We start from the raw sequence: 144,179 nt of genomic DNA, 5'->3' as shown, positions 1-144,179 counted from the left end.
CCAACACCAGTCGTCCCTCAGAACAAGAGTGGCCACACGATCACCTGCCCTGCTTGTTCTGCTGCTTTTCCTCACCAGGCCCTGGAATCTTCCCTTTTTTGTTTTTGTTTGTTGGTTGGCTAGTCAATCAGTTGTTTTGTGAAATTGGACACAGGAAACCTGGTTAAGACAGCCCTGCATGAAGGGCTTGCTGTGACCCAGCCTGCCTGTCTGGGCATTAAAATCCTGTCTGGACTCTTTGGGAGGCCGTGTAGCAGAGTGGTTAACCACTCAGGCTTTGCAATCAGGCTGACCTGGCCAACATTTCTGCTCCTTCACGACTGGGTGGATTGTCTGGGTGTGGCCATTCACAACCAGCTTCTTGGAACCAGTGATGGGATGCGTTTCTATGATCAAGTATACTGGTTTCCCCTTCTCTCTCCTTCCTCTGAAGGAGGCTTTCAAAGCTTTAAAGTTTCACACTGGATTTGAATCCTGGCTCCTACACTTATTTGCTGAGTGGCCTTGGGAAAGAAAAAAATCCCTTAATCTCTGTAGGTCTCAGTTTTCTCAAAGAGAACTAATATTACCTGTTGGAGGATTAAACAAGATATAATTTGTAAAATACCTCACAGGGTTTCTATCACATGGTGAGCTTTCAGTAAATGCTAGCTATTATTGTTCTCTTAGCTGGGAACATCTTCCCCCAGGTATACACATGGCTAGATCACTTCCTTCAGGGCTTTGCTCAAAAGCTACTTTTTTGAGGGAGGTCTTCCATGCTCACTCATAAAACACTAAAAATTTCACCCTTGTCCCAGTGTTTCTTAACTCTTTCCTCTGCTTTATGTTTCTCTATGGTGCTTTTTGTAATCTCCGACGAATTCTATCTATCTATCCATCCATCCTTCCATCCATCTATCCATCCATCCATCCTTTATCCCTCCCTCCCTCCCTCATATTATCTAGGTATTCATCCATCCATCCATCTAGCTAGCTAGCTATATTCATCTTGTATCTTCCCTCTAGGATATAAGTTTAAATAGGGCAGACATGTTCATCTGTTGTTTTGTTTTTGTTTGTTTTGCACCGCTCTATCCGCAGCACCTAGAAAAATGCCGAGCACTTAGTAGAGACTCAATAAATATTGAATGGGTTAATGAATATTATTATTGTTGTTATTCTTTTTTTTTTTTTTACAGATTTTTATTTATTTATTGAGAGAGAGAGAATGATAGAGAGAGAGCATGAGAGGGTGGAGGGTCAGAGGGAGAAGCAGACTCCCTGCTGGGCAGGGAGCCTGATGTGGGACTCGATTCTGGGACTCCAGGATCATGACCTGAGCCGAAGGCAGTTGCTTAACCAACTGAGCCACCCAGGCGCCCTGTTGTTATTCTTTTAATTGGAGCTTTATGGTAACAATATAATACTTAGTTCAGAGTTATTTAACTCCAGGCATTAACCTGAGAGCTAGCTGTAATAACTTCCATCTATTAACATCGATATTCTTAGAATAATTATTATATATGTTTTATGCATTGAGATTAGTGGGGTAGTTAACACAGTGGTGTACCATTAGACCCACCTTCAGTACTGAAGCATGCAGGTTCTCATTTGTCTACTTGCCAGGGGCATTGCCTCTTTGGGAATTGCCCTTGCCTGATAAGAGTTGCCTTGTCCAAGGCCACAACTCCTGCATAAAGGCAGCTCACATCCAGTAACTTGTAGATGCATTAGTATAAAGGGCTGGCCCACTTGTCCCAATTCAAGACAACTCTAAAGTGTAATCCCAGATTCTGACAGGTTGGTTGAAGCATCCATTACTACTGCATTCAGCTCCACCTCTCCCTTTGCCTGGTCCTGCTTCCTTCATTCCCAATGTATGTGTTGATCCTGAGGGCTTTCCCTAATAAGGTTTCTGCATATAAATTTCCATTTCAGAATCTGCTTCCCACTGACCACCAGTAGTGACCTTTTATTACTATTAGTGGAAATTTCTTTTATTTGGAGGTACAAATGCTCAAACTTCATATTCCATATAGGCTCCATCATATGATTTCTCAGAGACAGTGATTCTTTCCAATGTGGTGCATATAATTTTTCACCACTTGTTTATGATTAGCTTATTTTGTTTATCCAGTGAACAAATACTGAGTGTCTCCTATGTGTACAGCACTGTGCTAGACTTGCTAAATGAGAAGATAGATCTGTCTCTAGGTTCTCCACCATGATCTGCATTTCATTCCCTTCCCTAGGTTGGGAAGAGCCATTTGTTGGCCTGATCGAAGTTAAAAATGTACATTTCCATTAAGCATAATTATCTAGTCCATACTCCTTTCTGTGTGAACTTCTTCTGGTCAGCTCAAGAGTGTGATTCTGTGTAGATAAATATATATATCATCAAACTTGAAAATAAATTGGGTTATTCTATGTATCTTTTTCTCCTCTTTGTTTGCCTAATGTGTCTTAGAGATTTGTCCATGTTCATTCAAGCATATCTCCCTCATTCTTTAGTAAGACACAATAGTAAGGCTGCATAATTTTCATTCAGCCACCGACTCATTTAATCATTCAACAAATATTTTCCAGTGCTTCCAAAGCCATCACACCTTGTCAGCTCTGAGCAAGACCATAGCTTCAAGGAGATAAGATTCTCTAGTGGGCAAATCAGAAAATAAACAAGAATGCAAATAGAAGAATGGGATCTTTTCAGAAAGGAAGAAATGGAATAGGATGATGGGTAGTGAGGAGAAGAGACTGAAAAACCCTTCCCCAAACTGGCTGGTCAGAGAAGGTCTTTTAGGACGCGACACTACAGTTGAGTCCAGGGAGCTGAAACAAGCTAGACACAGGAAAACCATGGTAGTGGGCACTCCAAGCAGCAAGTATAGGATATGCCTGTGATATGAGACAGGAGTAACTGTGGCTTCTTCCAAGACCAAATAAAAGCCAGCATGCTTGAGCTCAGAGAGTGTAAATGTGAATGTGAATTAAGGAGGCTGGGTCTAAAATACAGCCTAACCTCTAATAGAAACATCTCATGGGATTTCCTATCTCTGAGAAATACATTTTGAAATTCATTATTCATTCAAAAATACTTATTAAGCATTTTACTATGTGTTAAAGATAAAAGTAAGCAAAGTCAACATAACATCTGCCCTCATTGAGTTTATGGCCAATGGAGGACACAGAAACTCTTTTTAAAAGTTTAATCATTTAACTAGCACAATGGATATTTGGCAGCCTATTGCTGTTTGAGTATTACATTTGCAGGTGGTAAAGTCCAACCTCTTAACATAACTCTTTCCCACTAAGGCAGTGAATGGTCATACTCCATAAAAATTAATAATGTCGTCTGCAGGAGCTCATTGGCCTTGGAATTTATTTTAACTACATGCCTAATTCTCATTAAACACTGTTACACATCATTTGTTAGATGTTGTCTCTGGAAGTTCCCATTCATACCATGCTACAGTCCTAAACACAATGTTTTCCTTCCCTACTTCCTTAAGTTCAATAAAAATGGCTTCTCTGACAATGTCAGTGATCACTTGGTATTCTGAAATTCTTGTTTAACTTAGTAGGTTCCTCAGCCATCTGTCCAATGCACAGGGTCTTATTTCAATTCCTATTTTAACATTAGATCTTTGTTATATTATAACCATTGAAAAGGGTTTAGCAATCCATCTGTCTCCTATTTCTCCCCAATTCCATTACTAGCATTGTCCTTTAGGGACATCCCTGCTGGCAATATGATCATGTTGCCTGGTGCTCCCACCTGCCCAAGTGGTAGTAGATAAGCTTATTTGGCAGAGACAACAGAGGGGAGAAAGAGTGGGGCTTCAGAGTCAGGGCTTTCTGAGTTTGAAGTCTCTTGTGTAGAATAGGCACATGGTCTTGGGCAAAGGCCAAATACTACACGAGCCTTACTTTCCTGATTTGCAGAATAGACCTCAGGGCCAGGATTATAGTGAGGTAAGTGAGGCATTACCTTCAAGTGCAAAATTTAAGGGGGCATCAAAAAACTCTGTAATCAAGATGAAAAAACACCTTAAGGCAATCGTTTATAAGACTCAAAATTAATGCAAAAAATCCATGATGAAAAAAAACCCCAGAATTTTACATAAAGACAGGATCTGACAGGATCAGCATTAGGACAAGGAGAAAGAGACTGAGTTGTACAAATGTGGGGTGCCCCCTTAAATTTTGTACCTGAAGCTAGTGCCTCCCTCACTCCCCCTAGCCCTGGCCCTAATTGGCCTAATTGCATTACATGATAAGTCTGTTATGAAAATACATTTTGATAATTGAAGTAAAGAATCTTACTTAGTGACTTGTACCCACTTAAGATATTTCTCTCCCCTAACTTCCCATCTTTGACATCTTAATCTGCTTCCCCAAGATGAGGCAAGATGAGGGATAGACCAAAATGAACCTTCCACTCATCAAGTACTTATCAGTGTTGTGTACAACTCATCAACCCTCCTAAGCCCTAGAACATTGGTCTAGCCAACTGTGAGATGCTTCTAAGTGCTTTTCTTTCATATGGATCTCTTTCCCTCTCTCTCAATACAATATTGGCAGCATATTTATTTACTCTCTGCAAGAAAACCACTGCAGTCCTAGGTTGGGACATTCTCTGGCTCCATGAGACTTACCCAGACATCGTCTAGATCTATGACTTGAAAGTTTTCCCATCAGCTTCCCTCCCTTGTACAAACTGAGGCATCATGCACACTCATCACCTCGAATCCTATGCCAAGTTCTTGCTTTATGTGCGCAATTTCAGATCCATTGGCCATTTGGGCAGGAGGCCTAATATGAACTCCTAAGTATCTTCTTGGCACCAATTCCCTACCTAGTGCTCTTGCCAACCTCATCTTACCCACAGTGTTCTCTGTACTCACTTGTATGGAATATGAGTCTTTTCTAAGCTTCTTAGAGTCTGCTCGTTCTCCTTCACCATCACACAGCATTCTTAAGCCTATGGATTCTTCCTATAGCTCCTGACCTATTGACATGTGATGGCCTTAACTTGGAGGTGCAAAGGACTGACCAAACCTGCCACTTGGGCAGGTGGGAATGCTAGGCCAACATGATGGTGTTTCACAGGGGGATGTCCCTAAAGGACAATGCTAGTAATGAAGCTCGGGGAAAATAGAAAGCCTATAGATTGCTAAGCACTTCTCAAACAAAAAGTTCAAAAGTTATAAGAGAACCAAGAACAAATGTTAAAATAGGAATTGAAAGAAGACTCTATGCACTGGACAGATGGCTGAGGAACCTACTGAGTTAAATAAAAATGTCCAAATTCCTAGTGGTCATTGGCATCTTCAGAGAAGCCATTCTTCTAGAACATACTCAAGGAAGTAGGAAAGGAAAATACCTTATTTAGGACACTACCATAGTATGAATGGGAACTTTCAGAGGCAAATCTAATAATCTAAGAATGTGGATAAAATAAATTCAAAGACCAATGAGCTCCTACTGGTGACATCTATTTTTTTTTTTTTTTTTTGCCTTGATCTGGGTTATTGCCACAGTACTTGATTTCCCTTCTTCACACCGAGGGATGTCTTTTGCCTCACTTACTTAATCAAGCTTGTTCAGAAGTGAGCCATCTTGGATCCCCCAGGCCCCTTGAGACAGGAGCAGGGCAGGATGATCATGGACTTCGCAGTAAGACCAACCTGATTTCAAACCTGTCTTTAATTAGTGGGGTGACTTCATGAAAGCCCCTTCAAACTTCTGAGCTTTAGTATTCAAGTAAGTCAAGTGGGCAAAATGTCTACCCCACCACTCTGACTATATTTTTTAAAAAAATAAAACTCAATGTAAAAGTTCCATTTTAACCTCATTGTCTGCAGAAATCCATTGATTCAAACAACAGAGCCGAATTGAGAACTTGCAATGACATAGGTGGACCCCTGCCCTCCAGTGACTCAGAGACAATTAGGGAAGAGACAGATAAGCAAACATGGCATCAAAAGGATAGGGAGCTAGAGGACAGTGTGAGTGGAGATACAACAATGGCCCAAGGAAGTTCTGGAACCTAGTCTGGGAAGTGGGTGGGATACAAGAATGCTCCCCAGAGTAGGTGTCCCCTGAGCTGTGTAGAGATTAGTGGTTGGCCAAAGAAAATGAAAGTATAAGGATAAAGATGTGGATTCGAATGCATTATCTTTCTTCCCGTTGCCATCCAGGGGCCATAAACCACTGGGGTTGGCAACCCCTTGACAATCTTCACTTCTAGTCCTTCCTCGTTCCTTTATATTATTTGATTATTAGTTTTGTTTTTACCCAGCAGTACTTTGCTTCTTCCTCAAAAAAGGATACTTTGAAAAGCATTTTGAGATCAAAGAATTTGCATTATGCAGAGTAAGGTGAGCCATGGGATTCTGAGGGCTGCCACCAGAGCATGACCTCATGATATACAAGTTCCAGGAAGAGGGACAAAGCCTTTGCCTGGGGACATTAGATATGAGTGGCTGTTTTGAGTCAAAGCTTAGAGACAGCGGATCTGGGATAGAACCTAGTTTTTCAGATGCCAGAGGTCACTTCTCTATCCACAGTGCTAGCTAAATAGGAGCAAAGATGAGCTTCCACTGTTAGTGATTCTCAATCTGGCCGATAATAGAATGACTCAGGTAGGGGGCTTTTATTAAATATCACCTATTGCTATGTTGCAATTTATTGGATCTCATGTCTGTATTTCCAGGAGATGATAAACTTCCTGAGGCCAAGTAGGCAGGCTATTGTTGGTGACCAGCACAGGGGTCTGGCACATGGTAATATATATCACAAAAGATGATCTATCCGCATCGAGTTTATCTGTTTCATCTTAAAAACACTGATTTGTGAGGGCATGTGGGTGGCTCAATTGGTTAAGCGTCTGACTCTTGATTTCAGCTCAGGTCATGATCTCAGGGTCATGAGATGAACCCCGAGTCAGGCTTCAGGCTCAGCTCAGAGTCTGCTTCAAATTCTCTCTCACCCTCTCCCTCTGTGCCTCCCCCTGCTCATGCTCTCTTTAAATAAACAAGCAAACAAATAAAATCTTTAAAAAAACCTGCTGATTTGTGAGTCTTAGACCTATGAATCAGAATCTCTGGGGATTGGAGAGGCCTGGAACCTTCATTTTAATAAAGTTCCTAAATAAGTCTTATGCTTAATCAGAGTAACCACTTATCATAGTGATGCAACCATGGAGGGTGGGGAGACAGCTGGTGAAATTTTCCCCTCTTGGTTTTTTGTTTTTTGTTTTTTTACAACTTTAGGATGATCCGAAGACCCAGCAGAGATTCAGGCAGGCAGAGCAGGAGGAAGGGTCCTTGGATGGGACACAGAACCCAGAGAGAAAGAGGAGTCTGTCCATGTAGACTCAATGTGACAGTGAGCCACAGGAAAACCTAGAAATTGTTGAGGGTTGAATCAAATCAACTGTCCTAATAGATGCCTGTCAGTATACTCCAGTGAAAAAATCGGTAGCCTATGCCTGGCTAGCAAATTTTGGTAACAGTGAGACTTCAGTGGGGTCACTAAAATAGCCCCTCAGGGTTCAGCCTCCTCTGTCTCCTCCTTTGTGCCTGACTCTGACTGATTCGCACCAGTCCTTGTGAAGGAAGGTGCCTACTGTGTGGCAGCTGCACCAAATCCATCGTGAGGAGCAGCTTTGGCATGAGTCATTTGGGGATGTGGGAGTATTGGACAAGACCATCACTCCGGAGAAGATCACCTGGAAATGTGTGTGTGTGTGTCTGTGAGAGAGAGAGAGAGAGAGAGAGAGAGAGATGCTGTATCCATTTTCAAGACTGTGCCAATTAAAGGGGAGCCTATGTTTTCATTCTGATGTGCTTGACCCCAAGGCATTCTGGGAAATCAGTGACAGCCAAGTCTGATAGGAAATCAACTCCAGTTATACTGAAGTGCTAAGAGTTTGGTTCTCAAGTCATACAGACTGAGTTTGAATCTCAGCACCGCCATGATCTCTTGATCTTGTGCAAATTATGGGAATAAGAACAGTAACACCAACCTCAAAGAGTTATGAGGATCAAATGAGAAAATCTATCCTTATAAAGGACTGGCCCCCTTCAAATGCCAGTAAATGTTAGGTTCACAGTTCCCCAGAATAATTCAATTGTTTTGAGTCAGCCACAACATCTTCCTAATAAGCCTATCTAACCTTGTCAATCCTATTTTATAATGTTTAAGAGTCTCCATGCGTTAGTCAGGAGGGAGTAGGCTGGAGTGTACCAAAATCCTGGTGAGTTGACCTAACAGAGGCTTATTTATTACTCCTATTAAGTTGGCTGTGGGTCCAGGCAACTCTCCCGGATGATTTACCTCCGTGTGGTTACTGGGTGTTCAAGGCTTTGCCTTCTCTACTAGAGGCTCTGTGGGTCTTCATTGGGAAGAGAGAGGTGGACAAGAATGGGGAGAGAGGGGATTCAGGTCTGCCTATTGTTCATTTCAGCCTGGGAGTGACAGCCATCATATCTGCCCATAGCCTATTGGCCAGATCTGGTAACAGGGCTGCCCCTAAATGCACGAATGAAGAAATGAGGGGGAGTGGATAAAACGAGAAGCGATCGCCACTTTCTCCGCCACAACCTCCTTCACTACCAGAATCTAAACACCGTGGTTTTTATTTTGCTATCTCCCTGCTGCCTTATCTCCCACCATTTGCCACCTTCTGTTTTGAAATACTGGTAATTCTGTAGGTGTGTCATGAACTATCACACATCCATGCCTTTGCCATGATCTTCCTTCTAACTGGGTACCATCTCTCTACTCATCCACCTGACAACCTCCTATGGCTCTGAAGTCTCATTCCCTTGGAGGGCACTTTTTCAGGGATGATGAACTTTTGTGACAAAGAGTTGAGGAAGATCCCATCACTTTCATGAAGCCATTCCACTGCTATTCCTCACTCCCACAGGTGGTGTTTGAGCCCAAAGTCTTTGCCATCATTAGTTTTAAGCCATACTTCACAGTGACCTTAATAAAAATTTAAAGATCATATAACATACATTATCCTGTAGGTGTGTTAATTAGTCTTATATATGACATCATCTGGGCTCCTGGGATTTTTTATGGCTGTCATATATCTTGAAGGTAAGACTTAGCCATTCTCGACATAACTACGTAAAATTCTGTTTAGTTTGCCAGGCACCACAATGGAAATATATCATCTGAAACATTACTATGTATTTATAATAGCAAAATAATTACAGAACAATATTTATAGAATATTATCTCTTTCAAATAAATATGTAAATTTTAAAGTATTTTTTCATAATTAAAACTGACACATAATTTCAGTCATGTTTCATTGTGTCATTTTAGAAGATTTTAATATTTGGAAGACTTTCTAAATTTATGTATAAGCACAATATCAGACATACCTATAATATTGTCAACTTCTGCCTTTACGTCATTATGCCGACCCCTGAAAAATCTGCCAGTCTTCTGGATGTTCCATTGGTATATATATTTAGGAAAATAGCTGAATTTTTCAGTCCTTTCTTAGCATTTTGGCACTTTATAACCACAGCCTTCACTCTTCAGACCCAAATTGAATTGTTGAAAGGAAGGTGATACAATTGATCAGAGAGTTAGAACTTTTTTTGAAAATCACTCAAGTGATATTTCAGACAATCTGAATCGTGTCATTAGAAATGTGGGCATTGAAGAATTATGGATTTCATGTGTACTATGTCCAAAGAGTAGGGTCATGTAAAATTAAAAGCTATATCATATTTTACATGTGGTTCATATCAGCTTGACTTGTTTTTCGGAGCTCATTTTAAGTTCCTCAAGGCAAAGAAAGATCTGTCTCTTCCCTGTTAGTGTGGACCTTCTTGTAGCGCCTTGAGTATGTTAAACATAATTTCCCCAGGGCCTGCAGATAATTTAACCAACAAAATAAATGTAGTCCTCTTCCTTTCCACTGAGAATTTTAACATATGGTCCCTATTACCCAAAAGATGATACAAACAGAACATACAATTATATTCAAAAGGGTTTGGAGGAATGTATGGAGCCAGAGAATATCATATATTATCCTTTGGGATCACATAAGCGACAGGGAGGATGGGTCATTGGTATCTTTGTTTGCATCCCTATTGGGTTGCAAGTTCCTTGATGGCAAAGAATCTGACAATTGACATTCATTTATTCATTCTACACATTTATGAAGTGCTCATTGTGTCTTACACTGATCTAAGTAAATAAATACCTAATTGTCTATTTCCTACAATCCATTCAAAGGAGTTAGAGTTGTTTTTCTAGTGGTGGTGAAGGTCTTGGCATACTTTCATCTCTTCGTACCTTTTTAACCAAGAGCACAATATGGCAAGGAGCTCGCTGCCTTGGACAGGGTCTAGAGCCATGTTCATGAAGCAGAAGTCAGGCCAGTGCTCCAACAGGAAATGACCCTGACAAGTAGCACCCTGCTTTAACCCATCAGGTTCCCCATCCTTCAGTATTATCCAGAGTACATCTTGGCCAAAGTGACAGTTGGCTGACCCAGTGAAAAGGTATGAGCGGCGTCGCAGTAACCTCATGTCTCCATGACAATCCTATCCTGCTCCAGTATATAAAATTCATTAATAATGCAATGTCTTTGTGGTAAGATCAAGAAACGTGCAGACTTTTTATGAAGTATAGGGTGGCTGCTGGGCACAGAATACCAGAAAGTGGGCTTGATAAATTTGGCTTTAAAACTCCAAGGGAAATACATTTATATAGGCATGTAAGTACTTCTAGGGATGAGATTTAGTGCACTTCCTGTTCCTCAGGGGTGAGGAGGGGGGATTGCCAAGCCATCTAAACAAAGCACTAGAACTTGTTAATGAATTAAACCCCATTGATTGGTGGAAGAAAAGGTTTAGATTCGAAGACTAGTAGAGAAGCCCCAAAAGGTAGAAAGCCCACAATAATTAGTTTGAACAGTTTTTGTTGTTTGCGTTTTAGGTATCAGATCAATAAAGCAACATTAATAATTAAAGACCAGGATAAATATACCAATTCCAGATTAGAGCTTTGAGCTTTAAATTGCTTGTGCCCAAGGCTTTTTTCCCCCCCTTTTTTTAATAGGCTCTAGTCTTTCCAGATGTACTGAAGGGCTATAAAGTGACTTCTTATCCTGTGGATTTGGTGAGAAATATGAGGTAGTTATAGATGAGGGCTGTTGAGAGGTGACCAAGCAGGCATCTGGCGGGGTCACAACAAGAAGGGATAGGTATGTCTTATTGAAAAGAGTTGAGTCTCTGTTGTACTCCTTCAGATTTACGTTTGCAGCTTCTAAAACAAAGGGTGGGAGTAGGACTTTCTGCTCACCGGGGGCTAGCTGGAAGGCTGCCATAAGAGTTCAAAGCTTGGAAGAGGAAGAAGGCAAGATCTGAGTGAGATGTGGCTGAGAAAGGGCTGCTGGAGCTCAAATTCTGGGGGTATTAGATAGTCTTTGGAAATGCACTGACAAGGCAACTCCTGGCAGAGAGAGCTTATGACACTTGGGAGGGAGTGGGGGAATTAGGAAGTGGTACTTGACACTCGGAAAGTGTCATGACTTCCCCCAAGACTGGGGGAACAGAGTAGTGGAGACCAAATGTGCTCTTCACAAGTCTTTAGTCCAGGGAGATGTGCACTGATCTCAGTTCTCCAAATAGCCATACCCCATGAGGGGAGAGGGCAGCAACTTCATCAGGCCTGTGTGCTAAGGGACAGTCTCTGTCTGAATCCATGTTTCCTGTAAAGCCTTCTGGATAGATTTCCTGAGGAGCTCTTCCCATCGGGAAGGAAGTTGACTATGTCCACATTGGTCTGGCCTTAGGCCAGGTACATATCATCCTTAAAAATAAAAGACACACCCACATCCACCACTACTTCATGTCCTTCCCATTCTTTCTGGCTCTTGTTTTGTTTTTTAATTCTTCCATTGTCCAGTTTTTTTTTTTTTTCTCTATTAACAACATATAAGTTGTCTGTTATCCTAAATCTTATGCCCACCACTCTGTTCGCTTCTTAGTCACTCAGAGACATCCCTACAGGGACAGTACCTTTATTTTCCCTCATTCTTACCCCTCGTCTCTAAGGCAATGGTCCCTAATTTTGCTATGACATTTGTACTCTTGGTTTTTCTAGCAATGTACTCCATTAAATTTGACCACAGCTAGGAATGTTGATGGTTTCTCATATGGACTCATGGAATCTTCAAGTGAAAATAATTTGGAGATCATGTAAAGTTCACACCTCTCTCCCCTTGCTCCCAGCGTGATATCCATCCTCACGGAAGGTTTCTCCTATACTATCGGAAGTGGTGCATACTAACATCCCTCTTGGAGACACTCAGTGCTAAAGATGCGTGACATGTTTAACTTAGGTTAATTTAGTGGTTCCCCTAATTACCTAACCAGCAAATTATCCTCTCTTTATTTTTTCTCTAATAACTATGAATATCCTGTAACAATATTTCAATGAGCACAATGGGGGATGGTGATTGAACCTAACACTTCCGTCCAGCAAAGTCATTCCCTCTTCAACACTCCTGAGAGATCATCATCGGTATCTGTTTTGATAGCTCAAATGATGCAGAGCTCACTATCTCTCAAGGCAGGTTCATTTCATCCTAAAAATCATTGTAACCTGTATCTTTTCACCAATATTGCCACCTTTGGTTAAAATACTGCTGCTTACTGTAGATACACACTATTTCCAGAAGGTTCTCATACCTCTTTTCTGCCTTTCAGCTTATTTCCCTTCATACCATGTACCATATTCTTTTTCTTGAATAAACCCACTCTTTTTCCTGAAACCCACCTATGAACATTTTTCTACACATTTTTAGCATGTCCCAACACTCCTAAAAATTGTAAAGGCAAGCAGAGTTTCTTTCTTAATCACCCTAATCTGAAATTCCCGAGTTCAAACACAGGAATTTGCTCATTTCTATCACATTTTCAGATCTTGAGAAATCAATTTTGACCGTATTCATTGAATTGATTGCCAATGGGAGCCTCTCTCCCTCTGCAGGCCACACCCTCTAGTTTTTCTTGCATAGAAATCCAAGGTCATTTTTAAAAGACATGCACTTCAGATGGCTAGTAGGTCTATTAAATTACACCTTCTTCTGGCTTACATACTTGGTCTTAGATAGTAGTTTAATAATATGTCACATTTATTTTTCCTTCTAATCTTTATACAATTTGCTGTTAGGAAACACACCTAGTACTACCCTTTTTTACTGCACCCAAGGAATCCACCTCACTCTTGCAAAATCTCTCATTCTAAGTGTTCATTCTAGGAGTTTCCATATTCATAAACTGGTTCCCACTCCACAAGAATTTAGTTCACCCATTCATTTGCCCCTCTGCATAGTCTTATTTCTTGGTACTGAGCTGACCCTAAGATTTTCAGCTCTAGAAGTGCCCCAGATTATAGCCTGGCTATGAGAATCATGTACTGACCCTTATCAATGACATGTTATCATGGGCCAGGAAGCACATGGCTAAGTGTTTTATGTGTGTTGTTTTGTTTCCTCATTGTAATTACTCTAATAGAATTATTTCCCCCATCCTAAAGATAAGGAAACTGAGGCTTATGAAGTTCAGGTAAATTCATTTGTGGTCACCTCATACATAAGGGCTAAAGTCAGGATTGAACCAATCCAGTTCCACAGTGAGCAGCTCTAAGCTGCTGAATTATGCTTCAGTTGTTGTGAGCCTCATGGCAGTTTCCTATATCTTAGACTTTATTTTGAAGACTTAATTCCTATCTACAATGGACCCTTTCCAACCTTCCTCCCTCTCCTCCTCCCTCTCTTCCTTCTTCCCTCCTCCCTCTCTTCCTTCTTCCCTCCTTCCTCTCTTCCTTCTTCCCTCCTTCCATCCTTCCTCCCTTCTTTCTCCCTCTCTTTCTATCATTAATCCTTCCTCGCCTTCCCCCTCTTCCTTTCTTTCTCTTGTCTTCTTTAGTTTTACTACTTTAGTTTTACTTTAATATTAGTTTTACTCCATTCTCCTTTCACCTCTTTAGAATACACGGGAGACTCTTCCAGAATGGAGAAACTATGCTCTAGAATGAAAGGGCCTCAGAAAGGGGCCTCGGGAGACTAGGGTTCTTAGCGGCCATGATCTTGGGTCCTTAACGCCCGCACTGTCTTCCTAGAAGGAGTTTGACAAGCTGTGAGCATTTATTTTGTGCCAGGCACAGAGGGTACAAAAAACTAAAACATGGCTGCTATCTACTAAGATGTACTATTTACCTAGTTCTGTGCCAAGCACTTTGCATGCCTTTTCCTCACTGTCTTTATTCTTTTCAGCAACAGTCCTGCTAGGTAAAGGGTTTCATTCACAATTAACAAAGCAAGCAATGGTCACAGAGGTTCCATGTCCATATTTAGCAAATGGAGGAGCTGGGACATCAACCCAGGCCCAAGACTCCAAATTCCTGTTCTGTGAACCACCACACCACCATGAATTCCACAAAACAGGAATATCAAGAGGTGTGATGCAATAAAAAGGCCTCTTTGATCAAATAAGTTTGAGACATTTTAGGTACAATTCGATTAGATCACACTGGTGGTAAATGGCAGTTCAGGATTCAAGATAAGATACATAGAACTCCACTTCAGTTCTCTCCCTACAGCATTATACTGCCTCTTTGGTGGATTCCCAGAGAAAACTTGAAAATACATTTGAGCTTAAAAACATACCCATATTGAAGACTGCGTAGGACCCAAAGGCCTTAATAAGAATGCATACTTATGCTAAATGACATTGCAAATGTAAATGTCATGTGTCCGTATTTCTTCTAAGGATAATTCATAACCAAAAGGCGGGTGCATGCTCTAGCAGTTACGACAACAGGACAATTCTTTACAACCGATTGCCGCCTTTTTAGTAATTAACATGCTCCATATAGAGTGAAAGGTCATTTCTTCTCCTTTTTCTCTAACAGTCTCTAATATTTACCAAATACTGTCGCATTGTTGGAAGTGTCACAGGCTCTACAGAACAGGGGTGATTCCACACAGTGATTCATGATGACTTAGTTCATTAAGAAAATTACAACTCATTTATTTGGATGCTATATCTCTTCTGCTCTCAAAGAATTCTCTTTGATTAAAAAAGTGAATTATGTTGACTTGTTTCGGTATTGTACGTGGCTTCTAATTAAAATAAAAGATCATGTGTCTTAAGTACGCACTTCCTTTTAATGACCATTAGAAGTTTCCCTAAAAAAGTTGTGATAGCAGAGGCACAGTGATTCAGAGCTGAGTTCTCTTCTCTTTCCCCTGTCACTTACCTCTCACTGCATGGCACCTTGGATAAACCTGTCTCTAAGCACGGACCAGGGAGCCATCCTGGAAACCCTCCTCTCTTTCTTCACCAAGTCTGTCGGTTTCATCTCCAATACTTCGTTTAAGTCTGTCCTTTCTCCCCACCTCCATGACAGCTGCCCACATCACTGTCCCCAACATAATAGTCTCTCCACTCCCCTCCCTTCTTCCAGTTGCCTCCCGCACAGTAGCCAGAGAAGCATTGTACAAACCATCTGTGGTAAAAGACAAGGTATTTTCCCCCAGTGTATTGTGGACCGACATTCTTGTAAAATGCACAGAAATACAATAAAAATGTGCTCAGATATTGCGGCAGTCAAATGCCGTGGAAGTTTTTAAATGCCCGTGTTCCATTTCTGTGCTCATCTCGTGGTCTGGAAACAGACTTTGCAGTCTGGCACTGATCTCAGGCTCACATTTTGAGTGTCACTGAACTAGAGAGATTTAAAAATACATATAAATCAGATCACAACCCCCCTCGATTCTGATTTCTATTAAATTACAAACTAAAATAGTTAGCATCCCCTACATGGCCCAGCCTCAGCAGACCCTATGCTATGTCCTCTGGGCTTGCCACCATCAGCCACCCTGGCTGTCTTTCAAGTCCTTAAAATGCTGAGTATCTGCATACTTTTCTCTATCTGGAATGCTCTTCCCCAACCCATCAGCCTGGCTTTCTCCTACGTTCTTCAAGGCTCACCTAAAATATCTCTTATGCAGGAAGATGTGGCCACACCCTCCTACCACTACCACTGCTAATAAAATTATTTGACACTCCTTCCATTAAAAGGTGGGGTCTATGCCCACTCCCTTGAATCTGGGCACACTTGGTGACTGCTTGCCCAATAGGATATGGTGGAAGGGAGACTGCCAGTTTTTAGGCTCAGCCTTTAATATTGATCACTTGCATCAGGTGCCTCTTAGATTAGGTGCTTTGAGAAGGTGTCCACCATGTAAAAAGTCTGATTGGCCAGAAACCTCCATGCTGGGAGGGAGTCCAAACTAGCCATGTGGAAAAGCTCCATTTAGACACTGGTTCCCATGCCAGGGAGTTGAGTGAAGAAGTGACTCCAGTCTCAGCTACCATCTGACTATATCCACAGAAGGACTCCCAAGTGAGAACCCGCCCACCAGCTGAGTCCATCCACCCCAGACCCATAAGAGATAATAAATTATGATTATTAGACACTAAGTTTTGTTTGTTATATAGCAACAGATAACTGAAAGAGTTTCCCTGCTCTATTATTTGATGCTATCCTGTAATATTTTTCTTTTAGAGTGTACATGGTAAACATTGGTATGAGCTTGTCTTGGTTTGGATTTCCCTCAGAAGTGGAGCCTGAGACAAGGATTTCAGTGCAGGTGGCTCCTAGGTCAAAGAAAAAGATATTATTTCCTAGATTAAGTCTATATTTCCTTTTCTGCACCCAATAAAGGTTTCACTACAAAGCTGTCAAATAACCTAAGAGCAGAGCAGTTTGTAGTTGCATTTGCCTTATTTCTGTCATCATCTAGGGAGGTGATCCCAGGAGGCCCTGTGAGCAAAACAAGGCTGGGTTCTTTGGGGGCCATTGGGGCTCCATGCCACTGGGGACCCACTAGAGACTGTGTGGAACATGCCTCACAATGACCCCCACTGCCAGTAGGGAATGCAAGAAAGCTGGGGTGTCCATTCACCAACTCTTAGTATCCTTGATTGAGGGTCACATCTGGAAAGTTAATTCTCAGACACATTAGCCTGTACAGCAAGAAGGTTCGCCACATTCCTGAAGCTGGAAAACAGTCTCAGGCAGAGGGATGTGGGCCATGTGCTCAGAAAACTCTGTGGAGACCTCTGGAGTGGAAGAAGGGGATGTGGTGACAAGGGTCCATGGGCAGGAGGCACGTCTGTGTCATTCCTTGCTTTATATGTAGTGCCTGGGGCCTATGGAGCATGGGAAAAACATTTGTTGAATAACTAAAGGAGTGGCAAAGATACCTCCTTCTAGAAAGATTGTAGTAATGATCCATACTCTAGAAGTCTCAGATTTTGCTGTTGACCTCGGCAAGACCCTTTCTTCTCTCTAGGCCTTGGTTCTCTGCATATGTGATAAGGAGGTTGAGGTTCATGATTTTTGCGAGCCCTTCTAGCTACAATGTCCTATGGCCTATGGATAGAATATATATAACCTCATTAGGCTAAGAGATCATATTCTAAGCTGAAGGAATTAGTTGGTTTTTACCAAGAAATGGAATGAGTATTTTAACAAGAAAGTGTAATTAATGATATCGTGAGAATTACATTGTGATCTTCTGTCCTTTTAAAAAGGAAGGTTAATTATTGCATAAATTGGACTACATATACACCGTGGAATTATTTAGCAACTATTAAAAATCAACCTTATGGGGAATGTTTTATGATATTGAAATACAGGCATATATTATATGTGTAGAACATTTGTGTGTGTGTGTGTGTATCTGTCTCTGTGTGTGTGAATATATATCTGAAAGAAAATAAAGGATTATCTAAACTATCATTTTAGGTTGGTGGGATAATGGGTTTTATTTTTAGATTTAAACTTATTTACACCTTCTAAACTGTGGAAAATAGGCATGCATTATTTTAACGATCAGAATTTATATAACAAGTGTGCACATAAATGTGTTTAAATGGTGCAAAGAAAAGGTAAGGAAATGCAATCAGGGAAGCATTAAAAAGCCCCTCTGACCTTACTCACTTGCTCAGGGGAAGGCTATAGTGCTGTCCTGATGTAGACCTTGAAAGCTACACAAGACAAATGAAAAGTGCTGCATGTCATTTTAGATACATATTCAGGCATTATCATTAGGCATGTATCTCTCCTAAGCTCTTCTGTCTTCAGTATCTATATCTATATAATGGGTGTACCAATACTGAATTCACATGATTATAAAGACTACAGGATATAATAATAAAAATACTGGTACATTTAAGGACAATTAAGGTTTCATGAAAGATGATAAGAAACAGAACATAGGCAACTTTAGTAGACTATTTTATAATAAATGGAATTTCAAAGGCAGGGAAATGATAGCCTAGTTTTTATTCTGCCAGAGTCTGCCAACTTCTCCTGGACCAAACAATGGGTGCTCTAGCACTGTAAGACATCATTGGTGCTAAGGGCATTGATTTGAGCTGTATGACTTTTAAAAACAGGTAATAAAAAACAAAATTGCACTGCCTGGGGCTCTCTCATGGGACATGAACCTTGGGAGTCCTGAGCCAACATGTGTGAAGTCTGGCTACCTCAAACTCACCATGCTGGAAAGTCTGCATGGAGATGCCACATGAAGATGGAGAGAGGTACCCAGGGAACCCCATCTGCTCCAGCCCCCCTCTGGTCAAGTCTTCCCAGCCCAGCACCAGACACGAGAGTCAAGAAGCCTTTAAAATTTTCCCAACCCAAGTCAGCAGCATCCTCTCGCAACTGCTGGGAGACCCTGAACCAAAACTGCCCAGCCACTCCTAAATTCCTGACCAATAGACAACATAAGAGATAATGAGTATTGTGGTTTTAAACTGCTAAATTTTAGGGTGATCTTTTGCACAGTAACAGATGACTAATCAGATTTACACAATGGGGAAGGTGCAAACTGATATATCACTAAGCCACTTCTAATTCCAAGTCTGCACTTGCATCATCATCATTCATTGCAACTAACCTAATGTGACGGAAGGTCCCTCCATGGGCAAGCAGGGTTCAGGATGGAAGCAGGGTCTTCGGCTTAATATAGCCACCCTCTCACCTCTGACTCTCTTTAAATGTTATGTATGTATATTGTGGCTTTCATTTCATTTTGCCCTGTGTAAACACATTTTTCTAACCTCATTATTAACAATGGCCAAGTAGAAATTAATCAGTAGAGAGAGAGCCAGCTCTTTAATTGATGACTGTGAATGTGGACTTGGGATGAAGTCCTGGTAAGGCACATAGCTGCATTGCTTCTACATTTTTCCTCTGATATTTTACCTACCACTAATTCACAAAAGACATAGGCTCTATTTAAGATAATGAAAAAATGTCTCTAGAGGAAATGAACACAATCGTTTTCTACTAACAGATTTCTGGCATTAAAAAAAAAAGCTTCTTCCTCATCACATTAGCTACTTTTGGATTGACTTGCCAAATTCACTGAGTAGTTTGGTGCAACATGGAGATTAATACATTATCTCACCTGTTGTCTTCGTTTTCATCCATAATAGAGTCAGTAGTTAAAAATATGTTATTGCACTGATTCTGTATGTATCTCCTGTAATGCAGCAAGCATTGTACTAGCTACTAGTGAGGCAATGGTAAAAAAAAAAAAGGTACATGTGGTTCTCTCATCCTCATGAAATTTACAGTCTAGTTGGAAAGATAAATTGGGTAAACAAGCAGACAAAAAACGTAGTTGTGTTGAGGATGTTGGAACAACTGGAAGTTCTTTTAATGGCTGATTGAAGAGTATGTTAGAACAACCACACTTAAAAATTTGATACTATCTACTAAACCACTCTTGAGTATATACCCAACTGAAATGTGTACATATATTCACCAAAAGACATGTGTTAGAATGTTCGTGGCAGCACTATTTGTCACAACTCCGATAGCAGCTCTCCAGAGCAACGTGATGAAGCTAACCAGCATAATATTGAATAAAAACACACACAATATAACTGTATTTACATGAAGTACAAAACCAAGAAAGCTAATCTGTGCTGTTAGAAATAAGGTTATTGTTACCCTTTGTGAGGAAGCAACTGGAAATGGGCATGGAGGAGGGGCTTCTGGGAGCAAAGGTCATGGTCTGCCTTTGGATCTAGGGGTTGTAACATGGGTGTACTCGTTTTTCTGTTCATTTTCCTGTATGTATGCTATAATGTATTGCAGAAAGATAAGATGGTCAGTGGCTTTCTGTTGTGTACAAGTTTCATCCTAAAGCCTTGTGAATGAAGATTGAAACTCTTATGATCAAGTTCTAATCTACCCCTTCAGCCTTTCTTCCTTTCCCTCCCTGCCCAAACTTACTCAACTGAACTAACCCCCTTTTGTCAAGCACACCATACTGTTTTCCATCTTCTTGATTCTATAAATGTGGTTTTCTTACCTGGAGTATACCACTTCTCTTCCCCACCTCAAGTGCCCCTTCTCAGCAGATGCCCCAGCTCAGTTGTGATGTTATATTAGCAAGAAATCATCCCAAATTGTTCTCTCTATTCTCATATTCCATCTCATATGTTGTGCAGTTCCCTTGCTATATTTCTTATTATGTTGTATTTAAAATGATCCATTTACATGTCTGATGACCTTCCTTGCAAACCCTATAAGCTCTAGACTGTGAATAGTGTCCGTGGAGGGGTCTCACCTATTCTTTAACTCTCAAGTGCCTGGCATAGCTCCTGGCATGCCGTGTGTGCTAATAAATGCTTGAATAATGGATGCATGAGTAGATTCTGGAATAAATCTGACTTGGAATGCAGGAAAACTAGGTTGTCATATAAAGAAGGGAATCCAGGGACCTGCAATTTGTAGAAACAGCAAAACTACCAACTCTTATATGATTGACCCAACCACGAGATGGGATTTCTGGAACATTCCAGAGAAATGGTGTAACCAGACAGAATAATTATTGATGCAGGTTGGAGTGTTGGGTAAAGAAAACTTTGAGCACATAAAAAAAGACCTTTTAAGCAAATTAATTTTAAAGGTAATTTCCATACAATAGAAGGATAAAGTTGTCTCCCTTGTAGCTGATCTATGCATCTAATGCGTGCATTTACTCACTTGTTTGTTCATTCATTCATTCATAGCTCTTTATTGAGCTATGACTATGTGCTGGAGATCACAGGTGACTCAGTCACTGCCTATAAAGGGAAGAAAAACCTGCAAACATAGCATTAGGTAGATCCAACTTGATTATTAAGAATCAGAAAATGTCTCTACCATTTCAACTATTCTTGGTGTCTTTGGTATCACTGTGCTATTTATATGAAACATTTCTAAATAGTTCCTAAATCAATTGTATTATTTTAGTAGCTGCCAAATTTTTGCCTGTATGTTTTACATAGGCAATAAATCATATTTCCTTTTCTTTTAGAAGCTAATAATTATAGTAAGCAAAAAGGAAAAAAGAGAAACTTTAAGTGAAAGTTATTCTCTATCCATAAAATATGTATTTTCTGATTTTTTCCCAGGAAAGTCTTCTAACTTGCCATTGGGAAACATTGAAAAGCTTGGCCAAGTATTATCTCTGCTTGGTTGATAAATAGGTCATAAGGAGGAAAGTGTTACAGTGATAAAATGTGATCTGTTTTATAACGTTAGTGTCTATTACTGTCAAAAGTTACTTTGCCACTTTGGGGACATCTTTTTAAAAAACATTTAAATACACTGGAGGCCAGAATTCACTGAACAAATCCCAGCTTACTTTTTTTTCTCTTTCCTAAATGTTAATCACAACTATTCAGATTGGTAATGGTCTGGGGGAGAATCGGCAACATCCTCCGGTGTGGTCCTGTATGTATCACTACGCACTCAGCTCTCTCCCCGCACAGATATGCACAAGGCATACGTTGTATTGCGTTTAATAATTTGTGCATCTGTGTCTCTTCCTTGGCTGTACACTTGTGGAATGGAGAGAGCAGGACTGTTTGTCTTTACATCCCTGAACCCAGGTTCATTGCATGGCACATTTTAAAGATTCTATGTTTGTGAAATAAACTGAATGAATGTGTTTCTTACCTTTGGTTATTTTTCCACATTATTTCTCTAAAGATACATGTTTTAAGTAGTCCACGTTGTGCTGGGCTTGGATTTTGCTTCCACTGAGTCCTTTGATTCCAAATTGACCTAGGGACTTTAAAGCATTGGGCTGATAAAATATCCACAGATATTTGGAATGTTGGTGCTTTAACTGTGTGAGGGAAGACACACGAACAAATGCAGACACATCCCCCAAAATAAGAATAAGAGGAAATGTGTGAGGTCACCCCTCTGGGAGTCCCACTGCCCGCTAAAGAAGGAAGTCTGTCTTTGAAAGTTGGCGTGACTGTGGGATGCTCAGCTGTCATTTTTTTCTCACATTTATTCTGAATGAGGACAATCCATCCATCAGTGCTTAAAGAGTTTTCCAACAGTACATTGACCTTGAATGCAGCACATTGATTTTCAGTAACGCACCGCAAATAGGGTCGTTACTGAGTCACCCAACAGTGAATGTGATTGGGAACAGATTTCTGAAATTCCAATAGGGTGCCACCTGCCCTGGATGATGGATCAGCCTACTGTAAACCATCCATCCTTGCCGAGGTCTTGAAAAGGGTGACACTTGTATGAAATTTATCATTATATACACCACCAGGCACAGCATAAGACCATAACTAGGCTTTTCTGTGATGGCGGGGCCTCTCCAGTAAGTGGTCTGTTTGTGCAGTAGCATTTATTTACTGAAAGGCTTTTCTGAGAAGGAACCACTGGTGATGGTGACAAAGATGTAAGCGCTATAGGGAATTACATCTGCAGCAAGGATTGAGCGATAGATAAAGAGCCCATGTCTTAAGCTGTTAGAGGTTAACACCCGATCAATTAAGGTGATTGTTTCTTAGATTGCATTGGACAAATGTATGCACACAAAGGGGACATTAGCACAACCAGAGAAGAAGAACAAAGAGAAATTAACTGATGCTAAACTCCAAATCAAACTGGAAAATGATTTTATGTTCTTTTGAAATGCTAAATTATCTTAATGAAGAGTTTTCTTCCAAACCAAAACTCCTATGTCCTTTTTTACTTTAGTGTAAGAAACCTTAGAGTAAAATAAGAGGTTTCATCAAGAACTGGGTAATTGTAGAGGCCATGCTAATTTTGCAAAAATATGGATTTTGGAATTTATGTCTTTTTTTGTAAGGTGATAGTGTATTTTATTAATATAAGTAATAATAATTGTCATTTATTATCTGCTATGTGTAGATACCACCCCTGGTACATTATAGGCATTACATAGACTTTTTAATAATCTCACCAGGTAGATTTGATTTTTCTCCCCATTCTACGGGTAGGGAAACTGAGAGTCTAAGATCTTGAGGAAGTTTCTCAGACTTTATAATTATCGATGGCAGAACTGAGACTGAAAATCTTGTCTTTACTCTCTGACTTCAACCCCCGTCCCCCACCACATACTTTCTGCTACGTTCCACTGTTGCTCATGTAGCATGGGAAATTCAGTCGCAGGCATTTAGGTCTACCACCTGGTTTTATTATTGCTCACCTTAAAAACAGCCAGTGAGAGCAGACCACTTCCTGATTCTCCATCCGAGAGGGTTAACAGATGTTGCTGGGCATGTGCACTTTGTGAAGGTGCTCTTTTGGGAGTTGCTAAGCTTATGATTATCCCTCACTAATTATAAACTGCTTGGGAGAGGGAAAGTGTGTGGAGGGGTCTAAGTCTATTATAATTGATGCCTGTGAAACACACAGCCCAACTCAGCAGTCGTCTCTCCTTGCTTCAGACAATCCAGCATCAGATGGACATGATGCCCCCCTCCCAACCAAGTGGCTGACATCCAACCAGGCAGGCCTTGCAGTGATGATAGGGAGGGCTTCCACAAGTCCAAACTCAGCCCAGGCTACTCACAGGAAAGTTTGGAAAGTGCTCATCTCACTTCTTTTGATAATTAAGTTCTGCATTGTGTGTGTGTGTGTATGTGTGTGTAGGGGGGTGGGATACAGTGTCTGTAGCCAGAGTGGGCTACTTCCTGATTCTGCTTGTTCTTGGAGCTCTTTTCTGTTTGCCTTACTTCCTGGAGCAGGCACAGAGGTCTGTTCCCAAGACTCAGCTTCATTCATGTCCATCTCCACCTCGCTCCTACATTCAAGTTTGTGTTCCCAAAGGGTCCTGTATGCCTCTTGACTCCAAGGTTTGTAGAACTGATGTCTTCCTTGTCTTTTTGTTTTAGCTCCTAGAATCTACCTTTGTATATATAGAAGACCCTTGTTGCATGTTCACTGGAGGACAAAAAAAGTAACAGAGGGACTCATCATAGTCTATAGCATTTGCCCACTCCCATTCTTCCACCTCACAGAGACTGCCAGAACATGTGGCATAAGCAACAAAGATTATGGCCTTTCTGTAATGATGACATGAAGACAGGAGGCCTTTCCTGGGATTTATTGGCTCATGGTTAGAACAATGCAGCTGCCAAGATGGGCCATTCCCATGTCTTACATACAGCAGAAATTTAACAAATGTCCATTGAAAACACAATTATTTGTTAAATAAATGGATGAATAGACATCTATTGAATGAATAAATATCCGAATGAATGGATACTGTAAATAACTAAATATTTGCTGAATGAACAGACGGATGGTCATTTGTTGAATGACATGACTTGGCTATGTCACGTTTCCCACAGTGCTAGGAATTCAGGCTGAACCAATACAGTAGACGACTTTGAATCTCAACTTGTCAACGTGTTGTGTTCAAACTGCCCAAATACCTAAGCTCCCCAACTGCACAACCGATGGAATTGACTGCATAGAAATTTGTCCTCAAGATTCCAAAAACTTGCAACCAATTCTAGTTTCTGTGTCTAAAGATAAACCTCCCACTCATTTTTGCTATTCATTTCCTCATTTTTGAATGATGAAAAAATGGTATCCTGGGTGGTGGGCACACTGGCTGTGTTCGAGGAATGAATGGTGCCTCCTAAACTTCTATTCCAGGAGCTATCAGTATTCAGAAAGGAGACCGAACACATGACAAATGTGATTATAAACGACTGTCAAATAATGACAAATAAGTTCTAATAAAAACAGACACAATCTGAACAATTACTTGAAATGCAGGTATTTATCAAACAGGGCGAGATTAAAAATGACCATATTGCATTAAAGAAATCAAACTGATGGCATTTTAAATATGCAACTTGGCCATTTCCCTTTGCTCATGCCTTCCTCCTCACCAGGCTCCTTGCACAGAAATGGGGTGGGAGTGAATTCAAACAAAGAGCGTTCTAATGTGCACTGAAGTATTCACATTTTTTACCAATGTTATCTCCAGAGTTGGACACTGCAGAAAAATGCGACCACAGTATAGAGGAGAGTGGGACAGATGACAGCCTCTCAGACTCCAATTGTGGGAAACAATGGAGAGATTGCAAGTAGCTGACTGTTCTCTGTGTGGGTGAGGGGTGCTCTGGGGCCCCTAGGAAACTGTTGTCAAAGGGCCATGTATTATTAATGGAAAAGTCCAGATAGATTGATCTATGGAAAAATAACTCACCAGACATTGATGGTTAGGAAGACTTTCTCTTGCTCCGTCTGCCAATTCATGAATTATCTATCTTTATTTTAGGGGCTTTAGAGAAATTCTGTGACTCTAGTCATAAGGCACCAGAAAGAGCCTGACATGAAAATTGTACCAGTTATTTAGCTTCCTATAGAAGTAGTGAGCATATTTACAAATACCATCACTGATAATCATCATCATCATCATCATCATCAAGATACATATTTTCATTTTAATTGCCACCATGATTTGTAACTTATTGATATGAAAAATCTTTTTTGAAGATTTATTTTTTAGAGAGAGAGAGAGAGGGAGACCACAAGTAGGAGGGGCAGAGGGAGAGAGAATCTCAAGCAGACTCCCTGCTGAGCGTGGAGCCCGACTCGGGGCTCTATATCGGGATGCTGAGGTCACAACCTGAACTGAAACCGAGAGTCTGAGGCTTAACCGTCTGAGCCACCCAGGAGCACCAATATGGAAAATCTTAAAAAGCGCTAAAATATTAAATGGAACATCTGCCATCTACCATTTAGTGAATGCTGCCTACATGCCAGCTGCTGAGCTCTGGACATTCTGTGGCTTCTGTGGGGCCTGAAGCTTATGTAATTTGGAGACTCTCCTTAAGAAAAATAATGCAATATTATAAATACAAAATTCAGTATAAAAGTACATATTTATTTAGAAAGAGATTACAAATTATAAATTTTAACAAGCTTTCAAATACTATGAACATTAAATATTTCCAGGGCCTCAGGAGGGGTCTACGGGAGAGAAAGGCTTCAAAACTTAAACTTCATCAATGTCAATGTGGTGACCCTGACACTATTCTCACACTATTTGGGATTGTTGTTTAATCATCCTCTTCACAATCCTACAAAATAGATGCGACTTTTTTTTTTAAGCTTTTATTTATTTATGTGAGAGAGAGAGCAAGAGAGCATGAATGGGGGGAGGGGCAGAGAGAGAGAGAGAGAGAGAGAGAGAGAAGCACACTCCCTGCTGAGCAGGGATTCCTAGGAACCTGGGATCATGACCTGAGCTGAAGACAGATGCTTAACTGACTGAGCCACCCAGGCACGCCTGATGCAACGATTTTTGACGTGCTTAGGTGAAGAGACAGGTGGCTCAAAGAGGTGGAATGACAGGCTTGAGGTTGCAGAGCCAGGATTAGCACTCAGCTCTAGGACCAAAGGTGATGCTCCTCATCATTATGCCAGACTCCTCATTGAGTGAGCCAGCATTCTGCATGACCTCTCCAATTGAAAAGACAAGAATTACATACCACATGGATCTAGGGATGTCAGAACCGGGGTACACATTGGTCAGTATCCTAATGGGTACTACCTTAGTTAAAATAAAGGAGATGAGGAAGAAAAGAAAGGAGGGAAGGAATAAGGAAAGGAGGGAGGATAGGAGGAATGGACTATGATCAGGCCACCCTCCATCCCTTGATCATTAGCTGTGTCGGGCAATGGTGCCCTAAACCATACCACTGACGGGCATCTTTTTTAACTTGAAGAATCACATGATAGGGTGTCTCATTGGTTAAGAGATGCCTGTTGTCTATGGTGACAATCATGGTTTTTTTCCTGGAAGAATCCACAACCTACCCCTGAATACCTTCCCCACCCGGTGTCCTCAGTGCACTACTGTGGCCAGAACCCACTCCCATCTCTCTTAGACATTACCATCCATTTATTCATACCCACCTTCCTTCAGAATAAGGAACAGGACAGAAGAAATTGTCAGACTTTTGACTTCTGAGTTCTTAAGAAACTGTTTTTTCCCCAGCTTTCCAGCCCTTGCTGAGTTCATGTAATATCAACATCATTTTCCATTAATCCAAACTAACTTACAGGGTTTCCTTCAGAATTAAAGATTCCAGATTTGTTGAGGTTTTTTGTTTTTGTTTTTCCTGCTCCTCAACTAGGATATGTGGTGACTATAGAGAAAAGGAGAATAATCATCTTATCCCTAAGTGTTTTGAAAAAGGAGTAGGTGGGCAATGAGGACATAAATAAAATGTGAAAGGGTGAGTTTTTCAGGGACGTAGAGGGTTCTGCCCCAGCATGTCCAAGGAGCTGTGGTACTGACTCGCGATGAAGGCAAAGCGAACCCCTATCATGGAGGGGGCTCTTTGCCTTGCAAAAGTACAAGTCTTGGTTTGGCTCATGTGACAAATGTGATCCAAAGAGGGGCGTAGATGTCTCCCCTTCTCTATCTCAGGCCAACTCTGACTCTCTTCTGACTCTCTTCTGACTTCCTGGTGTGCTCATATCGGACAGTATGGGTTAGAAAAGCTTATTATGAAATCACCAACAACATCTTAAGGATCTCCTGATGCAACATTTTAGAACTTGTGTGTATGGTTTGATACCTATTTGCCCCTTCTTTACTTAGCTGACCATTAGGGCATGGTCTCTAACCCACCAAACCTTCAAAGAGCCTATCCCAAACTTTTGTACCTCAACTTCCTACCAGTTAGAATGATGATACCCATCCTGAGTCTCCCAGATGGGGCTACCTTTATTCATTTGTTTATTTATTTAATATTCATTTACAAATATTGATTATGCATCTGCTATGTGCCAGGGGATTCACTGGATTTTTCTACATCAAAGTCTTGATTTGATTATAGGCAAAGTGAAGAAAAAAGTCTTGAGAACCTCACTTAGCATATGCTTGTCTGATGGTCAACTTTAACACAAGGTCTTTGGGGAGCTGCTCTAGCATCATTGGCTTCCAAGTCAGATAGTTCCTTATTTAGCCAATGCTCTCTCCAGCTTTCATCACCCAAACTTATGGAACAGCGGAAGCAGTTTCCAAACAAGGGGATAAGAATCCAAGGCAGAGGCCAGAAAGTCACCATGACTCATCTTCATCAAGATATCCTTTCTCTTTCCTGCATCATTGTGTGTTCTTTCTCAACTGGACCATGCCCCCCAGCATACAAAAATATATCACTTTCCCATCCCATCTTACACCACTTTCCACTCATTCTCTATGCTCTAGAACCCTGGATTTTCTCAGTTCCTGAACTTATCAACCTCTTTCCCAATTTGAAGGCTTTGCAACATGCTGTCCCCAATATGGTACTGAAAATGTGTTCTAGCTGGCTCCTTTGCCATAGAGCAAATCTCATCTTAAATGGTTAATCCTCTCAGAGGCCTTTCCTACCAGCCTATCTACAGTTGGTCTGACCATCCTTTTTCTTTCTGTGATCATCATTTGTTTCCTACTTAGCTTTTACCACAGTGTATGATGATCTTGTTTTTTTCTATTGTTTTCATCATCTCCCCACTAGAAAGCAGTCTCCATGAGAGTAAAGATAGCTGCAAGAGTGGCAAAAGCTCCATCTTGTTTGATGTTGTTGTCCTGGCAAGGAATGATTGTTTAACTGGACACATGAATGGATGCATCCTCCAGTAGCTTTGCCCCTCATGTGCTTTTATAAAGTGCCACAGAATTAGGGATTGTCAGTAATATCCATTTTTTTCATGGATGAACAGGATATGCCTATTCAGCAGCAGGAGGTGGGTGGGAGTGGAAGACAGACAAAGAGGACCCAGGCAGCAAAGATTTTGTGTGAATATAAGATGTTTATTACCCACCATCATTGATATGTGTGTCTGCGTGAGCCCATCTCTGGTTCTCTTGCTGGTCATCCAAGTGGCAGCAAAAATCTACCTGGAAATGTCATTGCATAGATCATCTCAGGTGTGGAACTGCTCATTCAAAGGGATGTGGGGAGGATGACAAAGGCCAAGGTCAGCAGACAAGCTGCCCGGCTGGCTGGCTGCTTTGTGTGAGCTTCCTGTTTACCTTGAAGCTCTGTGTCCAGTCATTGTCCTTCCCTACTGGGTGGACTTCCCATCTCCCTGCACAAGAACATGGAAAAAGGGAAAAATCAGAAACACATTGTCCAAGCTGAGATGCCTGTAAGCAGCACGGAGACTTAGAAAGAGCACAGGGCTGGGGATCCAAGAGACATAGCGTGAGTCTGAGCCCTGCCATTTACCAAGGTGGGGCTGTGGGATGCTCATTTAATCTCTAAGCCACGATTTACATATCCATCAGGTGAGAACAACAGAAATACCTCCAACACAGAACTTCTATGATGGCTAAGTGAAAAATACATATAAAGTGTTTGGCACAGTGCTTGCTACCTAGTACGCATTAACCAAAATGGAATAGCTTCTAGCAGTAGTATTACTAGCAGGGCAGTGGGGGAGTGGTAGTAAGAGCAGTGAGAGGAAGAGGAGCTATAATAGAGTTGTGGTGGGAGTTGTACTATTCATAATAAGCAGGGGAAGAGGACATGTAATAGGGCGGCGTTGATGATAATTATAGTTAAGATGGAGTGTTCACAGAGCTGCAGTGTTGGTGGTTCTAGGAGCAGTGAGGGGTGCAGGAGGAGTTCCAGAAATGATGGTGGGGATGGTAGGAGTGGTGGTATTAGTAGTGGTGGGAATAGACATAGTAGTAGTTTCAGAAATCATAATGGTCTCAGACACTAGTTTTAACAATAATCATAATAACAGCAATGATAGTAATGGTAATAGAAGAATCATTTTGATAAATGTTCTCTTCCCATCCTCTTGGGCCCATGCTTTCAAAATTCCCAGGATTGATTTGTAGTAAGTACTGTGTGCTGGCTCTTTTTGAAGAATCCTTGGCATGTTGTGAAGTTCAAGAAACAGATGAATGTGCCCTATAAAAAAATGAAATGACTTTCAAGAGGTTCTAGGAGTTAATCCTGGAGTCTGCCACACAGGGAGGGGTGGGCTTCTTGCCAGACACGCAGGAAACACACGTGAGAAGTGGTGAGTGCCCTATTTCATCCCTTACCCTCAGCAGCAGTGAAAAGCTTAGTGGAAGAAAAAGGAGGGAATGCACTGATTTGTGCCCATCGAGTGCCAGCCATTGCCACTCACCCCGTTTACTCCTGTGCAGAACATGAAGGCGGAGGTTGTTCTCATGTTATGAATAAGGGGACAAAGGCTCAGGGGTGTGTAAGAACCTGGTCAAGATAACACAGGTGGTCCAAGGAGGGCTGGGATTGCGATCCAGGTCTGTTCCTCTCACCAGGGACCGACCAGCCTCCTCGAGCCCTCCTGTCTCCCTCTTCCAAAGGCCATGTTGGATGATGAAGCACAAAAGTCTTAGCGTTCACTTGTTCCCTCGCTGACACCATGCATTAATCTGTCCTCAGCTAGATTGTAAAATCTTCATGAGAAACCCAAGGATGTTCTTTGCATCACACATGGTGCCCATTAAACCACAACAATAATAAAAACAAAAAGAACCACTTTGTTGCTCAACTATCATGTGCTGGCAATTGCCCTCAAGATGAAGTTATTTGTACAAATAACTGGAGGGAAAATGAACTAGCATTTTGCCAGGTTTGGGGCTAGAAAGAAAGCAGACAGAGAGGAGTTTAGATCCAGCCTCATTCCTTATTAACTGAGAAATAGGAGAAAAGCAAATTACATTGCCCTCCCGAGCCTCAGTTTCTACATTTCTCAAACAACCAGATTTCTCTCTTTCAAGTTAGACACTTGGAAATAACTTAAGCATAACACACAATGTGGTGCCCGGCAATTGATAAGTAGCAGTGATGAGCAGAGAAGGAATAGTTGGATCCCTGGCTTAACCATTTATTCGCTGTGTGAGCTTGAGTCAGTTTCCTCACCTGTCAAATGAGGTGACAATAACTGGATCTCATAGAGCTAGGACTCACTGAGTGAATACATACATGGTGTGTTGTGGAGTGTCTGGCACACAGCTAATGCTCAATAATTTTTAGAAATTAGCAGAATCATCTATATTATGGGAGGTGGTCTAAAAATAAATAAGAGGCAAGACAATGTAATCTGTAGAAGAGAGGGTATTTGAGGTGGGCCTTGAAGCAGAGGCTGTTTTTCTGGCAGGCTAGGAGGTCCCACAGATTCCCAGCAAAGGAAACAGAATAAGCATGGTGGTGGGAAAGGTGTGGCTTTCCTAGAGAATTGGGAACACAATTATCAATAACGTCACATGTACACCTTCTACCTCCAGGAAGCTGGGATGAGGTGGGTGAAGCTGAAGCCTGTTCCTTTGATGCATCTGGAATGACCAGCCCACGTTCTGACACTGGCATCATTCTAACATTTATATTCCACTTATTCTCCGTGTATTTTACTCTGCACACTGTGTACTGATTTGTCACTTTTTTAGGGTAAGATTACGTCTCTGAGTAAGCTGATTAGTGTTAGACTGATTGTTTTAAAATAACTCAAGCGGCATCTGAATTTATTTACATACATGATATTGCCTTCTATAAACACAGCTGTATGCAGAAAGAAAATTCAACGGTATTTTGGGAAGTTAAGCCAACAGTTTTAGCTGTAATAAAGGCAGGCTTCTTGTTCTGGTTTCTCTTTATTTTTTTTCTTTCTGGATTAAGTTTTTACAGGAGGGGTAGGCCCAAGTACTCCTGCCCAGCAGGGTCTCAGGCACCGAGGGAGTCGAAGCTCCATTGGGTGTGGGGAGCATGTCACCAGCAGGCTGTCGGGGTCTTTGAAGGAGGTGACTCTGCAGAGGAAAGTGAGCTGATGTCCCGTCCTGGCATGGATTTGACAAGGCCATGCTGATTTCTGTGCCACCATGGAAACCGTTACGAGTGTTAGGGCTGTTTCTAACTTCTGCCTGTATAGAGAAAGGTTTTTTTTGTTTGTTTGTTTATTCCATGTGCATTTGCTGAACACCATTCTGTGTGGCCAGGCTCTGGGTTAGCTCTGGAGATACAGTATAAGCAAGTAAGATAGAGATCCTGCCCCCATAAACCTCAAGGTCTACTGATAGTTAGGTATTCAGTAAGAAGGTGTGAAAATGACTTTTTTAATTGCTGATATGGCAGGTGCCAATATGCCAAGTACAGAAACACGTGAGATGATGGAGACACTTAGCCTGGGTGTGGGTGGGTAAGGGAAAACTCCTTTGAAGAAGGGGCATTTCAACTGAGCAAACAAAAAGATGAGTATGAATTGCCAAGTTGGAGAGACAAGGAAAGTGTGTGACCTGGAAGAGAAAGGAATTTGGTGTGTCCAAGGAAGTGGAGATGGGTCACTGTGGCTGCAGAAGAGAGTGAGATGAGGCTCCTGGGCAGGTCAGAAGCCAGAGCAAATAGGCTTATGCAGGCTATGCCACGGATTTGCACTTTATCCTCCAAACGGGAGTCCATCGACGGGTTTCAGTCATGGAGTGACATGGTCAGATTTGTGTTTCGAAAAGATCCCTTGGGCTGCCAGGGGAGAATGGATTTGTAGAGAGCCAACAATGGATGTGGTCTGTCAGTCGGTTGGCTACTGCAGAGATCCAGGCAAGAGGGGAGGGTGATTAAGACTAAGGAAAATGGAAGTAGGCATAATCATTGGGGTTCATGTTTGGATGTGAGGAAGAGAAATGTCAGGTCTAACTACCCTTTTTTCTCCCCGGTTGCCTGAGCAATAGGTATACACAGAGGTGCCACTTAAAGAGAGAGAATTGCTAGGAGGGATCCAGGGTGGGGCAGAAGAAGGAAATGAATAGGTCTTTCTGACTTCCATAAAATTTAAGATGATTCTAGACTTCCAACAGGAGATAGTGAGAAGATAGAAGACGCATAGTTCTGACTGTCTCAGGAAGGACTTGGGCTGGAGATTTTGTTGGGAGATAAAGTATGGAAAGCCACTCGAAGGATGAGATAAGCTCTGGAGAGAGAGGAAAGGGAAAAGAGGTTTATGAACACACAGCCACTTGAGAACATCTCTGTTCATTTCGAAGTACAGCAGACAGTTAGACTTCCTGCCTGGGGAGCAGGTCTCTGACACAAGTTTTGTGTACCGTAGGGCAGAACTCAGAAAGTAAGCTGTGCACACAAAACAGGGCACTGATTCCAACCAGAGGATTTACACTATTTGTCTCCCGATGGGTCACGATGCAGGAAGATGTCAGTGTTCAACCCACAAAGGATTTATGTCAGCACTCCAATGCTACCCATTTTAAAAATCCAGTGCAGAAGGTATTTATTAGGTGCTGGTGCTTGATCATTTTTTTCTTGGAATTTTGACTGTAGCACATTCTTCTTTTAATTATTTAAGCTCTTGTTATATTTTAACCCATTGCCATGAAATCTTCTGGGTAAAGTGGAAACTTTCTTCAGTGCCCAGTGAAAAGGAAAGAAAAACAAGAAGGAAAAAGTTGGTAGGAGGATCATTTTCCTCTAAAAATGCCACTGTTTGGAAATTACCTTAGTGGAACTACTAGCACATTTCAAGAGGCAGTTTTGGAAGCTTCTTAGAATGGGCCCAAATCCCAGCTCTGTCACTCAGTAGCTGTGTTACCTGGAGCAAGACACTTAGCCTCTCTGTGTCATTTGCCTCATCTACAAAACAGACATAATGAAAGTACCTGCCCCATTGGTTGATGTAAAGATCAGGTAAATTAATATAGAGATTTAATTAGAAGTATTTCTGACACATGTAAGTACTCCTTAAGTGTTCTTAAGTGTTAGCTGGTATCATTTTCATATAGATGACAGGAGCCCATAACTGAGAGGGAAACCTCAACTGTTTTCTCTAATCAGTCACTGATCACTCTGTGGCTCAGGCAACCACATAGTTTGGACCATCTCTTCCTAGGAGGAAAAAGGGGTTATTTTATCCAAAATCCTATAAAGACCATTTTTTGGGGGGCTAATGTTAAAATAAATTGAAGTCCTGACATTGAAAAAAGTCTTTTATGTGCAAAGATGTGTATCACATCTTTTATAATGGAGAAATATGGTAAACAATTTAAATTTCCCGTAACTAGGATATGATTAAATGTGGCCCATAAACTTGATGAAATATTAAGTAATCAGTTATTTTATGTCCATGTGACTATATGTACAGATGCACATTATATAGATGTATACATATGTATATACATATATAATATGCTATTTTTGCTAGAAAATCCATAACTAGGCATGGGGTAGAGACATTAATTGTACATTGTACATATTCTGTAATGATTGAATATTAGTAGATAATGGGATTTAACTTTTCTTCTTTATATATTTGAGTCAAAGACACAAAATTTACATAAAGTAAAAATCCACCAATTTTGGGAATATAATTAATGAGTCTTGATAAATGTGTCCAAGGTGTATAACCACTTTTACAATCAAGGTGTAGTACCTTTCCAGCATCCCCCAAAACTCCCTCATGCCCCTTTGCAGTCAGTTCCCTCCTCCCATCCCGGCCCCTGAAAACCATGCTTTACTTTCTATGGCCTTTACTTGTGCTGTATCTGGAATTGATATACATGGAATACCACTGTGTGTAGTCTTTAGCCCCACCACCTTGACTTAGCATGCTTTGAAGATCTAACCATGTTACTGAATGTAGCAGTAATCTGTTCTTTTTTATTGCTGAGTAATATTCCACGTCTGGATCTATTACAATCTGTCTATTCATGTAGACAATCATTTGAGTTGTCCCTAGTTACAGGCTATAATAAATAAAGCTCTTATGAGCATTACAGTACTGTCTTTGTGTAAACAAGCTTTCGTTTGCTAAATACCTAGGACTGGGGTTCCAGGGTGGTATGACAAGTGTGTATTTAACTATAAAAAACCGCCTAATGGGGGCGCCTGGGTGGCTCAGTTGGTTAAGCGACTGCCTTCGGCTCAGGTCATGATCCTGGAGTCCCTGGATCGAGTCCTGCATCGGGCTCCCTGCTCGGCAGGGAGTCTGCTTCTCCCTCTGACCCTCCCCCCCTCATGTGCTTGCTCTCTCTCATTCTCTCTCTCTCAAATAAATAAATAAAATCTTTAAAAAAACAAAAAACAAAAAAAAACGCCTAATGGTTTTCCAAAGTATCTGTACCATTTCTCATTCTCACCAGAATGTAGGAGACCCCCACCTGCTCCACATTCTCACCAATATTTGGTATTATCTGGCTTTTAAGTCTCAGCCATTCTAGTGTGTGTATAGTTGTATCTCTTGTGGTTTTAATTTACATTTCTGTAGTAACAGATGATGTTGAGTGAATTTTTATGTGTATATTTGCCAGTTGCCTCTCTTCTTTGTGGAAGTTAATTTTTTACAGAGTTGTTTGGATTTCTCTTGTTAAATTGCAAGACCTAGTTTGATATTCCAGATAGAATTCTTTTATCAGATGTTTTCTAAATATTTTCTTTTCGTCTTAGTAGTTTGTTTTAATAGCAAAAGTCTTAACTTTGATAAAACTCAGTTTATCGGGGCGCCTGGCTGACTCAGTCAGTTAAATGTCTGCCTTCGGCTCAGGTCATGGTCCCGGGGTCCTGGGATCGAGCCCCACATCGGGCTCCCTGCTCTGCGGGAAGCCTGCTTCTCCCTCTGCCTCTGCCCGCTGCTTCCCTTGCTTGTGCTCTCTCTCTCTCTCTTTCTGTCAAATAGATAAAGTCTTTTTAAAAAATTCAATTTATCACTATCTTCCTTATATTTTCATGATTTTGATATTCTTAACTATAAATTAGTCTTCTTTAATAGATATAAGCCATATTGGTTATCTATTTCTTCTTGAAGGAACTTTGGTGGTTTTGGTATCTTTCAAGGGATTTGCAAATTTTATCTGTTATCAAATGTATTGAAATGAAGTTGTTTGTAATATTCCCTCATTGTCCTTTTAATGTCTGCAAAATCTGTGATCTCTTTTTTTTGATATTTGATATTAGTAATGTGTATCTTTTCTCTTCCCGCTCTTCTGTCTCTTGTCTATGTGTGTGCTCGTGCAGTCTGAAGGTTTTCCAATTGCATAGCTCTTTTCTAAGAGCCAGCTTCTTGTTTCATTTATTTTCTTGATCCATTTTTGTTGATGATTGCTCTTTTTTAATTATCTCCTTGCGTCAGCTTCCTTTGTTTTAATTTGCTTTTCTTCTAATTTATTACGGTAGAAGCTAAGATCACTGATTTGAGACCTCTCTTTTATCTGATGTAATTATTTAATGGTATAATTTTCCCTCTATGTGCTGCTTAAGCTGCATCTCACAGATTTTGACATCTTGTGTTTTCATTCTCATTCATTTCAAAATACTATCTAATTTCTCATGTGATTTCTTCTTTGGCCAATGAATTATTTAATAGTTTTTAGTTTAATTTTCAAATGTCTTGGGATTTTCCACATATTCTTCTGTTATCAATTACTTATTTAATTCCATTGTAACAAAGAACATATTTTACATGATTTCAACTATGGTAATAACTGAATTCTGTTTTATGGCCCAGAATATAATTTATCTTGCTGACTATTACATGCGCACTGAAAAAGAATGTATATTATGCTGTTAATGGATGGAGTGTTCTAGAAATGTCAAGTAGGTCAAACTGGCTGATAGCGTTGTTTGAGTCTTCCACATTCCTACTGATTTTCTGTCAACTCTTTCTATAATTTACTGAAAGAGGAGTCTTAAAGTCTCCAAATATAATTGTGGTTTTGTTAATTCCTCATTTCAGTCCTATCATATTTTGCTTCATGGAATTTGAAGCTATTAGGTACACATGCATTTAGGATTGTTATGTGCTCTTGATGAATTGACCCCTTGAGCATATGAAACATCCTTCTTTATCCCTGGTAATATTACTTGTTTTGATATTAATATAATCTCTCCGGCGTTCTTTTGATTGGTGTTTGCTTGGTATATCTTTTACCATATTTTCACTTAAACCTATCTATGTTTTAATGTTTAAAGCGGGATTCTCACAGAAGCATAAAACTGAGTATGATGGTTAATTTTATGTGTCATCTCAGCTAGGCTATGGTATGAGTTGTTTGGTCAAACACCAGTTTAGATATTGTCATAAAGGTAATTTTAATTTATTTTTTATTTTTAAAAAAGATTTATTATTTGAGAGAGAGAGAGAAAGAGAAAGAGCATGAGCTGGGAGGGGCAGAGGGAGAGGGAAAGAAGCAGACTCCCTGCTGAGCATGGAGCCCAACACAGGGCTCGATCTCACCACCCTGAGATCATGACCTTAGCCGAAATCAAGAGTCAAATGCTTAAATGACTGAGCCACCCATGTGCCCCTATAAAGGCAATTTTTAGATGAGATTAACATTTAAATCAGTAGACTATGAATAAAGCAGATTTATTTATCTAATGTGAGTGAGCCTCATCCAATCAGCTGAAGGCCTTATTAGACTGAGGCCCCTGAGGAAGAAGAAATTCTGCTTCCATATTGCCTTCAGACTCAGGATTGCAACATCATTTTGTCCTTGTGTCTCCAGAATATTGGCCTGCCCTGAGGATTTTGGACTTGCCAGTCCAATAATTGCATGAGTCAATTCCTTAAAGTAAATCTCCCTCTATATATATTCTGTTTGTTCTGTTTCTTTGGAGAACAGTGGTTAATACATTGGTCTTGCTTTTTTATACAATGTGACAATCTCTGACTTTAATTGAAAGTGTTTAGACCATTTATATTTAATGTAATTATTGATATGTTTGAGTTTTAATCTATTATTTTATTTGTTTTATATTTAAAACTTCTTCCTTCTTTATTTCCCTTCCTTTTTCTTCCTTCTTTTGGACCAATTGAATATTTTGAAATGTTAATTTATCTCCACTATGGCTTACTGTTCTAGGTCTTTTTCTCCTCTTCTTAAAAGATATTGTTCTATGTGTGTATGTGTGTGTGTGTGTGTGTGTGTGTGTGTGTATGGTTTATTTTATATAGTTATATATATGTTACATATGTAACATACATATATGTTTGGAGGTGGGCTCCAAAATATTGTGTGTGTGTGTGTATATATATATTCATACATTGTGTATATATATACACATATATATGTACATTGTATATACATATATATGTTACATATGATATATATGTGTGTGTGTGTATAAGTTATTATAGCCCACCTCCAAATAGTGTATCACTTCATATATAGTAGAAGACCCTTAAAGCAGTATACATCTATTTCCCCCCTCCTAACTTTTTTGGTATTTCTGTCATATATTTTACCTTTATAGAGCTACTCAATCCCACAATAAATTGTTATTTTTTCTTTAAGTAGTCAATTATATTTTAAAGAATTTTTTAAATGAAAGAAAAAAGTAATTTATATTTACTTATATATTTACTATTTCAATCACTCTTCGCTAATCTGTTTAAATCCAAATTAGTATCTCCTACCATTTTATTTTACATAATTGTCAATAGGATTCTTCTATCATTTTTATCTTTGTTCTTCTGTACATAATTTGCAATATTTCTCTGGATACTCTTAAGATTTTCTTTCTTTTTTTCTTTAAGATTTTATTTATTTATTTGACAGAGAGAGACACAGCAAGAGAGGGAACACAAGCAGGGGGTGTGGGAGAAGGAGAAGCAGGCTTCCCGCAGAGCAGGGAGCCTAATGCAGGGCTCTATCACAGGAGCCTGGAATCATGACCTGAGCCGAAGGCAGATGCTTAATGACTGAGCCACCCAGGCACCTCAAGATTTTATTTTTATCTTCAAATTTCATCAGTTTGATTTTGATGTGCCTTGGTGTGGTTTTCTTTGGATTTATTCTGTTTGTGGCTTGTTTAGCTCCTTGAGTCTGTCGACTTCTAGTTTTCATCAAATTTGTAGGATTTTCAAACATTGTTTTATCAAATATTTTTTTCTGCCTCTTCCAACTCCTTCTTGGAATCCAATTACTTGTATGTTAGACTACTTTCTATTTTTACCAGACGTTACTGACCCTCTGTTTATTTTATCAGGTTTTTTCTCACTTATCTTACTTTTTTAAAACTTTCTGTCATTCTATCTGTAAGATCATTAATTTTATCTTCTGCAGTGTCTAATCTGCTAATCCCACTTAATGTAGTCTTTTTCATTTCAGATATTGTATTTTTTCATGTATACAAGTTCCATTTGGGTCTCTTAAAAATATATTTCGTTTCTCTATTCATCATGCTCTTATTTTCCCTTATCTTCTTGAACATGTGTGATATATTTAGAAGTTTCTTAGAATAACTGTTATTTCTAGTTCTGATTCTACTGACCTTTTTTTTTCCTCCTGGTTTTTGGTTATGTTTTCTGCTTTTTTGTATGTCTGGACGCTTTTGGTTGAATGTAGAGCACTGTAATACATTGTTGATTGCTGGATTTTGTTGTATTTTTGACTCTCAGTTATTTAGAATTAGTTGGATCCTTTTGAGGCTTACTTTTAAGCTTTGTATGATGGTTAGCATTTAGTCTAATTTAGCCCCACTACTAAGGCAATAGCCTTCTGAGAATTCTACCTAATGCCCTGTATTTTATTACAATATTTTCTCTCTGGCTGGTGGGAAGACAAACTATTCTCAGTTCTATTTGAGCTCCAGGAATTTTTCTGCCTACTACTCTCGTGGGTAATTTGCTCTCACTCATGTAGAAATTAATACTCAGCCAAAGACTCCAGGGCATCCTGATGCAGATTTCTCAAGCTCTTTCTCTATGCACCTCTCTTGTCATCTTACTGTGTCCCACAAGTTCTAGTTACCTAGGTTTTCCTGAACTTTGACTTCTATCTCCTTAATCAGCAAGACTGAGTTGCATCTGTTAGGTTATCAATCTCTGTGTTCTGTCCTGGTAACTGACTTGTCTGTAACTTACTAAAATCATAGAGTTTACCTTACCCATTTACTTTTTTTCAGGAATCATAGTTCTATAGTGCCTGTTGTCCAATGCCTAAAAGCTGTTGTATACATACACACAGAGACACACGCACACACACATATTTCTAATTGTTTAAGTTAAGAGGATAAATCTGATCTTTGTTAATTAACATTAGTCAGAAATGGGAATCTGGAGTTACATTTTATTGTGTTTTTCTGACAATAATTTAATGATAAATTATGAATGTTTTACAAAAATATAGGAATGCATGTTCTAATAGTGATAATCAGAATATATATGCATGTGCACATTACTGTTTTTATGCCATCTGTACAAGAATAGCATGAAAAGATATGGGTCCTCACTGTGGTTGTCTTTAGATGGTAAGATATACATCTATACAACATATTTTTTTTCTTTCTTCTCACTTTTTTTTTGTATTTTCCTAACTTTTTAATGGAAATTGAGAAATTGATTTTATGTTGGAAAAATAACCTTTATTTTAAAAATAATTAAATAGTTATATACTAAGGAAGTAATGCTAGAGTAGAAAAGTCTCATCTCCAAGAAGTTTTATATACATGAATTAACATGCACATGCAGATTATCTTTTTATGTAACCAATCCTGGGCTTGGCAGTTTCCCCTCATATTTCCCTTATTTTCAAAATATGATTGAGGCTTATAATAAACAGATACAATAAAATAATAAAAGTGTCAAATGGAGGTTAAAGTTCAAGATACAGGAAATGAAATGGGTGGACAGTATATGGGCTGAGTGGAGAATGGTGGGCGTGGAATAAAAAGGAAGCACTGTAATTTTAGCAACAAACTCCTAAGGTTTGGAATGGGGATCACTTTGGAAACTGAGCACAAAACTTCTCTGGGAGCTTACTGGCAGCTAAAACAAAGAAGGAAACAGTAGGATTTGGACTCTCAGAATTTAAAAGTGATTTCATCTAGAGATTCCCTTTTTAATTTTATATATTCCACTTCTTACTTCTGAAAGAACATTTTCACATAAATTAGATCAAAGAAACCCTCCATAGATAGAAATGTTGTGCTCAGTTCTTTTAGGACAAAAGTGAATGGCAGGCATAGACTCTTTCCTTAATGGGACTGGGTTCCTAGAGAGTAAGGAAGACACATATATAAACCTGGAATCATTTGAGACTGAAACAAGACAGCATATGATTGATCTTAAAGTCACAGCCTACAAGATTCCAGTTAAAGGGGTGACCTTTGGGTCTTAATGGATGGGTGAGTATGGATAAGCACAGGGGAGAGAAAGGCATTCTAGGGGAAATGCACAACACAGAGTAAGGCAGAGAGGGAGATGAGGGCATTGTATGTGGACTGGGAAGGGTTAGGTGCTGAGCCTGCCTGTGGGGGGAGAGGCACGCATATGGAAATAAACACACTGACTCTTCAATGAGCGATTATTCCATTCTAGTCACGCAGGAGTCCTAAATGTCATGGTGGAGGAAGCACTGACAATAAGTCCACAAGCTCTCAGTTCCAATCCTATCTTGGCTAAATCAAAGGAATTAAGTAAAGAAATGCAATACCCAACACCCTGAGGTTTTACCAGGGCTAGATGAAGTTTCATATTTTAATGTGCGCCAGGCACCAGGCTCTCTCATATGTGTTAAGGTATTTTGTACCATTTTAAAGACAGTGCAAAACCTCACATACAGGAAGGAATAGTTTTGAGTTCAAATCTAGTCTTCATTATTTTCATAATGTTTTAATGTAACAAGGCATTTTTGGCCAGCAGAGCTAAGACTTGGAATTTCTAATAGAAAGTTCCCTGACCTGAGCCCGCAATTATGCATAGAAATTTCATTTTGTCAGTTACTCCAACTAGGAGTTTGGGTTAGTTGAAAGGGTGAGGAAGACAGCAGACTGGATGAAATTTCTAATCTGAGTTTGAAAGCCTATAGTTAGAAGACCGAGGGCCTGAGACAGACATGTCGCTGGTGTGTGTGTGTGTGTGTGTGTGTGTGTGTGTGTGTGTGTGTTTGCTTTTGTGTTCAAGTCCTTGGGGAAGAAGCAAGCTGCTCTCAGACTAAGAGAAACCATGAAGTTCCTTTGGAAGGCAATGACCACCTTTGGCCCTCACCCCCTTGCATCAATAGAGGTCCAGTCAGGAAAACACAAACTGCACTGTTTCAGCTCAAGAATTCAATGAAAGAACTTGGTAGCTCAGGCATTGGAAAACTCAGCAGGTAGAAAGAAGCACACTGAGGTCACACAGCAGTAATGCCTGCAGGAGGTGGCTACCAGACCCAGGGCTGGGGAACAAATGGTAGATGTTAGGGATGTCTGGCTTGGTGGAGAAGCAGCTGATTCCCAACTGTGGCTCAGGCAAAGGACCCTCAGAGCTGAGCCCCAGAAGTCTGTTGTTGTTCATCCCTCTGAGGGGGCGCAATGAGGCTGCTTGTGGGAGTTCTCAAAATGCCATAGAGTCAATAGCTTTAGCAGGGATGAAGTCCCACTGCCAAGGTGAAGTGAGGCTGCGAGAGGAACAGCCAGCCCAGAGAAGGTAGCAGACCCCTTCTCTTGCCCTTGCCCTGCAGGCTGCCTCTAGCGCCCCCTATTGGCAGGTCCCAGCGTGGAACCAGCAGCAGGCGGAAATGCAGTGTGCCCAGCCCCAGTCCCAGCCTCACAGAGCAGAGTAGAGAAGGGGTTTGTGAATGACACATGCAGCCTCATAACCAGATTCCTTTTCAGGATCTCACAAAGGCTAGCACAGCATGTGGGTGCTCCCTGGCTTCATGAAAACGAAAGGCAGCTGGCCTTTTTTGAGGAATGACTCTAGGCTGTGTGCTGAGATGAAAACATTCACGTTCTTACTTCATTTTATCCTTACAATAACCCGGGAGATGAGTAGTAGTATTTCCATTTCACAAATGGAGTATTTGAAGCCCAGACAGTTTATGTAACTTTCAAAGGGTCACAAACCTAGTAGGTGGGAGAGGCAGAACTCAGTGACTCCAACCCTCTTCCCTGTTCACTAAATGATAACTCCCTCTGCACTCTCTTTGGTCATGCTAACCTACCTTGAACACTGACCAAGCAGTGACATCCTCCCCACTGACGAGGAAGTCCCATGAAGTCAGCATTGTGGAGAACTTGCTCGCAGCTGCATGCAGGTCACTAGCACTGTGTACATAGAAGGAGAGACACTCAGTAAATACTCATTAAATTAAAAAAACATATATATGTATATTTAAGAAGTTAAAATACATATATATATGTTTAATTAGTGTTAGCCTTCCTTTAGTGTAATAGGAATGTGTACCCAGATGTATAATTTGATACCCAAACATATCTAACTTATGCATAATGCCCGTGTATGTCTAAAATATATTTTAGCACTGCACAAAGGAAAGCAAATGCTTTTGAAGCCAGAAAGGAAGCACATGACTCCAACATGCCTGTCGTTCCTTCTTCTGAGGGACTACATGTAGTTTTAAAATGAGGCAAATGTGAATACATATGTGATCTTTGAATTAACTATCCCATTGAACTATGGTCCCTTCTCCCCCACCCCCACCCATCCCCCACCCCCAGGACAGCCTATCATTAGCCACTATCTGGAATCGACAGTAGAGTAATTTGAACTCTGGTTCCCAAGGGCCTATTCTTTTACTTCCTGCTGTAGGAATACGGTGTGTATTGATTAGATATCAGACCGTAATGGGCTTCCAATCTCTCTGCCTTAAGATATATGATGGAGATGACAGGAAACAGATACTCTGTTACTACTTGTAAATAGTCTGGTTGAACAAAATGGTTGGTAACCACTTCGGTGCCAAGCACTCTGGTGCTGAGCACTCTTACCCCAGGAAGAAGCTACTTCATCACTCTTTCCAATATAATTTCTTGGAAAGGCGAGGCAGGGGATTTCCTTGTGGGGCCAGAGCCACGGCCCAAGATTGCCATCTCCTCTGGAAACTCTGCCATGAGGAGAGTTGCTTGGCTGGTTCAGACAGCCCCAGCAATAGCCCTAGTCCACTAGGCCCTGTGTGACTACTGCAAGGGGAGCAGGGGTGAACAGAAGCCAGATCAGGGCCAGGTTCCTCCCCTTTTGAGCAAGATGTAGAGCCAGACTCTTCTAGGAGCCTCAGTTTCCTCATCCGGAAAATGGGGGCATTAATCTCGTTCACAGCACTGCTGCAAAGATTGAGCGCAATAGTGCATTCAAAGTAGCTAAGATGGTGCGTGGTGCCTGGTCAGTTCTCTTTCCTTTCCCCACTCCTGCCCTATGCCTGGAATTAGAAGCTTTGCCTTTGCTGGAATTCTGACAGTCCTTCAGTTTAGGCAAGACATAGCCACACTCAGTATATCTCCTTGTGTGGCAGAGTTCAGACCCCAAAGAGCACACAGTGATGGCATTTGCAGGCCACTGGGCTGAAAGTATCCCAAGCTGGGCCAAACTTCCTCTGGCACCAGAGCAAATGCTGGTTCCACATCACTGATGGCAGCCTGGCCCCCGGTGCTGATAACTCCTGTTTGAAGCTGCCTGGGCTTAGCCTACTTCCTGCACTAGGCCTGCAATGTTGGAGTTAGCAGGACCCTGACTCACAGCTTGATAACTGCAGAGGTAGATATGAAGTTGACTCTGCCATCTTCCTCTTCCTGGTGGCCCTGCAGACGCCAAGGAAAAGCTTTACACGCTGCCCTCCCTGAAACGGGAGGTTTGGTTTTGCATAGATCCAGGTGTCTCCTATTGGATCCTAAGTTTCCTTCCCTTTTCTTATCAGCAAAGATGACTAAAAAGCAAGTTGGACTGCAGTTCAAAAAGGATTCCAAAGGATGATTGTAAACTTTTAAGGGGGAATAAAATGAGTTTATACATTTTTAATTACACCAGGCCTGAAGCTCATATTCATTTATTACCAGCCATATCAGCCACTTATCAGCCACTTCTCTAATCTTTGCCCTGCAAACAGGCCTGACCTCTGATCAAGGAAGATAAGAGGAGAATAAACAATGGCTACCTGCTAGAAACTGATTGGAAGAGAGGGATCAAAACGCCAGAAGTCCCAGTTAATCCTGGATTCCTTCCCATCTTTTCTGCAGCCACTGTTTCTGTGGGCGAACACAAGTGGACCCAACCGCCTCCTTTGCTAACATTTCCCCATTGCTCCTTCCTCCCCTGCCCCCATTAGAGTCAGGGGATCAATAAAACCAGCTTTGAGAGAGGAAGGAACCGATCTCAATGCCCGTATCAAATGCCATATCTCCGCAGCACATGGAGAAGGGCCAGTGTGCAGCTAGTGACTTAATTGCACATTCCAGAAACACTGAATTCATATTATTGGCTTCATCAGCATTGTCCCTCCTGGAGGTTGCTCTTAATTAGCTCAGAAGAGGATTGAAGAAAAGAACTGGGACTGTTAGCTTCAATACAGAAGGATCTGGCCAGGAGAGAAGTAGACACACATAATGATGGGCGCCATTTATCTAGTGCTCTGTCCGTGCCAGGCCCCGAGCTAAGTTCCTGAGGGTCGCTGTCTCCTTTCATCCTAGTGACAACTCTTGGAAGACAGTCTGATTATTCCTGGTCTACAGAGGAGGACAACTGAGGCTTGAAAATGTTAGGAAGTTTGTCCCCATTTGCACAGCTGGTAATTGCAAAAGCAGATTTCATTCAAAGGTCTGTCTGACCCTCCCCGCATCCCCAAATTCCAAAATGAAGGCTGCCTCTGAGTCCCTATCGTGTCAAGCCGCCTGCCCTCCATCAGCAGAATAAAGGAGGAGGTGCAATGAGGTCATTGAATCCAGCCCTTCATTTCTCAGGTGAGGAAGCAGAAGTTCAGAGAGGGAAAGTGACTTGCCCAAGGTCACACAGCAGAGCTGTCACTAGGTCCCCCGTTTGTAGACTGTCAGCCTCATGCCCTTGGCAGAGATAAAACACACTTGTTGGCTCTGCCTGCATCCCCTCCAGATAGTAGCAAGAAATACACCGCTCCTCAATAACATGGAGATACGAAGGCCAGAAAAGTGGAGAGACAGAAACTTGATATAATACAAGGGATTTTTATAGGTTATTTTGTTTATTCAACAAACAGACTTTCGTTGTACATCTAATATATATAAAGCACAGTTAAAGTGCTGCAGTTTTAGCAGTGAAAACCAGGTATACTAAAGGTTTGCTTGTGTGTGTGTGTGTGTGTGTGTGTATTTTCTTACTTTCAAGTACCTATACTAGAGACAAGTTTGAGCTTATAAGAAAAATGAGGCAAATAAGATTTTAAATAATAAAAACTTCAAGTACCTGTAGACATGCATTACAGATGAAGGCATCAGAATATACATTTGCTTCAGAATTTATCTTGATCACCCAACATGTTTTTTGCAGTATTGAAGTAATCAAGTTTTTTGAATTCACTAGTTATAAAGTAAATAAAAACAAACTAAAATAAAAGCTCTTGTAAATTGTAAATTCCTACCTGGGAGTAAAATGCTGAGTATTTTAGAAAGAAACCATAATGACACTGTCATTTGCTGAGTACTTACTCCGGGCCAGGCATTCCACAGACATGATCTCATTTCATCCCCTCGAGACTCTTGCAAGGTGTTATCATCTCTATTTTACAGATGGGGCACTAAAAGAGTAACAAAATCTCACTAAGACCCATAACCAGGCAGCAAAGAAATAGCCAAATTAATTGCAGAGCTGGTATCCCAGGTGAGATACCTCCCCACTTCGTCACAAGAGGGTTGTTAGGGTCATATAATAATGATCAAATCACAATGACGAAATAATAATTATCGTATCTTGAGCAGATGCAGTATATCAAGAACTGTGCTGAGCACATTTCAGACATTATCCTATTTGATCCTCACAACAAACCCAGGAGGGATGTACTATTATCATCTTCATTTTACAGATGAGAAAACAAAAGCACAGAGAGGACAAACAACCTGTTCAGGGTCACACAGCTAGTACATGATAGGGCCAGGAATTAAACCCAGCTAAGTACAGCGCTAGCCCTACACTCTTAACCACTATGCTATATTGCCTTTCCAAGAAGAAAAGATACAGTTCAGCATGGCCAAGTGTATTTCCCCTAAAATATGATTTTATATGGTAGGTCAAAAAATGCCAGAAGGGCAGAGGAGGAAAAGCGAAACATCAGAGAACAATGAAATCAAGAATTCTAGAAATATCAAAATATCACTGTTAGCACTTACACCAATCAATGCAAATATGGTTTAAATAGGAAACAATCACTCCACATTGTATTTTTACTTAGGAGTTGGATGCATTTTTACCCTTTAACATATATTGTATTATTTCCTTCCCCGAGATATAAAACACACAGGGAAGTTCATGCTGAAAGCTCAACTTTTACAGTTATGGTTAAAGGACTTTTGATTTTCCCTACTGTATTTCTTACCCATTGAGGCCATTCCTAGCAGTGAAGGACCTGTGTTCATTGTCCCCTGTAATAAACATGCCTGGATTTTCTGTGTGGTTGTATGTTGGATTAGCAAAGTTTCTTCCACCAGGTCTGGGAGGTTTTTCTTCAGGCTGTGGAATGCTGACTTGCTTCCCCCCATCTGTCTGCCTTCAGGGTCTCCCGGGGCTTCCCGAATGCTCTCTGAGTGCCCTATTCCACTTCATCCTTTATGCTTCAGGGCACAGGGATATTTGGCTGTAGGAATGTTGGGCCTCCTCTTTGCTGCTCTGTTGATCAGACTCATGAGTAATTCTCCAGGTCACCCTTAGCCAATATGAGCATCCTCTCCTCATAAATGCCAACAGCCAGTTCACAGAAGCGTCATTACTCCTCCATGATGAGGGTCATACACTAAGTGAAATCAGAGAGGAAAATCACCTGACATGTTTTAAGCTTCTACCTGACGTCAAGCACTTTATGAATACTATCTCATTTAATTGTCGTCAGACCCCTGAAAAATTGGTGTGACCGGGGCGCCCGGGTGGCTCAGTCGGTTAAGCGTCTGCCTTTGGCTCAGGTCATGATCCCAGGGTCCTGGTCTGGAGCCCCGCATCCTGCTTCCTGCTGGGCAGAGTGTCTGCCTCTCCCTCTGTTGCTCCCCCTTGCTCATGTTTCCCTCCCTCTCAAGTAAATGAATAAAATCTTAAAAAGAAAAAGAAATTGGTGTTACCACCCCTATCTTATAGATGAGAAAACTGAGGTATCTAATATGCCAAAGGTTATAAAATGAGCTTATTATTAATAAATACAGCTAGCATTTATTAGGTTCTTACTATACACCAGAAACTGCCTCTACTACTCTGCAAATATTAGTTCATTTAATTCCACAATAACCCTGAGGGGTAAACATAATTTTTATCCCTATTTTATAGTTGAGAAAACTAAAGCACAGAGATGTTAAGCAACTTTTACGAAGTTGAACAGCTAGGGAGCAGTTTAAAATCACAAAGTATGATTTTCGAACCTGTACTCTTAAGACAAAATGAATGGCTACCAATTTTTCAAGAAAATTAGAGTAAGGTTCTATGACCTCCATTTTAGAGATACAAATGGATGGGACCAACTCTGGGCAATTGCCAGTTTTAGGATTTAAGGTCAGACAGTATTAACTGGAGGATTGGTTCTGCTGCATCCAGCAATATGGTCTTGCGCAAGACTTCTCTGGGCCTTCCAGGCAGAGCTGCAAATTCTCTCTCTGTGAGAGAATGTAGGAAAAGGATAATCTTTTTTTTTTTTTTTTTTAAAGATTTTATTTATTTATTTGAGAGAGAGAGAATGAGAGACAGAGAGCAGGAGAGGGAGGAGGGTCAGAGGGAGAAGCAGACTCCCCGCTGAGCAGGGAGCCTGATGTGGGACTCGATCCCGGGACTCCAGGATCATGACCTGAGCCGAAGGCAGTCGCTTAACCAACTGAGCCACCCAGGCGCCCCGGAAAAGGATAATCTTAACTGTAATTGTCCATATATCGGTAGGGCCACAGAAAGCAAACAAAAGCCCTGCTTCTAAAGAGGAATCAGCACCCCACCCTCCGCCAGTTTAGGGCCACAGCTTCATACAGAAGGTATCCGTTTTAAATTTCTCATAGCTGAAAATAGCTACTTTCATATTAGAAAAATAAACCCTTCACAACAATCCAAGAGATTAGTTTCATTACATTTTTTCTTTCATTGGAAAAATATTATTGACTTGATTTTTAAAAAAATGAAGGTAGCCCTAAATGTGTAAAAGAGAAAGTTCCTGCTCTCCTTTGCAAGAGAGATTTTTAGCATGTCTGTGCGATCTGGGTCTGGCACTTGCCTGTCGCCCTCAGTAACAGATCATGGGTATCGTCTTATGTTAGAGTCTGAGGGGCTCCTTCATTCTTTCTGATAGCCTCAGTGGCCCTGGCATGTGGAGGCCAATCACTTGTCCTCCGTTCCCTTACCAATGGGCCTATAGCTTGTTTCCTGCTAGCTTTAGTTACTGCAGATGCAAAAAAGCACTTACATTCTATTTATGTGTATATTTTTGTACAATTGCTTTTTGTAAATTGATTTAAATGAGATTAAATGCCAACATTTAATTTGGCTTATGGGAGAAACCACTGAGAGATGTTGATAGGTGTGTAATTTCCACACATGGGGGAAAGGGGTAGGTAGTTTGACCAGACCCTGAAGATCTCCTCCAGGAAAGGGATCACTGCACCACCCCTCTGTTCCCGAACTCCTTCCCCTGCCACACACCGCCACACGGGACCCCAGCATGCCTCCTGCAGACCCCTGCCTTTTATCTAGCTAGACCACCCAGGCAATAGCCAGATCGCTAGCTATGTCTTTTGAATCGGCTCTTTTGAGAGTTTGGTCTCCCATCTTCTTCACAGTAAGAACTGATTTATAACAATAACAAAAAAATATTTTAGCGTGATTCACTGACTGTTCTTTGCTAGAGGGGTCACAGCCTAGGAGTTCATGGCAGTGGATGTGCGATGCAGGTCAGACATTAACCACATTTACGTAGTGAGATCACTCCAAGAGAAGTTCCCCCTTCTGTCACCTCGTGCAAAACCAAAAAGGTGCTCAGAAAGAATCTTTGTTTCCTCCCTAAGACCAAAAATGAAAACCAGTTGCCTTGAGAATCCCAAAGATTTTTGTTCAACTTTTCTCTCCTTTTAAGAAGAATGATTGGGACCTCTGTCTCAGTCCTCCAGCACCGATCATTAGGGTCCCAAGCTCTTCGTAGGGTGAATTGGATGTGAAATGCTGCTATTTCTGGCTTTAAGCCTCGCCCTGTCAGATTGGCTCTCGGTGTGGCCTGTTGCAGCCACAGTGTATCTCCGGCCCCGTGCCCTCGGATCTGCCTGGCAGTAACATGAAGAGTGTATTTGGATTCGGATGCTTACTTATCTTTTTGGTTCCTTCCCCACCTCAGCAGCCAGCCAGCCTCCCACTAGCTGGGAATTGACAATTCTTTTTGGAAAACTAAGCAGATCTTTCAAAACAGTTTTCAAGTCTTGTAACAGCACGTTTGTGCTGCTAGAGCTAAGAGCTGTCAGGTCTCCTGCATGCACCTTGATTTCAGCTCAGCAAACAGAGCAAAATATCCATTCAGTGCATGAAATTGCCTGTGTTCTGGGTGGGAATCTCTGCCTCTCAGCACCCTGTGCACGTAGCGGGCTGCATTTGGCTTTTCCTTGGGTTGCGAAATTGGGTCCCAGAGAATAGGCGCCTTCTTGCCGGATGCTGGAAAAGCCATCCCCGAGGAAAGAGAATTCAAAGTGAGAACCATGAATTCTCACTTAGAACGTTTTTCCTTGAAAAGTTTTTTTTTTTTTTTCTTCCCTTGAGAGAGCCCACAGTTAGTGGGGATATGATAAAATCTTCATGCTCATCCAATACTTTTGAAAGTCCAAATTGCTCAGAACCCTGACGGTGTGAACTTATTTCATGCAAACAAATAAACCAGCAACAAGAATGACAACCAAAGCTGCCCTCTATGTGTGATGTGGAATAGCATCGAGAGATTCAAAACCCTCTCATTTCACTTACTGGGGGTCAATCCTGAGGACATACACCTTAAGCCGCATTTCCAAGCGCATACAAAGAAAGTCATTAAAGCATTACCAAACAGGGTGACAATCTGGAAAATAGAGAAATCACAGTGCATCAACTAGATGGAACATTTTGCAGCCATTAACATGAGTTTACAAAAGGAGTTGACAAAAAAATATTATGGCAGATTTTTTTAAGTAAGTTTTATCGAAGTATAACAAATACACGGAAGAGTACACGAATCATAAGCATAGAGTTCAGTAAATTTTCACAAATTGAACACACCCATATAATCCGTACCTGGATGGAAAAAAAAAAGAAACCCTAGCACTCCAGAAGCCCTGCCTATACCCTGTTCCCATCATTACTCCTCCCCGCACCGGGATAATGCCTTTTAAGACTTTTGCTCAGTTTTGCCTGTCTTTAAACTCAATAAATGGAGTCATAGTTTCTATATTTTTTGTCCTTTTCTTTCCTATTTTGTTTGTAACATCATCCACGTTGTTGTACAGAGTTGTAGTTTCTTGATCCCCATTCCGTTGTGTTAATATGCGACTTACTTGTTCATTCCACTGTTGATGGGCATTCAGGGTGTTTCCAGTTTTATCCATCATGTATAGGTGTGGTTATGCTTATTCTTGAAAAGGCTTCTTTTGGTGATCATATGTACACATTTCTGTTGGGTATGTACCTAGAAGTAGGATTGCTGGATCATTGGAGATGCATTTAGCCAGCTTTTACAGAGACCACCAAGCAGTTTTCCATGCAACTGTACCAATTTCTCCTTCTCCCAGCGGTGTGTGATGCTCCGAGGTGATTCAAATAGTTGTAGACCTGGTGTTGTGTGTCAGATTTTTTTTTTTTAATTTTAAAAACATGGAGCCAAAATTACAAATACAATGTAATCACAGATTTGTTAAAAAAAAAAAAAAAAAAAAAAAATTGTACACAGAAAAAAGCCTGGAAGGAAATACTCCAACATGCTAAGCATCAGGAGCTCTGTGTGGATTGTGGAGTTATGTTCTTTTAAAATTGTTCTATAGGGCGCCTGGGTGGCTCAGTCGTTAAGCGTCTGCCTTCGGCTCAGGTCATGATCCCAGGATCCTGGGATTGAGTCCCACATCGGGCTGCCTGCTCAGCGTGAAGCCTGCTTCTCCCTCTCCCACTCCCCCTGCTTATGTTCCCTCTCTCGCTGTGTCTCTCTCTGTCAAATAAATAAGTAAAAATCTTTAAAAAAATAAAAAATAAAAAAAATAAAAAATAAAATTGTTCTATAATTTTCTCCCTGACATTATCTTATTCTCTAGAATGAAGTAGTATTTATTCTTGGAACTCCTTTGCATCAGGCCATAGGTAGGGGAGGGCATTGATGGTAGGGCTTTAACATTAAGCAGAGTAAGCATGAGACCACCTCCTCAAATGATGGTCACTTTCAGATGCTCTTGGCCTTGAGGAAAATCAGTGTTGTCATTGGACATCTCCATGGGCTAGTCAGGCATTTATCCACCTAACCATTCATGCACCCACATGCTCATCTGCTCATTAGTTTATGCGTGCATTCAGTAAATGTTTGCAAAACAACTACATGGGGCCAGGCATTTTGTTGCATAGAAAGGAGTCATGAAAAGATTTTTTGGGGGGGGTATACCACATAGTTTTGTAATTAGGCATCAACAATATAGCAATATCAAAGATATACTGATAAAAGTGTAATACCAATAACAAATATTTTTGAGGGCTCACAGCATACCAGGCACTGTGCTGAGAGAGTTACATGAGACAGTCATTTAAATCACAATCACGTTGGGAGCATATGCTTTTTTTTTCTTTTTACCTCCATAGAACAGATATGGAAGCAGAAGTTTAGAGAAGTTAGAGTACTTGCCCAAGATTACAAAGCGAGACTGGGATTCCAACCCAGGTCTGCAGAGCACCAACCCCAGGCCTTCTTGGCCCTGCTTCCTCCTCCCCAGGTAGGGTTGAAGAGGGCACAGTGGGAGAAGGGAGCCCAACGGAAGTGACATTAGCCAGGAATCTCCAGATGGGCTTTGAATGTGCTCTTAAATGAAAAGGAATTCATTCGGCAGAAGAAGAAATCAGGACATTTTAGGAAGCTTGTACAATGCAAAGCAAGGATGATTCCAGCTTCGACTGAGGGAGGGCTGGAAGCCAGAGAGAAGGCAGGAGGAGGGAATGTGATGGACTTTAAACCTCCCAGAAGACTGGTCCCTGAGTCTTCTCTGTGTCATCCCAAATTTGGGACCAATCCAGAATGAACCAAAATACATGGAGGACTGCTTTTGACCCTGTGCCTCCAAGTGCCCTTTCTCCCTTCCAGGCTGGGAAGTCTCTGGTCACCTCACCTTACTGCTCCCACAGATTCTCTTCACACTCTCATTACCACATTGGCATCTTGTATAGCTGCATTATCCAATGTGGTGGCCCTTAGCCACATATGGTTATTTAAATGTAAATCAATGAAAATTAAGTAAAATTAAAATGCAGTTCCTCAATTGCACCAGCCACATTTCAAGTGCTCAGTAGCCAGATATGGCTAGTGGTTGCCAAAAATAGCTATAGAACATTGTCGAACATTCTACTCAAGAGCACTGCTCTAGTATCTGTTTTCTATGCATGGAAAAGCACCTAGAGACAGGGACCATGCATGAAGGATGCTCCCAATGCCTTGTGTGGAACCTGGTGCAGAAAAGGTGCTCAGTGGTTATTAAGTCAATAGTTTTAGGACTAGAATGGAACTTATGCCCCACACCCTTTTCAACAGGGAGGAAGTCTAAGGCTGACACTGTGACATATCCTTGAACAAGGGTCTCTACTCTGGGCTCTTTCAGTGCTAATGTGCATGAGTTGCCTGTGGTTCTTCCCAGTGGCACAAGTCTTGGTCCAGTAGTTTGGGGTGGAGCGTAGATTCTGCATCTCTGAGAAGCTCCCAGGTGCTGCTGCTGATGTTGGTCTGCCAACTGCACTTAAAGACAAAAATAAAATACTAAAAGACAAATCTGGGAAGTCTAGCTATTGGTATGGAGATGAGTCCATGAATTTATTTTTGTGGACACAAGGACAAATTTAATTCACTCATTCATCTGTTTGTTTTCTGATGCATTCATACTGCCTTTTAGAATATGAGATCTGAGAATATGTTCAGAAATCAGATATTAAGAAAACCACCCCCCTTCCCCTGCCAATATTTCCATCATACCCACAAAGAAAAGTTAACAACAATAACAAAAGCTTAAATTCAAGGAATAATCCATTATGATTCCATTTAGCAAGAGAAATTTTAAACAGATCAACACACTTCTGAAACATGAGTCAGAGAGGAAACAAAAACGCCAATGTGTTTTTAAGAAACTTCGGGAAGAGAGGTACATAAGCAGCATGCTCTTCCCAGGAAGAAAAATCTCTTTGCAAGTTTCTCCCTCCTGCCAACATCTCCTTCAAAACCACATCTGACATGGGTCTAATTTCCTTGCTCAATAACATCATCATTAAAAAGCCACACATCACAAGTAACATGTTTATCATTTTAACATTTCTTCCAAGATTGGGTTTGAATTATGGATTGTGAAAACATAGATTCTGTTGCTTGGAAAGGGGGAAAACAGAGATCTGTCAGTGTTCTAGAAAATGAATGTTTAATACTATTTGAAAGACAGATTACAGATACTCAGAGGTTTTCAGTCTTTAAGACCATCTTCCTGCCTGAAACAAATATGTTTAATTAGGAAGCTAACAGTTCTCCTTAATGGTAGAGAGCTAGAGAGAAGCACAGGGAAATTCTTCAGAAAAGGAGCAGGACCTCCTAGCTCAGAATGCTGGTCCAATGACCATAGTGCCACAATTTCCTCCGTGTGTCTCTTCCCAGCTTCAGGGAATCACAGCATGTTCGACATGAGTCAAATGGATGTGGGATTAAATCTGGCTGGTGCCTCTTTCTAGCCATTTAATTTCGGCCAAGTTACTTAATATTTTCTGAGCCTCAGCCATCTGGACAATAGTAATACCATTTCTGGGTTATAGGAAATATTAAATTAAAATAATGTATATAAAGTGCCAGATACATGGTAACTATTGTTTTAATCGAGGTAGTAATACTCCTAATGGTGTTTGGCCTTCATCCTGGGATGGAGAATGTGAGTGGTGGGACAGGCGTGAGTTTTCAAGGACATAGAGAATCCATCCATCCACTAACCTGCACAGATGACCACTTTTCTGTCTCCAAAGGCATCTGCGAAAATGCACACCAGATGTGTCCATCAAAGTAGTGCTTTTCAGAGTGGGGGTGAGGGTGCAAAGAACAGAGGAGGGTGGTGGGCATACCGACAGGTTGAACATGATAGTCAATACACCACTTTTATTCATGAATATAATTAACACTGATTGTATCCCAACTCACACCAGGCAACATGGTAAACATTTTCCATACCTTACCTCATTCAATCTTCATAGCAGCCCTGAGGATCAGTACTATTATTTTTATTTAGTACTAGGTGTTTCAGTTTCGACACTATGGACATTAGGGGTCAGATAATTCTGTGTTGTGGGAGCTGCCTGGTGCATTGTAAGATTTTTAGCCGCATTCCTGTCCTCTACGAGCTACATGCCAGTAGCACACTCTACCTGCCCACCCAATATGTGACAGCCAGTAATGTTCCCAGGCATTGTCTGATGACCCCTGTGGGGGGGGCAAAATCACTTCCAGTTGAGAACAGCTGGGTAAGTGAATAAAATGAAGTAATGAAGTTCAGTGATATCCCAAGATCATCCAGCTAAAACGGGTTGGAGCCAGGTTAGAAATCAGGTGGCGAATTCACAAAACCTCATTCTTTTTTTATTGTTAGGTTAATCACCATACATTACATCATTAGTTTTAGATGAAGTGTTCCATGATTCATTGTTTGTGCGTAACAGCCAGTGCTCCATGCAGAACGTGCCCTCTTTAATACCCATCACCAGGCTAACCCATCCTCCCACCCCCTTCCCCTCTAGAACCCTCAGTTTGTTTTTCAGAGTCCATCATCTCTCATGGTTCGTCTCCCCCTCCGATTTCCCCCCCCTTCATTCTTCCCCTCCTGCTATCTTCTTTTATTTTTTCTTAACATATATTGCATTATTTGTTTCAGAGGTACAGATCTGTGATTCAACAGTCTTGCACAATTCACAGCGCTCACCATAGCACATACCCTCCCCAGTGTCTATCACCCAGCCATCCCATCCCTCCCACCCCCCCCACTCCGGCAACCCTCAGTTTGTTTCCTGAGATTAAGAATTCCTCATATCAGTGAGGTCATATGATACATGTCTTTCTCTGATTGACTTATTTCACTCAGCATAATACCCTCCAGTTCCATCCACGTCATTGCAAATGGCAAGATCTCATTCCTTTTGATGGCCGCATAATATTCCATTGTGTGTATGTATGTGTGTTGACTATAGAGTTGAAGGTCCATTTCTGGGCTCTCTATTCTGTTCCATTGATCTGTGTCTGTTTTTGTGCCAGTACCATACTGTCTTGAGGATGACAGCTTTGTAATAGAGCTGGAAGTCCAGAATTGTGATGCCGCCAGCTTTGCTTTTCTTTTTCAACATTCCTCTGGCTATTTGGGGTCTTTTCTGGTTCCATACAAATTTTAGGATGATTTGTTCCATTTCTTTGAAAAAAGTGGATGGTATTTTGATGGGGATTGCATTGAATGTGTAGATTGCTCTAGGTAGCATTGACATCTTCACAATATTTTTTCTTCCAATCCGTGAGCATGGAACGTTTTTCCATTTCTTTGTGTCTTCCTCAATTTCTTTCATGAGTATTTTATAGTTTTCTGAGTACAGATCCTTTGCCTCTTTAGTTAGATTTATTCCTAGGTATCTTATGGTTTTGGGTGCAATTGTAAATGGGATCAACTCCATAAAACCTCATTCTTACATACAAAAGCTATATTGTTGCCTAGACTGAGAATATAAGGTATAGAAAGCTCTGCATTTTCTTGGGTTTGGGTGGAGGGAGGATCCCTCGTACAAAAGTTCTGCTGTGATAAATGAGCATAATTAGCCGTCCGGCAACCTGGCCATATCTGACATTTTCAGCTATGTGTTTTCTCTCCAGAAGCTCTCCTGTGATTCCAACAACATTGCCTGTGCACAAATGATCTGAAAGCTATTCCCTGGGAATGTCTCCCTCAGCCAGTTCACAGCATTCAGGAAAAATCTGACATTTGGCCCCAAACTATTATCTCCTCCTTATTAGCAAGACTTGGCAGTGAATGTCTTTTGGCTTTAAAAAAAAAAAAAAAAGAAAGAAAAGAAAGAAAGAAATCAAGAAAGCTACTTTCCAAGATAGAGATTTGTCTTCACTCAGGACATCCAAATGATTATATCATAGGTTTAAAAGGCAAATTAAAACTTTTTGATTATGCTCAAATATATGTTTGGTGTCCCAAGTGGACAAATTTCATTTAAATAAGTGATCTCTGGGTGATTTGTTACAACATAGTTCCTCTTGTTCCTAGGGTCCCGTCTCTATAGATTAGATGGATCTTTCTCAGGTGCCCTAAAGAGCCCATCATCACATCGGTGAGCATGGCTTTAATAACACAACTTGCTCACATAGGTCTTACAGTCACCAAGCACATTCATGTTCATCTTAACTCATCTCTGCAACAGTTTCTTTCTTTCTTTTTTTTTTTTTTTTAAGATTTCATTTATTTATTTGAGAGAGAGAGAGTGAGAGAGAGCAAGCACATGAGAGGGGGTAGGGTCAGAGGGAGAAGCAGACTCCCCGCCGAGCAGGGAGCCCGATGTGGGACTCGATCCCGGGACTCCAGGATCATGACCTGAGCCGAAGGCAGTCGCTTAACCAACTGAGCCACCCAGGCGCCCTCTGCAACAGTTTCTTAAAGGTATTATTACAAGGCCCATTTTTACATATGTGGAAACCCACGCTCAGGGAGGGCAATGTCCATTGGTTGATGTTTGGCAGAGATCGGGCTCCAATTCAGGTCCTCTAATTCTAAAAGGGTGGATTAGTGATGGTGCCTGGTCAGGAGCAGGCTTTGGAGCCTGCTTCATCTATTCCCCTTTGGCCTGTGACCAGCATTCTAGTGGAGCCCCCCATAGGCCCAGGAGAAATGTGCCAGCTAGCAACAGTCAAGTGATTGGTCAGGCAGCCACTCAGGCCTGGACATATCCAGGGCCATGAAAACGTGTGTATCTGCAATGCTACGTGGCCCAGGGCAGCACGAACATGTGTGGGTAAATGTGGGCATGGACAGAGTGCATAAAAACAAGAATGCCAGCACTCAGACTGTGCACAGGTCAACACATAATCAAAGTAAGGGAAAGGGACTGGCCCCCAGAAGAGTCCCCAGTACCTAATTATGTCTAATTATGTCTTTAATTATCCTCTCAATCTACCTTCAGTGCCCACCTCCTCACCCACCTCTCCTGTATCCCCAAGCATTCACTCAGTTTGCTCAGCTAAGTCTGACTTCTTCCTCTGCTCCCTGCAGCTCAGAGCCTATCTCCATCCTTTAGTGCCTCAGATTTTTCTTGTCCATAGTTCATGAGACTTGGCTCCAAGAACACCAATGGAATATTAGAGCCATAATGTCAGAAAGTGAGAATAGTTTATACTGATGTGTCCCTAGCCCCCATTGGAGTCATTGGCACACTAGAAGTGAGGAGAGGTAAAAAGCAGACTGAGCTAGACCACCAAGGTTGCAAAGCAAGTCCTTCTGCTCACTGACCCTGGGACCATGAATGAGCTACTTAAATTGTGGCCACATCCCAGCCCCAGAACCTGTAAATTGGTTGCTTTAAATAGCAAGAGGGGATTCAAGTTGCAGATTGAATTAAGGTTGCTAACCAACAGATCTTAAAATAGAGTTTATTCTAGATTATCCAGGTGGGCTCAGTGCCATCACAAGGGTCCTTACAATTAGAAATGAGAGGAAGAAAAGAAGTCAGTGTCACAGTGATGCCCTATGATGAAGATTCGACCTGCTGTTGCGGGCTTTGAAGATGGGGGAGTCACAAGTCTAGAGGCTGGAACAATCAAGGAAATAGATTCTCCCCGAAGTGTCCAGAAAGGTGTGCAGCCCTGTCCACACCTTGATTTTAGTCCAGTGAGACCCGTGTTGGACTTCTGACCTCCAGAACCACAAGATAAGAAATTTGTGCTGTTTTAAATAACAAAGTCCATGGTAATTTACTATAGCGACATTAGAAAGCTAGCATCCTGTCGATTTCACCATCTTTAAAATGGGGGTAATGACCGCACATATCTTACAGTATGAAGAATAATGAGACAGTACCTGAAAATTTCATGAAAGAAAACTGGGCTAAAATAGTAAAGTTAAGTGATTATTAGATCAACAAACATTTGTTTGGTGCATGAATGGATAAAAGAACAAAGTTGTTTGAGGCAAGACGCAAGAAAGGGGGCCTAGGACGTGTTCAGTGAAGGATCAGAATATTTGCCAATTTAAGGTTGAGTGCATAAACAATTAGTTCCTTGCTGTTCGCCATTCTCTGCAGGAGCTGAAAGTATGATAACCAGGCCCTTCTTTGATGTCACCCCTGAGTTTCCCCACTAACCTGTTTCTGGCATGTTCAGCCAGCATCTCTGTGCTACCATGCTGGTTTTCTCCAGAAACTGATGGATTCAAGCCCCCTTGAATCTCTCCGCCAAGAAATAAATGATAAAAACAATAATAACAAGAGTAGCAATAATAAACAATTAAAATAAACTCTAATGCTATGAGAGCAGTGGTTGGTGGGGTCTTCCTACCACTGTACTGACTGAAATGTGAAATGATGTGGCCTCCATTCTGTTCCCTCAAAGTCATTTGCTTTCACATCATTTTTGCCTGTGGGAAACCATCCACCCTGAAGGAACCTTGTCTCCACCAAGATGTGTTTTTTTTCCTTCCTTTTTTTTCGTTTTTGTGGTTCCCCTGTCCCAGGCCGTCAGACATGTAACCTACAACAGAACAGCCTGCTCTGTCTTCACCCCCTAGCATTTTCTAAATATTCACATTCTTCACATGCCAGCCCCTTCCTTATTTTCTCAATTCTGTATTTGTTTATCCTCAAAAGCTCCTTTGTAGCTGCCCACACGGATCTGGGGAAATGTGGAGGCCGGCCCTCTTCCCTTGGGCGGCCCAGGGCCTACCGAGAGCTCCATTTTCCATACTCTCTACCTCAGGGGCACTTGCCTGAGAACAGAACTAATGGCGAGGTCCCCAAGGACATTAACGTAGATCCAGTCCTTCAAACGCAAACCGGTCCTCTGAGGATCAGGGTCCTGGTAGACACAGGACAGGGAGATTTTCAAACCCATGGCTCCCCGTTTTGTAAGTAAGAGCTCCACGTTTGAGCCTGAGCCCCCTCAGATAGATGTCAGAGCCCAGGGTACTCAAAAACCAGGGATCATTCCCCAGGGATCATGCCTGGACTGTGAGCTGCTTCCAGGAGGTTGCAACCCTCGCCCACAGATCACAACGTAACAAGAAAGCCGACTACCTTTGCTGCAGCTGCAGTGAGCCCTCTGTGTGGGGCTGGGGAGCCCTGTGGAAAGCAAGCAGTGCAGAGTTAGAAAGCAGCAAGCTGAGCCCCTGGATTGCCTGCTAAGGCCAGCCCCAGAGGAGGGTGAGGAGGAAATGGCCTTTCTTTAGGCAACAAGAAGTCATTCTCCTTCTCTCCAGCATGGGCTACAGTAGGACTTAAAGTCCTAGAGGTGGATTCTAGAATCATTTCTTCTTTTGGGGGGAATGAGTCATTCCCTTGCCTCACACCCTTTAACATTTCCCCAGGGCCTTTAGAAAAAGCTCCAACTTCTCTGCAGAGCCCTTCGGAGTCCTGCTTCTACCTCCTTCTCTGCTCCAGCCACCTCCTTCCACACTACTGCCTTTCAGTCATCCCAGACTGTTGGAGAGCACCCCCAAACTCTGCATGCCCCCCAGACTTTGGTGCCTTTGGAAAAACCATTTCCTCTGCCTGCAGGACTCTCTTCCCTTCCCCACGTTGGGTAACCCTTAGTCACCCTCTACACCTAAGCCCAGCTCTGACCTCTCCAGCTGGGTGTGAGGTCTGCCCCTACAGATGGTCAGGTGGTGCAGAGAAGGTCCCCATATTTGCGTGTGTTAACGGTCCCCAGCATTTGGCGTGTGCCACCTCATTTACTCTTCACCACTGTCCCATAAAGTAAGTAGTATTATAAAGCCCATTTTACAGATTAGGAAACTGAGTCCAGAGAGCTTCAGTAACCTGCCCAAGTTTGCAAAGCCGGCAAGAGGCACAGCTGGGATTTGACTCTAAGCTGCCTAGCTCTGGTGTTAAGAGTGTGGGTCTGTACTCAGCTGGGGAGGGATTCCTACCCCTGATTGTCACCCCATGTGACCTTGGATGGATTACTTAACCTTCTCGAACTTTAATTACCTCATCTACAAAGCAGGATTATGAGAGAACCTCCATGAAGAGGTCATAACGGTAATGCTGGCTAAACCTGTAATGCATCCTAAACATGTACCATGGAGCAGGCACTCCGTTCTGATCAGGCAAGTGCGTTATTCCCACTAGTCATAATTAGTATGCCCTCTGAGCCCTGATGCCACTAGAGCTAATCATGGCTGAATCCCCACATAGGGCAGGAACCATGTTGTTTCCGCCTTATAATGTAGTGCCTGATTCGGAGCTTAGCAGATATTTGGAACTTAGTATATGAGGAAGGGATCATTGCTTCTAGTCTAACATTTTAGCTCACCAGGTGATTCTTGAGCATTCAACTAATTATTAATTCTTAGTATTATTATTTACTTGGATGTCTAACATAGATACCTCTCCAGTGGGGGGGGGGGGGGCTTCTACCTGTGCCATATTTAATGAAAGACCATCACAGTCTTCTAGTTGGTTCAGTTGTAGTTGCGAAGTTTGCTGCCATATCCACTAAAGAGTAATAGCAAGACTCTTAAGTGTATCGTACAATAAATTGAGATTCCTTTTTTGTTGTTCAAAACAGCGGTGGGGATGGTGGAAGAGTCAAATGGGGTAAAAGCCAAAACAGTCCAATCATTTACCCTGCAATGGGAATCACTAACCACCGGGCCAGGGTCAATATTAGGGCAAGTTACATATCAATTTGGGGTCATTAGTCTCTGTCCTTCATAGTTCTGGGACAGCAGACTGGCCCTGAGCCAGCCCCATGTGAGGGGGTAGCTGGCAGTGTGGACTCTAACCGTGAAAAACAAGATGCTGGGAGGTTTTATGCTCCTGGAGCTTAAAGGTCAAACCAAGTTGTGGTTACAATGTCCATACGCTTTCAGGATGTGCTGTCTGCAGGGGTGAACGAAGTCCAGCTTGCAGGAGGGAATTGAGGGACTGTGTGCTTGGTAACAACAGGGAGTAGGGGGTCTCCTTGGGTTTCCAGAGGGCTCTGGGAAAAAGGCAAAGCACCGCACAGAGGGGCTGAGTCAGAGCCAAGGGATTTAAGGAGGAATATTGCCATTCCCATTACTAACTATAATAGTTACTCTCACATGCTAGGTATCGCAGACCATGCTAGGTGATTTCATATCATTTAACCCTTCAGATGCCTTAGAGGGATTATTACCCCAATTATACAGATAACAAAACTGGAAAGGTCAAAATTGCCCAAGCTGAGCATCTAGTAAGGGGCAGACAAGGGATTTCCTGATGCGGCATGTTTCCAAACTCAGCCATCGGATGGATGTGGGCAGAAAGTACCCCAAACCCATCATCTCCTTTCTCTTTGCTCAGGAGACTACAGTCATGTCCAGAACAGCACTGTACTCACCACTTGGGAAATGCTTGCTCTCCCAGAGCCCTTTGCAGCCAGGATAACCACAGGACAGAACCATGAGTGAAGTTTAACGGAAAGCCCACTGGGAGAGGGGTACTCTTTTTGCCTCTGTTTGCCTTCCTAGGGAAAAAAAGGGGGGACAGGCTTATCTATTCCCTCTCTGCCTCAAATGAATCCTTAAGCCCAGAGTAACAGAAACCTCCCCAACCAGCTTCACTGAGGTATAATTGACAAGTAAAAACTGTATAGTGTGTAAGGTTATATGTATACAACGTGTAAGATATACATGTATATTGTGAAATGATTATCACAGTCAAGCTAATTAATACATCCATCACCTCATAGATACCGTGTGTGTGTTTTGTGGGTGTGTGATGAGAAGACTTAAGGTGTACTTTCTTGGCCCATTTCAACTATATAATATCGTATTATTAACTGTGATCACCATGCTGTATATTTGATCCCCAGAACTTAGTTCTCTTAAAACTGAGAAAAAAATTATAACTGAAAATTTGTATCATGCATGAATGGATAAAGAAAATGTCACACACAGGCACCCAGAATATTATCCAGCTGTAAAAAAAGAATCCTATGATTTGCAACAACATGAATGAATCTGGGGGACATTATGCTGAATGAAATAAGTCAGACACAGACAGACGCATTCTGTACATTCTCATTTCTATATGGGATCTGGGAAAAAAAAAAAAAAGGCAGAATCCTTCTTACGCTTGCCAGGCAAAGCTCGACCCTTTCCAAGTCCTTGAGTGGTGGAGCGATACCAGCAACAGGCTCCTCCGTCTGTGTACAACAGAACCCAACAAGCAAGACAGGCAGCCCCTCTTCTTCACAAGCGAGGGTTCCCATTTCTCACAGCAGGCGCAAGACACACTTGTGAGGTGCCCACTCGTTGACTGGATGGAATGAGAGAAATAAGATATACAATACATGTAAAATGTAAAAAGTTATAAAATCTCAACAACTGGGACTTGACCTTGGTGACTGACCATTCTTTAAGACTCGTTTCGCTTCCCAATTATTCTGCTTGAGCTGGGGAACTGGTTTTCCTTGGAGTGGCCAGATTAGCTGCTGGGAGGGTTTAGCCGAGAGCTCTGACCCTCTAATTGCACTTATCATGTACTAATTAGCATTTAATAAGCAGCAACTGGGCACCTATACCTAAAAGAATAAAGCAACCTCATCCCCACTTCAAAGATGAAGAAACTCAGATTAAGGTGTTAACATCAGCCATAATGAAGGGCCGCACATGGCTAATCGGAGTGAATGCCACAATCAGAACCCAGAGCCGCCCAATCTGGAATCTGGTTCTGGGCCAGAGGCTTTGTAATTAGCCACCGTGATTCCTCTGAGTCCCTCCTTGGATGGAATAATTAATACAGGCAGAGTTTTTTTCAACGGGAGCCAAGTCTCCGGTATCTAGATGTACGTTGCAAGGCCCTGGTAATCTTTTCTCCCTGGTGTGAGTTCTTGGGTATGGGAGACTCTGCAGAGTGCAGGGTGGGCCTCCCTGCCCCCTTGGCTTTGCCATAGGGCTCCTGACTTTGGTAGGCCAGAGTCAGACTGGGGAGCAGTTTGGCTTTCAGAGTGTCCCCGAAGCCTGTGCCAAGGATTTAGTGACCAGTGGGTGACGTTTTATAATCCTTGCTTGATCCAACATTCTCAACTCGGACTTGATATCTACCTGGAGAATAGCATCAGCATCACCTACAAACGTTACAGAGAAGAAATTCTCAGGCCTCACCCCAGATCCATTGAATCAGAAACTTTAGGGGTGGGTCCCAGAAATCTGCATTTTAATAAACTCTCCACTGAATTCTGACAGACACATTTTTGAGAAGTGCTGGCTTGGGCTTAAAACAGGAGCCCTCTTCATGGCTTAGGGCAGGAGCGGTGAGGAGCCCTCAGAGATGGGCCGTTCTGGAGCAAAGTCCTCCTGTGGCCCCCATCTAGCCTGTTACCTCTCACAGAACTGCTCGCACTTAGGGACTTTCCTGTAGACAACAGCTTTCTCATCTGCATGTTTCATATCTCCCCACTTTGTTCTCATAGTCAGCTCTGTACAGAATGTCCTTCCTCTTCCAGGAAGCCTTCCCAGACTGCTTTCTCTGTTCCAACAGTGCAAAATAGCCTGTGAGCTCTTACTGAAATTACTTGTCAGTCTTTCCCTGAACCATGCTGTCCAAATGGGCAGGCACACTGGGACTTGCACATAATCTGTCTTCCATGGCATTCTCCTAGTATGAATTCAGTAAATATTTTTTTTTCATTAATTTGAAAAACTTACCCAATGTCATATTTTCTTATTTTTACCCTTTACTTTATTCCCCCATCCCTTTTTGGTCACATGTAGATCTTAAATTTTCCTCCACTTTGCTCCAATTTAAAAAGTCATAATACAAGTGTCTCTTCACTTCAAGCTGGTTCTCTTTCCCCTCTGAGAAAGTCAATGATTAATAACTGGCTTTGCCGGACTCTTAGACACCATGTTGTCTCATGATTATTTTTCACCAGATCAGCATCTATTTACCAAGTGTCCACTTTGTGCTAATAGAGAAATATATGAAAACACATTTCATAAATTGTTTCCATTCTTCTGATGTGCAGACCCTGGGCCGGGACACAGCCTTCAAAGAACTAAGACAACCCCGCCCCAGTTAGAGGCAGTTTGTCTGTATGATCCAGAGACTGTTTCCCTGGGCCAGATCCCAGTCCTGCAGGGAGCTAGGGAAGGCAGAAGCATGTGTGTTTGGGATGTCTAGAAAGGCTGATGGAGGAAGGCAGTCTTGAGAGCAACAAAGAGGATGCCCCCTTGGGGTTGAATGTTAGCAATTATTCATTTATTGAGCACCTACTCATCACTGGAGACCCCTCTGGCATGAGCCCTTTCTGTAGGAATCTTAACTGTTTGTTTAGGAAGACAGGTCATTTAAACCCACAAGACTTAGGTGATTTGGTACATGTAGAAGAGAAATACAGACGGCTTGCTCAGGGACGTTGGATCCATCCAGGGCAGTCCAGGCAATGCTCCTGGATAAAGTGACTTCTAAGTAAAGATCTGAAAGCTGAGTGGGAGTTCTCCAGGGAGGAGAAGGGAGTATAGAACAGACATGGGGTGATGTCCCATGAGAAGAGCAGATGCAGACTCAGAGGCACTGGAGAGAAGTTTCTTACGGCCAGGGCTAGGTGTGTGAGCTGCGAAGGGGCAATAGTGTAAGGAAGGGGTTCTCAGATTTGAATGTGCATCAGAAAACTCCAATTGCTTGGCCCCTCCCCTGCCCAGAGTTGCTGATTCACTGGACCTGGGGTGGCACCTGAGAATTTGCCTTTCTGACAAGTTCCTAGGTGCAGCTTAAGCCGCTGGTGAGGGGAGGTGCACTTTGAGAACCTCCGTCTAAGGGCAGGGAAGGTGGCCAACACATAAGGAGCTTGCATGACAGTTAACACCAACCTGGCCCTGTGAGGGGGGTCTACTATTGTTCTGATTTTACAGATGAGAGAGAGAATCTATGAGGCTGAATCTTTGACCCCAGACCCCAGAACTGGACCATGCTTTTCCCCAACCACCTCATGTCTTGGGCCATCCATGAGATATGGACAGTGAAGTGGCCATATATGAAGACACTAGACCATCTTGCTGCTATTTAATAAGTGGCATTTCCAAGGGACCTGTGGAGGAGATGTAGAGGGGTAAGACAGTGAGCTACAGTTACCCCATCTCTGCCCCATCCCCTTTGCCCCAGACAGGGCTAACACATGGGTAGAATTTTCCTGTGACGAGTCAAAGGAATGGATCCTGCAGTCTTCACACCATTTCAGATGCAGCAGATCACTAAGACAAATGTCGAAAGGGTCAATAACATGGTAAAAGCTGATTATCAGCTATTTAATCTCTATTAAAGGTTTCACAAACAATTCGAGTTTCTTGAAGGAAAAGGAAAGTCACCACTTTAGCATATGTACTTACTAATTGTGTGTCCCCCACACAAACTAAGAGCAAAGTTAAATATGCATACCAGATGATGATTTATTTCTAGATGCTGCATGAAAATAAGATTCATGTCAGAACTTCATAGGAAGTTCTGTGGTCTTAGTTGATCTTATAGCAAGAGATACCCCCATCTAGAAACACACCAGAGTTAAGAAGTGCCCCATCTCATTTAATACTCGTGGTAATCCCACAAGAGAGGTGCAGCATTGTCTCGGTTGTGTTATGTTCTAAGGATGGGACCAGATCATACATGAGAATCACAGCACCCAACACACAATACGCCTTTAGTAAGTGATGGCTAATAGTATAATTATTACTGGTCAGCATTTCAGCTTCATCTCTCCCTACTGCTTACTGTCCATGTTGATTTGGGCAGCTGTCTGTTTCTCTAAGGTTTAGGTCCTTTGTCTTTCAAATAGAAAGATTGGGTGGAGAGACTATTTCAGAGGTTGCAAAACATTTCTGATTTTGGCTGAAGAGTGTTGTGTTCAAACAAAATCGTATGCAGAATGGATAAAAGTGGAGATCTTCTGGCTGGTTTGCATAAACACTCAGACTTTAAAGTCTCAGACTGTTTGACTTAGTATCTCAGAGTCTTAGTTTTGTCTTCTGAAACATGGGACTGATCACAGAACTGATGTCTAGGGTTGTGACAGAGCATGTGCAGTGTTAGCTCAGACAAAGGGCCCATGTCTGCCCCTTCCAGTCTCTCCTGTTGGGGGAGGCCTCACTCTGACCCACCAGTCCTTGGGGCTGACTCACAACCACTGGAAAGATGCTCTCTAACACCACTTCTGCCTTGAGGGGTGCAAGGGTGATGATTGATGATGGGGCCTCTAGCAGGCAGACGAAGAGCATGTGCTCACAAGTGCTCAGAGCTCCTGTCAAACAGAATGGTAGGCTCAGCAAAGGCTACAAATCAATGGGCTTTTCAATATGCCCAATATGTTTCCACCAAGATCCATCCCACTGGTGTGAGTCTTAGTAATAGCGAGATGGGGGGTGCTTAAGGGGAGTGGGCTGGGCAGAGGAGACGGAAGCACACAAGGTTCTTTGTACAAGCATTTTTAGAAGCTGGGGGTCTTTTTCCTGCCCCAGAAGCTCAATTTATTGAGCTGAGTCAAATTACTGTACATCCTGACAGAGTCCTCACCGCCATTGATCAGCCCTGAAACTCTCCTCGGCATTACATCACCATTTCAAGAAAGAGCATGTTCTCAGAAATATGTGTGATCTGGGAATGACCCCTAGGCTGCATCCTGCCCACTTGGAGAGAAGGGCATTCTGGGAGATTGGCAATCAATGGGCCAGAGACACACCTGAGCACGGAGGGTGGTTCCTACCTGGGCTGCTCTCAGTCAGTGCATGCCTGGCTAAGTGAGCCAGAGTGTGGCATCAATATGCCAGAGGAGGATTTTCCATACTGAACACAGGGATGAAAGGGATGAAACAGAGCTTGGTCACACTCTTTTGATTTTAAAATTGAGAATATTAACTTCTCAGCACCAGTTTGGATTTTGTAAACATTGTGCAGGCTTTGGCCCTTGTTTGATGTATGTTGAATACTGCTACTTAATGATGTTTTAATGATGGGTGTGTGATGTGTACAGGGTGTGTGTGTGTGTGTGTATCTTTGTGTGTGTGTGTTTCTGAATGGCCAGATTAGCTGAGGATTCCTTTGAAAAAAAGAAAAAGTTTATATCTTATCACTTTTAAAATCACTAGTCCAAGAATGGGATCTTGTTCCTGTTAGAAGTTCAGCAGATGTTTCTGAAAATTGGATTGAACTTTTTTTTTTATTTATTCATCATTTGAGAGAGCAAGAATGAGAGAGAGAGAGAGCACATGAGAGGGGGGAGGGTCAGAGGGAGAAGCAGACTCCCTGCTGAGCAGGGAGCCCGATGAGGGGCTCGATCCCGGGACTCCAGGATCATGACCTGAGCCGAAGGCAGTCGCTTAACCAACTGAGCCACCCAGGCGCCCGGATTGAACTTTTAAATTAATTTTGTATTATAGAGAAGTACAAACTAATTGGATTTTTTTTAATATTCAGAAGAGTGTAAGATAAAAAAGTTACCTGTTACCCCTTTCTCAACGTCCAAATATTGTCTAGAGGAAATCTCTGTTGGAAAGCTCTACAATGTGTATCTATCCATATATTTTATGTTATGTGTATGCACAAACTTATATAAGCACACACAATTATTCATTTACATTTCTTGAATAGAATCATATTATATATACCATTTCTCAATATTTTTTTTTCATTTAACAATATTTGACTTGAAGTTGGATGGAACCCCTATCAGCTTTCAGGTGAAGGGAGGGGAAGTCATTATGAGCTGTCAGTGAAGTTGAACACAGGAGAAAGGCCAGTGTCTGTGCTACAAAGGGAAAGCAGGAAATCAAAACCCAAAGTGTGAAACAAAATAGAGAGAGAGACAGACCAGAGAAGAGAGAGTGCCGGGTCTGAGTGGGGTGAGCATGAGATGAAGAAACTACAGTCAAGTGTGACCAGCAGCCTTTGGTGGAGGTTGACAAGATAGACCATGATGGATGGCAGTTGTTCTCCAAAGGTGGCCCCCAGTGAGCCACACGTTCTGGCTCTCACCCCCTGGTGTAGTCCCTTCCATGTTGAATCTGGGCTGGCCTGCACTCCTATTGAGCGTGGGATGCAGAGGAAGTAAGGCAGTGTTGGTGTTCCAGCCCAGCCTTTAAGAAGACTGGCAGCTTCTGCTTCTGACTTCTTGAAATGTTCACTCCTGGGAGCCTTGAGACACTGTGTAAATAGTCCAGCTGCTCAGTTGGAGAGACCGTGGAGTGAAGACCATGTGTTAAGGCCACATAGAAAGGAAGAGCCCTGAGACAGCATGCACAAAGGAAGAGCCATTTCATGTCCCTGTCTTCAGACGAGTGCAGCCCCAGCCACCAGCTGACTGTAACCGCAGGAGGGCCCCTCAGTGAGACCAGCCCAAGATCCACCTAGATGAGCCCAGTGAACCCACAGACCAAGAAATAATAAGGGGCTGTTCTTTTAAGGCACTGCACGTTGGGGGTAGTTTGCTTCACAGCAACAGAGAACTAAACACATAGGTAATGTCTTGAGTATGTGTTCGTTGCAGACCCAGATGCTTTTTCAGGAAATAAAGACATTTGTGGGGAAAGGCCACTCGAAGTAAGGCTCTTGAACATCGCCTGAGTCTTGAACTTGCTCACCTCTGTGATCAGCATCTTATGTCTTTAACTGAATTTGACTTTGGAATTCCTTTGAGAGACTAGGAAAAGGAAGATTCTGGTTTTACTCCTGGTGTTACTATCATAAATCCCTGGCCAGTGTTCCTTCTACCAAGGGTAGAAATGGACCTGTGTCTTCTTAAATGGAGGTACATGCCAGGAAAAGACAAGTGAGCAGACCTCAATCCACGGGTGTTTAGTAATTAGATATCAAAAAGTGTGGGGAAATAAAACAAAGAAGAAAAGCATCAAGGCAATCTGAATGTCTCTATATATTCTGAAGAATATAATAATTTGCAACCATATTACTTTTTTGGCCCCCTAGGACATCGGTTGACATAATTAGTTAATTCCTGAGAAGGGTTATGTGTGTGTTCTTTATTAATTGACATTTTTCTTTAACAAGGAACATAAGGACCAGGAAAAATTGTCATTATCAGAGAGTAATGGGTTTTCTTTTGAGAAGCCCATGTGTTTAACGAGGATAGCATCTTTCATCCTGCAGCATTCCAAAGGTATTTAGAAACTTTATGGGGCTTGAAATGGAGCCACCTCTGGCATGAAACCCGGGAACACCTCTCACCATTTGAGGACAGGATGTGCGGAATGCCAACCGAAACTACCCAGAGCACGTAATTACCAGTTGGAATTATCAGTTACCAACTGGAATGGATCCAGGCCCCGGGCTCAACTCTTGTGACAAACATCAAGGGGTATTTAAAGACCACACACAGTTTGACATCTTTGCTTTGGCCTCTTCACCATCTGGGACCCCAGAGCAGAGAGTGCATTAAATAGATTAAGTCTCCCCTGATGGCTGATGTCGAGTTCTGACTCATACAGGATAGGCCTCAGAATCAGGCGCATGAACCACGTTCACCCCTATGGAACATCTGGTCTTGGGTACCAGCATTGAGCTTTGAAGAGAAGAGGGCTCTAAAATCCCTGGTGCAGTCTCCTTTATCTGTTCTAGGGCAGGACGCCACCATATCAAGCCAGCCAGGCACCTGGAATTATGGAGAATTATCTACATGCAGAGAGATGTAGGGATGTTGAAGGATGAACAGAACAACTTGAGAGATAGAAAGAGATAGATATGCAAGTGTGTAACTCACATGTGTGGCTTGGGTGTGAACGTGTGCATCTGAGTATGATCAGGAATATCCATGAGTTGGGGATTTATCTGTGAGTTCATATATTGGCTGTGCCTATGTGGTTTTGAGTTCATTTGTTTGTTTTTTAGTTTTATTTATTTGTTCAGTGGAGAGCTATTGCCAGACAGCAACAACACAAAGCAGAACAAAATAAATAAGACTTAGTTCTCTGAAGCATGTAGTCAAGTAATAGGCGAGAGAAGCAATCAGGCAATTCTGATCCATTGTGATAAAAGTGTAAAGCAGTTAGTTACAAGTGAGTTTCTTAGTGTGAACGCCTCTGTCCAATGGCGTGTATGTCAGAAGGTGTAAATCTGCAATATGGTTTGTTTGGAAAATAACAAAAGTTTGCCAAGTGGCTGAGGAACATTTGGGGCCATTGGAGCACTTTATGGTGAAGTTAGGGTCATGAATGGACCCTCAGAGATGTGCATGGGTGGTGGGACAGGAAGGTCTTCACACAACCCCATACAGCCAAGTTTTCTGGCCACGGGATCTTCACGCCCATCTCTCCTCATGGCTAAGTTAGGGTGGACTGTGCATTTTGTGTCCAGAAGAGAGGGAACAGCATGTTTGTTACTGAAAGTAAGACTGTGGTACATGAAGGGATGAAGTGCTGTGTGTGTGTGTGCGTGTGTGTGTTTCCTTGTCTGGTCCTCAAATTACTTTTTGGGTCCGAAAAAACCTGGGGATATGAGGTTTTTGCAGGCTTCTGCTTCTAGATGTGCCCACTGTCGTTTGGGTTAAGTAGATCATGTAGGAAAAGGGAAAAGAAGGGGATAGAAACTCACACTTATGTCATGCCACCAGCTCCCAGGCACTAAACAGAGCAAATTCCCCCTTGTTGTCTCTCTTCAACCTCCTGAGACTCCTTCCAGGGAGGTGTCAGCATGCCCACTTCCAGTTGAGGAGACCGGCTGAGGCAGGTGACCTGTTTGATACATTTCTGTTTCTGCCTTTTTCCTCTCCTCATCGCTGTAGGCCCTGGATTTCTGGTCACAGTCTCTAAAGTTCAGAGCCCTTCTCACCTGGAGCTCCTCACCTGCACCACAGAACCCAGAAAATGATTTGAGTGACTGTTTCCTCAAGTCGTCCAAGGATGATACATGACTAGAACTGTTCTAGATGCAGAAAGGAGAAGGGCACTCATCTCATGCAATGGATGGCATAGAGCATGATTCTCTTAGAAACCCCACCTCTTCAAGAGGCTTCTAGAGTGAAGTTCCTGAAGCAAGGCTTGATGCAAGCTCATCTCCTTTAGAAAAATCCTCCGTGGCTCACCACTGACTTCCCTTGGCTCTTTCCTTACCCTTTTTGGAGGTGTCCTTTTAATGCCACTTCTTCAGGGATCCCTTCCTAATGTAGATGTCCCTGCTCCCATCAGTCTCTGCACTGTAGTCACTTCCTCCCCAGGAATTACTACCGACAACATTTAAAGTGCTTAGCTATTTACTTTCCTCTTCTCTGTCTCCTCTTACTGCTAGGGCAATTTCATGAAGGGCAGGGTTAATCTTTCTTGTTCACTCCTGGATCGCCAGCATACAGCATGGGTATGTAGTATTTTCTCAGTAAATATTAGTGGGGTTGATTATCAATTAATACTAGGATTTATCAAGCCCTCAGAAGAATCTCGAATCTATAAAACTAAATAGTTATTTATAATGCACATGCACGAATGCATGCACATCCCAGAAACATCTGTGTCTTCATTTTTTCCCTCTTTTTTTTGTCAACTTCCTGAACTTAGCACACCCAGAATCTGCTCTTGCCAAAAAGCAGGATCATAAATATTCAGCCCGGTTTATTTCTGCCTGCGAAGATCATGTTAGCCCAAAGGCCCCCACACAGTCTTGCGGGAAGAACAGCCATCTCTAGATGAATGGCAGGAAGCCCACAGCTAGGGGGTGGGAAGGGATGGAGAAGGAGGGGACGGAAAAGGAAACAGTCCCCCATTCGTGCCACTGAAAGAATGATGGGTGCATCTCCCAGATATTGATAGCAATCTGCTTGGCCATTAAAATTGACAGAGTTTGTCACAGCCAGGCTGTAGCTCCAGCAGGAGTAGCAAATGGGAGCATTTGGGAAGGGCACACACTAGCAGTGCTGGAGGGATGGGCTGTTGGGACACGGTGGTTTTCTAAGGCAGCGGGACATGCCCAGGCATGCAGCCCCCACACCACGCTCAGGCATGCACGTGGAGCAGCCCACTTGTGATGAAATTGGACCTCGCAGAGCCCCGAGGAATCAGAGAGCTGCTCCATGGGCCCTTCAACATGTGGCAATTGGATTTCATTTTTATTTGTCAGATTGTGTGTTCCGATTTCACTCAGTGCTAAAACAAATATTGCAACATCCATCCGTGAATACCTAAAAAATTAGAATGCCTATAATATGATATAATATGTGTGCACACACTGCATGTGTATATCTATATATTTCCTCTCCTAATCAAGCCATAATGATGTCCTGACAATAGCTAATGTTCCTTAACGCTGTGGCTGGCGCACTGCAAAGCGGTTGATGGGTAGGGTTGCCAGATTTAGAAAATAGAAACTCAGGGAACCAACTAGGTATAAGTATGTTTCAAATACTGCATGGGACATACTTATGCTCAATGATTTTTTGTTTGTTTTTGTTATCTGAAATTAGAATTTAACTGGGCATTCTGTATTTTATCTGGCAAACCATTTACACGTGTATTTGTTTCTGAAGGATGCTATAACAAATTACTACACACTGGGTGGCTTGAAACCACAGAAATTTCTTCTCTCACAGTTCTGGAGGCCAAAAGTCTGAAATCCAAGTGTCAGCAGAGTCGTGCCCCCAGTGAGACTCTGAGAAGAATCTTCCCTTGACTCTTCCTAGCTTCTGGTGGTGACCAGCAGTCCTTGGCTTGTGGGCATATCACTCCAATCTCTGCCTCTCCTCTCTGGTCACAGGGAGCTCTCCCTGTGTTTCCCTGTCTCTGTCTTCTGTCTTCTCCTAAGGACACCAGTCATAAAGAATGCAGGGTGTATGTACCCTACTCCAGTATGACCTCACTTTAATGATTACATCTGCAATGACCCAATTTTCCAAGAAGTTCTGAGATGCTGGGAGTTAAGACTTAAACATATCTTTTGGGGAGACATAATTTATCCCATGACTTGGGTTTATCTTATTTATAATTTTTAGGATAACTTGATTCTGGTTCATTATGAAGAATCCTCTTTAACATACGAGAAACTGGGTCCCAAATGGTGTAAATAACCTGCTCCAGGTTTGCACAGGTACAAGGAGGTCTTGGTGAAACCCAAACCCAGGCAGCTCAGGCAAAGAGCCTTTGCTGGTAGTTGCTACTCAGCAGGGCCTCTAGAGAGGTGAGTCGTGCCCAACATGAGGAATGAGAACTCAGAGCTGTGGCCTCGGGTCAGAACAGACTCCTTGTGGCCTGGCCATGGGTCATTCCCTAGCCCTCTTTGGCTCAGGGTCCTGATGTCAAAAATGAAAAGATTTTGCTAAAGCTGCTGTGCTGTCCACCCGTGAGCCACAGCCACACGTGGCAAAGGATCACCTGAAGTGGGGCTAGTTGGAGTGGAGACTGCTTACATGTCAAACACACTCTGGGTTTCAAATACACACTCCAAACAAAGCGAAAGAACTCATCAATAATTGACATTGACCACATGTTGAATTAATAGTAACTTGGATATGTGGGGTTAAATAAAACATCTTGCTAAAATTAATCCACAAATTTATTTTTGCTTTTTAAAATGTCATACTTTAAGAATATTTTTCAGTCATTATTTTTATTAACATTTTTTTCTTTCATATCATTTAAATATTTTATACATGGCTCATGCTAGCTTAGATCATTAAGTCTCAGATCATGTGTTGGCTTTTTTAAAAAAGTTGTTTGTCTTTAACTTTGGAACCCTTCATTCAAGCACAACATAGGGTATACTCAAAAAATTAGTTTTACAGAGAAAGACATGTATCATATGATCTCACTGATATGAGGAATTCTTAATTGCAGGAAACAAACTGAGGGTTGCTGGAGTAGGGGGTGGGGTGGGAGGGATGGGGTGACTGGGTGATAGACACTGGGGAGGGTATGTGCTCTGGTAAGCGCTGTGAATTGTGCAAGACTGTTGAATCTCAGATCTGTACCTCTGAAACAAATAATGCAATATATGTTAAGAAAAAAAAAAAAAGAAGAAGAAGAAGGTAGCGGGAGGGGAAGAATGAAGCGGGGGAAATCGGAGGGGTAGACGAACCATGAGAGACGATGGACTCTGAAAAACAAACAAGGTTCTAGAGGGGAGGGGGGTGGGAGGATGGGTTAGCCTGGTGGTGGGTATTGAGGAGGGCACGTTCTGCATGGAGCACTGGGTGTTATGCACAAACAATGAATCATGGAACGCTTCATCTAAAACTAATGATGTAATGTATGGGGATTAACATAAGAATAAAAAAAAATTAGTTTTATTTATGTAATCATGTGCTTATTCAACAAATGTTCATTGAACACATCCCAGGCAGCACACACTGCCCTGGAACTGGGGATTGAATGGTACACAACAGATTTGACATCTATTTTCCCCTCTAGGAGCTTGCATTCTCAGAGATGGTAGGGACAGAATGTAAACAAGCAAACAAACTAATATAGATTTAACTTGAATACAAAAGTTAAATTTTATGTGTGGTAAGTTCCAGAAAAGAAACAAGCAGGATAATGAATTAAGAGAATAGCATAGTGACCCTGCTTTAAGGTCAGAGAAAACCTCTCTAAGGGAGAGCACTTGCACGGAGCCCTGAAATCTCTGGGGAGAGGTCTTGAGTCCCTACTTAGTGTCCCTTTTTCTGCCTTCCCCTGACTTCCAGCCCAGCCCAACTTGAGCTACGTTCTTAATTCCTTTCACTCACTTCTAAAGGGAAGGATAATAGCTCCTTCTTCAAAGTGAAGCTGTGCAGAACCAAGGAGCAGTCCGGATAAAGTCTTCAAGCCTTCAGGTCCCAGCTCAGTGCTTTGCTTGTGTGTGTGTGTGTGTGTGTGTGTGTGTGTGTGTGAGAGAGAGAGAGAGAGAGAGAGATGAGGCTGGGCACCTGCTGTACTGTGGGAGCGGGGTTTCTCATACAGTAGACCTGTCAGCAGCAGACATTTTAATGCCATGTTAGTAGTTTTCCCATTTAAAGAGATGGACCAAAAAAGGATTAATATTGAGGCTTAAAGGAGGGAACAGATTGGCTGCAGAGAATCAACAGAGGAACCAAAAGAAAGGTCCTCTCTTGTGAAACAAAATCAAGAATAAATACAGAATTGAGGAGGACCAAGGTGGAGGAAGGAAGAAAAAGGAGGAGGTGGGGCAGGCAGAGGGAGAAGAGAGAGAAGAAATTAGAGAAGGGGGAGATGGTGAGATTGTCCATCATAGGGTTTGCCATAAACCAGTGTTCTTTCCTTCTTCTCCTTGAAAGTTTGATTTAGTCTTGAATTGTCTGGTCAGGTCTCAGAGCCTCCAGATGCCCTAGAAGTTACAGCTGCTACAGATGATGAAAAGGTGGTAGGTGGCCTGCATCATATTCTGTGTAGACATTCCACTGTCCCAGGGGGAGGCACAGGTTCAGCACTGTGGTCAGAATAGGGGAGCTACCTAGATGGAACCTTTGCCAGATATCCTTGTTTCCACAAAGAAGAGTAGTTTGTCTAGGCTTGAAATGTATTGATTTACCCAGCACATGCTTGGGGGTGGGGGGGGGTGGGTTTCCACTCTAAGCTCCCCTTACCCCTTACTCCTATTAGGAACAGTGTTTGGTACAAGTGAACTTGAACTCTCTTTCCAGAACACTGGAATAGAGACTCACCCCCAAGTGGGTTTTGTTATGACCTTTGCAAGCCCTTTGTCTTACCCACTGCTGCTGTCTCCCACTGAGGAAGGGGACCCAGACCACAAAATGCAAACTCTGGGCAAGGTGCTGACCATATCAACCTGTTACGATTGGACCAGCAGTGTGGTGTATATTTCTTCTTATTCTCTTTCTAATAAAATCAATTGATTCTTTTAATGGAGAGGGATTAAATAGAGTCAGGTTTAACCTTATTATATAGCATTGATATATTTTCCAATCTTTAACTCTGATATGAGAAGCAAATAAAACCATGAATAGAAGGGAAGTTGGAAAGAAACACACAAAAAACATTATGAACATTTGATTGACAGTAGGGTAAGGAATAAGAACATTTTAACCCAGAACAATTGCCCTGATAGTGAACATATATTAATTTGAATCCTTAAGATATGTTTATATGGAGAGATAATAACATAATAAACCATGCCAGACTATTAAAATGTTATTTTGAATATAAATTTGTAATTTTAAATATGTAAAAACATAATTGGATCAAGTAAAAATGTAAGAAATGACTGCATTTAAAATTTTTAGCTATAAAAATACTATAAGAACATTAAAAATCATTTTAAGAAAAAACAACCACCCACTATCTTACCATCCTAATAGACCTGCTTCCATTTTTTTTTTTGCAAATTCCTTTCTATCTGTGTCTACACATGTATATTTACATATTGTAAATATAGTACAAGTCTTATTTTTATTTATAGATCTTCCATCCATCTGTCTTCAGAGTCATAATAAACATCACATCTCAGCTTACTCACATGTTCCTTGGGGAAATATCTAAGTATCCCCACTCCCTCACTTGGTCAATACTCCCTCTTTAATCACAAAAGGACCATTCTTCTCAACACTGATCAGTGTTTTGTGTGTGTGTCTTTAATATCTCTTTCCTTCTGGAGAAAGAGAAGTTCCTTAATGTATCATTTTTTTGCTCACTGTTATATCCCTAACCCATAGTAAGTGTTCATTAACTATTTCTTAAATACACAGTACGTAATAGCTACATGATATCTCATGTGCATGTTGCAATATTCCTGACTTCATACCACTTTCATGTCCACTAATTTGCTTCAGATGTGTTTCTTGAATAAAATGTAAGTGTAATAAACATTGTTATGCACCTAATTTTTTAAAATAATTTTTTCCTTGAAGTACAAATTATCAGGCCAATATTTATGAACATTTCATGGTGCCTGATGTATCTGTCTGTCATTCCAAAAGGGTTAGACCCATTTATAAACAATATGTGATTATCAAAAGATAAAACGGTTTTAACCATTTATGATTATGTTAAATACATATAGCATAATTAGAAATATTAAAAATTATAAAGAAGACACTTCATGACATCCATAAGCACATTACACAAAGATGACCACCATGAAATTTTCCTTCCAAATTGGGTTTCATGTGTGTGAGTTTAGAACTAGGTCCCAATTACGTAAATTCTGAACCATGGGATTTACATAGTTGAATACTCTGCTCCCATCCCTTCCATTTGCATAATTTTCAATTATCCTGACCAGTTAGTTTTCATGGCTGTATATAACTTCATTATATGGATAAATTGTAATTTAATAGTATCCTACTATCCAAAGATTGTTTTTGGTCATTTCTTATTTTATAGATACTGTAGCAATGAGACGTTTTTGTATATACAGTCGATTCTCATTATTCTTGGTAGTTATGTTGTCTAAAGTCACCCTGAATGCCGGATTAGTGAATACTGAACCACTGCTCCTAGGGGAAATACAGGGTTAGGTTCCTGTGAGCCTCTGGTCACATTTTTATCAACTGATTAATACATAACCATCAGGCTATTTAACATATATTGTTGATTCAGTAACGTTGAATTCACAGTCAACCACACTATAACAGGCCTGAGTGAAGCTTATCTAGCACAGCTGTTTTCTCCATGAGACACATTCCAGTGTTCTTGCTCTCAGGAACGCTAGACAGCACTTCAGCTCAGTGCCTAGGGGCATTTTAAACAGCAAAATCACTAACAAAACACAAAAATGTGAAAAATGACACTAAATAGACTGTGAAAAGGACACTGTTTACAGTAAGAGCTGAAATAAAGAGGCAGAGCGTCACCTTGTTTGACCTCATTAGGAACATGTGCATCAAGCAACTCAAATATTTTGCTACTCCACACTTGTCCACGGATGACCACAAAAACACTGCAAGGACTGATTTTGGAGTTACAAGTAAATTTTAGGAAATATGGAATGTGTGAATAATGAGGATTGTCTATACATGTTAGGGGTTTCATTACATATGTCCTTGGCATAAACATGAAATGAAGTCTAATGCTCTCATTCTTTGAGAGGGCTGGAAAGGATGTTTGATAGCCATCCAACCAGAAAAAGATGAAGAAGGTCTGGTCTGGGGCATTTTATCTAGAAAAATAGATGTTAGAAAGGATCTTCTGCCATGATTAGCTTCAAAGTCCTTATTAGCCAGCTCCTTTTAGCACAGTTTGACCTGGTTTCCAGTCCCTGGTATGTCACTCCTTATTCGAGTAACCCTAGGTCAGTTCCTCACCCTTCTGAGTTTTTTCATCTGTAAATGACGTAATATTAGAACTTACCTTAAGAGGTTGTTGCAAAGAATGTAAGTAAATATAGAGGATGGGAGCCCTGGTCAGATTCAATAAACCATGGCAAGAGAGCGGAAAACCTTCAAGGTGACCCTTCTTCAGAGTCAAACAGAGTGGTGGGGAGTGCCATTCTCCTGAAGGCTGGATGTGTGCCAGTTGGGGAAGTCCCCATATTTTACCATTCACAACTGCCCAAGGGGATCCATAATTAAGATTTTTATTTCAAATTCCATGCAGTTTTCAACCACCTGAGAAAGGACAAGTATCCATACTTAACATTTAAGGATCAAAAGTTACCAAAAGATCCTTATTTTGTCTCAAAGCCAGTCTCATTATCAGTTGGCTTCAACACAACTTTGGAGATCTTTGATTTTATCTCAGATCACCAAGTGATATATTGTCTTTGTCCTCAGCAATGTGTTATCTAAAAAATCAACTGTAAACCAGTAAGGTGATACGGTGGAAAGATCACTGGGTTTTGAGTTGTACCGATCTGATTTTGACTCACTACTTCTTTCTCTTACTCTCTGTGACTTTCAGGCCAATTAAATTCTTCCCTTAAGACTTGGTTTTTCCATCTGGAAAATGGGCATGGATGATGCATCGTTCATATTTTTGTTGTAGATGTTTGTCAAGCTATTTGTAAAGGACCTCACCTGGTGACTAACACCTCTTGGTACTAAATACCACAGTTCTGGTTAGAGTGTCTGTGTGCATTGTTCGATCTTTATTAACAGTCACATTACTTTCTTATAAATATCCTGTAGCTTTCCTGTGCATCGGGTCACATTTCCATTTTGCTTCCTCTTTTTCGATCTTTTCCTCCTGACAGAAAATATGACTACCTGTATTGCAGGACAGAATCTTTACTTGGAATCTGAACTTGCAGCAAGAAGCAAAATATGTTGGTGTGTTAGAAAAGGCATCGCATTGACTTCTACTTCCTTGAAATCTATTTAAAAAATCCTGAGGGAAGCAAGACTCTAATAGAATGATGGTAGAGGGATGACACATGCAATTGTTATAAAATGATGAGTGTTCCAAGGCCAAACTGGAATTAAATAAAAAGGAAAAAAAATTCCTTCCCATTTTCTTCTCAAAACCAAGGGAGCTGTTCAACGTAATTATTATAAGCTCCCCATCCCAAATACTTATAACTTAATATCCTATTTCAAATACTCTGTTTAAAGCCAGAGTTAGGGTTGTTGTTTTTTTTTTTTTTCCTTAAAGAAAGAAGAGTCATCTTTTGTTAGCTAATAATGTAACAATTGCGAATTTGAGTTAGACAATTTAAAATAATATATATGTGTGTGTCTGTACCCTTATTTACATATATTCATACATATGTGTGTGCACATAAGCACTTTTGCCCAGAGAGACATAAAGATTTGTCTGAGGGAAGTAAACTAGTTACTCTTGATGCTGGGGTCTTTGATAATGAAGTGGTTGTTTTTATTACTTATATGTGCAGTTTTATTCTCCTTAAAAAAAGTTGGGGGGGGGGGGATAAATGTACTCTCAGTTTCCTGATCGTGATATTATACTGGAATTAAACAAGATATGAGATGGGGAGAACCAGGTGGGAGAACCAGGCGTAACATATATGGAATCTCTGTGTTATTTCTTATAACCGCATGTGGGGTTACAATTTTCTCAAAATAAGGGTTTAAAAAGGATATGGAGAAAGAAAGAAGGAGAAAAGGGGGAATGGGGAACAGGGTGGCTCTCACCCTTGAACCTTTACACTCTGCTTTGAGTACTCACCCACAATCGCCCACAACACCCGCATCCGCCCGTTTATGTGGCCCGTGCCTTCCCCACCTTCAGATTTGAGCTCAACTATTGCATCCTCAGAGCCAGTCACTGGAGTCCTTCAGACCTTCAGACCTTTCCTGTTGAACAATCTCATGGTTCTCTCTGTAGCCCGCTCTGGGACACCCACACAATTTAAACTAGAGAATTTAATGTCAGTTGGTGCGTCAATCTCTTTTCCCAGGGAGGATGTGGGCTCCCAAGGCAGGTGCTGTATCTCTACCACCCCCTTCCTGTCACCTGGATTGGGCCCAGTACTCAGCATGTAATGTGTATTTAATAAAGATTTAATAGAAGTGGTCATTTCTTTATTGCTTAGCAAATTCATACTTTTGTAAAAATGTTGGCAAGTTTGTCCTATAACACTGATCATTTAAAACTTGCATTTCTGTTGACTTTCCAAGAATAGTGAGAGTAGCATCTCCTGTCTTACCATGTATTGTCTGCAGGAAATGACATCAAACTCCTGAACACTACGTCACACAGCCTCTTTAGCCATGGGCCCTGGTCCCGGTCCATCTTCCCATCTGCCCCCCTCCCTCACATACTGATGGCCAGGTCCCTCCTCTGCCCAGTGTGACACCCTTGTCCATGTCTTTGTTTCTTTGTAACTCCACTCCCTGCATGATGGTTCTTACATGTGTCTGTTCTCTATCTGAATAACCCACTCATGCTTTAGGTCCCAGTTTAAATGTCAGTTCCTCAGGGAGGCCCTCAGAGATCCCCCTGGGGTCCAGCAACCCTCCTGTTTTACGATTCTGTAACACCCTGCACTTCTTAGTAATAATGATGATTGCACGTGCAATTTCATCTCCCATGTCTGTCACTTACAGCAGGCGGGGGGCCTGTCTATCTCACCCACTGCTTAGAGGCATGCATCCAGCCCAGCGCTGGCCCAGAAAAATGTACAACACGTTGTGTTGGTTAAAGCATTAGCACAATCCCTTCTGTGTGTGGGGGCGGGGGGGCGGGCAAGAGATGCGTGGCTTTGTCATCCCGACTCATCCTGCTGGTCCTCTACACCCATAAAGTATTCCCTGATCTCTCCCAGAACCTCTCTCCTGTGGTCCTGTGACCCATGAGCCAGGTGACTACCATCACCTGGAGCCTACGGTTTCATTCTTGCTCTGGCCCACAGGCCCAGCCCTCTACCTAGGCTTGTTCTGTACAAGGGCTGAGACCATGTTCTGTAAATCTTTGCAGCATCAATACCTGGAAATGTGTCTGGCACCCAGAAGAGGCTTTCAATAAATGCGTGGCAAGGGAACCAAGCTTCATCCTGTGTATATTCTCTGGTAGTTACGGTTGTACAGGTTAACAAGATGTTGGTATTATTGAATTTATTTCCCCGTGAGTAATCTCACTTGTGTGTGAACCCCATGGCTTGAGTGAAGCAGACTCCACAGTTATCCCTGTGCTTCAGACCCACCAGGGAGCCCAGTGTACAGACTGAGTCAACTGGTCTGACATGGAACCTGGACAACAGTATGTTGCCAAAGATCCCCAGGTGGTTGGTGATCTCCATGTGGTTGGGGATCCCCACATGGTTGGTTCTAATGCACACTAGGGGTTGAGAACACTGGCCCAGGAAGGAGCTGGAATTCAGTACTAAGTAAACAAAATGAGCTAAACTTCTTCGAAGGATTCCCCTGAAAGTCAGACACCAAAAATAATAGCACAGACACCAGGGCCAAGCAGGTGGGTTTGAAATGGAGACACAGATATGGGGTCTGAAAGGATTTCCTAGGCTTGGGGGGTCCTGGCAGGAATGGGGTGTGGAGTCTGTGGCTCAGCCGTGGGTGGGGAGGGAGCAGCATCAGAGGTGGGGAACCAGGCTGGTTTCATGTGTGGGGCTCCCAGTTTTCCTGCTCCCTAACTATTCCTCCTGTCTGACTGCCTAGGAAGGTTCTAGCTCACCTGCCTGGGTTCTGGGCTGTGGCAAGAGTCAGGAGGGGAACCCCTGGGAGGGAGGGAGGGAGGGAGGGAAGAAGGGCTGCTTTGTGGCTAGCAAGGGTGGCCCCTGGCAGGGCATGTCCTAAGGGAGCTGGGGAAAGGGGACAGAGGGGGAATTTCTTTTAAAGGAAAAGGGAGAAAGAGAGGAAGGGGAGAAGGGAAAGAAGGTTTTGCAAGTTTAGAAAGGGAAGGATTCAGAGTAGCTGTGGATTAGGTGCAAGGAATGACGAGAAAAAGCATTTTAGGAAGGGTTGCTCATGACCTGGGTTCTCTTTGGTCTTGTTCAGAAGACCAATGAAAAGATCCAAATTTATTTCTTTTTAGTTATTCTCCACTGCTAGACTAGGCTTCTTTGAGATGAGATTTCCTGCAACACTGTGCCATGGGGGACCCCACTGGGTGTGTGTGTGTGTGTGCCTGCGTGTCTGTGGCTAAGTAAGTCTGTGCATGCGCTTGTGCACGCGTGCATGTGTGTTTGTGTACTGATCTAGGCAGTAAATTCAGTCTGGACTCAGTCTGGACTCAGACTGCTGAGATTTGCACGCTGACACTAGTGCTCCACACCCCTGCAACCTCAGAGAGTTGTTCACCCCTCCTGTGACTCAGTTTACTCATTAGCAGAACGGGGGATCATCATAGTACCTGCCTCATGGGATTGCTATGAGGCTTACACAAGGGAGTACATTGTGGCGCCAGGCACACAGCAAACACTCGCACACTTAAATATCAGGCACCAGCATGTCCTCACCAGTCAGCAACTCTGGGTGCAGACGCCTGCCTTCTCTAGCACCCCATCTCCTTACAGACCAGTTCCCCTGTTTGCCAGGGACAAGGGGGCTTCCCGGGACTCCTCAGTTTAAAACTGGGCAGTTCAAGGCACACAGGAACCAGTTGGCTACCTTATCTGTCATCCTCCACCCCCTATTCCAACCCCATTCAAAGTCTGTGTACAGCAAACACTTAAGTATTATTGGTTCTCTGAGCCAAGAAATTGCCTGACTCCTGGGATAATCATTTAACTCTTCCTGGGCTGTCTTTGAACCAAGTATTTGGGCGATCCCTTGCCTAATGCCTTCCTGGAATGGGCATGATCAGGTCCAGAAGGGAAACTGGAAAGGGAGGAGAGGCAGGGAGGGGGGCTGAGGACATGTAGGGGGTGACTCAGCACTGAGTCTGGGGGCTCTGTCATGACTGGCTCACCTTCCCTAGAACACCCATGCCGCAACAACATGCCCCGCCCCAAGCTGTGAGTCAGCCAGGACAAGGCGCTCCAGCTGCCACTCAATGAAGGGCTTTCTAGGGCCAGGTCCAGCCCCTCCTGCCATCCTCACAGGAGGAGAGGGCCACCTCCCAGGCAGAGGGGCAGCAGCTGGGAAGCCAGCTCGGGTCGTGGCAGAGGTTGTATGCTGCACCTGCTTCCCGCTGGTCACCCTCTGTAGATGCATGAGCTGAGTCTCTAGAGCACGGGCCTTTGCCATGTCTGTTGCGTCCTGAGCAAAGGTAGGTGCACTCTATACCCAGCTTTTGGGAGGGGATCCTCCCAGTGTCGGTTATTTCCAGGCCAAACTCTTCCAGGCTCATCTCCCCAGGGAATAAAGAAATGCTATCGTTATAATGATTGTATCATTGCCACTGTTTCCCATGAATCCCTGTCCTTCCCCAAGCACCCCTGGCCCTGGGAAATTGTTATTACTATCCACACCTAATATTTACTTCATTAGTACTAGATGACGCTAAGACTCTGGGAGGGTCTAGAACATGGGCAAAGCCACAGGGTTATGACTGGCAAACCCTGGACACCTAGGCCCACCCCACCTCCCCAAATCCTGCCTCTCCCAGGCCACCCCACCCTGAGCATGTGCCTGACACACCTTGTGCCCTGGATTTTGGCCAGAAAAAAATATGGAGAGCTGGACAAGAGGTTGTATTCAGAGGCAGTATGAAAAGAAAGGAATCTAAACATGCAACAGATAGTACTTTAAAAAACTTATTCATGGGGTTCCAGAGAGGTTCAGTCAGCTAAGCTTCTGACTCCTGATTTCAGCTCAGGTCATGATCTCAGGGTCATGAGCTCAAGTCCCAAGATGGGCTCCACATTGTGGAGCCTGCCTCAGATTCTCTCTCCCTCTTTCTCTCTGCCCCTGAATACCCACCCCCACACTCACGCACTCTCATAAATAAACAAACAAACAAACAAAAACAAACAAATAACTTGTTAGTGGATTCGCGGTCCCTTCCCCTATTTCTGTCTGAGTTTCCTGCTAGTGTTGATGTAGAGCTCAGCTCCGATTGCCATTCCCATTCATTTCTCAGCACCTCTTGGGCTCTCACATTCTGTTCAGGGATCCTTCTGTGCTCCTTGGGTGCATTTGCCAAAACACACTCAGTCCTACGTCTGTCTGCACTTCTGTCAATTCAGTGTTTTAATTATATTTGAATTAATCCATATGATTGTTCTTTATAAAGAAACCAAACTGAGTAATACTGTATTGCACATTTGAAAGTTGCTGAGAGAGTAGATCTTATAAGTTTACATTGCAAGGAAAAAAATACCTCGTAACTAAGAGTGATGTTGGATGTTAACTAGACTGATTATGATCGTTTTGCAGTGTATACAGATATTGAATCAGTATGTCGTACACCTGAAACTAATGTAACTTTGCATGTCATTGTATTGAAATTTTAAAAATCCTTTTGTGTTATCTGCTTATAAAATATGCTTTATAAAATCTGAATTCCTTGTACTGACTTGTCTCCCCTTCTCTTTCAGACCTCCTCTGTTTGCTGTCTCGGGAACTGTGGGGAACTGTCTGGTGTCTGTGCCTTCCCCTCTGACCGGGCATCCCTATGCCCTTCCTCATCTGCAATCTCTTCCTCACCTCTCAAACCATAGTTCCAATGTCACCTCCCTAAAAGGGCTTCCCTGAGTCCCCTTGGCCCTGACTATACCTGTTACAGAACTTTGCAATAACCCAAACACAGTTCTTAGCATGTATGTCTGCCGGGGTTTCCAAGCAGAAGGGCAAATTAGAGTTATTTGGGATTCTGATTAAAAAATGTGACTCCCAGGGCCCATCCCCCAGCCATTTTGGTTCCGCAAATTGACTGTGGTGGGGGATCTGTATTTTTAACACATGCTCTGGGCGATTCTGATTCAGATGCTTCTCATGCCATGCTCTTAAGAAACTGCACATTATTGTAAGTATTTATTTATATCTCTGTTCTCTGTGACCCCCACCTACCCACCCCCTCAGTGGTCAAGAGCTCTCAGGAACAAGACCAACATATTTTCATTCCTGCGGCCCTGGTGTTTGGCCTAAGTACTGGGACACACTGTGACGACAGAACCCTTTTAGCCATCTTGTTTAGAATAACATATTAAGCACCTACTGTGTGCACACAGTTGTTCTATGCACTGAGGAGAAGCGAAAGAAAGCAAGAGAAACTAAAATCCCTGCCCTTGCGGACAAAGCAATGGATATGTGAATTACGAGGACCAGATTCTGCATTTCTGAGTTTTAACAATCATGTACCAGAGGGTTACAGTTTGCCAGTCATTAGGTGTTTTCGTGGACTCTCTGTTATTAGACATCACAATAAATAAGAGATAAATAATACAAGAGAATGGTTGCTCCTGTTGATTCCCCCCATTTTCATGACTTTTTTAAAAACATTTTTTATTGAAGTATAATTGACACATAACGTTATATTAGTTTCAGTTGTACAACACTGATTCAACAACTCTGTACATTTTGCTCTGTTCACCGCAAGTGTAGCCACCATCTGTCACCGTACAATGCTCTTACAGTACCCGACTCTATTCCCCATGCTGTCCCTTTCATCCCCATGGCTCATTCATTCTATAACTGGAAGCCTCTACCTCCCACTCCCCTTCCTCCATTTTGCCCATCCCTCTACCCCGCTTCCCTCTGGCCACCATCAGTTTGTTCTCTGTATTTTGGGTCTATTTCTGCTTTTTATTTGTTTTCTTGTTTGGTTTTTTAGATTCCACATAATAAGTGAAATCATATGGTATTTGTCTTTCTCTGTCTGACTTCTTTCACTTAGCGTAATACCCTCTAGGTCTATCCATGTTGTCTCGAGTGGCAAGATCTCCTTCTTTTTTATGGCTGAGTAATATTCCATCATATGTATAACATTTCTTCTTTATCCATTTTTCTACTGATGGATGCTTGGGCTGCTTTTATATCTTGGCTCTTGTAAATAATGCTGCAGTAAACTTAAGGATGCACATGTCTTTTTGAACAGGTGCTCCTGTTTCTTTTTTAACTGTGAGGAAATTAAAAATTGGAGAGGTTGTGACTGGCTGTGTATTATAAAGCTACTCACCTGCAGAGTCTGAATTCAGAGGCTGGCCTGTTTGTTCCTAGCACTGAGGTCTTGGTTTCCCCACGTGGATTCCTCATGGCCTTGGCATTGCTGCAGTGTTCTTTCTCGTGGCACAGGTGACCATCCTCAGCAGCCAGCAGGCATGATGGTGGGCCACCAGGCAGCTGAGTGAATGGGTCACATGGGACTGCATCCGCACCTGCACGCTCACCTGTGGAGCTACTTGAGCACCAGAGTTCCACTGAGCCAGCAAGCTCAGGGCATACTGGCACCACTGTGCTTCATGAGAGGAAGTGTGTTGTCATTCCTCATGCTTTCATTAAGAGGATTTAGAACAGAGGAGGCTGAAATGGCTTCATGTTAGCACAAAAAATCAGAGATTGATAGTAAACCTTGAAAATAGTGAGGCATCTGATTTGGGCTTTTCCATCGACAAGCCCAATAACATAGAGGAAACTATTAACATACAAGTAGACAGGCTTCCCATCAAATCAGCAGCAGACAGTTCTGGAAAAGACCTCTTCACGCGGAAAGCAATTATGATGGGAAATCGAGTCTGATTCAGACCCATTTACAGCAAGCTTGGAAAATCAAAATGTAACCACTCATAATCTGGTAGACAACCCTGCTGTGGGGGGACGAGCAGCCAATTCTTTATTATTATTGCTACTATTATTATTATTTTAGTTTTAAAGAATTCAGTGTTATAAACTCCAAATCTTACTGACTTATAACCTCCGCTCAGAGGGTGACAGCATAGTGCAGACATGTCTATTCACATACAAAAAAAAGAATCAGCCCACATACAAACAGATTTTTTGGTCAAATTTCCAGAGGTTAATAGGGTTTCTAGCTGAGATGCCACTCAAATTAAGAACTTTTAAATAAAGAGACATCTCCTTTGAGTGTCAGCACCCTCTGTAAGTCCGATGCTTTAGCCTGGGCCCTTCTGCTTTAACAGTGCTGGAATATGCAGACCAGAACCTTGGAGGCATGGTTGAGTATGGAGATGAATGGTCAGACCAAACACAAATGGAAGCTCCAAGGAAGGACAAACAGTTCTAGAAAACATGAGTGTTTTCTTCCAAAATGTTTGTCAAAAACATAGCAGGCAGAGATCATAGACACACCACTCCAAGACCTTCATGAAAATGCAGGAGGTTAGTGACATTGCCCACGGTGATGTCACATGGAATGACCTGCTAAGCCCTCTGCTATGTCCTTTCCCATCACCTGGCAGTTCTTCTGTGATAACACACTCTACTCTGATTAACAGAGTAGCTTTCTGTGTCCTGCACTATGCTGCAGGTCCAGTACTCAGCAGACTCCGGTTACCTCTCAGGAGGAGGACCAGCTCCTCTCATTTGACCTAAGACACCCTCCAGGTTTTGGCCCTGCCTCCACCTCTAGCAGAGCCTCCCTCACTTCTCTGTGCCCCACCCAATCTGATTGTCTTTAGTTCCATAGACATGCAGGACTCCTCATGCTCTGGGCCTTTGCATATGCCTTTCCCTCTGCCTGGAATGCTGCTCTGTGTCCCACCTCCCCAACTCCTGCTTCCAACACAGTTCCCTTGTTAACTGCTGGCCGCTAGGCACACATGACAAAGAACTGGAATTCTTTTCTCTTAGTGCCTTTGTCCATAATCATAAACTGACTCAGATAATTATTTGGTACATGCCAATATCCTCCCTAGACTCTAAGATTCATTTGGTCATGAGCTGACTTTGCCAAAATCTAACACAGTGTCTGGCCGAAGGATGAACAACCTTCCCCAGCATCCAGCTTAGAACCTGTTTCTAGGCCAGATTCTTAGACCTCCCAAGAAGGGTCCAGTTCAACCAAGGAAAATTTCAGAGCTATCTCATTCATGTACTCGTTCATCACTGAATCAGTCATTCAACAAATCCCCTTTGATAATTTGTTGGGTTGGGACAATAATCCCACCTGATGTAACTCACTTTCTAGTGGAAAGAACAGGTGACCAACAAATGATCAACTAAATATGGTTAGGGATGTATGAAGTGTAATGAAGAAATAAACAGATGGTGAGACAGCCATATTAGTAAGAGTCATACTAGAAGGTACTACTGAGTGTAAAGAATTACGTCTTTTCCTTCTTCCCTCCCTTCCCTTCTTCCTCCATTCTCCTCTCTCTCTCTCTCTTTCTTTCCTTTAACTGGTTCTGCCTTCTGGGATGTTGTGCATGTTCACTTTACACCATCTGTCTCTGCTGCTTACCCCAGGGTAAAGCAGTCTAGTTCTGCAGACAAATGAGGGTAGGATAGAGGGGCCTCATACCCAGGCCCTGACCTCAAGAGGCTTACAACCTAGAAGAGACAGACAGGCCTATGACTAATTGTGATAATACCAAAGACAGACAGGCATACTAAATTCTGTACTGTGGTTTGAGAAAGAAATGAGTTGCTCAGAAGAGAGAGAAATTAGTTCCATGTCTGGAGATGGAGGTTGACTTTCATTAGATTTGGGGACCTGAGGTCATAAAGATATCCCATTCTAGCCCACCTCTGTTGGTTTTGAAAATATGTTCACAGATGCTATGAAGTTCCTCCTTTCAAGCAGTAGAACCTGGAGTGGGATAGATTCAATATACAGGGTTTGATGATGATGAGATTTCTTCTAACTTGAAGAGTGGGAAGATTTCAAACAATTTTGTCCTGTGTAAACCCCAAACACACTCCCTCACAAATGCAGAAAATTTAAGCTCATTTTATATGTACAAATCTCAGAAATGTTATGAGATGATACATGTTTGTTGTCTTAAACTGCTACGTTTGGGGTAATATTTTATTCAGCAATAGATAGGTAACAAATACACCACCCCACTTGAGATCTGGTACCTAGGAGCTAGGCCCCTGCAATGGTTCATTATTGGAATAAACCAGATTATAGACTGTACTGAGGATCAGCCTTAACTCGCTTTCTATTTGTTCAGCCATGGTACGATTTTATCAGAATTAGAGACTCAATTTGTGCAGAATTCTTTCCCCTTATTTATTTATTTGTTCCCTCTGGAATAAAATGACCAGTTGCATGGTTTTGAAGCTAAACATATCTGAGTTCAAGTCTTTCCTTCACTATTTATTATATACGGAATTGCTGGAAAATGTAATCTCTTTGAGATGAGCTGTTTCACAGTAAAATCGGAAAGGTAATACTACTTACTTCATTGAATTTCACACTCCAGGACACGAGGGTTTTATCAGGATCCATTTAGATAATGTACACAAAACGTTTAGCATAGTGGCTGGTACCTATTAAAGATGCAAGTAATAATAATTATTGTTATTATCTTTAATGATAGTCACCCAAATTCCCTCGCACCAGCAAATAGGAAATTCCTTTCATTCCAAAGGATTGTCCTTACTAAACTTAATTCTGGTAGACAGCATGTTATAGCAATGAATGTTCTGAAAATGTGGTCCATGAACTTTCTGCATCAGAATGATCTGAAGTGTTATAAAAAATGAAGAGTCTTGGGGTGCCTGGGTGGCTCAGACTGTTGAGCGTCTGACTCTTGGTTTCAGCTTAGGCCGTGATCTCTGGGGTGTGGGATCGAGCTGCACATCAGGCTTTGGGCTTGGTGGGGAGTCAGCTTGGGATTCTCTCCCTCTCCCTCTGCCCCTGCCCCCCACTCTCTAAAATAAATAAATAAATAAATAAATAAATAAATAAATAAGTCTTTTAAAAATAATTAGGAGTCTTAAAACCAATTTCAGACCCATTAAGTCAGTATCTTTGGGATGGTAGTAGGGTAGGAAGGACAGAATGGGAATCTGCATTTTTTAACATCCCCCCACCCCAGCTTCATTGTGGTGTTCAGGAAAAGCTCCAGAATCACTGAGGTAGAGGAAAGAAGATTCATCTCAGAACAGGAGGAACTTAGGTGCTAGTCTGGCTTCTGACATTTACAGGCCGAAGTGAGTTAACCTTTGTAATTCCCAGTTTCTCATCTGTGAAAAGGAAACACGAACCTCCTTCTCTAGCTTATAGAGCAATTTAAAGATCGGTTGGGATAATAAAAACATTAACTGACTTCTATCTAGTCTGTACACAGTTTACAAAGTGATTATATTCACTTTATCTCATTGAAACTCAGGATTGTCCTTATGAAGTCAGTCTCGCTCCCTGTGGACAGGGACAGGAGCTAAGATAGGCGAGGTTACATCCAGGCTTGTCCAGGCTGCATCATGGCAGAGTTAGTGTGCAAACCAAGGTTTGGACCACCAATGCAGAACTGAACTAAAATCAAGGTGCTATGTCATATGTCAATCTGCTATTTGTGGACATCACTTTGGTCAAGACTGTTTCCCTGGTTACACTACCAAGAGTAGAGGAGCAATCAAGGGAGAACCTATGTTCTAATTGCCCAGATACAATTATACATGTGAAGAGCAACAATTATTTTCAAACAAAAACTTGAGGTCATTGGAATACATTTCCTTAGCAATGGCATTAGAGAAAGTGCCAGGCTTGGTCTGTCAAATATTTCTAACTCATGCACTCATCTTAAATTAGGAACTTAATTAACTTCATTCATTTGCTTTTTCTGGGTCATTATTTTGTTTCTTCTGCAGGAGAAGGTTTATGCAGGAGAAAAATATTTGGAAAATCATTTGTATTCTCCAAATGCTGTATGAATAAAGGAAAGGGTTTCCATTGGATAGTTTACATTTCTAGTAATAAATTGTCTGCTATTACACCGTGTGGAATGGCTGGAGGGGTTTTCACCAAGTTTGGAGGGTATATCTAGGGTGGTCTGACATGAAATATAGGATGTGTTGTGTGTATTAAGTAGATCTTTGGGTGTCAAGGATGGATTCCCCTTCTAAACATAGTCACACATCCTCTGGAATAGCTCCATGTGAAGAGGATTCTGTGGCCAGGACAAGCCACATGTATTAGATTCGGTAGCTCAGAAAACAACGTGCTTTCAAATATGAGCCCAACCTGAAGTCCCAAGGTCAGACATTCTGAACTGTCAATACTTTTCGTGATCCAGTTGATTCTTATATGATAACCCCAGGTTGAGAGTTTGAGGATCAGTTCTGTATTTAACTAAAGTGTTTTACGTTGGGTTCCCCCAAGAGGAGACCTAATACAAGGGTCTGAGTGCAGATGGTTTATTTGGGAAGTGGTCTCAATGCACTGGTAGGGAAAGGGGCAAGTTTGAAGGGGAAGTGAGAAGGCCAAGATAGGACGCATGAGTGTGTAGACTACTGGTGTGGGCAGTTGGTGCTCAGTCCAGCTGGACCTCTGTGAGACTGTAGACAACACTTCACAGTGATCCCACCCAGGGGTGAGGAAGCCAGGGGGTTTTTATGCTCTGACTCCCATTTGTCATGGCTGTTTCCAGGATGTTAAGACCCTGGCACTTCTGACCTGCCCTCCAGTGTCCAGAGAAGGCCCCCAAGCCAGGAATCAGGGAGATTTACAGATAACAGCCCTCAGCTTGACTGGCCACCTACAGTTTCCCGTAACTCAAAAGGCTCTGTCCTGGGTACGTCTGAATGTGGTAATCATGATGATTCACTGGTGATCCAGCAATAGCCATATACTACGTGCCTGTCCTATAGTGGTTACCATAGTAGGTCCCTTATGCATCTCGTTTAACCCGCTCAGCGACCCTATGTCAAAGACATTATGGCTCATATTTCACACCTGAGGATAGGAAGAGTCAGACACCCTCAGTCACTGGCCTGAGGTCACACAGGTGGCAGAGGAAAGCCAGAATCCAAGCCCAGGCCTCTGACTGTAGAACATACTTGCTCCATAGAGCAGGTGGTAAATACAGATCTGGCTAATGGTTGCACTGAACATACATCCAGAGTTCTTTTAACTTTGACACTTTGAGGTAATATTTTTGTTGACTTACATCTGTCTTGAATATTTTCTGAAATCTATCCCTCACCTGCCCCTCTCACCTCCAGGCAAGGCTACAATGTGTTCCATAATAAAATGTGGGTACTTTTTTGGCTTAAATAAACATGTTTGTACCTTCTGTGTGTATATAAAGCCTCAGAAAGTCAACATGGAGAATTTGGAACAGGTCATAGGGGCCCAGACACTATCATTAACTCATGACAAGAGTAAAAGGACTCCCTCGCTCTCTACCACACCTTTCTGCCTTCAAGTTAAAAGAATGTGTTCAACTTAGCTTTATGCAATATCTAGCTTTCTGGGCTCGTTCACAACAAATATTATCAAAGTTTAAGAAAATATGTTGGGCTTCCAACAGGGTTTGAACCATGCAGATGTTAGTGGGATAGAATGTATGAGATAATCTATTTCCTACCACAGGAAGCTTCAGCTACTCGCAGTGCGTTCGTGGTTGACAGAAAAAAATAATAATAATAAAAAAAAAATACAGACGTACATGCATACATACATAAAAAACTATGAAAGTGTGTTTTCCAAATGCAGTCACACTGAAATTCTCAGGTAACCTGGTCAGAGGTAGAAGGACTCCCAAGAGGGGTTCAGCTTTTAATCTCCAAGAGTTCGGGCCACCAGCACTCAGGGTTCATCTACTTGAAGCCATAAAAATTTAGAATTTGGAACAGTTAAGATTTGCCACACAGTAAACTGTATAACAACGTCTTTGTATATTACCCAGCCTCCCCACTCAAGCTCCAAGACAGAAACCAAAGCTATTTTTCCAAATGGATCAATGTCTGAAATATTGGCTTCTATTTCTGAAGAACTCACTTTTGAGCTTGTTTGTCCAATGCTGTAGTTCAAATTAATTTCACCCTTCAGGGATTTGTAGGCATGCTGACAGATTCAATGACAAAAATGGAGTTTTATTGGAAAGGGTGTTAGCCGGGGAAGCAAAGGGCTCGGGGAATAATTTGGTAATGGGCTATGGAGACTTTCTTCTTAGGTCACTGGTTCAAATCTAGAACCTGCTTGGCAGTGATTGAAAATCGTTACCATTTGATAGCTGCCTGACAGGCAGCCAGTAACATGTTGGTGCCCTATTCCTGCAGTTCCTTCTAGGCGAAACAACCACATGACAGGAGGGACATCATGGATTAAATGAAGTCACAGAAGTTGAATTAACCAGTTTTCTTTCTCAATTGCTTGCTACTGAATAGGTTAAAAGTTTTTATCACATTACCAGGTAATGGCTCACAACCAGATTCCAGTGTCTACCTCTGTCTCCCACATCAGTTATTTATTTGTACCTGAATCATGATTCTTTTTCATTGAGGTGTAATTGACATATGACATCATACTGGTTTCAGGTGTACAACATAATGATTTGATACTGTATATATTGCAAAATGAGCACCACAATAAGTCCAATTAACATCCATCACCATATATAGTTATAAAACTATTTTTTTCTTCTGATGAGAAATTTTGAAATCGATTCTCTTAGCAACTTTCAAATATGCAAATAGTATTACTCACTATAGTCCTCACGCTGTACATTGTACCCCCCATGGCTTATTCATTTTATAACTGGAAGTTTGCACCTTTTGATCTGTCCCCTTCCCCCATTTCACCCGTATCCTACCCCCCAATTCTGGCAACCACTAATCTGTTCTCTGTATCCATAAGCTTGTGGGTTTTTTTGGTTTTGTTTTTTGTTTGTTTGTTTGTTTTTTATTCCACATTTGAGTGAGATCATACAATATTTATCTTGCTTTGTTTGACTGATTTCATTTAGCATAATGCCTTCAAGATCCATCCATGTTGTCACAAATGGCAAGATTTCATTCTTTTTTATGGCTGAGTAATATTCCATCGTATGTATATACCACATCTTCTTTAACCATTCTTCTGTTAGCATTCCAGTGCCTACCTCTTAACAGTGGTTACATCTGATTAAAACCAAGGAGAAAAATGGGAATTAGTGAGAACTGAAGGGTGAGTTACAACAAACCCCACATCAACCAGCTGCTTATACCTGAGCTAGTAATTTACACATTTATATAAGAACAGAAAATCTTAAAAAGGCCAGAACTAGCATCAGGAAAACACACAGGGACAAGCCCCAAATAGACCAGCTGCAGGAAGAAACTTGGCAGATTTCCATCTCAACGGCCCTTAAGAGACAACCAGGCCAAGGAGCCACATAGGACCCATTATGGGAAGGTTGGCGCCATATTAATTTCGGCATGGCCACTCTCAGCTGGAACCCAGTCACCTGACCACATCTCCACAGGGGTCCATCCTTAATGCAGGCTGGGACAAAATAATGAGGACTTGATTCTAAGCAAGGTAATTTCCTTATTTCAATAGGCTTAAGCCAAAACCTTTAAAATTATTTTAATGTCATTTTTCTTCTTAATGGGACATGTAAGTACTAGGAAAATTATAGGCATTAAAAGGGTTTCTTTGGACTTTTTTTTTTTTTTTCTTTTTGTAATTGCCTTTTAGAGGGTGGAACTTTTAATTTGTTCTGAATGTTTCACTCTGATATGAGAAACCTGACCTAAGCCTCATATGCTGAAGTAAGTTCCTCATATTTCCCCCCAAAATAACATTCAAGACACTCACTAGTTTGAGCTCAACATGTTTTCTTACCCCTTAGATGATAAACCACTGGATTTCCAGAGAGGTGACAAGATTTATCTGCAGCTGTTGGCCAAAGTAAAGAGTTTGCCACAACCACGTTAGAGATAAACGTATTCAGCCATGTGACTGATTTTTAAATAACATCACAACCCGTCCATCTGAATGAACATTGCTCCCTTCAAAGTACACCTGGATGAGACTGATGAATTTAAATGTAGGTCCCTGCCTTAAGTTTTAACTGCAATGATGTCCTGAGCACACTCCCAAATCTGAGTGGCTTATAACCATAAGCATTTTTTTCTTGCTGCCAGGTTTGCATATTGGTTGTGGCTTAGCTGTCTTTGGCCAGAGGCCCTACGTGTCTCTTATTTTAGGACCTGAGCTATAGAGACAACACCTAGGGACCGTCCTTCCCATTGTGGACAACAGGAGATTAAAAAAGATGAACACACACATGCGGAGCCTCTTATAGCCTTGGCTTGAACTGGCACATAGTCATGCCTGATCATGTTCCATTGGCCAAACATGACCAAACCCCAAGTGGGATGATGGGTCAGAGGGAGAAGGGATCTTTGTTGGTCATTAACACAATCCATAGCTGCCACATAGCTTCAAACCCTCTGCTGTACAGGTGTGACTCTTTTATTGACTTAGCGCATGTTGATGGAGTCCCTACTCATTACAGGAACTCATTACGGGATTGAGATGAGCAAAATACATTCATTATATCATGCCATCTCCACAGAGAACCTCTAATGGAGGTACTTGCTCCATTTTACAGATGAGTCAGTGGTAGCCCAGTATAGTGAAGTTCTATGCCTTGGCCCTAACACTGGAAAGTGGTAGAGCCGGGATCGGAGTCCATATGGTTCTGCAGTACCTGGCTCTGTGCTGAAGCATGGAGCTGGGGAAGGAGGGTCACAGTCCCCATATGTAGATCCTCAGGCCAGTGCACACACCACTATCACCTGAGGGATAAGATTCTGTTTGGAAATGATTTGAGGGCATCTGACCAATTCTGGAAACCAAGGAGGTTGATTAGGCTTGGTATTCCCAGTTGAGGTCTGAAGTGAGATGTGATAATAAATTAAGGAGGCTGATCTTATGTGCCTTATAACCTGGCTTAGGAGGAAATTCTCAAGTGGTATCCCCACCACGTCATCATCCTCTGCCTGTAATGGAGGCTGGGAATATCTTTACCATTGAGGCCCATGCATCGTTAATTATACAGGGAGGAACAGGATGTGTGTGCCTAACTCTTGGATGGGATGAAAGGACAACATTGCCATCCAGCAGGGCTTATATGAAGGGCTGGTGCCTATTAACACCCCCTCACCTACAGCCAAGTTCAAAGAGAAGAGATGTCACCTCTAGTGAGATCTTCCTTAGTGCCTGCTGCAGAAGGAAATTAGTCCCTGTGTTATGAAGGGAAGCTTTTTCTTTTTTTTTTTCTTTTTTTTCTTTCTTTCTTTCTTTCTTTCTTTCTTTCTTTCTTTCTTTCTTTCTTTCTTTCTTTCTTTTTTTTTTAAAGATTTATTTATTTTTTATTTATTTATTTGAGAGAGAGAGAACGAGAGACAGAGAGCACGAGAGGGAAGAGGGCAGAGGGAGAAGCAGACCCCCCGCTCAGCAGGGAGCCCGATGCGGGACTCGATCCCGGGACTCCAGGACCATGACCTGAGCCGAAGGCAGTCGCCTAACCAACTGAGCCACCCAGGCGCCCTCTTTCTTTCTTTCTTTCTTTTTTTTTTTTCTGCTGTGAGAAATCAACTTCCCACTGCCCCAGAAAGCCTTGAGGTATAACTAAGGAACTGGACCCTGCACAGGTTAGATGCTGAGTAGTAGAACCACACTTTGCCAATAGCTTATGGAATCGGTGCTTTGCTCTCGGGCATTCAACACATGTGTACCCAGTAGTCACTATATTCCAGAATCATGGGAGAGAGAGAAGACTGGTACAACCCTTCCATTAAAGAATTCATGGTCTTTGCAAGAAAACACCCCACAATCATGCAATTGCAGTACAGTATCCAGGACAATGCTCTGGAGTATTGAGCATGGAGAGGCCTCTCCCTCAGATTGTGAACTGGGATGTCAGGGAAAGCTTTCTGGGAAGACTGGAGGGCAGAGGAAATTCTTACGGAATTTAATAGGAGTTTAATTTAATAGGAGTTTAGTTTAATAGGAATTTAATAGGAGTTGACCAGGCAAAAAAGAAGTATCAGTAGCTCCATTAGAAGGAACAGTTGGTACAAATCAAGGGTAGGTGCAAAATAACAAAACAAAACAAAACAATCCACAGTGTATTAGGGCACCAAGAGAACATTTCAGCTGCAGTCAACATCCCACCTGGAAAAAGTTCTTCGATTTAGCATCCTCCCTGCTCAATCTGCAGCAGTATTGCTTCTTGTTTTCCTTCTGGCCCCCAGCTTTATTGAGGTATCATTCACATGTAACATTGTGCAAGTTTAAGGTGTACAATGTGGTGATAAAATACACTTAAATATTTTGCAATGTTTACCACAGAGGACTAGTAACATACCCCTTTCCTCATATAATTACTATTTTGTTATTGTTGTTACGGTGACAACAGATAATTGTTAACTGTTGTGATCATGCTGTGCATTAAAGGCCCAGACTTTACTCACCTTATAACTCAACATTTATATAATTTGACCAACATCTGCCCATTTCTTCCACCCCTAAGTCCCTGGCAACTATATCTCTACTGTTTCTATGAGTTTGATATTTTTAGATTCCATATATAAGTGAGATACTACAGTATTTATCTTTCTCTGTCTGAATTATTTCACTTTGCCTAATGCAACTGTGCTTTCTGCTTCCAAACTTGTCTTATGTGGCCTCTCTAGAGTGTCACTAGAATCGCTGCCAAAACTCCCATCTGGATATTGGGTGTCTTTGGCGTTGGAGTTGTGTGCAGGGTTGGTATGGGCATTATTGGCACGATTGCTCGTTATTTCGTGGGTGTCAGTGCTCTTGAGCCTTGGAGGTCATTTGCACAGTACATACACATAGCACCCAGAGATGTGATGGGGCAGATGGCAGGTTTCCTTCCCACCAACTCTCAGGTAAAAGCCAGCTGCTCTGAGAAGACATTAGCCATTCAGAAGTCACCTTCTGCTCCTTTGATGTTTGTGGGAGGATTTTCTTCATTGTGTCTCTGTTTTATATACATATATAACCTCTCCTGTTGGATTGGGAAATTGTAGAGGGCTCTGTCTAGTTGATTTGGGACATAGTATAGGGTAGTGTTTATAGGCAGAGCTTTGAAGCTCTGCCACGTTCCTGCCACCTCTCCACAGGCAGGTAATGCTGCATGCTGAGCCCGGGAATTCCTCTTTGAAAATGTCATCTAGCCTATTTCTGTAAGAAATGTCATTGGATTTTGATAACGGTTGCATTGAACCTGTAGACCACTTTGGGTAGTATGGACACTTTAACATCTTTAAGTCTTCAATCCATGAACAAGGGATGTCTTTCCATTTGTATCTTCTTTAGTTTCTTTCATCAGTGTCTTGTAGTTTTCAGCGTACAAGTCTTTCACTTCCTTGGTTAAGTTTATTCTTAAATATTGTTAGGAGGATTGTTTTCCTAATTTCCTTATCAGATAGTTTGTAATTAGTATATAGGAACACAACTGATTTTTGTATGTCAATTTTGTATCCTGCAATTTTACGGAAATTGTTTATTAGTTCTTATTATTTGTGGAGTCTTTCGGGTTTTGAAAAACTAGTTCTAAGTTTCATATGGAGCTGTAGTAATTCCCTCATATTATTTTATAAATTTAATAAAATTTGAATAAAAATATTTAAAGAACTTATCATTGAAGTTGACAAAATTATTCCAAAATTTATTGGCAAAACTAAAGTGCTGAGAATCCATTTTAAATCAAGTGGAAAGCATGGAAAATTCAATACAAAGCACAGGAATATTGGCATCCAAACAGGGAGGGAGACTAACTCAGATCTCTGTTTCATAGAATGTTCAATAATGAATTTCAGTTGGATTAAATATCTTAATTTGAAATGCAAAATTTAACACACCTAACTTTAAGATCCTGGAGTGGGAAAAGGTTTCTTAAACAAGACATGGGAAGCACAATCCTTAAATGACATTTTTTAAATGTAGAATTTTTCAATAAATGTTAATTTAGAAATTCACAAACTAAGAGAAATGTTATTTTTATAATATACCCAAATATATGAATAATTATGACATATTAATAAATAAAAGGTATACAACTCAATGCATGGTGGAAGGAATGGCCAAATAATAAAATAAAGGAAATTCAAAGAAGAAACCCAAACATTGGGTAAAAATAAGCTCATCATTTTCCTCTTTGACTTGCAATACCTTCCTGGTCACATACCAAACATTGGTGTCTGTCTTTAGACCCCCTTTTTGTTTCTTTGATCTACTGGTCCACTAATAGAGTGATCTCTGCCCTTTATCACAATGTCTGGATGCTCTAAGTCTGTGCTGTCACTATCTCATTTGGCCATTTAAATTTAAATGGGTGGAAAATACAGTAATCAGTCAATGCCTTGATCACACATTTCGGACATTCTCAGTGCTCACTAGTCAAATGTGGCTGGTAGTTACCATTTTGAATAGCATAAGTATAGAATATTTCCATAATCACAGAAAGTTGTAAGACCCTGCTACTTGAGCTCATAAATAAATTCTAGTATCATTATTATAATAGGACATGTCTTCTTTCATTCTTCCTCCTCTTTAAAATTGCTTTGGCTCTTTACTTTTCCAAATAAGTTTTAGGATAAGTCATCAGGGAAATGGAAATTAAAACAATGATAAGATGTCACTCTACAGCAACTAACATGAATGCATTATATGTATCAAAATAGATGTCAGAGCATAACGGGGCGTGAGAAGAGCAAGTTGCAAAACGGAGTGTGTGTGTGGGGGGTATAATGCTACGACACAATTTAAGCAAATTTTTTAATTTTAAACACACACGAAACTATTCTACTTACGGTTTATGGATCATCATAGTAGCTAATATTTATTAAGCATTTATTTTTCCCAGGCTCAGTTCCAGGGAACTGAAATATTTTCACATTTGACTCTTGCATCCAGGCTTAATTCACTATCATCTTCTTCACTTGACTGAGGCATTGAAAAGGTAAGCAATGTGCCCCAGCTTACCTAGCTCATTGGTGCAGTGTTGGAGCTCACAGCCAGCCTGTCTGGCTTCCAAGTCTGAATGCATAACTGCGGTGCTATCCTGGACTCAGACCAAATGACACTCACTAGACATGCATGGGAATGTTTCCAGAGAGGGAGAAAATAGAAATGGGCTATAGGGCTTTACCTTCTGTATAATATGTGTGTGTGTGTGTGTGTGTGTGTGTGAGAGAGAGAGAGAGAGAGAGAGAGAAAGGTCGGGGGAGAATGGGAGATCTGAAGGAAAAGATAGGATGAAATATTAACATCTTTCAGGTTAGGTTGGTGGATATCATTTTCTGTTTGAGTAAGATGTGAAATAGGTTAATTGATGAAGTAAAAATTAATGGCTATATTGTGAGAGGAAGTAAGGCTTCCTTGCTATGCTATTTGCTATGATCTGAAGTGTGCTAACTAGACTGGTGCACTGCTAAGTCTTACCCCTTCTGCTCTGCAAAGCCAGGTAGGCAAGCTGAAGGGTTTGTGAGTGCAGGTGAGACACAGAGCCAGCCGCCCCCAAACCGGGAGACACTGCAGGGGGGGAGGTTCCCGGAGCTGACCAGAGGGAGGGGCAGCTGCTGCAGGGGAGCTGGGGAAAGAGGGTATCGGAAACCCCTGGTGCTGTAAGTAGTCCACGTCCATTTCCCCCGGTGAGAGCTTCAGTAAAGTCTACATTTACCACATCTTTAGCTGTTGGATTACTATTTTCCTTTGGCACATGAGAAGAGGCGAGGCTGGTCTCAGTGAGACCATGGTGTACATGATATGTGGCCCCTTTGGGTGATGTTCTGCTGAGGTCACTTAAAGAAAGTGTCTCTTCCTAGCACCCAGAGCAGGGCAGTTGGTGTTAGTAGCCGGCACTGCTTCCCATGGAAGCCTCTTCTCACCTGGCACTTCTTGTCATCTGATCAGGCCAGCTCTCAGGCTTCACGCCTATGTCACTTTGCTCCAGTGGCAGAGCTGCCTGTGAGCCTAATGCCCCAGCGTCCCAGGCAAGGAGACTCTGGCTGTGTCCTTCCTGCCAGCTCACGTGTGGGGCTTCTTGCACAACTGCTGTCCTGGGAGCAGACGAGTGGGAGGGGCAGCGTGGTGCCTACACAGGCAGGTCTGGGACAGCTTCACTGTGTGAATGGCAGACACCTGCCAAGCCACCAGGAAGGGGAGCTGGGTTCATTTAGGGGAAGGGAGGGAAGAGGGGAGGTGAAGAAGGCAGCTGGCGGGAGGTCTTCGTTCCTCCTTTCCCTGCAGCTGCTCTGCACAAGGGACCCACCGCCCCTGCCCACTGAGCCCCCTCCACCGCCGATTTATGGCTTCTCTTCGGCAAGCTCCTCAGTAATCGTGGACTAGAAGGTTCTTAGGAAGCAAACCTCCTGCAAGGTGCAGTCTCACTCTGGCTCCACTACAGCCCCTCCTTGGACACAAAAGGAGGTTTCCAGATCCGGGGATTGTGGCTGGCCTGCACCTGCCTCCAAGCCAACAGCAGGCCTCGCGCTCCTTTGTGCAATCCAAACAGGGAGCTGCCGGGCTAGGCGTCCACACATGCCAGCACACTTATGCGCAAGCCAAAAAGCTAAGGTAAAGAATGATAAAATGCTGGGTTTTTAGGGTATTTAGCAATTGAATGAAGCCCTGTGAGCCTTGCTAGGGAATGCACCACTGTGAAATCTTCCACTCTCTGTGGGGCAGGGCTCTTGGGCCAGCAAGAGGTGAAGGCACCTGTCACAGTTCAGTCCTGCTGCTTCGGCCACCTGCTCCTAGAGCTCTCTGAACCCACGCCCAAAGGCCTGCCTCAGATTTGGGGTTCATGGAAGAGGCAAGATAGGTTAATGGTGAAGAACAGTCCTGGGGTCAGGCAAGACTGGGTTGGGATACAACTTCACTTCAGGTCCTTGGTGGTTAAGCTTTTTGAGCTTCATACTCTATATCAGCATGGAAAACCTACCTGCTCTGAAGAATTTCTAAAATTAGAACTAATATATGTTCATGGGGCTAGTTTCTCTCGTTAAGCCCCTTGAGGACCATGACAGCTTATTTTCTGGTTCTTGGAATATTCTGCATGTTATAAAGTCAATCGTGGGTTGTTAACACTGGTTTGTTTTAAATATATTTACTATTAATGAAATTATCACAGATATGTACATAGAAATGTTTTTAAATCCTCTCCATCTCAATGATAAATACATAAGTAAATGGAAGATAGATTCTTCAGTTATTTTTCATTTATTAGCGCTACATTTTATATATCTTAAAAATATAAAATATGTATATAAAATAATTATATATGTACATATAATATGTTTATATTATATACAATATAGTATCATTATGGCTTAAGAAATAAGAATGGGACTATGTATAAACAAACCCACTTCCCACTGTTCGCTCTAACACATCATAGCTTTGTGACCTTAAGTAAGTTTATTAACCCCTCTGAAGCTGTTTCTGCTTATTCGGGGAGACAAGTTGCGGAATGGTTAAGGGCTTCAAATCTGGAACCAGATTATCTGGGTCCGAATGCCAGGTCCACTACTTGACTCTCTGTGCCTCAGTTTCCCCAGCTGTCAGACTAGGAGCAACCTCATGGCAAGGCTGTGAGGATTACACGTGCCAATAGAAAGTCATGTAATGCAAAGAGCTTCAAGGACTGCGTGAGACGCAGCAATTAAGATGGCCCTTGGCGGTCAGGGTGAGGATGAGATGAGGTGATGCGTGAAGCGCTCAGCTCAGAGCCGGACACCCAGGTGTGGCAGAAAATGGTAGCTGTGGTTGCTGATATTTGACTTCAGGGCAGGAGACAGGAAGCTGGCCTCCAACTCACAATGCCCGGGATGCACTGAAGGTTCTCCAGGCCCAGGATCCTAGGCTATGAGTGGGGGAGACGGAGCGGGGGAAGGGGTGCTAAGGTCCTGGGCTCGGGCACAGACAAGGGCTGCAGAGGCTGCACGCACCACACTCTAGGAAGCCGAGCCTCTCCTGCACCCGGGCCAGGGCCATTTTGTTGATCCACTTCCTGCTGCCAAATGTTGTTCCACCCAGAGCTCTTTGATCCATTGCCAGTCCTTGGGCAATGGAGGCGAGGTGTGCCGGGATCCAGGCAAGGCCCCCGGGGGGAGGGCCTGCCGATCCTGACAGCGACCGTGCCAGCGCAGGGCCCGGGGGGAATGTCCCAAAAGGGTGGGGATGGGCTGGGCCTCCTGAGCCCTCACGGCTAGGAAGGCAAAGACACTTCACGGGGACCGAGGGGCTCCCGGCCGCGGCGCTCAGAGCCTGCACGGCGGCTGACACCCCCTGTGGGAAGTACAGCTTTGTTGGCACTGTTGCTCATGGGGCCGGTGCTCAGCTCCTCATGCCCATCTCGTTCAGACCTCTCTTTGCAAAGGGGAGAAAACTAAGGCCAGGTGAGGTGAGGAAAGTCTCCTGCGGTCAGAGAGAGTCCATGCCAAGAGAAGGTATTGCCGGGTCTCTCAATCTTGACTCTCTTGCTATTTGGGGCTGGGTCATTTGGGGCTGTGGCGGATTGTCTGGTGTACTGCAGGGTGTGGAACAGCGCCCCTGGTTTCCACCCACTAGATGCCAAATGCCCTTCCTCCCTCCCTCAGTAGTGACAACCAAAAATGTCTGTAGATGTTGCTAAATGTCTTCGGGGTGCAAATTTGGCCCGATTGAGACCCGCTCGCTGCCTTATATTCCGAAGAAGGAAGGAGGGGAGAGAAGCCAGGAGAATGGGGAAGAGGAGAGAGAAAAGGATGTGCCCACAGAGCAAGCGTGGCCTCAGGAGCCGGTGTTGCTGCTGCAAGGCAGGGACCTTCCCCTGACTGGGCCCCAAAGGGCAGATTGAGGGAAGGACACACCTCGGAGCAGCTTCTTCCAGAAAGGCTCAATATGGTAGCGTTTGCCATCACGTTAAGCTTTTCCCAGGAAATACCTGTTCTCCATCATCTGTGCCAACCTTTGGGTCTCTAATTGCCCCATATGTCCCTGCTAAGGGGAGGGGCCCACACCATGTCCTCTCAGGGCTGCTTGTGTTTTCCTGACCAGGTCCAAGTGCCCAAAGTGGGTGGTGCCAGCTATGTTGGGGGTCTGAGCCTCTTGCAGGGCTTGCCCTCTGCTGAGAACAGCTAACCCCCAGCAAGCATGCCCAGAATGCAGAGCGGAGCACCGGCGTTGAGACATTCAGACTAAAAGAGTGCATGCTGTTTATGTGAAAGTCAAATTTAACTGTGCCTTTTGTATTTTTATTGGCTAAGCCTGGCCACCCTAGACAGGCAATTCAGACCTGACCTCAGTGGCTGAAAAGGGAAGAGACCTGGGGGTCCGAAGTCATACCCCATCACACCTCTGCCAGGAAGGCCGCCAGCTTAGGAGGGCTGAAGTGTGTCCATCCTGCCAAATGGCAGGGTGATTTTATCCCCTGGCAAGAAAGGGACAGAGAAAAATCATTCTCATGGTTATAATTTGGTGCTAGAGCAGGCAGTCCTGAGGTCCAAGTATATCCCAGGGTCTGTGCTAACCATTTACGTTCATCTGAGGGGTAGGATTTCCATTTCTATTTGCGTCTGTGCAGATGCCATGAGCTACAGAGCTGGACTCAGCGGCTGGCACAGACATCACCATTCACCGGGGCATTTTCGTGCCACTCTCTTTTTTCTCCAAACCTTTACAATATCCCTTTCTCAAAAATGAGCACCCGGCTGTGCCTGCTATCCCAGGTGAGTCAGAATCCAAAGGCAAATAGGGTAGGTGATAAGGAAGAAAGGACTCGGTCCAAGAGGCCCAGGAAGAAAGAGTTTGGGTTGGCAGCACCCAGCCCTGAGTCAGAATCCAGCTCTGTCACCGCCTGTGTGACTTTGGGGGAGTGACATGCATTGCTAGAGCTTCGGTTTCATCTGCTAAATAATTGGGATAATAATGCACACAGCATCGGGTAGTTAGGATTTAATGAGAGAATGCATAAGAAGTAAGTACTCATCAATTGAGCTATTACCTACCTCAAAGGATTGTTGGAGAAGTATAAAAGGGATCTAAAGTAAAGAAATGTAGTACATGCTTCATAAATGGTAATTATGATTATTGTTACCAACACCCTTTGGAATTGGTTATTTGTTTACCAGAAGCCACTAAAAAATTCTATTCCTATCGCACAAGAATTGGATAAATGACTTCTTTGATAAAGTAGCTTTTCACCTGGGGGACCTGGTTTGCTGATCCTACTCAGGTTAAAATGACTGAAAATCAATTTGATTTGACAGCTGTGGAAAAAACAAAATGCATGTACAAAGTGTTGAGCAGCAGAGCCCCTTAGAACTGCTATAAAGTGGGACACAGAAAGGGCCTGCTATCTGTCACCTGGTGGCTGGCTTCCTTCCGTTCAGGGCGCCCACTGGGCCACCCATCCCAGCCTACAGATGGCAGGTCTTCCTGCCTCGCTGACCCCGTGGTCTCCTCCGGAACCTGCAAGGTGCACACGGGAGCCCAGGCACTGGGGCCCTGGCCTGTTTCTGTGCTCCCAGAGCCTGGCCTTGGCAACCCGCCCCAGGCCTGCAGACTCCAGAGCATTCTCTGCAGCCATGCAGCACAGTTAGTGACCACTAATAAGCAGAACACCAGGGATGGGAGAGCTATGTCTGCTGATAAGGTGAAGGGAGGCAAAGGTGATTTCGTCTGCTTGTCTCTTGCCAAAGGCCAGCCGACAGTGCCAGCACCCTTGGTGCCTCACTCAGCCTCACCAGACCCTTCTTTCCAGGGCCTGTTCTCCTCCGGTCTCAAGTGTCCCTTCAGTTCCATTGGCCCAACTCTTGAAATGACACATCCTATGAGGCTATGAGGCACAGGTCAGGGCACCTGTGCAACCCTGGGAAAGGGCCTTAGCTCCTCAGTTTTCATGTTGGTCAAAGTGGGGAGAAGAAATGGACGTAGCAATGTCTGCTTTATGTGGTTGCTGGAAGAACCAGGTGGTAGGTGAAGGCCAAAAGGGCTTTGCAAACTGGGTGTGCCTTCAAGTGGGAGTTTTAGAGCATTGACCGTGCTCTAGAATGCTGCAAATGTTTTCCATATAAGAGTAGGGACATTCATCATTGACCTTGCTCTTCTTGCCATTCTTCCATGTGTCCTGATTTTCTTCCACTTGCTATGGGGTAGGGTTGGGATTGTCACTGGGTCCATTCCACAGGAGACCAGTCTCCTTGAGTCTTTAGCATAAGTCACCTAGTACCCAAATTGAGGAATCTTGTTACTTAGAATATTCCCTATAGGTTTATTTTAAACGAGCTGCTAAGAATAATCATTAATCATTATGACATAAATAAGTCCTGTGGCTGCTTTCTTTGCCATATGAAGTTGTCCTTGTTAGCAACAGCATCTCCTCAGACCATACATGGCCCCAAAGACCTCTACCCTTAATTTTATTCTCTTTCTCTTTCTACCCCACCCCCGTCCCCAGCTCTGATCTTCATAGATCATGAACTATTTTCCTAATCAGTGAGCCACATGGACCATATGCTAGTATCTCAGTATGATCTACTCTGGAAGATGCTTGCCTATTTTTTAAAGTACAGGATACATGGAATTCCTATATACTACCTAGCCTGTATTTTAAACCAGATCTAAACACACCATCCGAGTTTGTTGAACAACCATTCACCCCAGTTTTATGTACCCAAAAGAGACTCAACTTATTTATAGGGATAGATATAGTAACTATCTGCCTTCAGCCTAGAGAACAGACTGTACTAGACAGTCCTGGGCAAGTCGCTTAACTGTGTTCAAGAAAGTGCCAATTACTTGCAATATATTGATATTACCTTTCATGGAGTGAAAAGTGCATGTGTGCCAGGCATTGTGCTAATATCTTATTTAATCAGCAAGACTACCTCCAAGGGTTAGGTACTATTATTACCCCATTTTACAGATGAGGAAAATGAGACTAGGAGAGATGAAGCAATTTGCCAGAACTAAGCTATTAAGTAAGAGTCAGAATTCAAAGCAGGGACTTTAAATAAAACACTTTCCACTAAGCCTGCTAATTAACTCACAATGCTTTTGTGTGCACAAAAGGCCTGTGAGCTGCGTGCTGGTGTTGCCCTCGTTTTTTAGAGGAGGGGTGAGCCCAGGGAGCCTTAGGTGTGATGAGTTGAATGGAGAGAGATGAAAGATGCCCTTCAACCTCAGCATAGGGGAGGGGCCTGGGAGCGGCCATAACCCAGCCTCGCGGCGACTGAAGAACACTCTGTGCATGATCATGCATAAGATTGTTTCATTAATTCTGTTGCTCACCTGTCACAATATCTACCTTTATGAAGTGTCTTTCATCTTGAATCTCCAAAGCAGGTGTAAAAGCTATAATTAATTGTAATGGTTGTTGCGTTTTTTTAATAGTTACCTGCTATAATGTCCCTTTGATAGGTAAAGGTGCTGAAGCTTTGGGTCAGAGGGAGATATCCTGAATGTGGAGACCCAAGGCATACATTAGCCAAGGCCCTGCTGTCTCAAATGCCCTTGAGCCTCACAGGAAGACTTAGCATGTCATCAAACAAAGAACTGCCATGGACTATACAGATCTGTCTCCTCTTGCCCCTAGGAGGGGCTCATATTTCTTCATACACAAAGGAAAGTGGTTGCATTCCATGGCAATTAAAGCAGGTGGGTGTAAATGGTCCAACCCATAACAAACACAAAGGGGGTTCAAGAATCAGGATGCTACTGCAGCACACACCAACCTGTGTGCACATTGACAACAGAAGGGCATGAGGTCATGATAAATTCTAAATCACAATGGTTTTATACTCTATTATGTCATGGTCAGCCAGGTGCAGCTCCAAGAGGAGACACGGTGAGGTTCAGAAAAACAAAGTTTATTATATCAATGGTGCTAGAGACAGGAGGGACAGCACATGGGGCCACATGGGAAAGATACTGGATGGTCAGGAGGCAGAAGACAGGAGCAAGGGGAGCCTTTAGGTCATGGTCTTTATTGGGGTTACTGAGGGAAAGGCAAAACAGGCCAGGATAAATAGCTTAGGATTGGCTAGTTGGGATAATTTTGGTGGGCTTTGGGCTACAGGGGTGGTCTCTAGTTGCCTGGCACCTGGCCCTAGGACAATTAGGTAGAAGTATATTAGCTCCTGGTGTACAGGGGCCAGATAGAGGAAGTCTGGCTCTGGATTGGTTAGTTTGCATGTCAGTGGCATGCTTCTGGTCCCTTGCTACCTTAAAAATTGGCTAGTCTAGGGGTGCCTGGGTGGCTCAGTCATTAAGCGTCAGCTTTCAGCTCAGGTTGTGATCCCAGGGTCCCAGGATTGAGCCCCGCATCGGGCTCCCTGCTTGGTGGGGAGCCTGCTTCTCCCTGTCCCACTCTCCTTGCTTGAGTTCCCTCTCTCGCTGTCTGTCTCTGTCAAATAAAGAAATAAAATCTTAAAAAAAGAAAAAAGATGTCAAATCATAATATAAAGAAAATAAAATATATTATTTGGCTTCCATAGAACACTGTGTGTGTGTGTGTGTGTGTGTGCCTGCATACATGTGCTAGGAGATGCAATTTTTGAGATTTGGGAAGAGAGTAGAGAGAAACCTCCTCCTCTCTAATAAAAAGCAAGAATTAAGAACAAGGTGAACTTATCTACCTTCCCTTGGAGGAGTTCATAAGACCCTCTAGGTGAGATTCTTCTCCCCTTTCCATTGACTCCAGTGACTATATTTTTGAGTCCAGGACAATCTGAAATACAGAAATGATGACAACCTAGGTCATTATAAAATGCACAGAGAATGCCTTTGGTTAGGCTTAGAGATTCCTTTAGATTCCCCTATATTCTTGCCCTTTGTAGCATACTAATGAGTCTAGAATATTCTTCTAGTTCTGTTTCTTCAGATGTCATAGTCCTGAAGTCAATTCTAGTCTAATGGCCATTCAGTATAGCTACTTGGACACTAAGGGCAAACCTGTAGGGTAAACAAAAATGACCCAAAGTCATTATTAGTAAATGGAAGAAGCAGGATTCCAGCAAGGGCTCTCTTCTCAAATGAGCCCCACTGTGTGAGTGAGAGAGAGGTGAACCTTGACTGGGCCACCATTTTTCAGAAAGTCATGAAGTGGAAACTACTGAAAAATAAATTCTGCAGAAATAACAGTGTGGCTGCATTAGAGCAGACTAATGAGAATCTTTTGACAATCAGACGGTTCACCATGGAGTAGCTCTACGGACCCTTACCTCCTCATCAGTTCAACTCTCGGATGTGTACTCTGGAAAAGCTCTTCTTCATGTGCATCAGAAAACATACACAAATGTCATAGGGTCATACTTCTAAAAGAAAAAACATGACACAAAAGCCAGGTAATTGAAAATTACCCCATTCTCCATCCACAGAAGAATAAACAAATGGAATAGAACATGATAGGGGATAGAGTAGTATAGATAGAATCGTAGGGGAAAAAATGAACTACATATAGCTACAGACACCAACATCTTGGAAACATAATGTCAAGAGGAAAAATCAAAGGAAGTAAGATACGATAGCTCAAAGTGATGTTTTTACAAAGCTGAAAAACAAGGCATACACACACACAGTTGAAGCATACTTGCGTAAGTAAACTTTAAAGGAAAACAAGAGACTAATAAACATAAAATTCAGCATAGTGGTGCTTTGATAAGGGAAAGAGAGGGCCTTGGGAAGGAGGATACACCAACACTGGTCTATGGCTCTGAATACATTGTTTTACAGGCATTTTGTCATCATTTCATGGCTAACATATAGAGGACATAGATAATTTTGCATGTCTCAAAAATACATATTTCCAGAGAGAAGCTGCCTAGCACTAATGACCCAAAGGCAAACTGCTTCATTCAGTGAAAAACAGACAAAGGTGAACTTCACAGAAAGTGCAAGCAGTGTTGGGGGAAGGAGAGGTGCCCAGGGGGGGACAAGGAAGAAGCAGAAAGTGGAGAAAAATACTAAAAGCAGGGATGATATGAAAATAAGTGTCTGTGGGTCTTGATTTTATTTCTCCTGTGTCCATAAGATACTTTCAGCTACTATCTCCTCTTCCTATACCCTCTGAGATACTCTTCTAAAGGACCCATGCACAAAGGAGAAAACAGGAAGGGCCCCTGCTCCGAGATGTAAGGCTCGCCCACTTTCATGCTGGCCAATACACTGGCAGGAGAGGGACCCCAGGCAGAGCCAAACCTCCAGGGTCCTATTTCCACTCTGAGAGGTAGAGGTCTTTGTGCCTTTCAGTAATGGGGGCCGTGTGGGCAGAGTACACACGAGAGCACATGGTGGGCTGCGAAATGCTGTGCCCATTTGTGCTCCTAAATCCAGAATCATGGCTCGCTTACTCTGCCTATAAAGAGCCTAGCTCCATTGTGCTCACCCTACTTTCCACTTCATACAGGTTGCCCTTCGCCATATGTAGAAACACCTTCTGAGTTTGAAGGACACAGAAGTAGTGTTACCCTCAAACATTATGACTGAACCTATAACACCAAATATCCTAATTGGATTATGGACTTAATGTTACTTTGAGTTTGTATATGAATTAGATACCCAATAAGGAACACCTTAATAATAATAATAATGGTGATGGTGGTGGTAATGATGATGATGATGATGATGATAGTCATGGGAGCTACCATTCAGCAATGTCAAGAGTATGTCACACACACCGATGGACTCACATATGGCACCCTACTTATTTTCAGACAATATTTTGAGGTCAGTACCATTATCCATTTACCAGTAGGGTTTGGGGGGCATGTAAAGCAATTTGCCCAAGAACACGCAACAGTTAGGAAGTGGCTGTGTTAATAAGATCAGAACCGGGGTCAGTCTGGAGATTAAAGCCACTCATATTATATCCAGGTCCTGATATAGTATTTTCCAAGCATTTAGCAGCCAGGAGAAGGTAACAGCCAAGCTGAAAAAACCCTATTTTATGAAGAGCTTCCATTTATTTAACACACACACCTACTCAGAGCAATTAATTTCTAAGCACTTGCAAGCCACCGGCCTTGGGCTGAAGCTCTGAAGAGTGAGGGCAAATGTCTGTATTTCAGTGAAGCCAGGGATGGAAGGAAAAAGTAAATCCATTCTGATTCTGCTTGCCAAGCCACATAGCTCCCTCCAAAATTCAAGAGTTGTTACCATTGGTAAAGGACATTAAAAATCCAATGGTGCTTGATTGGGGTGGGTCTCGCCTTAGCTGCTTTTGCTCTCCGGTCCTCCAGGCTGTAGTCCAGCTCTGTTCCCAGTGACGGTGGTGAGGGCCATGCATCAGAGGCCCCTCGGTCCAGGCCCGGGTGAGGTGCTGGCCACCCCACATCCCACTGGAACCATAGTGTAGCCCTGCAAGTTAGGGCCTTCCATGGGCTCCTCACTGGCTCCTCACTGGAACCTGGGCCCCGAGAGGGCAAGATGTTTGGTCCAGGTGGGAACTCTTCAAGAGGCGAGAAGAGTTTAAGAGCTCCTGCCTGCTCCAGAGCTCCCAACATGGACAAGTATTCCATCTCTTCAAGGGTTTCTCAACTGACAGAGACATTAATAATGCCTGGAGACATTTTTGGTTGTCACAACCGGGGGTAAGAGTTGCTGCTGGCTGGCGTCTGGTGGGCAGAGGCCAGTGATGCTGTTAGACACCCCACAAGGGATAGGATCGAACCCCTCTCCCCACAAAGAATTCCTGGGCCCCAACCCTGACATGGTTGAGAATACTTGGGCCAAGTTTGGCGATAAGGAGACAAATGGGAGAGAGCTAAGTCCACTGTAGGAAAGGGGTCCCTATCAACAGCAGCATGCCTGTATTCTAGGCCCAGGCTCTGGCCAGCCTGGCTCTTAGAGAATCCTGTGCCACCCTTTATGCAGGATAGTTTGAAACAACTAGAGACTTCTGAGGAAACCATCCTCCTGCCCAAAATCTCTCTCAGGAGGCTCACATCTTTGAGGAACTGTCAGGGGTAGGCTCGTTGAGGCTAGGGAGTGGAGGTGGGAGAGAATGAAGAAGGGGTTCTTGTTCTCTAGAAGCATCAAGAGGTTACAGACAGGCAACCCAGAGTGCCCGGGCTGCATCTCTAGGGAAACATCCTGCTTCCCAAGAATCACTTGGCAGTGTCACGGGGAGCAGGAGAGATGTCTGTGAAGGGTTAAATGCCTATCTTCCCTTGCTGGCCTGTCTCCCAGGCTAAGTGAAGGCTGCTTCGTCTCACGTGGATATGAAAGAGACAGTGCAGATTGAAAGCAGCTGTAGAGCGAGTGAACGGGCCACATGGCCACGGCGCCATGCCGTTCAGCTCGGTCTGTGCCCTTTTGTTTGACTTCGGAGGAGCAGTACAAATAAATACAGTAGGTTCTGTTTAAACAAAAGACTCTGATCAATAGAGGTTTGGATGGCTTACGACCTTCAACCATAAACAGAAGTTTGAGGTAAAAATCTACAAATCCCAGATCAATTACCAGATTATTTACCCTTTCACGCTGCTAATGTTCCACTCTGCCTTGCATATTAAAAAGCCAGGGAAGAAAAGGATTTCTGTTGCAGGGAAGAGGGAGGGCTGTGTGGATTTATTAGTCGTGGCAATCAAAGCGTATGCCATGCATTTTCCATATAAACCTGGGTGCAGTGGTTGTGCAAATCGGCTAAGGCAAATTTTAGATTCTGGGACTGTTCAGCTAATGCTACCGGTAGCCTCAATAATCTCTTTTTCTTTTCTTGGAGGGGCTTTAACCATCTGCCATGAACCTGTTATGCATTGGGGTTTGCTGTAGAGGAAAGTACATATGTTAGGGGCTTCAGTCCTCACTAAGGTCCTTGGGGGCCTGTGAGTCCCTGAGATGAGCCCCCGCCCTAGGTTGCTCCAGGCTCACTTTCCCAAGGTGTAAACTGGGGCTTGCACAGAAAGGTCACTCTGCAGCTCTGTACCATGACAAGTTGTCAGTGTCTTGGAGTCTCTGTTTTCTCATCTGTAAAATGGCAAAACCCATCACTGTTAGCCCCTGGGTCTCTGATGAGGTTAACTACTGTGTAGCATTTGAGGGCACAGCCCATACCCGGCATGCAGGATGGGGCACACGGTGGACAGGAGCTGCTGTTCTTGTCACTGCTAGTCTTAGGGCTCCTTCTCTGGTGGGCTGAACTTGAACATCTCCACGATGTTTTGGGATGAACTCTCTGAGTCAAGGGTTTGCGGGGAGAGGCTGGGAATGATGATCTGGGGAATAAGGGAGAGGGGCCTTAGTGCCACCGGGAAGAGAGGAGAAACATTCTCCTAACAAGTCCCCCTGAAGAAAGGCCCCCCGGCAAGGAAAGGTGATGGGTGCCTTCATGGGACCCCACATCCCCTCACATACACCCATAGACGTCTTCTGGCTGGAGTGTCTGTTCATCAGAAACTATAGATCTACTCTTCCAAAGAAATGACTTGGGTGCCCCCTTCCATGATAACTCTCTGTGGGATGCTGGCTTTGGCAAACACAATTCTCACTCCATCTGTTGGTCCTTCCGAGGGCTGGGGACCTGTGCCCATCTTGGTCACCTCTGATCCCCAGCCCTAACTCTGCAAAGAGCTCTGAATAAGCTTTAGAGCACACTTGTCAGATGAATGGCTCCTCCAGACTGCCCAGGAATCTCTCCCTTCTCCTTCCATCCTGGAGCATAGACTCTAACCTTTCCCTCTTGTTCCAAGGCCTTTTTACTCCCCTTTTCTGACCTCCTGAGCCAGTCACAGAGAGGATGTTAGGACTTACCCTATTCTCCACGTCTCTCTTTCTTCCACCCATAATCGGGGAGAGATAGAGAAAGCAATCTGTGCCTGGTGCTGTGTTGAGAGCTTGACACCTATGGACTCATTAATTCACACAGGGACACCATATTATCCACATTTTACAAATAGGGGAGTGAGTATGAGGGCAATTATTTATAGGCAGCAAAACGGTAGGTGAGGATTTAAACAAGGTCTGCAGGACGCTTAACCAGTAAGTAGTTCTCAAACTTAAGCAGCATCAGAATTACCTGGAGGGCTTATTAAAATGCGTGTTACTGGACCTCATTCCCGAATTCCTGATTCAGGAGGTGGATGTGCATTTCCAATAAGCTGGCAGGTGATGCTGATGCTGCTGATGTTAGAGAAACATCATCCTAAGTACACTTCTTTCTCCAAGTTCCCAGCACCCGTTCCCTCATTCCCAGAGAGCAGGGGCAAAAATCCTCACCAGTGCACAATCCATCCCTTTCCTAAATTTCTGGATATGAAATGGAAGACATTTCCATCATCAGGTGGAAGACAAGTTGAAACAATGACAAACTATGATTGTCATTTTTCTTCTTGTGTTTTGCTGCGAGAACCAACTTAACTTGGAATCATCTGTGTTTTATAATTCTTCAAGTACTATATATAAGTTGAACTGAAATTGAAATTCTCATTAACCAAGTCTTGGGAAACTTTTTGGGGGAATTAAGGAATAGGGGATGGGAGAGAAGTTCAGGGGGTGAAAAAAATTCTTCCAAATTAACCTTAGAGGTCTAATTATAGCAGAGATTGGCTATTTCTTTAAAAAAAAAAAAAGCAGTTTCTTGAGTTGTAATTATTCTACATATTATAAAATGTGGAAAGTAATGGGGTGGGAGGGAGGAGGACAAGAGACTTGCATTCCTTAGTAATGAACTACATAAGCAGTAAAAGCCCAAGTTAGAGTATTTTTTCCAAACTTTTATTCAGTAAATATCCTGTCCCCAAAGTATCAGAAATTCCAAATTAGCAGCGTGTGGATTCATGAAATCCATTCATTTCTCCATTCATGCATCCCACAAACATTTATTGAAGCCTCTCCTCTGTGCCAGGCATCTGCTGGGTGCCGGGCCAGGGGAGGGACATGACGGGTGTGTGCAGTTCTGGGATGTTGACGTTAAGAGAAATAAGATACAGGCCATATCCTTGAGGAGATCACAGGAGAGTGGGGGAGAAAGAGTCATAGAGGAGATGTGTGTGCCTTTGTGAGGGGATGGAAAGGTTGGGGAAGGGTTTTCCAGACAAAGGAATAGCGTGTATTGGCAGGAGCTGTAGATTTTGCTGGTGCTTCATCCAGATACACTTTACGGGGCCACTGCATCTGTCCCACAGCTGCAGGCTATGGTCCTTCCTTCCATCTGATGCGTCCATGTCAGGTCATGTGTCTGGCCAGGACCAATACCAGTTAACAGGAAATGCTGTACTCTGATTGGCTTAACTAATCGAGACATGCCTCCAGAGCTGGGAATGGGATTTGCCTTCAGTGACTAACAGCTTGGACTTGGGAGCCAGAACGCTGGCATCCAAAAACATGTCTGTGCCGCTTACCAGCTCTGTGACTTCAAGCACCTTGTTGATCTCTCTGGCTGGCCACAAGGCATGAGAAACAAGAGAGTTGTGGTTAATATCGAGGCAAAGTATCAGGACAAGATGGAAATACTTCCTGGCAGGTCTACACTAACCCTAAAGTTGGAGGTTATATGCTGGGACATCTGCATGGGGTTCAGGTGACCACTGAACCCCTTTACTTATGCACATGCAGGTGGGCCTGGCCGCTGGAATTTCATAGTGGGAAGGGCTTCAGCTTCCCATGGATTCTCAGAAATGTTGAGATCCACTGCACTGAATGAACTCCCAAATCACACAATTAACCACCTGTATTCCTCGCTCATTTTCTGGTAACTTCTCACCTCCAACAAGGAAATGTGGGCATGTTGTGTCTCTCAGATCCCATAATTTGTGAATCTGAGGCCAGGGCCTGGGGGATGCCAAGGACCCCAGTGCATCCTGCTCAGGGGTGCTCTAGCCCCTGTCTGAGCCATCAACAGAGACTCAGAGTCAGACTGCTGGTCTATCACATGATTCAACATTAATTAGTGAGAAGCCTGGACCCTGTGGCCACGCAGAACCCCATTTCACACTCAGCAGGGCTCCAAATCCCACCCTCACGTCACCCAGGGCAGCTACTCCAGTGTGGCCTGGACAGTCAAGCAGCAACTTACAGTTCACAGCCATGAAGGTAGAGATGGCGGGTCTGCATTGAAGAAATTTTATAGCAGTCCAACACAGTAACCTTGTTTGTTTCATCTAATAGTTTAAAAAAATGGGGCTTGCATTGTTCATTCCTTTTTTCATTTTTCCAATCATCCATTTCTGTTGTATTTTATCAAAGTATTAGCCTGAAAAAACCCCTGCTCTTCTCACAGAGTTTGGGAAGCAGTGACCCAGGGAACCTGGCCTGCACTGCCAAGACAGCTGTTGGGCGGAGCTGCAGGAGCAGGGAGCAGATGAGCCTGATACGCACATTCAGCTGTGGAATTTCTGTAAGGCCTCCTGTAACCTGAAAATTGGCAGAAGTTTCACTTCATTCTACAATATATCCACTTTTGTTTTAATATAAACATCAGTTTGCTGTTTTGTTTATATTCATTCAAGTTGTCAAGTAAAATTTTAGCGCCAAGAAGATGCACAGTGAGTTTTTAGTTTGAGTCTCTGAATAAAACACACATGTTATGTGTATGATTCCGAGTACCCTTTGAAACATCATCATACATCCCTGGGAAATAGCAGCCTGTGTCATCTGGGGAAGCAGCTTTGCAGCAGATATTCAATAGCATTTAGGTCTCAATTTGAGATTTAAAAGCAATTGCGTGGCTAGGTCAGTTAAGCGTCCGACTCTTGATTTCAGCTCAGGTCATGATCTCAGGGTCGTGGGATCGAGCCCCAGTCAGGCTCCATGCTTAGTGGGGAGTCTGCTCGAGACTCTCTCCCTCTCCCTCTGCCCCTCCCCTCCGTGCTCTTTCTCTCTCTCAAATAAGTAAATCTTTTTTTAAAAAAGATAAAAGCAATTTGAGTGGAAGAGGCATTTTCGTTTTTATTTTTCAAAAAGCAAATGTAAGTTCAATAGTTTTGTACAAGTGTGGCTTTCAGTGCAGTCTTGATATATAGTCATCAATGCAGTCTCAGTATATAGGAGCAAACTCCTAGTGTTCACTGTGCGCTAGGGAATGTTCTAGGTGCTTCTTCTACAGCAACCCATATAATCCTTCAGCATTCTTTAGAGATAGGTGCTATTAAGAGCATCTACATGTTATAGATGCAATACTAACCCCAGGGTTGCCAGGTCACTTGCTCAAGGTCACACAGCGGGAAGGTAATAGAGCTCAGGTTTTGACTCAGGCAGCCTGGGGCCAGACACTGGCTCTGAACTTATCCACTGGACTGTGCCTCCCCAGAGCGCTCCAAATGGGACAGTCTTAGAGGCTATGTCAACTTAATAAAGTTGTGCTGCATGAAGAGTACTACTAGTATGTTCGACTCAGGACCAGAGAATTACAGGGAAGCTAAAGTTATACACAGGTCTGCCTTAGACTGTGCTTGGATGACACTGACTGCGTTATGAAACTGGTAAATAGACTGACTTTTAGTGCCCTGTCTGCTGTGCATTCTGCCACCTGGGTGATGCCTCAAGTCAGGTCCACTTGGAGAAGGATTGTGTTTGGGGCTGTCCAGTTCAAGGCACCCTGGCTAGAGCAATTTGCTGGAAAATTCGGGGCAGTTTTATAGCCACAAGGACACCCTATCAATTCCACTAACTCTTTTGGACATGCCTGATTTTGCCGTGGCTGTGAAGATTCAGCCCTTGCGAATTATCCACACACCAACCCACATCAGCATTCGATTTGGTGTTTCAAGCCTCCCATTTGGTTTTGAAATTAGTTGAAGAGGATGCTATTTAGGGGCCATGTGAAAAAAATATATAATCGGTCTTGTGCTTATGAAAAAAAAAATTGCCGTGTTCTGATTAACTGCACGTGACGCGGAGATATATCCCTGTGAAAATGACCTCCATTTGCAGTCTGATTTTGATTTGCAGGCTGTGGAATTAGATTCCACCTCATTGGTTTTATGTTTCTCCCATCGTTTGTCCATTCATTCACCAAACATTTATTGAGCACCAACTACAGCCAGGCCCAGTGCTAGGTGCTTGGGGAGAGGAAGAGAAGAATATCCAAGGATGAATAAGTCCTGATTTCTGTCCTTGAGTTTAGTTTTGTTGGCGAGACAGACATGGAAATATGTAAAACCCAAGCCAGAATCTATGATGGATCCCAAATTAATTCATTTTCTAATAGCTTCGTTATTTTGATTATTACAAATACCAGGTTGTATTGCCTGAGAGTCTGTTACTGAGCTATCAGTTATTGTTTATCTACAACTGAGGTTGAAACAACCAGTCAGGTGTTTATAAGGCTAAACTCGGGATGATGAATAGAAGTGGGAGTAGCATTTGTGTACTTGACCCATTCTAGTTAAAACAAAGTCAACAAACAAAGGACCGAAAGCATGTCCCTGATGCACCTGCATCTAGCCCAGTAACACAACCTCCGTCTGCCCCCAGGCTTCAGGGAGCACTTCCACATCCACAACAAAATTACCTTGTGGCAGTAACCTCTGATGATAGGCATTGCCATCTAGGGAGAGTTAGGTGACTTGCCCAAGGCCACCCAGCTAGTTAATGATAGAACGGGGGTCTCTAATCCGTGCTTTCTCGTTCTCTGTCCCACCTGGTTCATCATGCTACCTCAACTATGTACTGAACATCTATGGTACATTTGGCTTTGGATTCACTTTATGATTGGACAGCATAATTCCAGTCTCCAGATATGGGTCATCTGGGTCACCTGACCAGTCATTTTATGACTGTAGGTGAGTGGCCATTCTGCACCTGGTAGCATCATGATGAATCCAGTTAGGACAGCAGCATCTTCCAGAGCCAGCTCTTCACAGTCCACTCCAGTCACTTTCCTGGCCTCAAAACCTTGATGTTTTCCTTTATTGTTTGAAGGAAATATCTCTCTGGAATAATCTACTAGACGATCATTAAAAAAAAACAAAAAGAAAACAGCCTTTTTTTTTTTTTTTTTGGTTTGACTCAATTGGGAAACTCAACTCAGCTTTTTGAAAGTCAGAGTGGCCTTTGTGTTTGGAAATTAAATTTTTACAGCACCCGGGGGGTAGTTATTACTCACTGGATACTTTTAGGAATTTAAATGTGATCGATTAATTGATGGTAAAAATTATATTATGTAAATGCAAATCCAGAATTGAGTTTGGTGTTCACAGACGCCTGAAAACATTTTAAAAGGCCAGGGTAGGCCTGAGGAAATTGAAGTTTTAGTCATTGCTGTGAAAAAAGAAAAAAAAAAAATGAAAGAAAAAGTGAGTTTGCAAGAAACTCAGTAATGAAGGCCAGAATTTTCTTGTTCTTTCCTTTTTGGACAATGTTATCGTGATCTGTTATCACCACCTAACTGTGCCATAGAAACTCTGATGTAAGGAATCAGGCGAGCTTTTGTTTGACCCTTTTTTGTTAGAGATTCTGCCCTCCGAGTCTTATCAAGCTTATAAAGCTCATAAACACTGGAACCCCAAACAACTTAGGGAGATAGAAAGACAAAAACTGAAAGAGAAGAAGGGGGGGAAAGAATGGAGATAAAATGAAATTGAAGAGGGTAACACAATAGAATCTGGAGCCATTAATTTTTATAGCTGATGCAGCTACTAATATTTTATGAGGTTTGGAAATATGAGTATAAAAAACACCCTCATATCTGCCCTTGCTCTCTCTGTTGTTGTTTTAATACAAAGATAAGCCCATCATATTTTGTACCTTGAATACGGCCTTATTACAGTTAAATACCCGATGGTAGAAAAGATTCTGCACGTTGGAGTTTTTCCAAATCTGCGTCCTTTTGTTTCTGCTTAGTTTGGTTTTCCACCTTCTCCAACAGAAATTCATGGACCACGTCACGTGCCATTTCTCTTTCTTTCTTTTCTTTTCTTTTCTTTTTTTTTTTTTTTTTAACTTATCAGACCTTATTTCCAGTTAAATTGCAGTGAGGTTTGTGTTCACTAGCTTTCCAGGACTGTACTGCCGGCAATGTCTCCATTTCAATGTAGATTTTGACTTTACACTGGGGAGGGAGGTGGGAGCCTTTCTGGCATAGAATTAACACCAACGTGAAAATATGAGCTTGAGATAGATGCCCCGTTTCCCTAAGCAGGGCTGTGTGAGCCCAGTTTGAGTATTCTGAGCCATTTATTTACAAGTCGCCTTGTACCCCACAGGGGGAAAACATGGCCCGATTTAGGGCTATATTCTTACTGAGGCCACAACACCAAACTTTAGGTCAAGGAAATCAAAATGCTGAAGGGTTGCACAGAGACTAGTATGCATACTGACCGGATGCTGTGGGGGCGCTTCCCATGACCCTTTGGAATTAATGATAAATAGGATTAAAAGGGCATGTTTAAGAACTATTCACATCTCTTTTCATTGTTCAGGAGCTTTGTCTACTATGAAGAAATGGAATAAAAATATATACACTGTAAATAAAGCTTAATCATGTATCGAAGATAAAGCACTTTGAATCAGATCCCCCCACTTCACATTACTTTGTTTTAGCTGGACTGTGGTAGATATCTATGAAGTGCATTTTGTTTTATTTTTTAAAGATTTATTTATTCATTTTGGAGAGAGAGAGAGCAGGGGGAATGGGAAAGAATCTCAACCAGACTCCCCACTGAGTGTGTAGCCTCGATCTTATGATCCTGAGATCGTGACTAGAGCCGAAATCAAGAGCTGGACACTCAACCAACTAAGCCACCCAGGTGCCCCACTGTGAAGTGCATTTTAAAGCAAGTTAATGAAATTCACAATTTGCCCTTCCCTCTCTCTCTCTCTCTGCCCCATTTTATTGACAGGCCATAAAAAGGGGGCAAAATTAAGTAGCTATACTCACATCTAGATAACTTATACAGGTTTTTTCTCAGCTATTCATGAGACAATTCTACTCCCAACTGACACTGACCTGGAGACTCCTGCACCTTTCAAATGATTCAATGAAGAAAGTACATAACTTTGTCAAGAGCCCTTCAAATACCCTATCCCAGTGAGGTCATAAAGATACTTGTACTTGTAAAATTATGTATCTTGGTTTGGTTTACCAAAAATATGGTACTCTACCTCTCCTAATGCCCCAAATAGAATCCAGATCATACCATGCAAAAATGGTTCTAAGCCTTAATTATATATGATTCTTAATCTACCACCATATGCAAGCTGCATGATTTTGTTCAAGTTACTTAACCTCTCTGTGCCCAAGTTTGCCTCTCTGTAAGTTGGGAATAATAATAGCATTTCCACCATGAGTTAATTTGGAGGATTAATTCACTGCAAGCATGGAAAGACCTTAGAATGGTACATGGCACAAATAAGGGCTCAGCAAATGTTCAGAACTCACACCTGCACACCACCACCCCCCCTCACACACACGCACGTTGATATAGAATTCTTTTCTGGAGATTTAAGGAGCCAGAGAGAAGAGAGAGAAAGGAGTAGCTGTAGACTAAAGTCAAGTATCATCTACTTTTCCAGAGACCTTGATATAGGGAGAAAAAATAAGTATTTCCAGTAATAAGAAAACAGTCAGGGAGTCAAGTCAAAACCAGCAGATCCTGACAGAAATGAGAAAGAAAGAAGACAAAGGCAGGTATTTTAGTGAAGACCCCCAGATGCCCGACTCAGCTCAAAGGCCCAGGGTCTCCCAGGGCTAAAAAAATTAAGATTCCCTTCCCACTTTGACAGCCAGACCCAGAAAACCATCGTTTGCACCTCATCTGGTCTAAATATTCAGTTTACAAATGGATGTTGTTCAGCATCGTGTGTTATAGATGCTTTATGTTTATTTAAGAACTCAGTTTCAAGGAATGTTTTCCAGACATGTGGTTCACCGCAATAGACAGCTGTTGATATTCAGATCCCATGAGCATTATAATATGTTTAAAAATTGCGACACTTTTAAAACCAGATGTTCTACATAAACTGCACACGGGGGAGAAAAGTAGAGAAAGGAAGAAGAAAGAAAGAAAGAGAGAGAGGGAGGAAGGAAGGAAGAAAGAAAAGAGGACTGTCATTTGGTATAACAATAAAGCCGTTTGTGCTCACAGAAAATTCACAACAGATTGAAGTGAACCCCGTAAAGCTTGTTCTGGGTTTTCTTCTACAGGAAAGATTAAAGGAAAAGCATTTTAACGGAAAGGAAAGTTCTGTCCTCAGTAAAGACAAGCAAGAGAGCCATAGCTAAAGCCTGAAGGTCAACCACTGGCACTCCTGTGGTTCAAGGTTTTTTACCACAGCTATTTTCTGGGATACACTGAGCATGTGTATACTTAACTGACTTCCAGCTCTTCTGAAGTTCTATGTGTATTGATCAGTTTTATAAGCAACCTCCACTTCTTTCCTAAGAGTTCCTTTGGGTGGAAGCGGGCTGGGTGATGTGTTGCATTATGTAGGTATGTGTATGCGTGATGGAGTCTCATGGTTACAGGTGGAGCTTCTGGGGTCAGACTACCTGGGTTCAAATCCCACCTCCACCATTGCCAAGCACACGTGGGCAACATACTTTATCTAAGACTCCTTTGCTCCCTCCATAGAATGGAGACCATGACAGCACCCACCTAATAAGGGAGCTAAAGCATTCAGCACACTGCTTGGTCCATAATAAATACTCAATACACTCTAGGTAGTTTATATGTAAGACTTTTTTCTTTCCAGTTCAAACCATTTAAGACTAACTTGCTTTGAGAGAAAGTTTGGCAACTCTACATCATCCCCTGGTATAATTGGATAATTTAGGGTGTCCTCAAGTCAGTCTTGAAAATCACTGGTCTACACAATTGGAAATGATCAGTTTGGGGAGAAATGGAGCAGTAGCATGGTGTAATGGAAAGGTGGCATAATCAGACAGCCCTGGGTCTGTGCCTGGCTCTGCACCTCACAAGCTGTGTGGCCTTGCAGAGAACCTCTTTCCCTTGGGCCCCAATTGCATCCTTGGCAATAAGAGGGGGTAAGAAATTAAAAGGAGCCAATTTAGGTAAAGTGCCTTGCATACAGTAGGCACTCAACCAATGTTTATTGATTTTATTCCATTGTTTATATGGTTCCTGGAAAACATGTTTTATGTATTTATCAAATGGCCTCTGCCCAAGTCCAGAATTTATTAAATTATATTTTTCATATACTATCTCTGCTAAAAACCGACCAACCAACAATCCATCCAACCAACCAACAAAACAAAGAAATGAAACTAAAATAATAAACAGAACTATCAGAGCAAAATAGAGCAAAATATTTAATGGCTATCCATTGACTCTTGTATAAATATAAGACCCCTACTTACCTCTCCAATGCCATCTCTCACCATTTCTCCCCATCCCATCCTCTCATGCAGCCACCTGAAGTGAGTCGCTTCTTAAACATCTCCATCTCCGGGCGCCTGGGTGGCTCAGTTGGTTAAGCGGCTGCCTTCAGCTCAGGTCATGATCCCAGGGTACTGGGATCAAGCCCCACATCGGGCTCCCTGCTCGGCGGGAAGCCTGCTTCTCCCCCTCCCACTCCCCCGGCTTGTGTTCCCTCTCTCGCTATCTCTCTCTCTGTCAAATAAATAAATTAAAAAAAAAAAAATCTCCATCTCCTTCACCTGTGGCCTTTGCCCTTCATGCCCTTCTGTCCCACACTGTCTTCAGGCTTCATGTCTCCGCTCAGACCACTTCTAGAAAGCCTTGTCCAAGGTGTGCCCCACTCCTTTGTGCTCTCTTAATACTTACTGCTAACTCCTATCCTAACCCAGAGTTCCCTGTGTTATCCTTTCCTATTTGTTTCTCTTATTTGACTGCAAGCTTTTTTAAGGCAGAGGTGGTGCCCTATTTGCCATATTATTTCACCAATCAGTGCAATGCTGTCCCTGGAGAACTGAATGAATACTTGGCAAATGCATGAATAAATCACTGCATGGATGGATGCATGGGTAAATGGATGGATGCATGGGTGGATAGGTGAGTAGGTATGTGGATAGATTGATGGATGGGTGGATATGATGGATGAATGAATCATCTGGGACTGGAAAGGTGAATCTCTGACCTCAGCTACCTAGAACATTTTTGACTGGTTGGTTGTGAGATCCAGCGCTGAATGTGGCTCATAAAATCAACAGTGACAATGAATTAATTATGAATCCAGACCTTCTTTAGTTGCTAATTGACTTCACCTCTGGTAAGTTCTATGTACCCCCTCAACGTGGCCTTCTTGGCTGTGCCAGCTCTGCTCTGCCTATTTTTCAGCCTCATTTCTTACCACTGGCTGCCTTTTCATCTGTGCTTCAGACTCACCAGCAGGACCTTTGCTCCTGTACATCTTCAAAGTCTCCTTGCCTACAGTGTCTTGGGCATATTATTCTCCCACATTCTCCTGCCTGATTCATCCTTTGGGGATGAACTTCACTGAGGCTTTTTTTAAGTGAGTTTTTCAAAATGTGCTCCATCTTCCATCCTCATGTCCAAGCTGGGTAAGGCCCCTCTGGTATTTGTGCTTACAGCCCCTTCTCCTGCCTGACATAGCATTTATCACAATTCTAATTATGTAGGAACTGATGTGATTATTGGTTTAACCTCTGTCTCCTCAACCATGGTATAAGCTTGAGGGACCAAGCACAGAGTATTCACTGCTGTAATCCCAGGGCATTCAGGGCATTGCTTGGGGCCTGACAGAGAGTATGCACTTAAGAAATAATGCTCATCATTGAAATTAATATATGGGGAGCAGGGTTCCATGAACCCCATTAACCCCATTGTTTGCAGAGTGCAGGATTGGTATTCATTTGGCATGAACTAATATCATTGTTCCAGTTGTTTGTAGCACATGTCCATTCTGATTAGTCAGATCTGACTGGTTAGTTATAGACATGGTCAGTATCTCAGGTTTTGTATCATATTTTCAAATGGGGTTTGCAATAGATCCCTATCCCCCCAAATGAAGTCAAGATCCCCTGCTCTGGAATCTGAAAAGAGCTAATATCATGGAAAGTTCTGGAAAGCCATCAGGGCTTCTGCCCACAGTCCTGGGCAATGAGTCAGTCTGTGTTTTCCATCTGTGCCTGCCTTGTATGTGTTCCCTGACACATGGTCCTTCCCAGCTGTATGTTACACATGAAGGATATTCTGGAGCACTTGAAGTCATCGATGACTCATCTCTAGGGAATGAGTGGCTCACCAAGAAAGACATATATGGAACAGAACAACATGCACAGCATTTTCTCTCCTTTGGGGAAAAAAATGTTCAAAAACGTCTGGGGAGAAACAGAGCTCAATGGCACACATGACATATGTGAGCATCTCCCTCTATTGTCACCAGGGTATGGGGAGGAGGAGGAAGAGGAAGAAAAGGACAAGTCAAACAGCTATCTTTACCTAAAATGAGAATGCACAGCCCTGCCCAGATACTCCATCACAAGTGGCAAAGAGAAGGGTCGATAATAAGAAGGCAACACATATTGTTTACTGTGAGGCAGGTACTGTGCTGAGTGCCTGCTAGGCATTCTTTACTTCATGAGCTTGGTACTGTTGTTATCCCATTTGTGTATGATCAAAACCAGCCTTGGGGAGGTTAAGTAACTTTCCTAAGGTCATTTATCTCACAAGTGGTGAAAGTGAGATTCACCCTTGGATCTGAATCCAGGTTGGTCCCTAAACTACCATACACTGTGCCAAGGAATCAAGGGATCTTCTTTTGGACAATAGGGACAGCTATGCTGGCATACCTAGGTAATCACTGAATAAGTATTTACTGTGTACCTACTATTTGCCTGGTGCTGTTCAAGGTGCTGGTCATAGATTGGTGGTCAGATTACATTAGTCCCTTGACCTCTGGAATGTGGTCTGGGGGAAATTAACTTTAAACAATTAACTACATTGGAAGAGTCTTTATAAAGGAAAATAGAAGTGTTGGAAACCCAGAAGCCATACAAGGGTATAGGATGTTCATTCAGTAAAAAGATACACCCTAGAATGTACTATTGATCTTTGCAACAGAAAAAAAAAAAAAAAAAAGCAGCCCATGAGATCGTGATCAATGAAGGTTGTACAAGGGTCTTCCACTACACTGTAAGCCCTGAAAGCTCCATAAGAGTAAGAATGGTATTGGATCCACTTATGTCGGCATCTCTGGTGTGTACTACAGGGCCTGGCATATGAAAGATCCTCACTCAATATTTGTGGATGAATGGATGGAAGAATGCATAAAGGTCATAGATGCCCACAAGAAGTATGGTATGAGCCTAGAAAGTTCTTATCACAAGAAAAAATTGATTAAGTTGGGGAAAGAATGGGGGAAACAAGGAATAGCCATGGCACCAAGGCAATATGCCACTAATACAGAGGTCTTCTGAGATGTTAGTACCAATGCTCTTAAAATCAAGAGCCCAAAGGAGAGGAAAGTCTTGAATGAGAGGCCATTAGTTATGACATCAATCTGAGAGGAAGCTGTGGAAACTCATCATGCCTTACCAGCTTCCTCAATGTCCAGACCCACATAGGAAATCAAGTGAGAAGTCCTGGTTGAAAATTCTTGTCTTAATTCTAATTAGATAAAAAGCTTCCAGGGACTGATGGGTGGATGAGCCTACTTACCATTTGGTGTTTAACATCAGCTGGTAGATTAGAATTGCTATCACATTCACAATGCCCTGGTAAAAACAAGAATTGCTACATTCTTACACAGGATATGGGACTAAACTATGTAAACGGCATTATGTAACTGATGTTAAGTGAGTTCAATGACAACACCTTTAAATGGAAGGAATTTCTTGTGAAATTTAATGACCCTAGAAGTTTTAACAGAAACAACAGGACTTGAAAGTATCAGTAGTAGTAGTTGTAGTCATCACAGAAGTACAACTTTTAGCAGTAGAAGTAAAACAAGTAGTAACTACTATTATTTCAGCCTCCAGTAAGGAACAGACCTGAGATATATGATACATGATGTGTGTGTGTGTGTTTGTGTGTGTGTGTGTGTGTCTACAGAGACAGAAGGAGAGATCTTATTTAACTCTAACAAAATCTATGATTTTATATGGTTATAGCAACTATTATTTCCCACATTTTTTATAATGGGGAAATGGAAGCATGATGAGATGAAGGGTCTTGCTAAAGGTGATATAGCTAGTAAGTAGCAAGACAGAGTCCGAATCACTATCTGTGCAATACCAACAGTCATCTTTCCACTGGATGCTATTGTTTGGACACATGCCAGAGTTTTTGAAACTCAGAGAAAAGGGAAAGCTTGCTGGCAACTCAGCAAAGGCAATTATGAACAAACCAAGACCATACTTGGTAAATACATATGTCTGGCTGGAGTGGGCTGTGAATGTTGGGAACAAAAGTAAAGCGGGGTAGGAAAGGTTGACTGGGTCATGGAAGATCTGTTACCAGAGGGTGGGATCTAGACTCTATCCTCTTGGCAACATGGAGCCTCTGACCCATTCTGAGCAGCAGCATAATTTGTTAAGAATTATTTGTAAGGCTGAAGGGCTGGGAGAGGATGGAGGCAGAGAGGCCAGCCAGAAGGCTGTTGCAATAACTTACCAAAGAGTCCTAGACTCGTGTTGTTATCCCATTATGAAGAAATGTCTGTATTTGCCCAAGTCATTGACGTCAGCTTCTCAACAAGACATTAAAGACCATGCATGGTCTGATTCCATTTCTCTCTTTAGTATCCTCTAGTGCCTTCCTCCCACCTTTGTTCATGACAATTTAGGCCACTGATCTTTTTTTTTTTTTAAGATTTTATTTATTTATTTGACAGAGAGAGACACAGTGAGAGAGGGTACACAACCAGGGGGAGTGGGAGAGGGAGAAGCAGGCTTCCCGCGGAGCAGGGAGCCCGATGCGGGGCTCGATCCCAGGACCCTGAGATCATGACCTGAGCCAAAGGCAGACGCTTAACGACTGAGCCACCCAGGCACCCCTAGACCACTGATCTTTTAGTTGTTCAAGTTTTCTGAACTCCTGCCCAATTCACATAAGCTACCTTTGTTACTGAAAAATACTCTTGCATTCTTCAGAGGATGAACCCCTATGCATCTCACACAACCTTCCAGTCTCAACATCAGCCCCACATCCTCCTGGGAAATTTCCCTAACTCTTCTGAATGCTTGGATGGCCCCCTTGATACATTCACATAACCCCATGCCTTCTCTGTTCACCCTACTTATCATCACAGCTTTCCTGAGTTTGGTCATATCATTTCTCATCTGCTTCTATTGTTTTGTCATTTATTCCTTGAGCACTTGTAGGTCTGCTTTGAGGCCTCACTTCATAGAGATCATGCTTTAATCTCTTGGAAAAGTTGGCCAAGTATATACAATTGACATTGCCAAGTTCCCCTGAGATAACCATCTCACTGGATCACACTGCTTAAGAACATTCTAGCACAGGATACAATTGTCCAAATTTACCACTCAGGGAATGGAGGGTTGTAGGATTTGGAGGGAAGCAGTATGCTTAATGATAGAGTCAGCCCTGTAGTTGGTCTGTTCAAAGCATCATATGTGCTAGAACCTTACTCAGAGGGTGCACCAAGGACCAGCAGCAGCAACGTCACCTGAGAATTGCTAGAAATGCATAGCCTCAGCACCCACCCCCCAGACTTACTGAATCCAAATCTGTACTTTGACAAAATACCCAGGTGACTGACGTGCACATAATTTGTGAAGCACTGTCGTAGAAGACCACCGGGGCAATGCCTATTGCCATAAAAATCATCCACTCCTGTACTGGTGTCTTCACCAGTTGGATTTTACCCATACTCTATGAAGAATGTCTTAGGGAAGATAGCCCACAGCTTGAGAGAGAAAGCCTATGACTGTATTTGAAGCTTCAGAGTTTGTTAATATTTTTCAAAATATGAGTCTATGACAGCTGGGATTTACTGCCTATTTGAGGGGGAGAATGGCTGCCTGAGCAAACATACTGATCAATAATTCAAATTAAGAAATCCCATTTTTAACGCTCACCCAGACCAAAATGATGGCAAGGCTCAAGTTGTAATTATTACAAACTTCAGCTATTAGAGATTCCACTCTGATTCCTGTAGCCAGGAAAAGAGAAAGATGAGAAAAACCACTCTGCTTCTCTTAAGAGATTGCGCTTCTTCAAGACATGACCAATGGTTTGTATTATCCCCGTGGGAATCTTTCATTGTGGGCTGTATCATATTCTGAAAGAGTATGCGCTGGGTCTCCATTAATGAAGATGGAGACCCTTGGTTGAGTGGAGAATATGAAGCTTGCAAACACAACAGATTGTTTCCCAAAGATCCAGATATATCTAACATCCTAAATGTGATTTTGAGGCACTCAACACTCTTGGGCTGTAATTTGTTTTCTGAGAGGACAGTTTAAGAGAACGTGGTCTTCCCGGGCACCATGAGAAATGTGAGTTACATAGAAGGAAGAGTTTCCTCACAGCACAAGGCAGAAATCAATGAGGGGATTGTCTACGAGTGTCTCCACTTTGGGAATGTCTTTATACACGTAATGGATGGCTGTGTTCTACAGAAGGATATTCTCCCTGGAGGCTGAAGGATGAAGCTGATGACCTTCAGAGGCATTTACCAATTTTTCTGGGCTGTAGCTTTGTGACAAAGCCAAATTATTTTGGAAATAAAAATAAAAAGTATGAATCTGTGGTTCGATATTTGCAGCACAAAACAGAGTGCCAATTCCAGTCACTTCAATACTCTTTTCACTGGAAATGGAGAAGTCCTGCACGAAAGTAGAGTGCCCAGAGGAATCTCACATTCACTCCTTCCAGAGCTTCAGTGCAGCTTCTCTCCCTTGATTTATACTCTACAAGGGGCCCAACTATGCTCTTTCCCCATCTTTGTAGTGCCTCAGTTTTAAAAATGTATGCACTACTTGAATCAATATATTTAATCCTTTGAAGAGACTTGGAGGCGGATGATCTCTTGTTTACAGATGAGAGTAATGGGGCTCAGAGACACTAAGACATGTTCTTCAGGTCACCTGCCTCAGCTTCTATGAATCCAAATGGGAACCCAAGGAGTTTCACTCCAGATTCAGAACTCTTAGCCATTAACTAGAGCAAATAGTACTGAGAGCCAGGCACCGTCCTAAGTTTTCACGTCAATAAGAATAAAATACACAGAACACACACGTGCTAAGGAGGTGTGGAGAGGAGCTGGGGTCGTCTTGGAGGTAGCCTTTGAAGAAATGTCCAGTCCCAGATAGGCTATCGTTGGAGTGCCCCATTATTCAATACTCTGGCATGGTGGTAGTGAAATAGTGTACATTTCCAGCTAAATGTATATAAAATGAGGAATGCTTTTGTGTGCAAGTAACAGAAAACCTGACTCCAGAGGCTTAAACAAATAAGAACTTAGTTTACTCTTATTGCACAAAATCTGGTGGTAAGAAGTTTCTGGAATTAGTTGAATACAGTGGTTCTCAACTAGGTTTTGTGCACTGTCACCACTGCCCCCCCCCCCCCATAGGAGCATTTGGCAATGTCTGGATATATTCTGGGTTGTGACAACGGGGAAACCTGTTTTTTATTGTCACTAAATGCTGCTGGCATCTAGTGGGTAAAGGTCAGTGATGCTGCTAAGCATTCCACAGTGAACAGGTCAGCTCCCACAACAAAGAATTATCTGGCCTCAAATGTCAATAGTCCTGAGGACGAAAACTCTGGATCGCGTAGTGAATGATATCAAGGCCCATCTCTGCATTTCTCTTGGCCTTCACCTCATGGTCTCAAATTAGCTGCTGAGCCACACCCTCGTTTGAGACAGGGTGATGTGGCATGGGAGAAAAGATGGCTGCCATAGCTGTGTCTCTTCGATTTGTTGGGAAAAGAAATGCCTTCCCAGAACCCCGAGAAAACCTCCACTTCCATATGACTGGCCGGAAATATGACCCCATAAGGGATCTGGCATAGGTAACCTCTTGCATGGGACTGAGGATACTGCTGTCCCAAAGAAGCTCAGGGTCTGTTGGCAAGGAAGGAGAGAATGGAGCGGGCCACAACTAGTGTGTGCCACAGCAGGCTGATACATTGAACTGATATTCCTCACAAATGCAGGTAGTTCTTTCCAATCAGTCTTATAGAGGCCATGAAAAGTGCAGTGACCACACCCTCTTTAATGGTGTTAAACCGAGTGGCCTCTTTATTCTGCCAGCATCTCTATTTAAAGGGCTAGCCCCATCTCCCAAAAGCAAATGTTCTTAAAGCCTGTTTCCCATTGATAAATCGTCTGAGCAGAGACAGATTGAATTATTTATCTAGACTCTAAAAATCAGTATGGGCTATTCTCAACGCGGCTGTGGTCCAATTTTAGAAAATGTATTTGTGGTGCAATAAATAACAATATTAATCCCAGACTCCTTTTATTGCTGTTTGATTCATTCATTCAACAGATATATAGAGGGCTCTGATTATGACTGCTTGGCTGAAGTATCAAATCATGGACATGGTAAAATTTCCAGAGTGTAAGCTCCTTGAAGGAAGGGATCATGTCGTTCTTGAACATCTGGATATCCACAGAGCCTGGCTCGCTGAATAGCTCATGAATGAAGTGTTATCTTCGTGGGGACTATGTTCTAGTTGGGGGTGGGGGTGGATGTGGAAGGTATTATGATACTTCTCAGAAGTGTCAGATAGTCTAGGATGGTCTCCGCATCCAGCTTTGGGGGAATCGGAAGATTTACGGAAGGAAAAGCTATCTAATGTGAAACCTGAAAGAAGAGGAGTCAAGATCAGTGAATCTGCATTGCACCCCCTTCTCACCCACTCACCCCAGACCACCTCCTCCCTTTCCCATATATTTATTACATACTATATTTAATATATATTTACCATAAAATTATATATATAATTTTATTTAAGGAGGTAGACAACTCAATATTAAGATTTTAAAATTTCCTCTAAGTTCCAACAGTTTGTGAGTCTATGATTTCAGTTCAGTTTTCTGGCTGGAATAAACATCAAGATGGCCTTCCTTTTTGAAGCCTCACCACATACCAGAGACAGAGGAAAAGAGAAAGGAAAAGCTGGACACTCAGACTCCCTCTGAGTTTTTGCATAAGCTGTCTCTGTAGGTAGGTCAGAGGTGTTGCTGGCTGCACAAATGTGTTTCCATTTTGTTCATGTCCCCTTTGCCCCCTCAACCTTCCTGGCCCCCACATTCTGGCATACCATTGTCCAAGAAACTGCAACCTTCTCCTTGCTGGCAGCCCAACCTTCCAATACAGAGCTGCCTCTTGGGGATGCTTTCATGACGTTTTTGGTTGGAGCAGCTTCTCTGAAGCTTCCATGTAGGAGGGAGTCATAATTCTCTCCAGATTATTCTGTTTGTCCTGTGTGAGGAAGACTCCATTGCCAGAAATGGATTCACCAAGCCAGTAACCCATGACTCAGCTCACAGTGGTCTCAGTCACAAAGTATTTGTTCACCTTTGGCCTAAAGAAGATTTGTTCGCACCCACCATATCTATCTGCATGTCTATCTGTGCGCTTACTGATAGCACTTACTGGGTCACACTTACTTTTAACCTATCCATCTATGGCTTTCTAGTATTTGATGAGCTCTATTTTTCTGCCGTTCATTGAACTAATATTTACTGAGCACCTACTATGTGCTTGATGAACACAATGGTCAATGAGACAGATACAGTAGTCTCTGTCCTAATGAATATTACATGCAGACATTCAATTAAATACTCGATTGTAAAAAAATGCAATGTGAAACAGAGAAGGGTGCTTGGATGATCATGTGCCATGGGGACACTTAGCAAGGGCCCTAGCATATATAGCATGTCAGGGTGGGTCCCACAAGAAGTACTCTCTGTAAGTGAGGACAATAAAATAAGGACAAAGACTGTGTCTCATCTGTCTTGCGTCTCTAGGGCCTGCTTTGCCAGGAATACAAAAGTGTATGCTAACTGGAATAAATGAATGAGACTGCTGCTGAGGTATCTTCTGGGTCCTGCTCCTCCCCTCCTCCCCATTGGCTTACTGGTTGCCCGCAAGCCCTCACCATCCCTCTTTTCCACAGCAGCCTCCCAGCTGGCTCTGTCACCTCTGACGCTGGACCCTCCCTCTCCAGCCTCTGCCGTGATGAGAGCTTAAATCACAAAATGGATCATCTCATTCTTTTGCACAAATCCTCCCATGGTCACAGGGTAGACCCCACACTCTCTGTCCTTCCTCATTGAGGTCCCTGTTTCCATAACATAGATCCTCACATGGATTCCTCAACTAGCCACACTCTTTCTTTCTATTGTACCTTTGCACCCGCTGTTCCCTTTGCCCCAGTGGCATTTCCATTTTCCCTCACATGGTGAACACACTAGCATGCTTGCAGAGCCCACGCATGGAACACCATCTTGGTTACGTTTTCCCCATTTCACCCTGTCATAGGTAGGCTCCTGTCATGATTGTGTCATGATTGTTGATGAGCCTTGCATCGCCCAGTAGACTATGGGAGACTTCTTCAAGAATGAGGATGTTATTACTAATCTTTGTTTCCCTGGCATTTTATCTCAAGTGCTGTAGGGACCCTATAAGTGTTTCTGAAAGGAAAGGGCATTTTCACTGCCTTCCAGAAATATTCACTAGAAGACACAAATTAATAGCCTTTTGTTTTCTGAAAGTGATAGCTACAACTACAGGCAAATCTTATAGTTGTGTATTAAATACTGAAAACTTTTTTTATGAGCAGCAGCAGAATGGCTGCATTTGGCTTTTGTTTATACTGTAAATATTTCAAAATGAATATCTGCTTAGCAATGTCTGTGCCAGGGTCTCTTGCCTAGAGAAGATCTTCAAGGGAACTCTGAGGAACACCAAGACAAATGGACACATTTCAAAAGCATCTTACAGACCTTCTTTTCCAGAAAAGCATCAGAAATAGACAGCTCTTGCCAAAGGCTCTATTTTCCAACAATTTGCTGGAAAACTGAAATAGGAACAAATCAGATTTCCTCCTTGAGAAGAGGACTATGATTCAATGGAAATAAGCAAGCCAGCTCCACCCTTGCTGGGTGAGTATGACACAGCCCAAGAGCAAAGATCACCTTCAAACCCTCTGATTAATTGGGGTATTTTCTTAATTGGTCATCAAGAAATGAAAGTATATGTAGTACTCTACTTAGTATCACTGTGATCACTTTACAAGGTCGATTTATCATTGCCACTTGTACCTTCGTGGAAGAGTGCTTTACTGCTGAGCCTAGAGCTCTAATGAACTTGAACTTCACAATAGCTCCAGGAAATTAAGCAGTGTCATCTCAGAAGACACCAGCCCATTCATCAAGTTAATACTAGGCTTCCATGAACAGGATGTTCCGGGGTTAGTGAATCTTTTGAAGCATGTGGTGACTCAACAAAAGTATCTTTGATAATTTATATAATTGACCATGCATGATACCTATTTGTCCAAAGATCCCAACAAGGCACCTAAGAAGTTGTTGTTTTCTTTCTGATTTCAAATCCCATCTGGATGCATCAAAGTGTTATTTGTAAAGAGAATTGCTGCCTATTTCAAATGGTGATTCCAAAGGGTTTTCAAGATGAAGTTGGAAAGAAAGAAATAAGGCTTATTTGATATTAAAGAGCCAAATTTTACCTTATTATATTGTCTCTCCTTACAGGGACTCAAACACTTAAACACTTAAAGAGGATCTTGAATACTGGAGTGATCATTTCCATCAAATTCCAAGAATTTCACCCAGTCCAATTCTGCTGGTGATAATGTTAATAATATATCTTTTAAAAGTTCCAAACATGATGGCACCTGGGTGGCTCAGATGGTTAAGCGTCTGCCTTCGGCTCAGGTCATGATCCCAGGGTCCTGGGATCGAGTCCCACATCGGGCTCCCTGCTCCTTGGGAGCCTGCTTCTCCCTCTGCTTCTCTCTCTCTGTCTCTCATGAATAAATAAATAAAATCTTAAAAAAAAAAAAGTTCCAAGCATGAATTATTTGCAACACAAGTTTGATGGTAATAGCATGCATCATACATTAGCTCTTGAAGCTGAATAATGCAGGGCTTGTGCAGTGTGGGTCGATAGAATTTGGATTTCTCCAAATCGTTTTCCTTTGCTGTCTCACGGAGAGGACAGTCCTTCTATGAGGTTAGTCCCGCTGTGATAGCAGGCAAGCTCAGTTACCTTGCTTGATGCCAAAGAAACAGCAATGCCTCCTCATTTCAAGATTATGCCCTCTGTGTCCAGGACACCACCTCAGAGCTCCAGACAACAGTTATTAATTAATTGATGAGGATTTGTTTTCCAGACACATTGCTAGAACATGTGCTCCAATTGCTGCATGGGCAGGGCAAGTTCAAGTGGAAAAAGGACAGGAGATAGCATACTCTTTGACCAAACAAAAGCAAATCAAAAGTGCACCAGGATAATAAACCTGAGAAGGATGCTCTTGTAAAGCACAGTTGGAGTTCCCCCAAATGGTCTGGTCTTCTCTGCTCCTTACTTTCCACTTCTTCTGTGTCCCCTTTCTGAATCATCTCTGCAGCATCTTACTCTTGATCTATATTCAGAGACTGTTCTCCCAGGTTCTCATCATATTTTTCCACCGCTAAATGCCCAGTGCCTACAATAATGCCTGATACATATTAGACACTCAGTAAATAATTGTTGAATGGCCTGAACATATATTTGGGATTGCATGAAAGCCCTACAAAATGATAATGTGTGTCTCCCCTTCTGCATGGGCTGATTCTGATAACATGCATTTTCCCAAAGAGGATTGGGCTGGTTCAGTTAGGCACTGCTGTCTTATCTGCATAGACATCTCACACAAGCCTACTCTAAAGAACTCCCTGCATCATCCATAGCTTGGCCACCTTTGGTTGTGGGACTTTTTTCTTGTCTAATCATCTGTGGCCTTATGACTGAGACACAAGGCATCAAATGACAACTTCTGCCAAGGACCAACCTTGTGTGATTATGTATAGGCATAGCAAACATTCAGGTGTCCTGGACACCTCTTTGGTACACCAACAAATATGTATTAATCACCCGTTTTGTGCTCAACCCTGTGCTAGTTTCCACAGACATCACTAGAATAGAATGAGTGGTTAAAGATGTCTCCCAGGCAAGAAGGAAGGATTAGAAAGAGGCCCAAGGAAACTTCTGGGAGTGATGGATATATGTTCATTGTCTTGGTTGTGGTCCTGACTGAATAGGTGTATACAAATGTCAAAACATCGAAATATATTCTTTAAATATATGCAGTTTATTTCATAGCAAGTATATCTCAATAAAGCTGTTAAAAATGAAGTAAAAAGATGTCCTCCAAATGGTGAGACAGTTGTTTCCAAGGCTTGGCCATTCCTCACAATCCCTGGTAGGGAGGGATATTCTTACAACCTCCCAGTCCAGTGTTTGTCTGAAAGTTAGATGAGAAAGATATTGATCTGAAGTAACTATAACTGGGTCAGAAGAATGGGCCAAATTAAACACATGCTATTTAATGGGGAACAATGTGAAACTTCTTCTTTGTGACTGGCAAGCTAATGGCACGTGTATGGGATTAGAGAGAAATGACTTCACAGGACAATTATGTAGATGAGAAGGAGGACATTTCACTGACTGTAAATTCAACAGTACACCATGATTTCCAAAAAGGAAAGATAGAAAAGTATGATTTAAGGATGTGTTATCTAGAAGAATGAAGGAGATTGTTTTGTTCTCCTTCTGAATTCTTTACTCTATTGGAATATTATGTTTGTTTTTAGTGGATCACATACTAATAGGGATATTTGGGTAGGATTTTTAGAGGACACAAATCAGGAAAATAGTAAAGATAATATAGCCCAATGAACAGTGGAAGGAGCTAAGAATGTCTAACCTAGAGAGCACCTTCAGTGATTTGCCAACTCCTGGCAGAATGAAATTTGGCAGGCACCAGGCAGGGCAAGCCTGTGAGAGACGTGGGCTCACTATGTTCACCAATTTTTTCTGGCTCTCTATCTTTGAGGGACATGGAAGGATTATACCTCAAAATCAGGCATAGCCATGTAACTTTCTTTTGCCACTGATGTGTGAATGTAAATGATATATATAATTTCTGGGTGGAAGTATACACCAGCTGGGTCAGACCCATCAGACCTATCAGCTGGGTCGCTGAATCAAGACAGTATAGGTCAGACCCTGTCCGTAGCTAGACTACAGGCCCCACACAGCCACTGGAAAAATTAAACCTTAGTTATCTAAAGCTACTGAGATTTGGGGCTGTTTGTTACTGTAGCAAGACAAAGCTCACCCTGACTGATACAGATAGTAAATAGTATCTTGGTATTTCAAATGAGAAATAATTTATCTAAAATCCTATATTCAGTCAGTGGTTGATCTGTGATATGAATTCTAACGAGCCTGGCTCCAATTCACACACACTTCATGCCACAGAGAGGGGTTAAATCTAAAGTGTAGTCTTTGGGCAGAAGGAACAAAACTAGGAGGTGAAAGAGACACAATTTTTGGCTCAACGTAAAGAGATCACAGCCCCAGTCAGCTGACAATCGAAGAGACCGCAGGGAGGTTTCTGCTCCCCATCTCCAAAAGTGTTGAAGCAGAAACTTACTAACTGCCTTTCTAGCATGTGTTAGGAGCTCTGGAAAGATGTTTGGGCTGAAAAACTTGTTAGTTTCCTTTTAGCCCAGATGTCCTAGGAGGCTATACCTTTTAAGCAGTGGATATGCCTGGAGGGTGCTTCATAAACACAAGCTGACTGCATAAAGCATTCTCCACCAGGGAGGGGAAAGACGTGGCTCCTTCTCAGCAGCTAGGTAACTGGTAAATTAAATCAGTGTTGATGGCCCGTACACCCCGTATAAGTTCGGCAGAGCCTCACCGAGTCCTCAGATATTAATTGCAGGAAATGATTTGTCTGCCCTAGGTAGTAATACTGCCTACAGCCGCAGGTCAATCTTTATTCTCTAAGATCTCCCCAAAGCAAAATACATTTTTATATTTCTATTTCATCCATGACTCCCCCTCCCCCACCCACCATTCCCAGCCCAGCTCAGGTTAATAAACGCCAATGTTTTGTTGTGACCAGCGATTTTTTCTGCATTTTAAATTCCATTTTCCTTTGGTAGGATACTGAGATCCGTGGTCTCCCAGCCTGAAACTCTCAGCCACATAAATCATAGAGCAAGGAGATTTTTATGCAAAATAAAGCACTTTCCATGCTTTTTCTCTTGCAATGATTACATGATTTTCCCCTGAAACTGAACGATATATGTTTCATAAATAGATCCCTCTCTCTGTAAGCAAACCTTGGAAATGGATTATTTGTTTGGTTTGCATTTTGTTTTTCAGGGTTGCAGCTACGAGAAGCCAGCTCTCATAGGCTCACCACAAAGAGGAGGGATTGGGAGGGCTGAGAGTCATCATGGAGACTGTCCTTTTCACTGGGGCTTGCTCTCTAGATCAAGAGATACTCAGAAAGCCTTGAAAAGAGTTGATTTCTAATCCCAGAGGGGGTGGTTCTCAAATTATCAGTGAGGGAGAGGAAGAAAAAAAGAACAGTAGGAAACAAAACAAAACAAAAAATATGTTTTAACATCTAAAAGTTCGTAGCCTTTCCAAGCACATGTTTATTTTTAGTAACCTCCATGTCACTTCTGAAAAAAAAGAGAAAGTTCAATATTTGAGAGAAGTTACTATTCCCTGCTGAAGGTACCAAACTGCAGGAAGTCAGCAGCATTCTTTACAGCGTGATGCGTGTTAGATACACAGTCAGCTGAAAAAAAAAAAAAAAAGACACCGGTGATCACTTTGACAGAAAGGGCACATTTAATACCAGGGTTGTGAGTGCTCAGTTTCGAAATACTCCCGAAAGATAGTTTTCCCCCATCTCACAGAGAACGCCTGCAGGACAGAATGCCACCCCACTGCAGGAGTGGGGTTGGCATTGGGGTCTCCGGGCTCTCTGACTTCACATGTCCAGAGGCCATGTGAGAACCAGGGCTCCCTGCCCAGCTTGTCTAAAGAGACCAAGTCATTTGATTCCCAGGACAAAGGGGCCTCATCAGAGTGGACGCGGCCCAGCAGGGAAATCCTGACATCACACAAAATAGAGACAACCTCATTATTCTGGAATGTGAGGGGCTTAAGGGAGAGCAGAGTTGAAAAGTGCCTTTGTACCTTACCTAAATCTGAATGTAGCCCATGAGTTTTCAAGTATTATTGAGGATACGGTAAATAATTTCATCACCCTACAGCACGTGAAACATTTGACGCAAATTATGGGTTTGTCCAGCTCAAATTAGCCTTCTTTTTCTTCAGAAGGTAATACAACCTAGTGGCTTCAGAACAGGTGCCCCTGGTGTCAGGCTGCCCACTCAGAGTTTGCTTCTACTTGTTACCCAGAGATGGCTATGCACAAGAACTTTTCTGAACCCCCTTTGCTCATCTGTAAAATGGGATAGGAGTGGATTATTGTCAGGGTTTGTGCAATTTCTGGCACAGACTACGTGATGTTACACTCATTATGATCATAGCACCATCATCATTATAAGGAAGGATTTCCTAAATATCTCGACTGGCCACCCCTTTGCTACTGTAATGATCCTGATATGAAAATCCACACACGTTGAAAAGTACAAAGATCCTAGACGTTGGGATGAAAAAATGCCAGGATTTTGAAAGCCTGAGTTCTTTATATTCAAATGAATCAGCGCATATGTTAAAACTGACCGAATCTCGGTTTCTACATTAACAAAGAAATAATTATATATTTTATATTTTATAATTATATTATAGCCTGGGATCAGGTAGGGTGTAAAATAAGCAGGGCTATCTGTGTAAGTGGCAAGTCCAATGGCTAGCACACAGCACATCCAGCAAGGCCCTGTCTCCCTGCCCAGCCTTGTCATGAACTCATATCTAGGATCTCTGGCTTGACAGCCTTTGAGAGTGTGGTAAGGGGGTCCAGGAACAGCACACCCCACCTGGCTGTTCCTGAGAAGGGGGCCCTTGGTGTGGGGGCCTAATGCCGATGTCTGTACCTTCATAATGCTTCATGCCATTCTGTGGCCACCTCTGAGCATAGATTGAGGCCTGTCTCTCTTCACCTTCTGGACTACAGGCTTTTAGGAGCAGCTAAAGGGCTCATGCCTTTCCCTTATCCCAGCATACAGAACTCAAGCATTGTGTACACATGAATGGGAATCATTCATTAGGTGCTTATTGGAGCAATGGATAATAGAACACTGCCTTCCCCCATTGTTGAACATAGCAAGCCATATTCTATTTGCTGACTTAATGTCATGTCTTTCCAGGCAGTGCCTATATGCTGGTTTTACATGGTGTCATATCCCCAGGCTGAACACAGTGCCTGGCACACTCTGGATGCTTAATAAATGTTTGTTTTGTGAATGAATGAAGGAATGAATAAATGAGTAAACCCACGGAGTGGCTCAATGAATATTTAATAGTTCAGGCTAAATAAAACATTTGCCATCTGATGACTTGGGTAAATCGGCATATATGCATCAGCTCATTAAGTATATGGCAACGAATCAGTCATTGAACTTGTCTCTTTGTAAAATACGATTTGGGGGCTGTAATAAACCCAGGATTATGCATGCAATAAATAAAACTTTGGTTGTAGGCTTTCCATAATGATTCTCTTCATCTCTGTTCCATCCTGACTTGAAGGTCCTTTTCCCTGAAGCCTCTTGTCTTCATTCCCTATCTTCTCATCTCACCCCTCCTCAGGGACAGACCTGTAAATGCCAGCAGACCTTGTTGTTGATTTTTTTTCTTGAAACAGAAAAAAAAAAAGGCATTAAATGGCATGTGATTCATTTCATAGACACAACTCAGGTTTTCTTTTATAAGGTGGAAAAAGCATAAGGGGCTCATCAGAAATAAATGGCTGAACATTACTAAGTGCTGGCAAGGATGTGGAAGGAGCTCTCACCCACTGATGGTGAGGATATGCGATAGTAAAGCTACTTTGGAAATCTGTTTGCAGTTTCTATGAAAACAGGGCACACACCTGCCCTGTAATCCAGGAACTATATTCCTAGGAATATTACCCACTAAAAATAGCAGCTTATGTCCAAAACAGACATACACAAGAATGTTTCTAGAAGATGTACTCACCTTAGTGAGAAGATAAATAGATATGTTTTCTCCATTTGATGGAATACCATATAGCAGTTAAAAAGAACAGGGGCGCCTGGGTGGCTCAGTTGGTTAAGTGGCTGCCTTCGGCTCAGGTCATGATCCTGGAGTCCCGGGATCGAGTCCCGCATCGGGCTCCCTGCTCAGCAGGGAGCCTGCTTCTCCCTCTGACCCTCCCCCCTCTCATGTGCTCTCTCTCTGTCTCATTCTCTCTCTCAAATAAATAAATAAAATCTTTAAAAAAAAAAAAAAAAAGAACAAATTGCTGGTACGATAGTACCATCCACTTCAAATTAGTCTGGAATGACCTCACAGTTATTTTGGTGAGTGAGACAAAGCGGACACAAAAGAGCACATACTGTGTAATTTCAGTTACAGAAAGATGAAAAACAGGCAAAACTAATCAATGATGGTGGAAGTGTGAAGAGTGAATGGGGACAGAAGACTATGCTGAGAAGAGATATAGGGGAGCCTTCTGGAGATCTGGAGATGCTTACTCTCTGGTTTCCAGTGGGGAGTGCCTAGGTAGTACATGTCATCAAGCCATGGACATAAGATTAGTGTACTTTACATACTTTACTGTATGTATATTATTCTTCATTTAAAAAAATTAAATGGCAACAAATGTCAGAATTCTCTAACTATATACTTATTTATTACTTTTTAACAAAAATTTGTCTCCCTCTTTATTCATTAGCATAATCTTATTTCTTTTAAAATATCAATAAGTATCTTTGGGTGGGTTTTCGAGGTATCATATTAATAAAGTCAGTTCAACTACTCTGATGTTTGTCATGTGGACCTCTCAGCTCAGAGAACAATTGCCATAGAGCAGTATGAGCTTGAACTCAGGAGCCATGGGAACTGGCTTTGCTGTGTATTAGCTGTGTGATACAGTATTCGACACATTATCTTAACCTCTTCGAGCTTCCGTCTATTTACCTAGGAAGTAGGAATGATACTAGTGTGACCTCATAGGGATCGAATGAGAAAATATATGTGAGTAGCTCAGTGCTTGGCACAGTGTAAAGGGTGACTAGTTATCATATTAGTAGTATTAGAAGTAGTGGTTGTAATAGTAGGAAGAGCAATCACAAAGGTAGTAATATTATAACTAGAGTCACATTGGTCTGTCCAGACCATAGCTTAGATTGCTGGGTTTTGAGGGGAAGGCATTGAGGAGGGGCAAGGGGGGAAATATGAGTGCTGTGAGTAGTAATGATACTGTGGCCATATCCACATCAAAATGGAAACCTCTGAGCTTGGCTTGGAAAAAGGAGAACACAGCC

This window comes from Neomonachus schauinslandi, chromosome 16, assembly GCF_002201575.2.
Source record: "Neomonachus schauinslandi chromosome 16, ASM220157v2, whole genome shotgun sequence".
In the NCBI taxonomy this organism is placed as follows: Eukaryota; Metazoa; Chordata; class Mammalia; order Carnivora; family Phocidae; genus Neomonachus; species Neomonachus schauinslandi.
Note: the sequence above shows the minus strand (reverse complement) of the source record.